Source organism: Lepidochelys kempii, chromosome 2 (assembly GCF_965140265.1).
Source record: "Lepidochelys kempii isolate rLepKem1 chromosome 2, rLepKem1.hap2, whole genome shotgun sequence".
Taxonomy (NCBI): domain Eukaryota; kingdom Metazoa; phylum Chordata; order Testudines; family Cheloniidae; genus Lepidochelys; species Lepidochelys kempii.
Genome location: NC_133257.1, coordinates 5,467,888 through 5,600,922, shown reverse-complemented (window position 1 = coordinate 5,600,922; position 133,035 = coordinate 5,467,888). Strand labels below are relative to the sequence as shown.

General features: G+C 47.9%; 4 protein-coding genes across 4 annotated transcripts; all 4 read right to left on the bottom strand.

Moving 5' to 3' along the window:
• Nucleotides 1-19,447: 19,447 nt before the first annotated feature.
• Nucleotides 19,448-21,111, bottom strand: LOC140907963 (ly6/PLAUR domain-containing protein 2-like). Its single transcript, XM_073335051.1, has 2 exons — nt 21,027-21,111; nt 19,448-19,659 (listed from the first exon to the last, which is right to left on the bottom strand). Exons 1-2 carry the CDS (start codon nt 21,109-21,111, stop codon nt 19,448-19,450), a joined length of 297 nt encoding a protein of 98 aa, XP_073191152.1.
• A 27,812-nt stretch (nt 21,112-48,923) lies between these two features.
• On the bottom strand, nt 48,924-53,307 carry LOC140905832 (lymphocyte antigen 6E-like). The gene is made up of 3 exons (XM_073329330.1): nt 53,256-53,307; nt 50,465-50,569; nt 48,924-49,228 (listed from the first exon to the last, which is right to left on the bottom strand). The coding sequence occupies exons 1-3, from the start codon at nt 53,305-53,307 to the stop codon at nt 49,014-49,016; spliced, it is 372 nt and encodes a 123-aa protein (XP_073185431.1). The 3' UTR covers nt 48,924-49,013.
• A 28,147-nt stretch (nt 53,308-81,454) lies between these two features.
• On the bottom strand, nt 81,455-103,872 carry LOC140906303 (lymphocyte antigen 6E-like). The gene is made up of 3 exons (XM_073329967.1): nt 103,619-103,872; nt 84,431-84,550; nt 81,455-82,367 (listed from the first exon to the last, which is right to left on the bottom strand). The coding sequence occupies exons 1-3, from the start codon at nt 103,668-103,670 to the stop codon at nt 82,162-82,164; spliced, it is 378 nt and encodes a 125-aa protein (XP_073186068.1). The 5' UTR covers nt 103,671-103,872; the 3' UTR covers nt 81,455-82,161.
• Nucleotides 103,873-111,060: 7,188 nt separating this feature from the next.
• LOC140906301 (lymphocyte antigen 6E-like) lies at nt 111,061-127,808 on the bottom strand. The gene is made up of 3 exons (XM_073329966.1): nt 127,555-127,808; nt 114,702-114,821; nt 111,061-111,933 (listed from the first exon to the last, which is right to left on the bottom strand). Exons 1-3 carry the CDS (start codon nt 127,604-127,606, stop codon nt 111,728-111,730), a joined length of 378 nt encoding a protein of 125 aa, XP_073186067.1. The 5' UTR covers nt 127,607-127,808; the 3' UTR covers nt 111,061-111,727.
• Between the last annotated feature and the right edge of the window lie 5,227 nt (nt 127,809-133,035).

Here is a 133,035-nt window from a genome sequence, read left to right as displayed (position 1 = left end):
TAACTTCCAGTGATGGAGATCCCACCCGCTCCCTAGAGTTGGAGGAACTCCACCAGGCAGTGAAACAACCAATCCAGCCAAGACAACTGGTGGCCGCAGCAGACAAAATCTCACCGAGTCTTTCCTGCAGTTGCACCTGATCGTTTCACCTTTTAAATACAAAAAACCAAAACCCTAAGCCAGTCCCTTGCCAGCAGGGAAGTAAGAGAGGGGAGATGCTGCTGTTGTGACTGTGGGGGTGTTACACTGTGGTGGCAGATGCCCATCTTGGAACGTACTCGGGTAGGCGAGAGCTCACCTTTGGGCTTGATCTAGCAAGTTGTTGGGAACTCTGGCCCCGGTTCTTCAAAACACTTAAGCACATGCTTAGCTCGAGGCACGTGAGTGTCCCCATTGAATTGTGTGAGAGGGACAGAGCACAGAATGCCAGCTCCCTACTTCCGATGGGGCCCAATTTGAGAATGTACCTCTGCCTGTCCCCACTCTGCCATGAGCCTGTCCCTGAAACCAAGGACTGCACCAGGGCCTGTTAGCAGCGCAGCTAACAACTTCATAGCTCGCTGACAGCTCTGACAGCCTGAAGTATTCAGCATCATGAGTCAGGCCCCAAAGAGTGATGAGGGTGCATAAAAATAATGAAATTTACAAGAAAATACCTTTTAGGTTCTTTAAAATGACCTTGGGGGTTCTGAATTTTAAGGATGCCCTTGGTTCCCTTTTTCGGGCTTTCCTTTACAATCATACGAGTGAGAAACCTTTTTTTTTTTAATGAAATCTGAGATTCACATGTCCTGAGCTGACCCAGAGAGCTGGGCCTTTCCTCCTGAGACCCGATACTGCAAGGCTTGCGATAAAGTATCAAGACTTGGCAATGCTGCATGTTTAACCAACTGTCCTTTTAATCCACCCAGCCTCACTCTGTGACCCGTTGTCATATACGAAGTTGTCCTACACAGTGGAATTACCACCAATCCCTTATTATTAATCACTCTCTGAAAGTCCCTTGTGTTGCACTGATGTCATTCAGAAAGTCACGTGCCTCCCTGCAGCAACATATACGGGAACGGCCTGTGAATGCCAGTGATAACTGAACCTGATGATACTGGGAACAAAAAGAGCTCTCCATCATGTGTGGCAAAGCATCTTTTCTGCCACATAGAATCATAGAATATCAGGGTTGGAAGGGACCTCAGGAGGTCATCTAGTCCAACCCCCTGCTCAAAAGCAGGACCAATCCCCAATTAAATCATCCCAGCCAGGGCTTTGTCAAGCCTGACCTTAAAAACTTCTAAGGAAGGAGATTCCACCACCTCCCTAGGCAACGCATTCCAGTGTTTCACCACCCTCCTAGTGAAAAAGTTTTTCCTAATATCCAACCTAAACCTCCCCCACTGCAACTTGAGACCATTACTCCTTGTCCTGTCCTCTTCTACCACTGAGAATAGTCTAGAACCATCCTCTCTGGAACCACCTCTCAGGTAGTTGAAAGCAGTTATCAAATCCCCCCTCATTCTTCTCTTCCATAGACTAAACAATCCCAGTTCCCTCAGCCTCTCCTCATAAGTCATGTGTTCCAGACCCCTAATCATTTTTGTTGCCCTTCGCTGGACTCTTTCCAATTTATCCACATCCTTCTTGTAGTGTGGGGCCCAAAACTGGACACAGTACTCCAGATGAGGCCTCACCAATGTCAAATAGAGGGGGACGATCACGTCCCTTGATCTGCTGGCTATGCCCCTACTTATACATCCCAAAATGCCATTGGCCTTCTTGGCAACAAGGGCACACTGCTGACTCATATCCAGCTTCTCGTCCACTGTCACCCCTAGCTCCTTTTCCGCAGAACTGCTGCCTAGCCATTCGGTCCCTAGTCTGTAGCTGTGCATTGGGTTCTTCCGTCCTAAGTGCAGGACCCTGCACTTATCCTTATTGAACCTCATCAGATTTCTTTTGGCCCAATCCTCCAATTTGTCTAGGTCCCTCTGTATCCTATCCCTGCCCTCCAGCGTATCTACCACTCCTCCCAGTTTAGTATCATCTGCAAATTTGCTGAGAGTGCAATCCACACCATCCTCCAGATCATTTATGAAAATATTGAACAAAACCGGCCCCAGGACCGACCCCTGGGGCACTCCACTTGACACTGGCTGCCAACTAGACATGGAGCCATTGATCACTACCCGTTGAGCCCGACAATCTAGCCAACTTTCTACCCACCTTATAGTGCATTCATCCAGCCCATACTTCTTTAACTTGCTGACAAGAATATTGTGGGAGACCGTGTCAAAAGCTTTGCTAAAGTCAAGAAACACATCAGCTTCTGCCTTCCTCCTGCTTTTGGGACCACGGGGGGCAGGAGTAACCCAGGCCTACTCTGGAGGTTTTTAGTTCTTATCTTTGGTTTATTTTCAACATTGACAAGGCAATCCTGAGTTGATCTCTTACTGAAGAAAACCCACAATGCACAATAAATATATTTCCTTGTGCCCACCAGAACGTTGGTGCTGGGTTCTGGTCCCCAGCTGTTCCCCAAACAGAAGTAAATTTGGTGTTTCCCCAAGAGGGAGGGGAACATCCCTCTACCTTGGAGAAACCTTTTCTCACTGCTGCAACTTATGTCTTCTACCTCCTCTTGCTCTCTCAGCAGAAGAGGGGTTTTGAAATGTCACTGGCAACCCCTTAACTGGAGTCAGGTGTCTCTAATTAAGGTGAGGTAACCTCTTTTCAGTTCATAGTAAAAAGGGCCTTCACCATACTAGCACTGATATACCTGTCTTCCTCCACTCTTATCCTGTCAGGTCTGATTTTGTCTCACGTGCTTGTAGCTGTTCTTGCCACTTCACACTGACTCAGCAGACATTCTAAGCTTCAGCATGACACGACAATCCCAGCATCGTATTATGGAAATTATTGTTGCTTAGTTTATGCAAGCAAAAAATAAAGACTTCCCACGTGCTAGACACAATATTCATTTCTCTCCACTATTCACAGAAGCACTAGAATATTATGCATCTCTCAAGTATATGAGGGCTATTCTACACCACCCATTGCATCCACTGCTGCTTTACATGCTGCTAAAATGGCTTAGGCCATTCTTTCCCTCTCCCACACTTGGCCCTAGAGTTGTCAAGTTTTGTGCACCAACATGTGTAATATTTTTCACTAGGGAGAGCGAGTCCCTGATCTTTCAGTCAGGGTGCCCCGAGCAGTGAGCCAGGTTTGGGGGAGGCAGGAACCTATCCCTCACACCCCTAGCAGATGGGGAAGGAGCCAGTTGGGTGGGGTGTACGGTGAGCCCTGGGAGCTAGTAGGAAGCAGAGTATTGGATGAAGTAAGGGCACCTAGGATCGGTGTGCGGTAAGCCCCTCGAGCACAGTCCTTACTAGCAGAGATTCACTCCTCCTTACAAGATATATCTACCCCTTCTCTGTTTGGCTCCTGGCCAGTCCCACTCCCCAGCAGTACGTGATTGAGGTTTTGTTTATGGTAAACCTTCACACAGGGCATATTAAGTACCGTTCTGTTGCCCATTAGTCCCATAATAAGGATAATAACAGTATTATTTTATTTATAGCATTATCATTACTCCTACCTCCTAAACTTAAATGAATTTTAACCAAAATGTTCACCGGGCATAGTGGATGTCAGCCATGCAAATAAAGGCTGGCTCATTGTGTCTTTTCCTGCATTTCACCAGTGGATGGCAACAAAGAGCTCCTTCCCCTATGATCTTCAGACCCAGAAGTTTCCAGCTCCCTGTATTGACACAGCCCCAGATTTGGCTTTTATATCTGGGGAGGGGAAATGACCCACTTCACCTTAAGTGAAAAGAATCCTGGGAAATATAGTTCAGTAACTGGGTGCACACAATTGTTTGTCTATAATTGGCTGAACTGCAGATTGTAATTATGTGGCGGTTTGCTTGTATTAGAACTGCATGACAAGATGCTGGGTTCTGTTTGCATCTCCCCATAACAATGGGGGTAGCTTTGGCGCAGAGACGGACTTGTTTGTTCTAACCTCTTAGGTGAAGGGATATGTGTAAACTCCTCCCTGCTGCCTCTAAAGGGCTGTGTTAGCAGCCAGAGAGAACCTCCTTGATTGCAATTCATGGCCTGTCTCTAATAAGCAACCTGAAAGGTAACATTATACTCAGTTACCACGGTAATGGTAATTGAGTATAACTGAGTAACAGATTATTGAAAAGCCAGCTGGTTGGGTGATTTAGGCCCCTGGGAGATCATCAGCTCCAGACTTTGGCAACGTTGATTGCTAGGTGTTTGTATTTTTCTAATCTTTTCAGGCACGTCTACACGGCTTTTCGGATCTAGCAGGAGCGAGCCTCCAGCTCAGGTCGGCAGACTAGAGGGGCTCTCGCCAATAGCTGCGTAGACAGTGTTTTGAAGGTGCAGCTCAGGCTCTGAAACCCACCCCTTCCCTAGGCTTCAGAGCATGAACTTTCCAGCCCAAGACGGAACTGCAGAGCACCATCTATACAGCTATTCTTAGACCTCTGGTGAGAGCCCTGCTAGCTCACGTCTATGGACCCAGGCTGGCTCCAAAATGCTGTGTACATTTACCCCTCTACTTTCAATGCTAAGTTAGAAACACACTTTTTTTTTTTATTTATTAACCATACATGTGCAATGTTACAGTTACAGGAAGGATGGTCTGGTGCTTCAGCCCCCTTGACTTGGAGTCGGGAGAGCTGGGTTCAATGCCCAGCTATGCTGCAGATTTTATGTATGATCTTGGGCAAGTTATTTAACACTGCTCTGTGCCTCAGTTTCCCCTCTGTAAAATGAGGATTATAGCACTTCCCTGCTTCCCAGGTGGGTGGTGAAGCTAAATTCATGAATGGCAGTGAAGCCATTTCAGCTGCCTGGATGAAAGTCACTGTGGAGGTGCAAATAATTACTTATTATCCTAGATATGATTTGTAAAAACAACACTTTGCATCCCTCTAGCAACTTTCATCTTAAGATTTCAAAGCGCTTTACAGACACCAACTAAGTTAGCCTGATGACCCATGCTGACAAAGTACATCAGTGATGTTTTCCCCATTTTACAGATAGAGAAGCAGAGGCAGAGGGAGGTGACATGACCCCGCCAAGCACTTTAGGGTCTGAACTAAGGATAGAATGCAGTTCTCCTACCTGCATTAATAACCAGGCAGTCCTTCCTGCTGCTGTATTAATATAGCTAACACGTGACTTTTGTGACCAATTGTATAACAGAAATAACAGTGAATTGTCTAAAGAGAGAGACAAGGTGGGTAAGGTGATACCTTTTATTGGACCACATTCTGCTGATGAGCGAGACCAGCTTTCGAGCTTACACAGACCTCTTCTTCTGGGGATTGTTATAGGTTAGATTGTTATGCACAAGGGGTTTGAAAAGGGCAATTAAGGGTAGCAGGCAGTGCTGTACTACCAATTGTTTAATGAGACATAAAACCAGTGTGTGAGTTCATTTGAGAGTGTGGTGATTGTCTGATTTCACCCATATAATTGTTACTGGGGCATTTGATGCACTGGTTGAGGTATACCATGGGACGCTGGTAAAGCAGGTGCCCACTCTTGCCAAGTCTTTAGGCATCAGCTGAGCACCGATACATTCATAGCTGGAAACCAGACCAGCTCACCTGGTGTTCGTATCGTTCAGGATAGGGGGTGGACTTTGTACGGATGTGTTTAGACTAGGAATTGCTTGTAAATTGCTGCATGCTTTAATCTCACTTGTAATGTCAGTATTCTATGCTACATGGTAAAATATATGTTTGTTTTATAGTTATAAAAATGCCTGCTCTGAACTTGTGAACTCAAGACGGGAAGCCTCTGTCCTTCCATCAGGACTATCAAAATTAAGTGGGCCATTGTAGGATAAAAGTTTTGTCAATTGCCCCAGCTACCCATGGAGAAGTAGGTGCAGAAGGCCTTTTCCCATCGGTTTGAATGCTGGACAAAGGAAATAAAGATATTTGACATGAAGATTTTTCATCTCCGCTGTTTAGACTCTTACAAGGGCTGGAGCTAAGAAACAAAAAGCAAAAATCTCTAGGGTTGACCTAGATTACCTTTTGGCTGTGCAAATAAAAACCTGAGCGTCAAGAAGATCAGAGCAAAGATACCTCCCTGGGTGCTGGCAGGACAATAGGATGGGTTTCAGAGTAGCAGCCGTGTTAGTCCGTATTCGCAAAAAGAAAAGGAGGACTTGTGGCACCTGAGAGACTAACCAATTTTACTTCATCGATGCAGTGAGCTGTAGCTCATAAAAGCTTATGCTCAAATAAATTGGTTAGTCTCTCAGGTGCCACAAGTCCTCCTTTTCTTCTTGACAATAGGATGGTACGTCATAATGGCTCCACTTGAGGGAAGCCTTCCCAACATGTAGGTGACCAGATGTCCCTATTTTATGGGGACAGTCCCGATTTTGGGGCCTTTTTCTTATATAGGCACCTATTGCCCCCTAGCCCCTGTCCCAGTTTTTCACACTTGCCCTCTGGTCACCCTACCAACATGCAACTTCTTCCTTAGAAGCTGAGCTGCCCAAGGCATCGCTCAGCCATTTCTACTTAGCCTTCATAGTGTGATTCCCAGCACAGAAATTACCCTGGACACCTGCTTGCTTTCTCTTCAGAGACGGAGGCCTTGTCTGCTCTAGCAAGGTGTACACACTGCCACACCACTGGGACAGAAACTGCACACTTACAGCGCTCTAAGAAAACCACCCCTATAAGAGGCGTCGAGCTTTCTGCCCCGGGGCTACAGCGCTGCGGTGACAGTGTGGACACCCTGGTCGATGACAGCGCTGCAATTGGCCTCTGGAAGGTGTCCCACAATGCCTGTTCTCGCCTCTCTGGTCGTCAGTTTGAACTCTACTGCCCTGCCTTCAGGTGACCAACCGTGAGCCCCGCCCCTTAAATTCCTTGGGAATTTTGAAAGTCCCCTTCCTGTTTGCTCGGTGACGCGTGCAGAGGTCTCAGCGCATCTTTGCAGGTGGCCAATGCCTGCTCCACGCACCAGGCGATCCCCCGCTTGGAGCAATGCCGAGCTGCTGGACCTCATCGGCGTCTGGGGAGAGGAGGCCGTGCAGTCCCAGCTGCGCTCCAGCCGTAGGAATTATGATACCTACGGACGGATTTCGCAGTGCATGACAGAAAGGGGCCGTGACCGGGACACACGGCAGTGCAGGGTCAAAGTGAAGGAGCTGTGGAACGCCCACCACAAGGCGCGGGAGGCAAACCGCCGCTCCGGTGCTGCGCCCACGAGCTGTCGGTTCTACAAAGAGCTGGACGCGATACTCGGCGGCGACCCCACCTCCACTGCGAAGGCCACTGTGGATACTTTGGTGGTTCGCGTGCCAGTCGAGAGCGGACCGAGCCAGGAGGAGGAAGTCTTGGATGAGGCTGTGGAGGGGGAGAGGGACCCAGAGGCAAAGGACAACTCGGAGGTCAGAGATGCATGCAGCCAGGAGCTCTTCTCTACCCAGGAGGAGGCTAGCCAGGCACAGCTGTTGGAGCTTGGCGAAGCACAAACAGGGGAGGAGACCCCTGGTAAGTGGCTTTGATTTTGGGAATCCCTGAAACGAGTTTTGGGGGGCAGAAAGGTTGCAGAAAGCAGGCTTGTGTCTGTATGATGCACATACCACCACATGCCTAGTCTGAGCGACAGAACAGGGTGTTGATTGACTCCCTCACTTCACGAGAATCTGCCTCAGAGATCTCCAGGAAACTCTCTTGGAGATACTGGGCAATCCGCTGCCGCAGGTTCTTTGGAAGAGCTGCTTTGTTTCTTGCCCCATGAAGGGTAACTTTCCCGTGCCACTCTGCCATCACGGGGAGGCGGCGGGACCAATGCTGCACACAGGCGAGCCACAAAAGGGCCAGGGCAGAAGCCGCAGTCTTGGAGAAGACCCTCCCTTGATTCCCTGCTCACCCTCAGCAGTGAGATATCTTCCATAATGAACATAGCCTGTGGAAAATGTGGGGACAGTAATGCTTATCAAGCCCCCCCTACAGTACTGGCTCTCCCCAAGAGCCACATGCCCAGTGTCCAGTATGGTCCTGGAACACTGATTTCCCCTGCCCCTGCGGTTACTCACCATTTTGTGGGTCTTGTGGCTCATGTGTGCTTGCCCGAGGTCAGCCAGTTAGTGACAGGTGTGTGAATAGTGGCTGTGTTTTAAACCACTGAGTCAGTGGTCCGTGTGTTGGAAACAATACTGCTTCTGTAAAATGTTGCATTTTGGCTCCACAGAGCTGACCTTGGGAGCCCAGCCTCCCTCTTTGTTATCGGCAGCTGAACGGCTGCACAGAATAAGAAAGTGGCCACGAAGAACTAAAGGGGACTTTCTGTGTGATGTCACGATGCACTTTGCCGCCAAAAACAAGAATCGGAGGAGTGGCGGGACAGCGAGAAGAGGGACCGAAAGGGGAACGCGGAGCGCCAGAATGCAGCCACGGAGCGGCTCTTAAACGTTACAGAGCGCCAAGCAGACACGCTCCAGGAGCTACTAGCGCTGCAAACCGAGCAGCTCCGCGCCCCCCCTCCCCTGCAGCCGCCCTTGCAAAACTCTTTCCCATGCGCCCCCCTCCACCTTCCCCCCACACACACACACACAGCGCCAACACACTCTAGTCTGTACCTGCAGCCTTCCACTCCTGCCCCGACACAGTCCAGCCCTGCAGACTCCCAGTACCCACTGCACTCAACACCCGTCCCTCTGCAGTTTAGCCCTGCTGAAGTACCGTACCCACTGCATTGTACTCCAGAGGACAAGGCTGCATATTATTCCTGGACATACACAAATCTTTAACGGTCCCGGGACCCCACCTCCTCCTGGGACCCTCCCTTCCCCCATCCCCCGCAGTGCTGATGTGATTTTTTGTTTGTCTGTCTCCTCCTGTTGTTGTTTTTTAATAAAAGAATTGTTTTGGGTTGAAAGAAATCTTTATTCCATTAATTGAAAGCAAACAGAGCCCTGCAAAGCAACAGGCAATTGTCTTAAACCTTCACAGTGCATTGTCTGCACCAATCACAATCACCTCCTAGCATGACAAGCACTGCATTCCTGAGCATAGCAACACATGTTAGTGGCTTTCAGCTTCATATTGTTGCCTCAAAACATCCCTGATCCTTATGGCCCCATGCTGCACCCCTCTAATAGCCCTGGTCTCTGGCTCTTCAAATTCAGCCTCCAGGTGCTGAGCGTCTGTGGTCCAGCCCTGCATGAAGCTTTCACCCTTCCCTTCACAAATATTATGGAGTGTACAGCACACAGCTATAAGCATAGGAATATTGTCATTGGCCAGGTCCAGCCTCCCATATAGGCAGTGCCAGCAGGCCTTTAAACGGACAAAAGCACACTCAACAGTCGTTCTGCACTTGCTCTGCCTGTTGTCAAACCGCTCCTTGCTGCTATCAAGGTGCCCTGTGTATGGCTTCATGAGCCACGGCATTAAGGGGTAGGTGGGGTCTCCCAAGATCACAATGGGCATTTTGACTTCCCCTACGGTGATCTTCTGGTCCGGGAAGAAAGTCCCGGCTTGCAGCTTCCTGAACAGGCCAGTGTCCCGAAAGATGCGTGTGTCATGCACCTTTCCAGACCAGCCTGCCTTGATGTCTGAAACACCCATGGTGATCCACATGTGCCTGGAGAACCATAGAGAAATACTCTTTCAAATTAATGTCCTCGGTGGCTAGGTGGTCTGGTGCCAGAATTGGAATATGCATGCCATCTATCGCCCATCTGCAGTTAGGGAAGCCCATTTGTGCAAAGCCACCCACAATCTCATGCACGTTGCTCAGAGTCATGGTCTTTCGGAGCAGGATGCGATTAATGGCCCTGCACACTTCCATCAACACGAGTCCAGTGGTCGACTTTCCCACTCTTTACTGGTTAGCAACTGATCGGTAGCTCTCTGGAGTAGCCAGCTTCCACGGTGCAATCGCCACGTGCTTCTCCAGCGGCAAGGCAGCTCTCATTCTCGTGTCCTTGTGCCACAGGGCTGGGCCGAGCTCATCACACAGTCCCATGAATGTGGCTTTCCTCATCCAGAGTTCATCCCTCCTCTCATGTGGGCTCCAGCATAACAGAACATAAGAATGGCCGTACTGGGTCAGACCAATGGTCCATCTAGCTCAGTGTCCTGTCTTCTGGTGGTGGCCAGTGCAGTGTGTTAATACCCTCCCTTGTGGATACAAGTTCATCAAAGCTTCAGTTCAGAATAAGCATGCTCATAGTATGTTCAGTTTCCTTTCTATACAAATCAGGAGTCTTTATCTGGAGTCCCCAGAAGCAGGTAATTAGAACACAATAGGCCGCTTTCCCCCAGGCATATCTTCAAAGAGTTGCCTTTGGAGGGGAAGAATTTGCATTCCCCTCATCTCAAGGTATTTCCTAAGGAAATCCACTTCACAGGTATTGTTCCAAAAAGACCTTTGAACTGCCTCATACCTCCAGAGATTGCATGACTCTTGTCATTCTGCTCAAGAAATTCCATGCAATCTCAATACACCAATATTTGCATTTGTAATAGTGAACTCCAAAGGAGTAAACCCTAATTCACTAAGGTCTAACTTAATTCAGTAAAGTTTATTGTAATTCCATAAGGTTTGTTCAGGATATTACAGGATACTGTCGGCCTGTCACAGGCTCTCTGGGCGCTACCATAACACCAATGATAACAAAAAGATATGGACAAACTGGAGGGAGTTCCCGCAAGTAAAACATTTATGATGGAATGATCAGAAAGATAAGAGCTAGTTATGTCTAGCTTGTCAAAGCAGTGACAGTTACATGGCTATTCTATAATTGCCTCTGGTATTTGAGTGTGCAAACACCAAGGAGAGATTGGAATTATTTAGTGAATATAAGAACAAAAGAACGGTCATACCAATGGTTTACCTAGCCCAGCATCCTGTCTCCTGATGCTGTCTAGTGCCAGGTGCTTTAAAGGGAATGAACAGAACAGGGCAATTTCAAGTGATCTATTCCCAGACATCCCGTCCCAGCTTCCGGCAGTTGGAGGTTTAGGGACACTCAGAGCATGGGGTTGCATCCCTGACCACCTTAGCTAGTAGCCATTGATGGACCTGACCTCCCTGAACTTATCTAATGCTTATTTTACTGCAGTAAAGGGTATATCGACAGAAACACTGGAATTAAATCAGTCCAGTGTGGTTCGTGTAAGTTTGCCCATCACCATGGTGTCTGAGAATGTAAAGAACTGTTCTGGAGAAGTCTGTCTCTGATAGTCCTGATCCAATGCCCATTGAAGTCATTGGGAGATTTCTATGAGCTTCAAAGCTTTTTAGATCCAGCCATAAGGGAGAGGGGAAAAGCCCCTTAACTTGAAGCTTTAAAAATGACTGTAGACTGACTAAATCCCCCAAAATGGATTGTAATGAACAGTGCGGCGCTGGCAGAGGGGCTGGGAGAGACAGATCTAACCTAGGTGATGAGTGCTAGATAGGATAAACCCCAGGTAGGCTTTCAGATACCTCAGTGATGGGTGCAGTAGGGAACTCTAGACAGAGCTAATCTCTCTGTCCATCAAACAGCGGATGACAAAACAGATTGGCTAAACCAGAAATCATAGACTAAAACTGCAAGGGACCGCCGTGATGATCTAGTCCAGAGGTTCTCAATCTGAGGGGGGTGCGGAATGTATTCTGGGGGGCATGAGAAGCAGCCACCCAGCGCTCTCTGGCTGCCCAGCTCTGAAGGCAGAGTGGTATTCATATCAATATAGGCACTTGTGTGGTGGTGGGTATAAATTACTACAGATTCAAAAAAGGTGGGGTGCGATCAAGTAAGTTTGAGAACCACTGATCTAGTCTGACCTCCTGTGTAACACAGTCCATAGGACTTCTCTGAATTAATTACTGTTTGAACTAAAGCAGATCTTTTGGAAAAAAATATCCAATCTTGATTTAAAAATGGCCAATGATGGAGAATCCACCACCACTTTGGGGAGGTTGTTCCAATGGTTTATTATCCCCTCTATTTAAATTTGTGCCCTTTAACCTTCTCTGTGTTAACCTAACTAGATTGAGCTCCTTGGGTCTATCACTGTAAGGCAGGTTTTCTCATCTTTTAATCATTCTCGTGGCTCTTCCCTCTAAACCAGTGGCTTTCAACCTTTCCAGACTACTGTCCCCCTTTCAGGAGTCTGACTTGTCATGCGTACCCCCAAGTTTCATCTCACGTAAAAACTACTTGCTTACAAAACCAGACATAAAAATACAGAATTGTCACAGCCCACTAGTACTGAACAATTGCTTCCTTTCTCCTTTTTACCATATAATTATAAATCAGTTGGAATGTAAATATTGTACTTACATTTCAGTGTATAGTACATAGACCAGTATAAACAAGTCATTGTCTGTATGAAATTATAATTTTTACTGACTTTGCCTGTTGTAAAACTAGGCAAATATCTTGATGAGTTGATACACGCCATGGAAGACCTCTGAGTGCCCCCAGGGGTATACGCGCTCCTGGTTGAGAACCACTGCTCTAAACCATCTCCAATTTGTCAACATCCTTCTTGAACTGTGGACACCAGAACTGGACACAGGAGTCCAGCAGTGGTCTCACCAGTGCAAAACACAGAGGTAAAATAAACTCTTACTCCTACTCAATATTTCCCAAGGATTGCAATAGCCCTTTTGGCCACAACGTTGCACTCAGAGCTCATCTTCCATTGATTACCCACCAGGAGCCCCCAAGTCGTTTTCAGAATTGCTGTTCCCCAGGATAGAGACACCCCGTTATATTCTCAGATACTATAGTGATGGTTGTGATATAAGAAACTAGATATAGCCTATCTACCTACCTCTAGCTCCTTTGATTCTGAGATAATTGACTTCCCTGTGGACTTTTTTGATGGCATCATTATAACTTCATCTCCTAGATTTAAAGCTTTGGGTTTTTATCCTGTCTTACAAAACCCAACACCACCATAGCCTCAGGAACTCACCCTATCGATGCCTATGACTGTGGTGATGTTCTTAAATGAACTCAGTGAAATGACCTTATAAAATGATAATCCAGCTCCTGAAGTATTTGCTTTTTAAATTCTATAATTTACAGTCAATTTACAATGTTCCAGGGTGTGTCTGTCTTGTGTAACAACCACTGCAGGGTAAAGACAAATTAACATGATGCCAATCATCCATCCCAGGAAGAGATACCGCTGTGCTTTGAAAAATAGTGAGGGCAGGTGTGGAGAAGCTGTCTTTAAGTAACGTGAATGTGTATTTAGCTAAGGTGTCATAAAAGAAAGTAATGAAATACCCCTGCATGCAAGCACACACACACACCCCCCTTCACCTTGTTCTTGTGAGCCTATAGAATTTGTTGTGGTGTAGCATTTAACCTGGTTGCAAGCATCTACGAAAGACGACAACATGGCTGAAGGCCTGAGGAGACTTGGGTTCTAGACCTGCCTCTGCTACTGACCAGCTGTGTGACCTTAGGCTAGTGCGTGTACCTCAGTTTCTCCAACTGTATCTTGGGGAGATCAGCAATTACTCTGCCTTAGGAAGGCCCTTGAGATCTGTGGCTGAAGAGAGCTAAGTATTACGATGTTGTGAAAAATAAAGCTGGGGGTAGGGTTGCCAACCTTCCAGGATTGTCCTGGAGTCTCCAGGAATTAAAGATTAATCTTCAATTAAAGATTATGTCAGGTGATGAAACCTCGAGGAATAAGTCAGACCAAAATTGGCAACCCTAGGGCGGGGCATTAATGGGGCAGTGATTGTGAGCAGGCCTGATGCCTTTACCTTGACTCAGTGTGAATAATCATTAAGGCTACGATTTGGTCACAGCAGTCATGGATTCCGTGACTTTACTGGACCTCCGTAACTTCTTCGGCTTCAGCTGCCAGTGGCTGAAGCTGGGGCTGGAGATGGGACTGGGCGCCCCCACCCTGCAGCTGGGGCTGGAACCAGGACTGGGCGCCCCTGCCCCGCAGCTTGCAGTGGGGGCTGTAGCTGGGGCCACATGCACCTGTCCCGCGGCCGGGGCTGCAGCGGGGACCGTGTTCCCCCCTCATGGCTTCCCAGGGCCATGCATCCCCATCCCGCTGCAGCCGGGGCTGTGCGCCTGTGGCTGGGGTTGGAGCCGGGACTGTGTGCCCCTGCCCCGCAGCTGTATCCAGCTCCGGAGCGGGGGCTGTGTGCCCCCCACGGTGGGTGGGGGGGCTTGGCCTGTCAGTCCCCACCACACACAGGACTTCAGCTGTCATTCCTCCCCCCTCACTTAGCCCTGCCTCCTGGTTGTTTTTAGTAAAGTCACAGACAGGTCACGGGCTCCTGTGAATTTTTATTTATTGCCCATGATCTGTCCGTGACTTTTACTAAAAATAACCGTGACCAAATCTTAGCCTGAATAATCACAACTGGGAGCCATTGTGTCTTGAGCGAAACACCCCGAGCTCTCAGTGAGTCTTGTTAACTCTGGCTCTTGCGGATAACCTGGGATCTAGAGGCAAACTCACTGACTAACTTTCGACCTTTGCCATCTATTCTCTTCAGGTTCTTCCACTGCATCCACCCCCTTGGTACCTGAGCACCTGCCCTTTGGGTTGTATTGTGTAAGGAAAAGAGCTAAGAACTTTTGCTTTAATGAAAGCCAAGTTTAGCCCTATCTCAGCCAAGTCCCCAGAGCAGTCAGCCCCAAATTTGCTTTGCAGACTGAAAAATCCAAGCTCTATCAATCCCTTCCTGCATTATTTCTGCTCCCCTTTGCCTGAATTCCCCCTTAACTCCTGGATCCCTTGCATTTGTATTACGACCCTGCCTGCACTATTGGTTCCAGTTTTAGCTTTGAAAATTTCCATGAGATCCCTTCTGAGTCTCCAGTTGTGCAACCACAAAGACATTACCCCTTCGCTGTGATCTTCCGGCTTGATACAATCTTTGCTGCCCCTTGCTCCATTCTCTGCCGGGCTGTAATCTCCCTGTGGTCTGGCGATGGGGATTGCCCAGAGAATTCTAGCTTGAGGGAGAAGGGGCACCTGAGGCAGTAACAGTGTCACCTCTGTCATCTGAAGGGCTCGATTTGCACGAGGAGGGGCATGCTGGCATGTAGAATATGCTCAGTGCAGAGTGCAATAGGGACACACCCATGCAGACTCTCAGAGCATCCTCTGCCGTGATGTCCGAGCCACGTCTGGGCCTGTGGGTGATTACTCGTGTCCAACAGCTTTGGGGTTTTAAAAAACGGGGGGGAAATAATAAAATCTAAACCAAGAACCAGACCCCAGAGGCTCCAATAAGTCCATTAGGAATGTCCCCATTGCTACTGATTTTACCCAGAAGGTGCTCATATACTCCAGTGAAAGACAGAAGTCACACAGCTTCAGATACAACAAGCGGTGGGTGTTCTGGAGACATGTCAAAGTACAGAAACAGCAAGCACCAGACAGAATACAGCGCTGCTGTATAAAATTGCTCCTATACCTGTTACGGAGAGGCAGCAGGGTGCAGTGGTTAGAGCCGGGGTGGGGTTCAGCTTCAAGAGGCCTGGGTTCTATTCCTGACTGTTAGTGACCTTGGGCAAGTTGCTGTATGCCTCAGTTTGCCCATCTCTAAAAAGGTGGATGATAACCCCACCTTTATCAACAGCATTGAGATCACAAAATGGACTTAGCCGGGAGATATATTAATGCTGCAAAGTAATAGGATGAGATTTGCATGTAAACGTGTTGCATGAGCTGTGGCGTGCAAGTGGGAAGTTAAGTGTGCAAAAGAGCACATGCAGAGAACTCTCACTTGCACTGGCTGCTGCAGGTGCATTTCTGAACATAATTCTTTTTTTTTCTGTACAGTTTTGCAGACCTGACCCCTTAACTGAGCATTTCACCTGCACACCTCAGAAAAGGAGGTCTATTTGGTATATCTCATTTTAAATTGATATTTCCCGAAGTGTGGGGAAGAAATTGAAGCTCTTGCCAAGGGTGCAGTACGGAGAGACCTCTCTATTGTTTTCCAGAGTCAGTTTTCATTTTAGTAAAAAAATTAGCCTCTAGCTCTTATGACTGTGAAAAAAACCTTCAAAATGTGACACAAGTTTAACTGACGCAGCAACATCTGCCTGAGTTTGCAGAGTGCCTGAAACAAGAGCTCCGAGGTGTGAACTACTCCATTGCTTTCGATGGGTGCGATTAAATGCCAGAGATGCTATTTTAACTCCCAATTTTATTAATTCTTTCACTGCTCATCAAAGTGGGTAAGAAAAGAGAGGAAGAATGAGATTATGAAGATCTACACCAGTATTTCCCAAACTTGGGGATGAAGGAGCAGAGAAGATGTAGAAATGTTAAGAAAAATGAAGAAATGTTGACCTTTTTTCAGGGGGACAAATTTGGTTTTATTTTCCTGAAGGGGGCTCAGCTTTTAATAGTTTCAGAAATGCTGCCTAAAATTATCATGTTTCACAAGCTTGTAAGTAGAAGTGGACAGGAAATGGTTTTCCCATCATGTGAAATTTTTCAAGGTATCAAAAAAACTTCCTGTCCTGCATCAGGAAGGAATGTCAAAAATCTCAAAAAATGTCATGTATCAAAAATCTGAAAAAGTTTTTGTTTTGAGTCAATCAAAATGTTTTGTGTCGATAATTTCAAAACATTTCATTTTGATCGCAACCATTTTTTTCTTTGAGTCTAAATTTATTAAAATAGCTAAACAAAAATTCGCTTTGTCTCAACGAACCCAGAATTTCTAGTTCTATAATGTCAAAAGAGGATGTTTTTACAATTTCAAAACGTTTTTTCCAAAATTGTTGGAAATTTTGTTCCCATTTTGTGAACAGTTTCAATTTCAACAAATCGGCATTTGGGGAGTGAAAAAAGTTTGTCAAAAAATTCCCAACCGGCTCTTCTCACAAGTGATCTTTTGAACAGTAACACCTGACTCAGAGGACAAATCCTGCTGCTGTTTCAAACTCTTGTGAACATAAGAACGGCCACACTGGGTCAGACCAGTGGTCCATCTAGCCCAGTATCCTGTCTTCTGACAGTGGCCAATGCCAGGGGCTTCAGAGGGAATGAACAGAACAGGGAATCATCTAATGATCCATCCCCTGTCGCCCATTCCCAGCTTCTGGCAAACAGAGGCTAGAGACACCCAGAGCATGGGGCTCCTGGCTAATAGCCATTGCTGGACCTATTCTCCATTAATTTATCTAGTTCTTTTTTGAACCCACTTATACTTTTGGCGTTCACAACATCCCCTGGCAACGAGTTCCACAGTTGACTGTGTTGTGTGAAGTACTTCCTTTGCTTTGTTTTAAACCTGCTGACTATTAATTTCATTGGGCGACCCCTGGTTCTTGTGCTAGGTGAAAGAGTAAATAACACGTCCTTAGACTTTCTCCACACCAGTCAAGGTTTTATAGACCTCTATTATGACCCCTTTTCGTCATCTCTTTTCCAAGCTGAAAAGTCCCAGACTTCTGCCTCTCAGGTTACCCTACCAAGGCTGTCTCTTGATACTGCTGTCTCTCCCCTACCCATGTCTTACACATGATCCACACATGGAAGTTCTCCTGCACTAGAAAGCTGAAAGGACAGCAACATTGAAGTTAGACAAACTGGAAGCATGCCCCGGGAGCTCCTTGTACCTTACACTAGGACTCACGAGGGAGACACATGACAACTGAGCAATGAGTGCCCCCCTCTGCGTGGTGTTTCTCAATCTCTGAAGCTTCCTCTCATTTCCTGGCTGGATCTGTCCATTCTCACAGTCAGTCTGGCCTGTTTCCATCCCTTCTGCCCAACTCTCCTATTATTTACTGAAACTTTTCTGGGAGTGCAGCCCCCTCCCCAAGGATGATAATATTAATTTACTATTGTCATTCCTCTAGGGGCTCTCATTATAGATCTGGACCCCACTGTGCTAGGTGCTGTACAATTTATAGGTGCCATCCTTCCCAGGGCAGCATTCACCAGGGGGGAAATTCACCCCATGCAGAGAGGCCCGAACAATGTCTAACCACCACTCGAGTCCCCCATAGACTTCAATAGAACTCAAGTGGCCCCTAGCCCTTGAGCACACTCACTGCACTGGAAAGATGACAACAATTCCCTTAACTGGAGGGAATATCTCTGGAGTGAAAGGGGAGTGCACCGACCAACCCACGAGTGTCTCTTCAGGGCACTGCCACTGTTTCATGAGTTAATGCAATCCATTGCCAGGCAGCTTTATTTTGAAGCCCATCATTCATGCCTGCTCTTTCCACGCCAGGTACTAAGGAATTAAATAACTGTTCCCACTAAATGAGGGAGGGAGGAGAGGCCAGGGAAAGGGACCTTGACATTAACACGGAGAGTGGAGGAGGTGGAGAGATGGTAGGAAGCTATTGGAGAAGGCATCAGCTGCAGGGGAGAAGGCTCTCATCCCACCAGCGCTGTTGAGATGACGTGAAAGGACGGAAGAGGTCAGAGCTAAGGAACTGGGAGAGAGCAGAGAGGGAGATAAAGAAAGACAGACAACAATGGCAGGGATTCCCAAACCAGATTCTGAAATAAAGCCCTGATTCAGCAAAGCATGTAACCACATTGCTTACGTCCCCCAAAGTCTTAACGCATGCCCTGCAGAGTCCGCAGCTTAGAACTGAGCCTAAACTCACTTCACTTTTTGCTCAAATAGCATTTCAAGCCAGAACTGAAGTTCAAAAAAAGAATCCTCGAGTAGATTTCAGCAGAGAAAAGTTGAACTATAAATAACTTTAATTATTACGATTGATTAAGCAATTAATTCCTGCTCATTATTATTCCTCTTAAACTGGGTCACAAAAGAATAGAAGAATTTTATATACTTCGATCGGATCATTGGCACATCAAGTCCAGACTCCTGCCTTGTGCTTCAGAGCTAGGTCAAAGATCCCTTACTCATCATGCACTGAGAATGGAATTTACTCTGTGTAAAGGTCCAGCACCAAAGTTATGGTGTCTAGGGGTTGCGCTGTCTCACTGAATTTCACCCCAAACTGGTCATTTAGCAATGATGTCTGTAGAACAGGGTCTAGTGAAATAGCCATTTGCTAGGGGTGTTGGTCACAACCGTCATGCACTTAATTTATGCACTTAATTCAAATCGTTAGGTCTTGAGTAACTGGGTGTGCCATGGAATTTTCCACAACTAATTGACACAACAAAGACATTCCAGTACAGATTAGCATTTAATTTAATTTAGCAAGGAGCCGGTAGAGAGATTGTCCAACTGGGCATTCCTGAGCCAGGTCCCTTTATTGGCAGGGACAGGAATGCAGAGATAACATCTTTCCAAGAGGCCACTGTGTCTAAGAAAGCAAAGAAGCATCTTCCTAAAAGTGTCCAAGACCACCCATTGGGAATGCAGATGGCAAGTGCAGCCAAGAGGGGCTTGATTCTTGTTGGGTGGTTCTTTGAGAGTAAAGGCTTCACCTGCCTGGCTCCTCACAGCCCAGTCCTGAGGAGGATGCAGAGGAAACTGGCTGAAATCCCCATCGCCACGTAGCTGATTTGTATGCTGACCGCCCCATCCTGGTTGCACAAATCAGAGTTACAGCAGAAGGTGGGGCGAGAACTCCCGATCTCATCCACGTCGGATGGGATGCATTTCTGAGCGCACGACTTGACGACAGTTGAGTCGCCCACGAAGGGGTAAACTACAACATTTCAAAGCAAGAGAGAAGAAAAGGGTATTAAAAGGAGGATTTGGGCGTGGGGTGTCTCCAGCCCTGCTGGGAGCACTGAACATCTGTCCCACTGGATTCCAGCTCCAATTCCAAAAAGCTTCAGGGATTGAACCAGCTGGGAACTAAACCACCAAACCTTTTGCTGATCTCCTATGTAGAGAATCCCATACATACATTCCTTGGGGTCTATCTCTGTCTCTTTGGGTGCTGACCCATCTCTGTGTCCTTCCTGCGTGTCTCCCTCTGGCTTGGTGAACATACAGGCAGTTCTGCTTGGAAGCTAAGCAGGGCAGGCACATGCCCCCGGCTTTACCTAAACCTGGGTGCATTGTGTGTCATCTGTCTCCCTGCAGACACGACATCCCATCTTTAATCGCTGCTCATCCTAGGTTCAGCTGGTACCCCTATCCAGAGGATTCACGTGAAGAGACAGTGCCCCATCTCCTCTCTCTGGAAAAGCGTCTCTTTACTTGGCAAAGCTCAGCTATTGGCCAATGCAGGCCTCGTCCTGAGAGGTGCAGAGAACGCTCTGAAGTCAAGGGATCCAGTTTAGGCTCCTAGGAGCCCAGTGATTCAGGCACCCACCAGGGAGGTGGGAGACGTAGACCCCAGTCCGCTAGCTCCCATCACTCTTTTGTTATTTATCCACAACAGGAGAGACTGACGCTGCCCCCATCGGGATGCCCCAGAGCTCAGGGGTTAGAGCATTGTCTGAGAGGTGGGAGACCTTTCTTCCCTGGTGGCAGGGAGGGGAATTGAACCTTCTAACCTCCTGCTGCTTTGTGTGACACACAGCAGGCACCTAACCCATTCCTGCAAGAAACACTTTACATGCCTAAGCTGCGGTTGGTTCCCGTTTGCAAATCACTAGCAGAGAGAGGTGTCTCCCTGCACCTATTGCCAAGAGGGGCGGGACTTAGCAACCCCCCCTTTCATCTGCCTCTCCCATTGGCTAGAGGTGTGTCCCTGCCTAGCGTGCCGGCTTTTGTGAATTGCAGTCTAAGGCCCCCGTCTCTCCCCCTTCATTGTACAGGAGCCTAGGTCCCTAACTCAGGCTTTGTGGATCCCAGGGCTGTTCCTGTGCTTTGCCAGGGCCCTAAAAGTTACTCGCCGTGACGCTGAGCATAGTGACACCTAAGTTCCTTTTTGGATCTGGACCTAAGTGACTCGCCCAACGTGAGTCCCAAGTACCCGTGTTGCAGCCTGGGTCCATCGCTAGGAATCACAGGGGAACTCTGATCCCCTGCAGTTCTAACCCTGGGGTTGGGGCTGGATGGACGTTCCTCCCTTCCTTAAATTTGAACGCAGGCTTCTCCCTCCGGGAGTCTCTTCCTTACCTTCCTCTCTGGAGTACATTACTGTCTTGCACATGATGTCATCCGTGGAGCAGTTGCTGATGGTCATGCACAGGGGGGAGCTCATCGGCTCCTGGCATGTGTAACATTGCAAGGTGTGGGCTGCAAAGAGGAACAAACCAGGGTTGCCTTCATGGGGATCAAGAGGTGCTGTCTGCCCTTCCGTATCACCCCTGTTAGGCAAACCGCCACGGCACCACTCCCCTAAGGTAGTTATCAGAATGCGCTACTGGAGCACAGGGCAGTTCCCTATACATCTTGTCTGATGCATGGAGGGACATGCTGCTAAATCCACATGCCATGCCTTTGGTGTAATGCCAGGCTAGTGTTAAATTGCCTCCAGGCATGTGGGTATCAGAGGTGAATCCGCTCCTTGGACAGCAGCACTTTGAAGAGGATCATCTTTCAGCTTTGTAACAATTAGCTAATAAGACCCGTCTCACAGTTATCTGAGTGGCAGAAACTTCAGCCAGCTAACCAGATCCAGCATAATAGACGGGCTGAGCTGATTGACACAGAGATCATTCCCTTGGTGGGCCGGTCACTCCTGAGGCCTGATTCTGATTTACACTAGAGTCCCTGTGCTCATCCCCTTTACATCCCCAGAGCACAGTTGCCAACTCTCAAGCGGTAAATAAGCACCCCGACTTTCACAATAAGCCAAAAATCAAGCTAATCCCATGTCAAAACAAGCCAGCCCCTAAGAATCCCAACACTCTGTGTGACTAGATACCCCTGGAGTGCAGTCTGGGACTGTGGTGGGCCCGCTGTGCACCCCTGACTCTCTCACCGCCTTGCCGGGAGCCAATCAAGAAAAAGAAGCAACAAGTCACAAACTAGCCAACAATCAACTCAGAAGCCAATTAAGCCAAAAACAAGCCCAATTTCTGCATTTTTTTCACGGGTTTGGCATGTCTGCACCAGAATGGTGTAAAGACACCTTATAAATAGCATAAATAAGCCTTCTTGTAAGTAAGAATCAGACCCTCAGCCTATAAGCTCTTTGGGCCAGGGGCTGTTTTTATTTAGCACTTTCTCCAGTGCTAAGCACATGGTCAGCACTTACCACAGAAGAGTCCTTGGGGCAACTGGGTAGAGAGATAGAATAAGGCCCATGGGATTTGTGTGGGCATGAGGGAAGTGAGGCAGGCCCCAGGCTAGGACTGTTCTGTGCTGAGATGTTTGTTCCACATCAAAAAGTGGGTTTCACATTATTTAAAAAAATCACACATTTAAATGGGGGACAAATATTATACCATAAGCAAGTCCTTCTACCAGGAGGAAACAGCCCAAACAAGCTGCAGGTGAGCTAATTCCACCCCATAGTAGACCCCAAAAAGATCCCTTAGAAAACTGGACCCAGCTGCTCCCTCAGGCTTTCTAATCATAGAATCATAGAATCATAGAATATCAGGGTTGGAAGGGACCCCAGAAGGTCATCTAGTCCAACCCCCTGCTCAAAGCAGGACCAATTCCCAGTTAAATCATCCCAGCCAGGGCTTGGTCAAGCCTGACCTTAAAAACCTCTAAGGAAGGAGATTCTACCACCTCCCTAGGTAACGCATTCCAGTGTTTCACCACCCTCTTAGTGAAAAAGTTTTTCCTAATATCCAACCTAAACCTCCCCCACTGCAACTTGAGACCATTACTCCTCATTCTGTCATCTGCTACCATTGAGAACAGTCTAGAGCCATCCTCTTTGGAACCCCCTTTCAGGTAGTTGGAAGCAGCTATCAAATCCCCCCTCATTCTTCTCTTCTGCAGGCTAAACAATCCCAGCTCCCTCAGCCTCTCCTCATAACTCATGTGTTCCAGTCCCCTAATCATTTTTGTTGCCCTTCGCTGGACTCTCTCCAATTTATCCACATCCTTCTTGAAGTGTGGGGCCCAAAACTGGACACAGTACTCCAGATGAGGCCTCACCAATGTCGAATAGAGGGGAACGATCACGTCCCTCGATCTGCTCGCTATGCCCCTACTTATACAATGTAATGTAGAGTTGGACACTCTGCGGTGCTTACCGCGGTCTGGCTGGTCTCTTTGAAAGTTAAATTATACAGCTCCCGTATTTAACAAAGCTCTAAACTTAGCCTTACAGTGGTAGCTCTGTCAGTGGCCTTGATTTCTACCCTATTAACTACCGGCAGAGTAAAAGTGACAGGATTTTAGTTTCTCTGAGTCAGTAATGGGGAAGTATAAAGGGATCTTCACTGCAATAAGTTTTAGACCTTGAGAGTGTGCACCGTATGTTTATATTAATGTCCTTTGGGTTCGCAAGATGTCATCAAATATTGGTGGATAAGCTAACTACTAGTTTATTATTGTTGTTTTACTGGTAAAGCGGCCCTGCCTGGCCAGAAACTCAGGGTGCTGTGCAGGTTAGAGCATGGTTGGAAATGTAATGAAATAATCTTATGAAAATAGATACAGACAAATAATGTGATTGAACAGGAGAGATACTTAACCCTAACTGCATCATGAATTAGAAAACACAAAACTGTCAGGGGTAAAGGCAACAAAATTCATTATTGAACACACGGCATCAAACTGGCATGAACTCTGACAGGCTTTGCCCACCTTAACTTAGACAGTGATGGATCATCCATCACTTGTCTCTGTCTTGGGTGCTTGGGCAGCAAGATGGTTGGCATCTTAGAAAACACTTGCAACATGTATATTTTACTCACGTCAAGTAGACAAGGGCCTATACACCTAGTTATTGTGGTGTTTTCCACATTAACACAAGGCGCACTTGTGTTAAACAAATAAAAGCCTTTCTTCTTAACATATTATTCACCTAACAAAGCAAAGTCTGCTCCTAGCTACTGCATGCTGCTCTCTGCTCTGCTCTGCATTTAGATCTCAGGCAGCTCTCTGCCGGATTAGCATTCAGATCCGGCTGTGTTGTTATATGAAGGGTGGCCATCTGAACGCTCCAACACACCCAATACCCTTAGGGTAACAATAGCAGCTGGTCCCCACAGTTGTACCCCATTATCATGTCATTTCTGTAAATGATTGGCCAAAACACTGTCATCACATAAAGAAAAGGAGGACTTGTGGTACCTTAGAGACTAACCAATTTATTTGAGCATAAGCTTTCGTGAGCTACTCTGAAACCTGTCATCACATGTAAGCCCAGAGCTCACACTGACTTCAATGGAAGACATCTGCTCACATCCACAGGCAGGAATTGACATTGTTGCTGTTTTTTTAAAAGAAGTAATGGTTTGATGGATGATAGGTTGAGGATGATTTCTATAATAACTAGAACTGGGCAAATACTGCCAAAAATATTCATGAACATTCATTGGAATAAAACCCACGAATTCAGAATTCGCAACCCTTTTTCTGTTCAAATATTGTATTCTGTTTTGCTGAAGTGCTTGTTTCTGGAAAGCAAAATTATTATTGAAGTGGATCAATAATAACTGCATAGGAAAGGATGTGGCCTGAAGAAGACAAACTTGAAATCTCATTGCGTCCCTTCCTTCTGTTGATAGAAGTTCGGGGAGCTGAGACCACACCGGAAACCCAGTGTCAATAGTGGTGAAGAGTCCATGAGCGATCAAACATGCTGCCATATGTTACGGGGCTGAAAGTAAAATTGAGCTCTTACCGGTGTGGGGCCGGCTCTCCCGCCACCCAGAAGGGGCGGGGCCTCAGACGGAAGGGGCAGGGTTGGGGGTCAGCAACCCCCCAGCCAGCCCATCTGCGCTGCCTGGCCCGGGCCCTTTTAAATCGTGGCCCTGGGACAGCTACATCCCCCCCTGCCCCCAGCCGCCGAGGGGGGCAAAAGGGGCAACGATGTTAAAGCCCTGTCACGGCAGCGCTTAAAGCAGGGTCCTTTACCACGGCAGCACTTTAAAGCCGTTGCCCTTTTGCGCCTCCCCATCGGCGGCCCTGCCGGTAGGGACCTGGCAGGGCCGCCGATGTGGGGCGCAAGAAGGGCAACAATGGTAAAGCAGGGTCACAGCAACGCTTTAAAGTCTGTGTTACGGGCCGGTACTGGCAGCGAACTTACTTGCACCCCTGGGAGTAAGTTCTGTAGGGCATTGCCTTTATGTTTATACAGCACCTAGCACAATGGGGCCTTGGTTCTGATTGGGTGCCACTGTAATGTAAATCATATTACTTTTGATGAAAACAATTAAATTGAATCCTGGTAATGTGCAAATAAATTTTTCACATTGAATAATTGGCTCAGTGCGATTAATAAATGTATCATGGCCTAAAATACCTAATGGCCAGTGGTCAAAGCTCATTTTGCTGGAAGCACTCTGAGTTACTGATGTGACTCTGAAATGCCTAGGGCATAAGAATGACTGGAACATGATCAAGTTTACAGTATCTATGTAACTAAAGAGAAAGGCAGAAGCTGAGGCAGATGTTAGTGTTATTTGTTATTTGTATTGTGGTAGCACCAAGAGGCTCCCATTACAGACCAGGACTCCATTGTCTAGGTGCTCTACAAAGGCAGAAGACAAAGATGGTCCCTGCCCCAAGGACCTTACAATCTAAGTAAAAGACAAGAGGCAACGAGTGGATTCAGAAAGCGGAAGCACCAGGAAACAGTGAGACAGTATTGGTCAGCATGACAGGTCAGCACACTAGCTGCCCAACTGTTGTCAAATTTTCTGTAGGCATCATGGCAAATCTAGTGTGTGGGCATATCAGTGCGGAGTTCTTAGGACAGTAGGAGATAAGAATATAGCCATTTGTATCCTATCCTGGTATTATACTTATGTTGTTGCCTACTGTCCGTCTTCTACACTGTAAATTCTCCAAGGCAGATGCCTGAGGCTTGTCTTATAAAGCACTGAGCAAAGAGCTGTCACTGATTTCGGTCGGAGTTCGGGACCTAAATACCTGTGAGGATCTGGGCCTAAAAAGCTAATAGGGTATCTTTCCTGACAAGCCAATTCCTCCAGCCTCATAATCATTGGAGGTGCTTTTCTTTGACATACCTTCACTTTATTGACCTGTGGTTTTGAGGTGCCCAGAGCTATAAGCAGTATGAATGGGACGCAGTAGGGAGAGCCCATTTCATCTCCTTGCCCCATGACGTATTATGATTTATTCAGTGGCGAGATAGTGGCGCTCACAGAGAGTTACGGATGCTTGTTGGTACATCGTCCCCTTGCAGAATGTTGAGCTGAGCCAAATTCAAACGGCTGAAAACTGGGAAATGCCCAGTTGATGTTGCCCATGCAGCGCTGACTCGGCCGTCTTTCAGCAATGCCCCCGTATGTCTCATTAACACACACATCTTTACCCTGCCAGCCTCCCAACGGGCAAAATGTACGATCTCTTCCCCTCCTGTGGCAGCCCAGTCACGCTCACCCACAGGAGTCCATCTAAGAACAAAAAAGGAAAACATGGGCATTTCCTGGTTTTCAGAAGTTTGAGTTTTGCTGAGCTCAGCATTCTGCAAGGGGCCAACGTACCACTAAGCAACCTTAACGTCGGTTTTTGCTTCTCAATTTCCTATATATATATTTTTTAATCAGGAAACTATAGGTTGCTGGTAGTAGTTAGCAGTCATTTTGACAGTTGTACATATCCTGTCCTGCAATTTGCATACAGAGTCAGGCAGCCCTGTCCCTCATCAGCTGGACCCCACCAGTCCTGCTCCGGCACAGATCCCCAGCCATGCCCCAGACCCATTCACTGCACAATCCACTCCATCCTGGTCCCTTTCCCACTGCTGGGCCCGGAGCAAAGGATAACTATGATACAGAGGAATGCTGTTCCTGGTCGTGTTTCACAATGGTTGGAGGGTAGGGTTTGAGGCAGAGCTAGTGCGAGAAAGCCCAGCCAGGGTTTCTGTTCCAAAATTTTGACAGTTTTACATTTGAGAGAGAGCTCCTGTGACCTCTCTCTAGTAGATGCACCCCATCTCCGAGAAACAGTGAGATGTCAGAGCTTGTCATGTTTCTATGCCAGACAATTCACTTTCTTCTGGGCAGCCACGAACCCTCCAATTTCCTGATTCACATTCTTCCAACTCTTATTAATAACTTTCCTATTGTCACTGTAGCAACTATTCAGACACAGCCGAATCAGGGAAAACCATCACAGGTCCTGGACACCGATCTCGGATGCAGTCCGTATCACCTCTCATCCACCGTGTGAGGTGTACACTAGAAATAAGGCCCAGATCATTTCTGCCTGTGTGAATCACCACCACGTCCAGTAGATCATAACCTCTTAAATCACCAGGAAGAGGCTGCAGATTGGGCAAAACTTGATGCCAACGCAAGCCACCCCTCTCCACCCAAATCAGCGCGCAGCCAGCAACCCCCATGGCATGGTTTGCTCTCCGGCAAGCTTCTGCAACCTCGTGATACAGGCGTCGCTCAGAATCCACAGCTTGCGAACCCTGGCGCAGCAAATATTTATTTTCCCTCAACTAGCAAACCACAGATTTTCTCATTCAACCCATCCAAGGCTTGTCTATTGCCTGTCCTCATTTCATGCCCCTCCTCCGCACAGCCATAACCCCCTCCCTGTCCTTCCGTCCTCCTCCCACCTACGGACACATGCAAAGTCTTCTGTCATCAATCCCTCCCTACCTGACACAAGACCAGCTGCTGACTATTCTGCTGCATTCACCATAAACCTCGCCAAAGAATAAAAACACATTACATTTATCCAAGGCACCTTGTAGCAAGGGTTATTAATAAATCCTTACTACAAAGGATACAGTACAAAGGTTTAGACTTGAAATGTCAGTGCCCCGTGTTCACCAGGGCCCTGGTATCACCTCATTCCCGCAAACTACCCAGGCAAGTATAACACCAACAGACCCTCGTCATCAGCAGGTGGGATTGAACCTGGGACTCCGGGAGCTCAGTGCATGAGTCTCTCCAGCACAAGCTAAACGCCAACCGGCTGTTAGCTGGGGCTGTAGAGCAGACTCATTTTATATCTCTCTCAAGTGGTCTCAGTGCCACGAGATGGGACAGAACCCCGCACCCAGAAGGTGTGTGGGTTACATACTCCCCCTCGCTGAGGAAGCTCGCCCCAAGCTTCAGAGACTTCCCAAATCCCGGACGAGCCCCCACTGGTAATGCCGACAGACCCTGGTCATCAGTGGACGGGATTGAACCTGGGACTTCTAGAGCTTAGTGCATGAGCCTCTACCACAGGGGTCGGCAAAATACGGCCTGCCCCCCTAACAGTTCTGTCTGGCCTGCCATGACTAACATTTCTGTCCAGCCTCCTCTGCGCCCTCGTGACCTCTAAGTCCCGGCCACTAAAAGTCCCGCGGCACAGCGGGGTGCTCAGGTAGGCTTCCTGCCTGCGGTGGCCCCACGCCACCTCCGGAAGTGGCTAGCTCCTGCTGGCACATCGCTGCGTGCCCTGGCGGGGGGAGGCGGCCCCACGCGCTGTCCCTGCCCCCAGCACGGTCCTCACAGCTCCCGTGGGCTGGAAACTGGTGAACGGGAGCTGCGGGGGTGATGCTTGCGGGAGCGGGCAGTGCACGGAGACCTGCTGCCCTGTCCCCGCAAGGGGCGCACAGAGACATGCCAGCAGCAGCCTGCCTCAGCCCTATTGCACCACTGGCCAGGAGCCACCTGTGGTAAGTGCCTCCCGGCCAGAGCCTACACCTCACCCCCCCCCGCACCCCAACTCCCTGCCCCAGATCAGAACCCCCTCCCGCACCCAAACTCTCTCTCAGACCCCACGCCCCCTCCTGCACCAAACTCCCTCCCAGACCCCCCCCCCCATTAATATAGTAGAAATGTGCGGTCCGTGACGACTTACCAAAATTCGTGGCATGGCCCTCCTGGGAAAATTATTGCCCACCCATGCTCGACTGCATGAGCTAAAAGCCAACAGGCTGTAGAGCAGACTCAGTTTACCTCTCTGTCTAGTGGTCTCGGTGCCACTAGATGGGACAGAACCCCGCACCCAGGCAGGTGTGGGTTACACAAGCTTAAAGCGTCTGCATGGAAACCTCCCGCGTTCGTCTGATATATTGGCACAGGCACCCGATAATCCTTCCAGACGGCACAGCTACGCAAGCGACGACGTGAACGTGCTCTTAATTACCGCTCACACTGCGGCTGCCCCAAAGACACAGTGGGTGCCGTGCACTTGTGGGCAAAAAACGATCGAGATGTTTGACCTGCATCTCAGCAATAGTTCGATCTCTAGCTCCGTGCAAAAAAAAAAAAAAAAAAGCCCCAGACAGAACCCCCAAAACAACACACGCACCCCCCCCCAGGAACTTTTTGAAAAAGGGCTACGGAGGGAGTTTATGTCTGCAGAACCCCTTGCTCAACTGACCTCAAATCTGGGTCACTAGCCCTATTTTTCACTTCCAGGAGGCACCGCAAATTTCAAGAAAATCTTGCAGATTTTAGAGCACTGAGAAGCACTGGCCTTTAAATGGGAAGACTAGCCCATGGGCTCCTCTACACCTCCGCCTGCAGCCCAGGCCGCTGGGAAAGGTGTGAAGTGGGACGGTCTCTGCTGAGATGATACAACCTGCAACACTTGCTCTGGGGCATGCGAACGGCTCCGTTCCCCTCAGTGGGTGTTCCCCTCCCCGTCCTGTGCTTTAGAGCCAGGTGATATGCATGAAGGATGCCTGTTCTCAGCTCCCCACCCGAAGGGGCAGGGCTTCCCCGGATCCTGGGTCGCTTAGGGGGCCTTCCAAAAGGGCAAGCCCGCCACAAGCCAGGTCACATGAGAGAGGCAGGGACAACTCCTGTAGATGGGCACATGTCCCCCCACTCCCCCATCCTGGCACACAGACAGGGGGCAGTGAGCGGGGCTCAGAGACCCCCAGCAGGGCAAGGCTCCCATATCCCGGCTCATATGAGCAGGGCAGGGAGAGGGGTTCAGATGCCCCTAGAGAGGCAGGAGCCCCCAGCTCTGGGCACACACATGGGGGAGGAGAATATGAGGCTGACAGATGCCCCCCCAACCCCTAGTCTCCCCCAATTCCCTGTCACTCACCCCTTGTCCCCCTTCCCAGTGTCCCACCCTGCCACACTCTCCCTAACCCCCATGCCACCCTCACCTGAGACCTCAAACTCTCTCACCCATCCCCATTTAGCCAACTTCTCATTATTCCCCTCCCCAAAGCCCCAAACCCTTCTTCCCCCTGTTCCCCACCCCTAATACTCCTCCCTGCCCAGGAAGCATTCACAGATCTAATTTTTTCCCCACCAAATACTTTGCTTGCATCTCCTCCAAAACAACAAGATGGAGGGGGAACACAAACAAAGAGAGTCAAAATGAGGGGCTACCCAGGAAAGAGGGATGGGGGGAGACAAATGAGAGGGGTCGCAAAGATAGAGGATGAGGAACATAAATGGGAGGGGAAACACACAAAGGGGGGGCCATCACTGGGGGGAGGGGGCGCACAGAAAACTGGGACCACAAACGGGAGACACTTTCGCCATAGTGGGGATGGGGGTGCCAAGTGGAGGGGGTGACCCAGAAAGGAGGAGGGAGAAACAGGATGTCAATAGCAGGAGAAACAGGGGACCTTGTAGGGTGGGAGAGAGAAATGGGGGGGGCTCAACCCCATCCTGAGAAAGGATTGAGAGGGTCCATGTCCCCTGGGGGACAGAGAGAGAAGAGGAAAGCTCAATGGCTTCTCTGGGAGACGCAGGAGGGGAGGGAACTGGACTCCTCTCCTTCCCCTGAGCCCACTGGGAGAGGAGGAAGGGGGTGAAGATGAAGGCTCCTGGGACACAGTATGGTGGCTCCTATTAATCTGGATAAGAACGGATGGCAATATCCGGCCATCAGCAGGGTGGCCCCAGCCGCCACACAGATGCAACATGACTTTCCCTGACAGGAAAGGGTTCCCGCTCGAGACATTCCCGCTCACTGAAGTCCTGAGGGTTTCATGTCTCCCAGGCTGGGATCTGGGCCATAATGGCCCCAAACATTACGCCGATCAGGGCTTGCCCAGCCATCACCACAAAAAAGTGGCCATTTGTCCTTGTCACAATAAAGCAGAGAAAACCCGACAGGGACTGTGCTCTCATAACCCACCCCTGGTGACACAGGTGACCCCGAGAGTGGGGTGGCAAGAAGAACAGGCTGCCGGAGCACAAGTGCGGCCAGTGACGTGCGATGGATTGATGTGACTCAAAGAGAAATGCCAGCGGGCCAGCTTGAAAACCACCATAAGGCATGGGTGTAGTTAGGGGGACAAGGAGGAGTTGCCCCCCAAAACTGAAAGCCTCAGGCCGGTGCGGAATTCCCCCTCTCTCCCCTCTCCCTGCTGTGCATGCCCCATTGGCCTGGCTGAAGCTGCCCCCTCCCCAAATATAAAAGTCAAACTACACCTATGCTGAGGTCTGGGGAACAGCCTCCAGACGGCGGTTGTGCAAATGAGTCCTGCAGGGGGATCTTGACTGGGTGACGGAGCCCACCCTTTCCATCTCTAAGTTCCCAGGTATCTATGAATCACATGCGGTGCATGAAACAAGCCGCTGGAGAAGACAGCTAAAGCAGAGTCTGTGGAGGAGTGTCAGGAGAGAAGAACACCAGCACGTGGGAATAAGATAAAGCCACAAACCCTCTAAAGCATCAGGCTGCATGGCAAAGGCACAGCCAAGAGAGGATGAAAGAAATCACACATAAAGCCAAGTAATATCTATCAGTGGAGAGACATCCATTAATAGCTGCTAAAAGAATAAATCCTGGGTTAGGGGTTCTACGGGTATGTTAGCAACAAGAAGGTCAGGGAAAGTGTGGGACCCTGACTGAATAGGGGAGGCAACCTAGTGACAGAGGATGTGGAAAAAGCTGAAGTACTCACTGCTTTCTTTGCAGCTCCCAGACTGCTGCACTGGGCAGCACAGTAAGGGGAGGAGGTGACCAGCCCTCAGTGGTGAAAGAACAGGATCAGAACTATTTAGAAAAGCTGGACATGCACAACTCTATGCGTCCAGATCTAATGCATCCAAGGGTGCTGGGGGAGTTGGCGGATGCGATTGCAGAGCCATTGGCCATTATCTTTGAAAACTCGCAGTGATCGGGGGAGGTTCCAGACGATTGGAAAAAGGCAAATATAGTGCCCTTCTTTAACAAAGGGAAGAAGGAGAATCTAGGGAACTACAGACTGGTCAGACTCACTTCAGTCCCTGGAAAAATCATGGAGCAGGTCCTCAAGGAATCCATTTTGAAGCACTTGGAGGAGAGTAAGGTGATCAGGAACAGTCAACATGGATTCACCAAGGGCAAGTCATGCCTGACCAACCTGATTGCCTTCTATGATGAGATAACTGGCTCTGTGGATATGGGGAAAGCGGTGGACGTTATATATCTTGACTTTAGCAAAGCTTTTGATATGGTCTCCCACAGTATTCTTGCCAGCAAATTAAAAAAGTATGGATTGGATGAATGAACTATAAGGTGGATAGAAAGCTGGCTAGATTGTCGGGCTCAACGGGTAGTGATCAACGGCTCCATGTCTAGTTGGCAGCCGGTATCAAGCGGAGTGCCCCAGGGGTCAGTCCTGAGGCCGGTTTTGTTCAACATCTTCATTAATGATCTAGATGATGGGATGAATTGCACCCTCAGCAAGTTTGCAGATGACACTAAGCTGTGGGGAGAGTAGATAGGCTGGAGGGTAGGGATCGGGTCCATAGTGACCCAGACAAATTGGAGGATTGGTCCAAAAGAAATCTGATGAGGTTCAAGAGTCCTGCACTTAGGAAGGAAGAATCCCATGCACCGTTACAGGCAGTGTGCCCTTGGTGCCAAGAAGGCCAACTTCATACTAGACTGTATGAGTAGGAGCAGGGCCAGCAGATTGAGGGAAGTGATCATTCCCCTCTATTCGGCACTGGTGAAGCCACACCTGGAATATTGCATCCAGTTTTGGTCCCCCCACTACAGAAGGGATGTAGGTAAATTGGAGAGAGTCCAGCAGAGGGCAATGAAAATGATTAGGGGCCTGGCGTACATGACTTACGAGGAGAGGCTGAGGGAACTGGGGTTATTTAGTCTGCAGTGAGAAGAGTGAGGGGGGATTTGAGAGCAGCCTTCAACTACCTGAAGGGGGGTTCCAAAGTGGATGGAGCTCGGCTGTTCTCAGTGGTGGCAGATGACAAAACAAGGAGCAATGGTCTCAAGTTGCAGTGGGGGAGGTCTAGGTTGGATGTTAGGAAACACTATTTCACTAGGAGGGTGGTGAAGCACTGGAATGGGTTCCCTAGGGAGGTGGTGGAATCTCCATCCTTAGAGGTTTTTGAGGCCCGCCCTGACAAAGCCCTGGCTGGGATGATTTAGTTGGGGTTAGTCCTGCTTTGAGCAGAGGGTTGGACTAGATGACCTCCTGAGGTCTCTTCCAACCCTGATATTCTATGATTCTAAGATCCCAGCCTGAAACTTATTATTTTTGTAAACGATGCTCTGAAACATCTGGGCAGGCTGCAAAGAGCACCTCTGTCACATCAGGCCACCACCAATGACTTCACTGCTAGGTTCCCACAGGGACAGATCTTGCGGCAGTTGAAGTCAATGGCATTTTGTCACAGATGTCCCTTCATTCACTCTTCTTACCCCGCCACACAGTCAGGGCTTGGTTAATAAAGCAGAATCTTACCTAGCTCCACGCACACAATGGCAGCCAGCAGAACAGACAGAAGCCCCTTCATCTTGAGCAGCTCCTCACAGCCTGGAGCTCCTTGCAGATAGCTTTATCAATGGGCCCTCTGGGTGGGCTTTTCCTTTTACTGATTCTGACCATTCCCCCCCTCCCCTTCTCCCCACCCCAGGATCCAGCTGTACTGGAAAAGCAAGTCTGAGTCATAAGGGGATTAAATCTCTAATTACAGAGCCCCTCCTCCTGCTTTCCTGTACATTTTTTTTTAGATTTTTCATGCTGCTTGGGAAAGACGGTCAGGGTTTGAATGGCAGACAATAGCTAAGCTAATTACATCCCTCTTCTTTGCAACAAGGTGTGATCCCCATTCATCCCCTGGTTCTTCACACAAAGTGAGCGTTATCGAATCCCAGCCATCTCCAACTTCCTATGGGCCTTGTTGACATTTCGTCTTTTCTTTAGCAATTAGTGGCACCTGGGCAGTTTCTGTAAAGACAAATGGGACTTTTAAGAGGCAGTGGCAGCAGCTGTGGGCCGCAAGTGGTTTTGCCCTTGAGAAGTGGCAGACCATGTGAGACCAGCAAGGGGCATGTGTACTAGCTGGTTAAATTCAAACCCTGTTCCACGTTGAGCCTCCAAAATACACACAAAGGGCCTCTGTGCAGATGCTAATTTGTGCTCACAAAAATCTGTACCTAGATTTCTGCAGTTAATTGCTGTGGCAGATCTCAGCTCTTGGGCATCTGGCTGGTGTGTGAAGGCAAAAACTGGAGACTGGAGTGATTTGTTTAAAAATGAGGACCCAAAATCTCCTTTGGCATGGAGGGGTGGGGGGAGAGAATGGGCGTCCATTCAACATAAAGGTTGTAACTTGATTTGCCGCTGCACGTATAGCTGCCCAGAACCACAGACTGCTAATGATTCCCAAAACGGGACTTGAAAATCCAGTTGAAAAGGGGACCTGGCAGTTACTGACAGGACTGGACACCAAAAATCCAGTTACCATGGGAGGGGAGTCGGGGGCGCCAGGTCAGCCGGGGCTGCCTCCTACCTGCAGGAAGGCTCCTTGTTGGGCTGCAGCATTTCTCTTTCCAGCCCCAGGAGCAGAGGGAGCCCAGGTGGGGAGGGGAGGGACGTGGAGACAATACAGCGAGCGATGAGGGTGGGGGATAGGAGTGAGTGATGGGGTGGGTCCTTGGGGAAGAGGCAGAGCAGGGGCAAGGCCTGGGGGAAGAGGTGGAGAAGGGCAGAGCCTTGAGGAAAGATGTGGAGCTGGGGTGGCCCTTGGGGGAAAGATTTGGTGCACGAGGCAGGGCCTCGGGGGTCTGGTTACCAGCAATTAGAAAGGTGGCAACCCTACTGCAAGCAGACCAAATAGTCCTGTGCTGGTCACTACTAACTAAGTCTGAGTAAAGCCAAAACTTACATGTCAGTGATTTCACACAGTGCTTATCATGAGGTGCACACTGGGTGGGCATCTCCCATTTGTCACCACCTCCTATGCAGCACTGCAGGGCCTGAGCTGGGAAAGGAGAACATAACAAAATACCTGAGTCATCAACTAAACCTGGGGAAAGGAGGAATGAATAACCCAGGCAGAGTGATGATACTCAAAGGCTGGTAAGGATCAGGATTAGAGCTGAACGAATAATTGATCTTTTTGATTTGGGGACCGAACGAAAAAAGTCAGGAAAACAAATCGATTTGTTTCAAATGGAACCTGAATGTTTTTGTTTTTTCTCACTGAGTGGAAACCTGAAAAGAAATCATTCGCGTCGAAACAAAACAGTTCAAGTTTCAGAGCGGCAGCCGTGTTAGCCTGTATTTGCAAAAAGAACAGGAGTACTTGTGGCACCTTAGAGACTAACAAATTTATTTGAGCATAAGCTTTCGTGAGCTGAACTGTAGCTCACGAAAGCTTATGCTCAAATAAATCTGTTAGTCTCTAAGGAGCCACAAGTCCTCCTGTTCTTTTTGCAAAAACAGTTCGTGTCAATTCGAAGCGACAGTTTGAAATTAAATGTCTAACTAAATGGACATTTTCAGGATGGTTAGTTTGGAGTTTTCCAAAATGAACCTTTTCTCCATTTCCAGTGTTTGTTGTCAGGGGTTTTTTGGCCTGAAACTATCCACCAATTTGACCCAAACTCACAAATCGTTTTGGTGCCCCCAAAATTGTATTTTTCATCTAGTTTATTATTTGCCAAAAAGTTGCCCCCAGCTCTGATCAGGATGCCACAGTTCGGAGGGCAGGTATAGGCAGGTGCTACTTCCCCAGCCTATTCCAAACAATTCTTACCCTTCCTGGGGTCTGCCTTAATGGCAACCAAAGCACCAAGGCCTCAAACTTACCTACCCCTCATGACTAGGGGCCTATCAAATTCACGGCTGTGAAAAATGCATCACAGACTATGAAATCAGATCTCCCCTGTGAAATCTATTATTGTAGGGGAGGGGGAAGGACAGGGATGGGGCATCCCAGCTGGGAGCTCCTGCCATGCTCCGGGCTCCAGCTGCTAGTGCTAGAAGGGCTAGAGAGGGAAGGAACTTCCTCTTACCCTGCACAGCCGCTCTTGCGGCGAGATCAGACCCACCTATGATAAAGATGTGGCGGAGACCACGGAATGGGAAAGTCTCGCACACAGAACTATTCACCGATTTCCAGTTGGAACTTGATCCACTCCTGGTGCGTTAATTGTCTAGCAATGAGCCCACTGTCACCGTGGGAGGAGCAAGGTGCTGTCCACGGCATCCCAGCAGCCAGCAATGTCGTTACGTGCCGTGGTCAGGTGTGTATCACCAAGTAATGGCAGAGTGTGGGCGGCGCTGGGCTGTCCCATCGCAGCCCTGGAAAGCCTGTTCTCCTGCAGTACGCTCCCCACTCAACTGTGCACGTAAGCCCAGGCTGGAGCTTCCACGGCCATGGCCAAGCAGGCTCCTGCAGAGGCCAGAATCTCATTACCGGGGATGAATTGGGAAGAGATGGCAATCCTGGGGGTGATTGCCCCCCGCCCCCCGCCCGCAGTCACCGCTCCTGCCCCATGCTGGGCAAGGCGCAGCCCCACCCCCCACCGCCAGTGAGGCTACAGTGAGGGGCAGCAGCAGGGGAGGAGGCGGACATGTGATGGCAGCCACCCCCCCATCTCCCGGGACCCAGCACAGGGGAGGCGAGGGGGTTTCCTGGACCTGAGAGGGGCCCTAGGAGCACGTGCAGTGACGGTGGTGCAAGGTGAGTGTGCTGCTGGGGGGCAGAAGGGACCCCTCCCCCGGAGCTCGCTGCTGCTGGTGGGGAGAGGGCTGGGGTAAGTCCTCCTCTCTGGCCCCAGCCCCGGGGCAGCCTGAACCCCGAACTCCTCATCCCTGGCCCACCCCAGAGCCTGCAGCCCCAGCCAGAGCCTTCACCCCCCCACACACACACCCCAACCCTCTGTCTCAGCCCTGAGCCCCCTCCTGCACCATGAACTTCTCATCCGCAGCCCCACCCCGCAGCCCTCACCCCTGCTCCCCAACCCTCTTCCTGAGCCCCTCCCACACCCCAAACCCCTTCAATCACACCTCCCCCCAAAGGGTATGGCCGTTCTGATGTTCTTGTCCATTTTAACCATTTGCTATTCCCAGTGGTCACAACGCTTACAGCTACAGGCATAATAAACCCTGTGTGCACTTCTGATCCCGCTGGGTATCCCCGCGCTACATAAGCCCCATGTAATAGCTGAGGCTGCAGTATAAGTTAAAGGGAGAGCAGCTTCGGACTGTGCTGTCTTTGTCAACATAAAAGAGGAACCGAAGCCACACGATCAAGTACATAGAGGCAGAAGTGAGGGAGGTCCATCATGGTCCCTGAGAAGCTTGTGGCTAAGGAGGTGGGAATGAGAAAAAAATGCAAGAAGAGGGCTTGTGACAGTGGGAGGATCCCAGAACAATGCCTAGCCTCGCTGTACTTTCACAGGACAGAGATTTGGGGTGGAGGGGGAAGGGGGGGTCTTTCTTTTGCAACAGGCGCAGCGATCAAATATCCTCTCTCTGCTGCTCTCCAGGCTTCCCACCTCCTTTTACAGGCCGTTTTGGGGGGAGTCACTTGCAGGATTTGCAGTTAAAGGCCAATGCCGTTTTGAGCAGTAGCCACAGGAACAGCATCACAGTGCTGGGACAGGAGATGATCATCCCTCTGTATGGAGCTTGTGCAGCTGTAGCTGGAATGCTGCATTCATTTCTGAGTCTGCATTACCCAAAAGATACCGACAATGAGGATTTAAACTTGATCTGAGGTACAGCTGGTCTTGAGCTAGCTGAGGCTGCAAGAGGCTGCAAGCTGAAGGCTGCAAGCTGAGGCTGTAAGGTCCCTGGGACTAAAGTTCGGCATGTGCTTAAGAACCTTGCTAAACTGGGGTTCACTTTAGATCTGGTTAAGAATCCCGATTTCCCCAAAGTCAAGGGACAGTGGGATTTGGATCCAGTGTTCTGGCTTTTAGCCCCGGCATTTATTTCAGCCACTCTGTTACAAGAAAAATGCCATATTTAAATAATAAGCCTTTTCCCCCCCTTTCTCCGAGACAAGGTGAAGTCAGTAAAACAACAAAAAACCGTGGGCTGGACCTCTCATGATGCCTGGAGCTATGTGGATCCCGAACTCCAAAAGTCTGGGGCCAGATCCTGGCCACATGAAATGCCCTTTGCACCACTCCAGTGACACAAAAGAATAAACATGGGGAAATAGTTTTATTTTGACAGGTTTCAGAGTAACAGCCATGTTAGTCTGTATTCGCAAAAAGAAAAGGAGAACTTGTGGCACCTTAGAGACTAACCCATTTATTTGAGCATGAGCTTTCGTGAGCTACAGTTCACTTCATCGGATGCATGCAAAGACAGGAGGCATATTGGCCTGGACATTATGCTCTCCAGCAATTCCTAGGTAGTATAAGATCCTCTGGGTCAGGGGTTCTCAAACTTTTGTACTGGTGACCCCCTTTCACATAGCAAACCTCTGAGTGTGACCTCCCCCCCTTATAAACGAGAAACACTTTTTAATATATTTAACACCATTATAAATGCTGGAGGCAAAGCGGGGTTTGGGGTGGAAGCTGACAGCTCGCAACCCCCCCATGTAATAACTTCATGACCCCCTGAGGGGTCCCAACCCCCAGTTTGAGAACCCCTGGACTAGGGGGCTGTTTTAGGTATGGTAATGTCCACACTGCACAGTTAACCCAGGTGATTGGCACACAGGGTTGAGCTGGTGCCTGGATTAGCCTAGCCCGGGTATAAGCATCCCCACTAAAGAGCCCTACCTGAGTTACTGTGTCTACATGGGCCCAGGTGTGTCTGGGGGCATAATGCCTGATTCTCTGTGCTGAGATGTTCTAGGGTTTTTTCCCACTCAGTTGTGTCAATTGGGGGAGAATTTGTCTGTCCCTCAGGGGGAATTATGGGAAGGCCTTGGAGGACTATCAGCTGTCCAGTGATTTTTGCTTGCATCCTCACTGCAAAGTGGGTGGGTTCCAGCTCCAGTGAGAGCAGACCCCAGCCTCTGACTTATATCCCAGCTGGGTCAGCTAGCCCATCCTTAAAGCACCTCCAAACCCAAGTCAGAGGGTTTTTCTCTGGGGGGATGAAGGCTAACCCCCAGGTAAGAGCCTGGTTTCTGTGCAGTGTAGACGTACCCTTGGGGTAGTTAAAAGCCATTCTAAGGCTGCTCTAAACTACAATGGGGACTGGAGCAATGGAAGGCAATGGCCCCAGGAGCTGGAAGCTGAAAAGGGCTCCCTGGTGGTTCCTTCTAACCCACACAGCTGTGCCAAGCACTTCCCGAGTGCAGCTGGGGACTCATCCCCATCCCCAAACCCTGCGCCCTCCCCTTTCCAGGGAGCGCTCAGCTTGGCCAAAGGACTCCACCCATCCCATGGGGAGAAGCCGAAGCCAGCCCTGGAACGATCAGGAGGGTGGAAGGTTCAAGTTACAAGGAAAGATGAGAAGTGCTAAATGCGTGTAGCCCGGTTAAGTGACAGCTAATAAATGTAGGTGGGGATGGGAGTGCGACATAACCCTCCACAAGTGTTTGAAGGCTACAGCTAGGGCTAATGGGGGTGGAAAATGGATAAAGGGACAGGTAGGTTGAGCATAGGGAGAAGTCTCCTGATGGTGAGAAGTACACAACTGTGGGATATTCTCCCCATGGGAAGCAGCGGAAGCCACATCGCTAAAGATAAAAGAGGAAGGGACAAAAAAGGAGAGAATACACTACAGGGAACAACCTTGTGGTGGCTCCAGAAAAGATGGGCTGGGTGACTCAATGGGTCTTTTCCACCTTTAAGGTCTGCGACTCGACCAGCCACACAATCTTCCATGGCGTCAGCTGCAGAGCGAATTGCATACTGCATTGCAGCAGTGTTGTATATCTCCATCTGCTGGAAGTAACAGGCTCATGCAAGACTGCGATAGCAATACTGGTTCCTATCCAGCAGAAAGATAGCGCAGGCTTCTGTGGGATCCCCATCCCAGACAGCTTGATATGGTGTTTTGTCCACCACCGCAAACCTATTCTGGGAAAACCCAGTCTGGTGCAAAGGTAAAAAAGAACCAACCATCCTCCAAGTGTGGACCCTGCAGTTGTGGGAGGATCTTCTACTACCAGTCAATGAGGTGGCTGGAGGCTGAGCAGAAGCTTCCTGTACTGAGAGTGAAACCATTGTGGGGGGCACACCTGTTTGGGTAGGATTTGTCTTCCTCCTCCGTCAGCGTCTTGCTTCTCATCACTTTTCTACGGGTGATTCCTTTGGGCTGCGTGGCCCCTGTAAAAATTCCTCTTGGACAATCAGCTGGGGAGGACCCTTCCAGCGGAGTCAGAACCTTAGGGGTGCACTTATTTATTTCAGCCACATGCCCAGGGGACCTTGCCCTTTAGCTTTGGTCTAAGGGGCCACACAGTACATAGGCCCTTGGTAATAGCGTTCGTAGCGTGCCCACTCCTGTTCCGTACATCCATTGTGTTTACTTGTGCCCTGCACCTGCTCCCATTGTGTACGTTTACCTGCTTTAACCTGGTAAATAACTCAGATGGGAATTGGGACACTGGCAACAAGAGCAGGGTCAGACCCCTTGCTGGCGGTGCTGAGTGTCACACATTCTTGTGCCCTACTGTTCACCGTGCGTGATGACAATAGATCCTAAACTAGGAGGGTTTAGCCTCAGAATGAACATAAGTCCCGTGCTATGTCAGGTATGGAAGGATATCTTTGTATATGAGGCAATTTATATAGACAAAGAAGGGGGTTGATGGCCTCTGACATAGTTAAATTACCCTCCAGAAAACACCCCGTCACTGAATGCAGTCAGTTTCAGTGTGAAGGACTTGCACCTTTATTCCACAGAGGAAAGTGGGGTAGAGGAGGGGTTCTGGACTACCACAAGGGAGAATGAAAATGAAGGCGGGGTCTGGTCATTTGGACCGGCTGTACAAGACTTCAGTGCTGCTGTGGTTGTTCTTGTCGTAATAATGACATATTAAAATGAGGAGCCCAAAGCAAGAGCCTGTTTGATTCTTCTTTGTGATACCCAGTTTGTTCAGTGAATTACTAGGAGGAACAAATGGAAGCACATTCACAGTCTCCTGGTACGTCCCTATCATCCTCCTTCTCCTTTCTGTGGCTGGAGGAAGGGCTCCCCAAAAGCTTTCTGTTGTCCCTGCTCCTCTTCACTTTTGTGATGCTTCCTCTTTCTCATTCCCTGTCATGAGTTCTCCATTTTCAGTTGGGTGCATTTCGGGTTGCCAATTTTGGTTGGCTGTATCTATCTGCTACCCAAGACCCATAAACCTGGAAATCCTGGATGCCCCATTATCTCAGGCATTGGCACCCTAACAGCAGGATTGTCTGGCTATGTAGACTCCCTCCTCAGGCCCTACACTACCAGCACTCCCAGCTACCTTCGAGACACCACTGACTTCCTGAGGAAACTACAATCCATCGGTGATCTTCCTGATAACACCATCCTGGCCACTATGGATGTAGAAGCCCTCTACACCAACATTCCACACAAAGATGGACTACAAGCCGTCAAGAACACTATCCCCGATAATGTCACGGCTAACCTGGTGGCTGAACTTTGTGACTTTGTCCTTACCCATAACTATTTTACATTTGGGGACAATATATACCTTCAGATCAGCGGCACTGCTATGGGTACCCGCATGGCCCCACAGTATGCCAACATTTTTATGGCTGACTTAGAACAACGCTTCCTCAGCTCTCGTCCCCTAATACCCCTACTCTACTTGCGCTATATTGATGACATCTTCATCATCTGGACCCATGGAAAAGAAGCCCTTGAGGAATTCCACCATGATTTCAACAATTTCCATCCCACCATCATCCTCAGCCTGGACCAGTCTACACAAGAGATCCACTTCCTGGACACTACAGTGCTAATAAACAATGGTCACATAAACACCACCCTACCCTATACCGGAAACTTACTGACCACTATGCCTACCTACATGCCTCCAGCTTTCACCCTGACTACACCACACGATCGATTGTCTACAGCCAAGCTCTATGATACAGCTGCATTTGCTCAAAGACAAAGACAAAGACCTACAAGATCTCTATCAAGCATTCTTACAACTACAATACCCACCCCCTGAAGTGAAGAAACAGATTGACAGAGCCAGAAGAATACCCAGAAGTTACCTACTACAGGACAGGCCCAACAAAGAAAATAACAGCACGCCACTAGCTGTCACCTTCAGCCCCCAACTAAAACCTCTCCAATGCATCATCAAGGATCTACAACCTATCCTGAAGGACGACCCATCACTCTCACGGATCTTGGGAGACAGGCCAGTCCTTGCTTACAGACAGCCCCCCAACCTGAAGCAAATACTCACCAGCAACCACACACCACACAACAGAACCACTAACCCAGGAACCTATCCTTGCAACAAAGCCCGTTGGCAACTGTGTCCACATATCTATTCAGGGGACACCATCATAGGGCCTAATCACATCAGCCACACTATCAGAGGCTCGTTCACCTGCACATCTACCAATGTGATATATGCCATCATGTGCCAGCAATGCCCCTCTGCCATGTACATTGGCCAAACTGGACAGTCTCTACGTAAAAGAATAAATGGACATAAATCATACGTCAAGAATTATAATATTCAAAAATGAGTCGGAGAACACGTTAATCTCTTTGGTCACTCGATCACAGACCTAAAAGTGGCAATTCTTCAACAAAAAAACTTCAAAAACAGACTCCAACGAGAGACTGCTGAATTGGAATTAATTTGCAAACTGGATATAATTAACTTAGGCTTGAATAAAGACTGGAAGTGGAAAAGTGAAACTATTTCCTCATGTTTATTCCCACCCCACACACACACACTGTTCCTCAGATATTCTTGTCAGCTGCTGGAAATGGCCCACCTTGATTATCGCTACAAAAGTTCCCCCCCCACCCCACCCCCACTCTGCTGCTGGTAGTAACTCACCTTACCTGATCACTCTCGTTACAGTGTGTATGGTAACTCCCATTGTTTCATGTTCTCTATGTATATAAAATCTCCCCACTGTATTTTCCACTGCATGCATCTGCTGAAGTGAGCTGTAGCTCACGAAAGCTTATACTCAACTAAATTTGTTAGTCTCTAAGGTGCCACAAGTCCTCCTTTTCTTTTTGCAGATACAGACTAACATGGCTGCTATTCTGAAACCTGTCATCACGTGATATAATCTTTAATTGACAATTAGTTTTTAATAATTGGAGACTCCCGGACAATCCTGGAGAGTTGGCATCCTCCATTCCTCCTTCCCCAGTTGTCCTTCACCCATTGCCATTCCATTTGCTTTTACTCTTCTTGAGAAGATTGGCCACAGTCCTCTATATAATTATAGATGTAAGCAGTGTCAGGATGAGCTCCACCCTGACATCTGGTGGTGAGGTGTGGCAAGTTGTGGAAAAGAACTTCAGGGGCCGATCTCATTTGCATAGGCACACCCACCACGCCTAGAATGAGACCATAGCTGCCCAAATGGTCACTTTGGCTGCTGTGGGATCCCCAGTGTCTCTGTTATTGGGGCAGGAAGAATAAATTGTTATTACCCTGATTATGGGAACTGTGCTTGGAACTGTACGTGGCCTTTTGTTATGATGGAGGGATTCACCATCAACTAAGTAGCACTCGCTAGGCAAGGGTCATGGGTTCCAAAACTGTGTGAATGGAGAGAGGCTGGGGACAAGTAGTAGTACTTGGTGGCATGGGCCCTTTGGTGAGGGCCTTACATGCTGATTGCACTTCCTCCTCTCTCCACTGTGGAATATCAGAGCTAATTTTGATTTCATTAGAAGTCTAGTTATAGGCTGCTGAGCTCACTTTGGGCTGACAGTGCACCAGCACTGGGGCTCCCCTACTATAAGCTGAATTCACCTAAGAGCTGAAATCACTGAGTGTTGTGTTAAGTAGTGGGGGAGCCTGAAGATATATTGTGGAGCAGTTTGCGGGACGGCTGGTGAAGCAGTTCGACGCGGAGCAGTGTGTGGATGACAGGAGCTGCTTGTGGGCCGTGGAGCTGAGTGAAGGAGTTCGTGGGGCGGCTGGCGGAGCGCCGCTATGGAGCTATGGGGCGGTCAGCTTCAGATCACGTAAGGTGCCTCTTACCCCCGTCCCATTTCCACCCAGGTTGGGAGGTAAAGCTCCGCCGATAAACTTTCGAACTCTGGGGCTGCCCTGACCAGGGACAGAGACTTTTGGGGCATTGGACTTTTGGGACTTTGGGTGATTTGGGGTTGCTGGACTCAAGAACCAAAGGGAAAAGGGCATGCCCCAATTTGCCTGGGGTGGGGTTGTTTTTGCTCATGGGTTGTGTTATGAATCCGGTTGGTGGTGTTTCCCCAACATAATGCCACATTGTTTCTCTCTGTTATTAAAAGACTTTTGCTACACTCAGACTCTGTGCTTGCGAGAGGGGATGTTTTGCCTCTTGGAGGCACCCAGCGGGGGTGGTATATATTTGTCCCAGGTCACTGGGTGGGGGCTCGAGCCGGTTTGCATTGTGTTATTGGAATGGAACCCCTAGATATTGAACCCGGCCCTTGTTGCTGCCAACTCTGACGGGCAGAAGGGTTACATATATTCCAATCTTGCACATGGCAAAGTGTAAAATCTTTGGAGGGGGTGCTCCTGGAGTACTATGGTGTTAATGGTGGCAGAGGTTCACCCTTTCCCAGGGTGCTAAGAGTCCCAGGTGGAGAGGGACTTTCTGAAAACCGATCCACAGCTTTTTACAGCTCAGTGGCTTCTTTGCTGACCATGCCTCCAAAATTCTGCTGACCCAGTCAGTCCCTGGACAACTTGCAGAGCTTTCAGTGCACAACTGGACACACTGGAAACTACTGCAAAAAGCAAGTATAAGCCAGAATTCAGAGGCAAAGGGTTTGTTTTGTTTTTGGCTGTTGCTGGAATGGAACAGAGAAACATCCCATTCCTACCCACAGGGAGACATTGAACTCTGGTGGTCATTACCGGGTTGTTTGAAAAGTGCCAACCCAGCAGAGACCAGCAACCCAGGAAGCTGAGGAGCGATTTCAGGTCAGGCTGCGGAGAGCCAGCGTAACTTTCCATTGGACTGCGGACCAGGGAGACATCCTACCCATTTAGGGGGGAAGATATTGCAAGAAATCCCGTGCCCGTTTTGAGTTTTAAGCCAGCCAGCGATGACAGCGCTGTGTCACACCTCCAAGAACTGACTTTCAGCTCCCTATCTGCCTAGGCAGGAGCTGGGAGGGAGTGGGGGTGATTTGGGCCCATTGTAAATGTTGGGGTGGGGAGAGGATTAAGCTATTGTTGCTATGTTATTATCCTAATTACTCCATTTCTTTCCTTATCCCATATCCTTTGTTGCCTAGAATTAATAAAGTACCCCCTGTTGTAGTGTTATTTTGGGGATTGTTGTCCTCGTATATTGGATTACACACATTAATTGGATTATTATTTGCTAATAAAAATGTTCCCAAGGGACAGAACCCCTTGTGTTCCAGGCACTAGGAGGGGTCCCCCTTGGGTGGAGGCACCAGGCCCTAGGAGAAAGAACCCAGGACCCCTGCTCTTGAGGGGAGAGGGGAGAAGCTGTCTCAAGCAGTAGGCAACAGGGAGAAGGCTTAACCATGCCTCAGGGCTGGGTTACAAATGTATGTACTGAAACCACAGGCCCTTTGCATATGCAGTGTAAGATGTAAGAATGGCCACACTGGGTCAGACCAAAGGGCCATCTAGCCCAGTATCCTGTCTTCCGACAGCAGCCAATGCCAGGTGTCCCAGAAGGAATGAACAGAACAGGTAATCATCAAGCGATCCATCCCCTGTCTCACATTCCCAGCTTCTGGCAAACAGAGGCTGGGGACACCATCGCTGCCCATCCTGGCTAACAGCCATTGGTGGACCTATCCTCCATGAATTTATCCAGTTCTTTTTTGAACCCTCTTATAGTCTTGGCCTTCACAATATCCTGTGGCTGAACAATCCTGCATTCTCAGCTGAACACTTCTGGGTTTGTTTTTTTTTTGTTTGTTTTTTTGCCTGCAGCTTCAACTGGAAGCAGGAGCAAAGGAGGCTTCTTTGAGATTTCCACACTCAAACAGTTTGGATAAGAGTCTAGCCTTTGGATTCTTCTCTAAACTGACCCCCTGAGCATTGTATGCAGTCCCAGGATATTAGAGAGACAAGATGGGTGAGGTCATATTTTTTTATTGGACCAACTTCCGTTGGTGAGAGAGACAAGCTTTCTAGCCACACAGAGCTAATTAATAAATCTAAAATTACTATTAATTTTTTTAAAGCACTCATGATTTTTAAGTCAATCTCAAGATTTTGTTGGCCTGACTCATGGTTTTGGAACACTTAGGGTCGGCAGCGAGTACTTTACAGGGTTTTCAAAGAGTAGTTAACTAAGGGGACGTCAGAGTGTATGAAAATAAGAAACTGACGTGGCGGGGTACAACCAGGGTATGGTGTGAGCAGGGGATAATGACACATAGAATCATAGAAATACAGGCCAGGAAGGGCTTGAGAGGCCATCTAGTTCACCTCCCTGCGCTGAGGCAGGATTAAGTGAACCTAGACCATCTCTGACAGGTGTTTGTCTCAGCTGTTCTCAAAGTGATGGGGATTCCACAACCTCCCTGTGTAACATGTTCCAGTGCTTAACTATAAGGCAAGATGTTAGAGATTCTCATCTTCAGGAGAAAGCTTGAGGGTGGCATCATCACCTGGAATCTTTAGGTCATGGTTTCGTGTTATAAATGACATGGAGTTAGTTGAGTGAAAGCCTATTTCTGTGGCATGTAGCAGCCCAGTTTAGAGAAAGATGTAGATGAAACTGGCTGAAATTCCCACCCATATCCCTATCGTTACCCAGCTGTCCCTCATGCCCACTGCCCCATTGGTTATTCCATGGCAAAAGTCAGTCTGACAGAGGGGACTGGGCGTCTGTTCCCAACCCCACTTTTCTTTGGCTCACGCTCCAGAACGCAGCATTTGGTGGTGAGGATTGCCTTGAAAAAGGGATAAACTAGCATTTCAGAAAGAAAGGGAGTTGTGGGGATTAGCACTGAGGGCAGATTTGGTAGCTAATAAAACTTTCAGTTCTACAAGACTTTTTGGACAAGGATAGCCAGTGTAATTATCCCTATTGTGTAGATGGGGAAACTGAGGCACAGAGCTGTTATGTGACTCACTCAGGGTCACGCTGCGAATTGGCAGTGGAACTGGAACTAGAACCGTGGACTACTGTTGCCTAGTCCTGGGTGGTAGCTCCTCGGCCACCTGCTTTACCTTTACCCAAAGTGCTCCATTATTTACCATCAGAGCTGAGGTTCTGATAGTTTCCTGTCTGGGTGTAAATTTCCAGTCTCAGTTTTGTTCCCCTTGACCATTTCCTGATACTCCTCAGATAAGCCTATTCACCCACCTGCAAAGACAAACACAGTTTGCTAGCAACACCTGTTGGCAAAAGAAGAACACTGAAATGTTTTTTCACTCCAGCCAAAAGGCCAAGGAAAACAAGAGCAAATTGTTGTTATTCTGACCATTTGCTTTTATTTGTTCATTTCAGATATTTCCAAATAAGGGATTTTGTGCCTGTACGGATTGCTCCCGCTGTATTTTGGAAGAATATGTTAGCTTCAGAAAGAGTCACCATCATATGGAAAACACTGGGGAACTATGGGTGTTCTGGGGATCCATGAATGGCTCAAGAGTTAAACTGAGGGGGTCAATGGCTGATGTCCCTGGGCCCAAAAGTCCTGATGGAAATTGCAAAATAGCTTATGGCATGGGAGCTTGTAGCTCTCAGACTTGCTTGTTTATTTAGTGTCCATATTTGTTTGAAGTATTTTTATTATTATTCCTATAATAGTCAGACACTGAATCTGATCACCACACTGGTGTAAATCAGGAGTAACTCCACTAGAATCAGTGGAGCTACCAGGATGTAAATAAGATCAGAATTGGGCTTCATTTGCAGCTTTTCTACTGCTTTACAATGGAGAATAAATACTCCCATCACCATACTACAAATGAGGGAACCGAGACAGAGAGCACTCTGTTTTCAGAGGTAATGAACCCCTGGAGTTCCCGTTCACAGTTTGGTTTGGTCAGTGGCTTTGAAAATTTGGGCCTAAGGAACTTGCCCAAAGTCACAGAGGGAGCCTGTGCCAGAATGGGGCGGGGGGGATGTTAGGGGGCAGGGTCCCATCACTAAACACTAAACGTTGGAGGAGGAATGTGGGAAGGCGGGTGGCTGGAGATGAGTCATTCTGGTTTAGGCCCAATCTCTAGTATATTGTGGCTTGTTTTCTATCATGCGTGCCTGTTGATCATCCGCACACCACTCCCTGCTGGGATATTTATGAGTCATTTCTCTGTAGCAGAATGAAACTCGTCACCAGGAATGGACATTTTTTTAATCAGACATTTTCAGGGACATAAACATCAGAGAGTCCTGAGCGTTATTTCTTCAGCACATTCACTGGGACAGATGGGGTTAAATAAAGGAACCTTTCCTATATAGCATAGGTCAACGTGCCCCAGCCACCAATAGTGGATTCAAACTGTGACTGCAGCAGCACGGTCCAGCTGAGTTCCTAAGTCTCTGGCCCCAAGGACATGAGAGAAAACCCTCTGGTTCTGCAGAGCGACATGGAGTTCCACCCAGTGACCAAGGCATGAAAGGTGGTAGAGAAGCGACCTAGAAAGGTGATGACATAGATCCAAGATGATACTTGATAGAAAGGGCCCAGTGTTAACCCTGGTGGGATGCATTGCAAAGAGGAGATGTAGCCTCTCCCTGGGCGGGTTCTGCAGCGAGGAAACCCCCTCTCTGCCCAGCACTTCACACTCCGGTCCTGACAAAGGTGACAACAAAGCCGGCAAAGATGCTCATTGCCAATGCCAGGTAGCCGATTCTCATGTCACCCACGCCATTGCACAAATCTTCCTGGCAGCAGAGAAAAGAAGATTGGGGCATGACAAGAGTTTTCATCATTGTAGAGAGTGGGCACGATGGGGAACATCCCTTCTCCAGGAGATAGTCAGGAGCGGAGCTGTCTAAACAAGAAAAGGAAAGGGGAAATCAGCATTTAAAAGTTCCCAAGTGATTCCTCAAAGACTGTATCTGTCAGTGTTGACTTTATCCTAAATCCCATTGGGATCATAACGCTATGGAATCATCCATTTATCCCAGGGGATTTATCCATTTGTTTCTAGTTAAATAGCACCCCAAGACATCTCAGATTTGACAACTCCTGGGAAGGAGGAGGAGAAACTGCCCACAACTATCTGTTGAGATCTCTCAGAGGGAAAAAAATAAAGCCGCTGAGGAGGAACCCTTTCCATCCTGTCAGGGTCCGCCGGTGAGCCCAACACTTTGTGATAAATGGTACCAGCTGATACCTGATCTTCATCCATCACCAGAAGAACATCATTGACCAATGCAGTTAGACTTCTGTGCCATAACTAGGTCTAAACCCAGAATGAGAAGGGCCCAGGACATCTAAGGCATCTGGACACTGAGAGGTGTCTTACCACAACCTTCTCCACAGACTTACCCAAGAAGGGAGGATGTTTTCTATATGTTGAGTGATGGCTCCTTGAGCAAAGGCTGCACTAATGCATCCTTCAAAGCACCAGGAAGCCTGTCCTCACTGAGTGAGGCATTGACAGTGTCTACAATCAAGGACCCAGTACTTCTCCGCTGGCCTTCACCAGCCAGGAAAGACATGGATCCAGAGCACAGATTGTGGGACGAAGTTCTCTCACGCCTCCAGTACCTCAGGGAATATCATCAGATGGACCTCTAACAGAGACAGTGAGGTCCTTGTCCCCCTATGATCTTGTTCTGCCACCAGTTCTGCCACCTATTCTGATCACTTTTACCCACAAAATAACAAGAAATTTCCTCAAAATGGCATGCCTGGCCCCTAGGGGAAAGGAGAGCAGCCTCGTGGCTGGTCTAACTTACACTCTATTTTCCATTGGTTCTGGAAAGCAGAAAATAGCCATAGTGCAGGGCACTCTGGGCAAGACCCCCCACTCATGTCCTACCCTGGGGAATAGGAGCAGGACAGCATAGGACCCTTATACCAGTTGTACACCAGCTGGGGCACCCAGCACATGGGGTATTCTCAATGGGACCATTTCTGCCCACTTACTTGTCTCCCTCCCCTTAATCAACTACTCACTAAGCAAGGCTCTGATCTTGCAATTAGACCATGGGCGTAGGGATCTGCCTGTACTGATCCACTCCAGAATACGGCCCTAAGCACTGGTAATGCTGGGACTTACTTCTAATAAATGTCGTGCAGTAATGATCAGCTGTTGAGCAATTGACAGGATTCGTGCAGGTGTTCGCCGTTGTGCTGTTACACACGTGGCAATGCAGCGAGTAAGCTGTGAAGGGAAGATAACACGGCATATCCAACAGCTATCAAAACAGTTTCTTTTATTCGATTGGCTGGGAAATCAGCCTTATTCTCCCAGTGAAATGTCATGAATACTTGCTCGGTGTCAGCCAGAATTGTGCAACACGCAGCAGGCATGTCACAGCTGAGGATCAGACCCACTACTATCCAGACACAACATGTTGGTGAGCCAGATCCTCAGCAGATGTAAATTGGTGTATCTCCATCACGGGAGCCAAACCGATTTAAGCCCAAGAACTTAAGTGAGCCATGGGTGGTGCTGGCCCTCTGCACAGGGGTGACTTTCACCCAGGGGAAACGAAGGGAAGCTGGTAATGTTACTGAGATGTGCAGAAAAGAAGAAAAGCAAAACTAATTAGAGAAGCAAATAGGAATAATAACTGGCAAAGGGCAGAAAACTGGGGAGAGTTCTAAAAAGAGCTACAAGAATTGGGGGACTGAAAACCCTGCCTTTATACATAAACACCACCCTACACCAGAAACCTACTGACCGCTATACTTACCTACATGCCTCCAGCTTTCATCCAGACCACACCACACGACCCATTGTCTACAGCCAAGCTCTACGATACAGCCGCATTTGCTCCAACCCCTCAGACAGAGACAAACACCTACAAGATCTCTATCAAGCCTTCTTACAACTACAGTACCCACCTGCTGAAGTGAAGAAACAGATTGACAGAGCCAGAAGAGTTCCCAGAAGTCACCTACTACAGGACAGGCCCAACAAAGAAAATAACAGAACACCACTAGCCGTCACCTTCAGCCCCCAACTAAAACCTCTCCAACGCATCAGCAAGGATCTACAACCTATCCTGAAGGACGACCCATCACTCTCACAGATCTTGGGAGACAGGCCAGTCCTTGCTTACAGACAGCCCCCCAACCTGAAGCAAATACTCACCAGCAACCACACACCACACAACAGAACCACTAACCCAGGAACCTATCCTTGCAACAAAGCCCGTTGGCAACTGTGTCCACATATCTATTCAGGGGACACCATCATAGGGCCTAATTACATCAGACACATTATCAGAGGCTCGTTCACCTGCACATCCTCCAATGTGATATATGCCATCATGTGCCAGCAATGCCCCTCTTCCATATACATTGGCCAAACTGGACAGTCTCTACGTAAAAGAATAAATGGACACAAATCGGACATCAAGAATTATAATATTCAAAAACCAGTCAGAGAACACTTCAATCTCTCTGGTCACTCAATTACGGACCTAAAAGTGGCAATTCTTCAACAAAAAAACTTCAAAAACAGACTCCAACAAGAGACTGCTGAATTGGAATTAATTTGCAAACTGGACACCATTAAATTAGGCTTGAATAAAGACTGGGAGTGGATGGGTCATTACACAAAGTAAAACTATTTTCCCATGTTTATTTCCCCCTCCCCCCGCCCCCCCACTGTTCCTCACACGTTTTTGTCAACTGCTGGAAATGGTCCATCTTGATTATCACTACAAAAGGTTTTTTTCTCTCCTGCTGGTAATAGCTCACCTTACCTGATCACTCTCCTTACCGTGTGTATGCTAACACCCATTGTTTCATGTTCTCTGTGTATATAAAATCGTCCTACTGTATTTTCCACTGCATGTATCCGATGAAGTGAGCTGTAGCTCACGAAAGCTTATGCTCAAATAAATTTGTTAGTCTCTAAGGTGCCACAAGTACTCCTTGTTCTTTTTGCCTTTATAGTGAGACACTTAAGACGACAGAGGATCGATTTAGTTTATGCAAGAGAATGCTAACAGGGGCTTGATCAGAGGCTCTGATCCTAAATGGGAAAGAGATTTCTGAGAGGAGACAGTTCTTTAAACTGACAGAAAAAGGATAAAGAGATCCAATGGATGGAAACTGAATCTAGACTAGAAATTGACTAGGAATAAGGTGCTATTTTTTAGCAGGGAGGGTAATCAACCATTGGAACAGATTTCCTACGAACGTGGTGGATTCTCCATCACTTGCAGTCTTTAAATCAAGGCTAGACATCTTTCTAAAGATCTGCTTTAGCTCAAAGAGAAGTTATGAGTGTGCTGCAGAAATTACTGGGGATAATGATTCTGATCACCTTTGTAAAGCACTTTGTGCACTACTGATGAACTGTGCTATATAAGAGGTAGGCGGTGGTATAATTATTATTTCTGGGTCCAAGTTTTTCATCCTGTATTATACAAAAAGTCAGATCAGACTATCATAACGGTCCTTTTTGGACTAAAATCCACGAAAATCTTTCATTCCCATTGATTTTTCGGATACTTAAATGGGCAAGGTAGAAAAGAAACCAGTGGGGTTTTTACAAAGAAGATCAGCATTTATATTTGGAGATAAAGAATGAGCTTGTACAAGGTGGAGTGAACACAGACTGCACAAAGAACAGCAAGAGCCGCAGAAATCATTTATCTCAGAACAGAAGAGGAGCTGGCAGAATCTGCAAATAATGAGAAACTATCCTTTAGGGTTTGACGTTCCTTTCTCTCCCCATCCTAGCTTCTGTAAACTCTTCCTTTGGGGAAGGAAGTCCACTGAAGCCAATTGGGAGTCTTTCCACTGACTTCAATGGGCTTTGGATCAGGCGCATAATTGTAAGTGTATGGGAGATTAGCGATGGAAAGCATTATTATCTATGGAAGTCTCACCTCTCTCTGCCCACAGGACTGCGGCCAGCAAAATGATTAGAAAAGCCTTCATCTTCTTGGGATCCTCTCAGCTTGCAGAGAAAAGGGCAGCTTCTCTGGTAGGGACGATGGATTGCCTTGGCAAACAAGGACAGCAGTTTTAAAGGCTTGGTCTCAGGTAGGCGAGACAATAGGTGGCTAAATAGGGTGTGGAGCATACCTCATAAAGCGAGTCTTTTATTTATCTTTCCATTTATAATATTTACAATATTTTCTTGCATTATTCTCCTTTGTCATAAGCAGAGAAAGCAGGAGAGGGGATTTTACATCCTTTTTCATTGCATTTCCTTTTAGCAAGGGCTCCATCATAACTCTGAGATGTCTGCCATTCAGTATATTGATCTGTAAACCCCTTTCAGCTGCGGATCAACCCACGAACACCCCACCCCACCCAATTCAAACTTCTCTTCCCTCCCCAACCCAACTGCTGCGAACCCTTCCTTATCTAATGCTATCATCCTCAATCCAGTATCTGGATCGGTTTGTCTTCTTGTTCCCCCCTACTCTCTGTATGACATAAAAGAGAATCCTATCTTCTCCCCTCCTATTAGCATTGGTCTGTGAGATGTGTGAGCTAATTGTCTTGTGTGATAGGTGGTTATTGGCAGGCCCCTGAATATTTTCAGATGCACTTTGACAGTTCCAGGCTTTGTTAGGTTCACATCAGGGTCACCACTTCTCATGCAGGCCAAGCCAGTAGTGGTGAGGGGCCTTCACCATCTGAATTCTGATTTCTGTCCTTCAGGAAATGAGTTCGGCGGGGCTCAGTTCTGTTCCTAGAGCACAGGTGTCCACAACACATAAACAACCGCCAACCTTGACGCTTGCTGGCCTCCTTGTTAAGAGTCAGCAGGAGGTCAAAGACTGACTGAGGATTGTCTGTGGAGACCATCTCCATGCCACTGCTGCTCCCTCCAGGTCAGGGTTGGGGCAGTGTGGATTGTTGTTCTCATTAACCTCTGAGGAATAATTTTTCTCCCTCCTCCTTGTAACAACCTTTTCTGTACTTAAAAACTGTTCATGTCCCCTCTCACTCTCCGCTTCTCCAGACTAAACAATCCCAATTTTTTCAATCTTCACTCATAGGTCATGTTTTCTAGACCTTTCATCATTTTTGTTGCTCTTCTCTGGATTTTCTCCAGTTTGTTCATATCTTTCCCGAAATGTGGCACCCAGAACTGGACACAATAATCCAGCTGAAGCTGTATCAGCGCGGAGCACAGGAGAACTACTTCTCGTGTCTTGCTTACAACACTCCTGCTAATACATCCCAGAATGATGTTCTCTTTTTTTGCTACAGCATTACACTGTTGACTCATTTAGCTTGTGGTCCACTATGACCCCCAGATCCCTTTCCGCAGTACTCCTTCCTAGGCAGTCACTTCCCATTTTGTATGTGTGCAACTGATTGTTCCTTTCTAAGTGGAGTACTTTGCATTTGTCCTTATTGAATTTCAGCCGATTTACTGAAGTTAAGCTGACTCAATCCTGAGTTTCTGCATCAGAACCCTGATTCTAAGAGTTATGCCAATCCAATCAGAAAACAGAATTATACCCTGTGACCCCATGTGTTCAGTCACAGCTGCTTGAATGCTGACTATCAGATTCTCACAATGAACTACTTGTGATCGAGTTACAGATGCAGTGTTTTTTGCAGAAATCTTTTGGGGATGGAATTCACCCCTCTGGTGAGGGACCAGCATATGGACAAGGCAAGATGTACATCCCACTAAAGCCCTCATTTTAGACAAAACTTTTCGTATTGGTGATGAAGTGTAGAAGGAAGGAAATCAGTTTGACTCCTCTGTGTATCTAGCCAGATATTTACGTGGCCCTCATCTCCATAGTATCTGAATGCCTTTGATTCCAGGCTGTGTTTGCAGGCCCCACAGTTAAAAAAAAACATGGAATCCTTGTGAACTAGGTAAACTTGATCTGGGGTCATGGAGAGCCTAAGTGGGACTTGGCAGGCCTAAGTGGGACATTAGTGGCACCTATGCCTTTTGCCACTCGGGCGAATGTCACCCTGTCAGTACATGGGAATGACCAATACATTCGAGGAAATCACTATTTTCTTTCAATGCACAATTTGTGAGCAGGGAAGAAGGCAAAATTCTTCAAGGAAATGTTCTTATTGTAAATTACTCATCCAATCAGTTGACAATAAAACTTGTTTGAAACCAGAAACAATTTGTTTCCTCTTTGGATAGTCTCCCATCAAAGATGGTTAATCGAAACTCTTAGAGATTAGAATCTCTTAGAGAAATTCCTGCAGTTTCTGGGCAGTAGAACAGCACATAGTTGGAAAGGTGTCAGGATATTTCAGTTTATTGCAGGATGTTGCCCAACCCCCTCTTTAACAGCCTTTTAAAGATCAGTGAGTATAAGAGACAGGGACTAGCAATGAGTTATGATCCTTTTTTAACCTACACCACATATGCTCAAAATACGGCTGGTGGGTTAGATCCAACCTGCATGATACATTTATGGCCCTAAGCACTGGGAATACTGGAACTAAGCACATTATGGCTGTAAAGTTGCACCCCATAATGCTTTATAGAAATATGCTTATGGGTGTAAATATTACATAACTGGAATATGATTTATGCTAGATATGCACTGTAACATATCTCTGCAAAGGTTATGATCTACTGTACATATTCATCCTATTTACATGCATGAATCATCTTTGTATTTGAAGTTATGAATATTGGCTGTGTACTTGTTTGATTTTAAGTAGCCTCAGTGAAGCAGTTGGTCAACTTCTTGAGAAAAGTTTCAGAGGAACAGCCGTGTTAGTCTGTATTCGCAAAAAGAAAAGGAGTACTTGTGGCACCTTAGAGACTAACCAATTTATTTGAGCATGAGCTTTCGTGAGCTACAGCTCACTTCATCAGATGTTTACCGTGGAAACTGCAGCAGACTTTATATACACACAGAAATCATGAAACAATACCTCCTCCCACCCCACTGTCCTGCTGGTAATAGCTTATCTAAAGTGATCAACAGGTGGGCCATTTCCAGCACAAATCCAGGTTTTCTCACCCTCCACCCCCCCACACAAATTCACTCTCCTGCTGGTGCTAGCCCATCCAAAGTGACAACTCTTTACATAATCAAGTCGGGCTATTTCCTGCATAGATCAAGGTTTTCTCACATCCCCCCCACCCCCATACACACACAAACTCACTCTCCTGCTGGTAATAGCTCATCTAAACTGACCATTCTCCAGGTTTAAATCCAAGTTAAACCAGAACATCTGGGGGGGGGGGGTAGGAAAAAACAAGAGGAAACAGGCTACCTTGCATAATGACTTAGCCACTCCCAGTCTCTATTTAAGCCTAAATTAATAGTATCCAATTTGCAAATGAATTCCAATTCAGCAGTTTCTCGCTGGAGTCTGGATTTGAAGTTTTTTTGTTTTAAGATAGCGACCTTCATGTCTGTGATTGCGTGACCAGAGAGATTGAAGTGTTCTCCGACTGGTTTATGAATGTTATAATTCTTGACATCTGATTTGTGTCCATTTATTCTTTTACGTAGAGACTGTCCAGTTTGACCAATGTACATGGCAGAGGGGCATTGCTGGCACATGATGGCATAGATCACATTGGTGGATGTGCAGGTGAACGAGCCTCTGATAGTGTGGCTGATGTTATTAGGCCCTGTGATGGTGTCCCCTGAATAGATATGTGGGCACAATTGGCAACGGGCTTTGTTGCAAGGATAAGTTCCTGGGTTAGTGGTTCTGTTGTGTGGTATGTGGTTGTTGGTGAGTATTTGCTTCAGGTTGCGGGGCTGTCTGTAGGCAAGGACTGGCCTGTCTCCCAAGACTTGTGAGAGTGTTGGGTCATCCTTTAGGATAGGTTGTAGATCCTTAATAATGCGTTGGAGGGGTTTTAGTTGGGGGCTGAAGGTGACGGCTAGTGGCGTTCTGTTATTTTCTTTGTTAGGCCTGTCCTGTAGTAGGTAACTTCTGGGAACTCTTCTGGCTCTATCAATCTGTTTCTTTACTTCTGCAGGTGGGTATTGTAGTTGTAAGAAAGCTTGACAGAGATCTTGTAGGTGTTTGTCTCTGTCTGAGGGGTTGGAGCAAATGCGGTTGTATCGCAGAGCTTGGCTGTAGACGATGGATCGTGTGGTGTGGTCAGGGTGAAAGCTGGAGGCATGCAGGTAGGAATAGCGGTCAGTAGGTTTACGGTATAGGGTGGTGTTTATGTGGCCATTGTTTATTAGCACTGTAGTGTCCAGGAAGTGGATCTCTTGTGTGGACTGGACCAGGCTGAGGTTGGTGGTGGGATGGAAATTGTTGAAATCATGGTGGAATTCCTCAAGGGCTTCTTTTCCATGGGTCCAGATGATGAAGATGTCATCAATATAGCGCAAGTAGAGTAGGGGCTTTAGGGGACGAGAGCTGAGGAAGCGTTGTTCTAAATCAGCCATAAAAATGTTGGCATACTGTGGGGCCATGCGGGTACCCATAGCAGTGCCGCTGATCTGAAGGTATACATTGTCCCCAAATGTGAAATAGTTATGGGTAAGGACAAAGTCACAAAGTTCAGCCACCAGGTTAGCCGTGACATTATCGGGGATAGTGTTCTTGACGGCTTGTAGTCCATCTTTGTGTGGAATGTTGGTGTAGAGGGCTTCTACATCCATAGTAGCCAGGATGGTGTTATCAGGAAGATCACCGATGGATTGTAGTTTCCTCAGGAAGTCAGTGGTGTCTCGAAGGTAGCTGGGAGTGCTGGTAGCGTAGGGCCTGAGGAGGGAGTCTACATAGCCAGACAATCCTGCTGTCAGGGTGCCAATGCCTGAGATGATGGGGCGCCCAGGATTTCCAGGTTTATGGATCTTGGGTAGTAGATAGAATATCCCAGGTCGGGGTTCCAGGGGTGTGTCTGTGCGGATTTGATCTTGTGCTTTTTCAGGAAGTTTCTTGAGCAAATGCTGTAGTTGCTTTTGGTAACTCTCAGTGGGATCATAGGGTAATGGCTTGTAGAAACTCGTGTTGGAGAGCTGCCGAGCAGCCTCTTGTTCATATTCCGACCTATTCATGATGACAACAGCACCTCCTTTGTCAGCCTTTTTGATTATGATGTCAGAGTTGTTTCTGAGGCTGTGGATGGCATTGCGTTCCGCATGGCTGAGGTTATGGGGCAAGTGATGCTGCTTTTCCACAATTTCAGCCCGTGCACGTCGGCGGAAGCACTCTATGTAGAAGTCCAGTCTGCTGTTTCGACCTTCAGGAGGAGTCCATCTAGAATCCCTCTTTCTGTAGTGTTGGCAGGGAGACCTCTGTGGATTAGTATGTTGTTCAGAGGTATTTTGGAAATATTCCTTGAGACGGAGACGTCGAAAATAGGATTCTAGGTCACCACAGAACTGTATCATGTTCGTGGTACATTGGACCCCTCCAACGCATTATTAAGGATCTACAACCTATCCTAAAGGATGACCCAACACTCTCACAAGTCTTGGGAGACAGGCCAGTCCTTGCCTACAGACAGCCCCGCAACCTGAAGCAAATACTCACCAACAACCACATACCACACAACAGAACCACTAACCCAGGAACTTATCCTTGCAACAAAGCCCGTTGCCAATTGTGCCCACATATCTATTCAGGGGACACCATCACAGGGCCTAATAACATCAGCCACACTATCAGAGGCTCGTTCACCTGCACATCCACCAATGTGATCTATGCCATCATGTGCCAGCAATGCCCCTCTGCCATGTACATTGGTCAAACTGGACAGTCTCTACGTAAAAGAATAAATGGACACAAATCAGATGTCAAGAATTATAACATTCATAAACCAGTCGGAGAACACTTCAATCTCTCTGGTCACGCAATCACAGACATGAAGGTCGCTATCTTAAAACAAAAAAACTTCAAATCCAGACTCCAGCGAGAAACTGCTGAATTGGAATTCATTTGCAAATTGGATACTATTAATTTAGGCTTAAATAGAGACTGGAAGTGGCTAAGTCATTATGCAAGGTAGCCTGTTTCCTCTTGTTTTTTCCTACCCCCCCCCCCAGATGTTCTGGTTTAACTTGGATTTAAACCTGGAGAATGGTCAGTTTAGATGAGCTATTACCAGCAGGAGAGTGAGTTTGTGTGTGTATGGGGGTGGGGGGGATGTGAGAAAACCTTGATCTATGCAGGAAATAGCCCGACTTGATTATGTAAAGAGTTGTCACTTTGGATGGGCTAGCACCAGCAGGAGAGTGAATTTGTGTGGGGGGGTGGAGGGTGAGAAAACCTGGATTTGTGCTGGAAATGGCCCACCTGTTGATCACTTTAGATAAGCTATTACCAGCAGGACAGTGGGGTGGGAGGAGGTATTGTTTCATGATTTCTGTGTGTATATAAAGTCTGCTGCAGTTTCCACGGTAAACATCTGATGAAGTGAGCTGTAGCTCACGAAAGCTCATGCTCAAATAAATTGGTTAGTCTCTAAGGTGCCACAAGTACTCCTTTTCTTTTTTCTTGAGAAAAGACTATTCTCAGTAAGTGCCCAATCAAGAAACACTTAAGCTAACAATGAACTTTGAGAGGCACCAGTCCACATCTGAGGTTTCCTGGGAATGTGGCCTGTAAGGAACTGAGCCATGCATGGACATGTGACTTGCTCATGTGACTCCAAATCTCCATCTTGGAGCTGGATTCTGCATAGGAGAGGAGAAGGGGTTTCCACCCACAAGAGAGAACCTCTAAAAGCCCCTGGGAAAACCCCTCCATTTTGTCTTCAGCTGGCTCAAGAGATAGCCTCTCCACCCCAAAGGATACCTGAAAGAAACTGGAACAAATGACAGTAACTACAGGAGTGTCAGTGATTGCTGGACCCAGACTAGGAGGAAGTCTAGTCTGTAAAAGAGGCTTATTGGAACATCTCTGAGGATGAGATTTACCTGCATTTAGTTTTACTGTATTAGGCTTAGACTTGTGTGTTTTATTTTATTTTGTTTGGTAATTTACTTTGTTCTGTCTGTTATTACTTGGAACCACTTAATTCCTACTTTTTGTATTTAATAAAATCACTTTTTACTTATTAATTAACCCAGCGTATGTATTAATGCCTGGAAGGGAGGGGGGGCGGCAAACAGCTGTGCATATCTCTCTGTCAGTGTTATAGAGGGTGAACCATTTATGAGGGTAAAACAGATTTATTTGGGGTTTGGACCCCATTGGGAGCTGGGTAACAGAGTGCTGGAGACAGGAGCACTTCTTAAGCTGTTTTCAGTTAAGCCTGCAGCTTGTGGGGGACGTGGTTCAGACTTGGATCTGTGTTTGCAGCAGACAAGCGTGTCTGGCTCAAACAAGGCAAGGTACTGGAGTCCCAAACTGGCAGGGAAAATGGGCTCAGAGGTAGTCCCAACACATCAGGTGGCAATCCCAAGGGGGTTTCTGTGACCCAACCCGTCACAATGGCCTAGTCACATTCTCCAGAATCTCAGCTTACTTATTTCTTAAAAATGAAAGTTTCTTGCCCCCTTGGTTGTGAAGAAAACCTTCCAAATGTGAACCAAGTGTAACCAACAGTGCCTGAGTTTGCAGACAGCCTAATACCATTTCTCTGAAGGGCGTGACCTGCCCTGCTCCCCACTGGAATGTCATCCCTCAAGGCCAACAATGACACTTCAGTGTCAACGTTAACGATCCTCTGTTTGTCCTTCTACAGGATGGAGCAGAAAAGGGGATGGGAATGAAGTCTTGGGGGAGAGGGAAACTGAGAGTTGCTTCAGGGAAGTAAAAACATAGGAAAGAACAGAGGAGGCTTGCAAAGAAGGAAGGAGAAGGAGAGAAAGAGATAAAGGTGGGTAGGGAAGGAAGAGAGAGAAGGCAGCAGTGGCAGTGACTTTACAAGGAGTAGATTTTCTTGCTGAATGTGACAATAAGAGACTGACTATATTAAAGTATAAGTTTAAGTAGGAGCATTGCCAGCAGATTGAGGGACGTGATCATTCCCCTCTATTCGGCATTGGTGAGGCCTCATCTGGAGTACTGTGTCCAGTTTTGAGCCCCACACTATAAGAAGGATGATTTAATTGGGGATCGGTCCTGCTTTGAGCAGGGGGTTGGACTAGATGACTTCCTGAGGTCCCTTCCGACCCTGATATTCTATGATTCTAAGGATGTGGAAAAATTGGAAAGAGTCCAGCAGAGGGCAACAAAAATTGCAGTGGGGGAGGTTTAGGCTGGATATCAGAAAAAACTTTTTCACTAGGAGGGTGGTGAAGCACTGGAATGTGTTACCTAGGGAGGTGGTGGAATCTCCTTCCTTAGAGGTTTTTAAGGTCAGGCTTGACAAAGCCCTGGCTGGGATGATTTAGTTGGGGATTGGTCCTGCTTTGAGCAGGGGGTTGGACTAGATGACCTCCTAAGGTCCCTTCCAACCCTGATATTCTATGATTCTATGAAAGTTTAATCACGGCATGAAGGCTGTATTGTCCCCTGGAGCTCTGTGCAGTTCTCTACTGATATCAGGGGAGTGCGAAGGGGTGTGACCAGCCCTGCTCCCTATTGGAGTGGGGATGCTGTGGACTGAGGGGAGCATGAAGTCCTGAATGTATAGCCTGGGCCTTAGTCTAAGTTCAAACATGGGCACCAGCCAAATGAACGTGATGCCCTAGACTTACACAGTAAGTTACTAGTTCAAATCCTGGGCTTATCTGTAGCAATGCTAGGTGAGAATGAGTTTTTATTATTATTTAAGCTGATTATTATAGTGCCACAAGGCCGCAAATTTTTATCAGGGCCTCATTGTGCTAATTGCTACATAAATGTATACAGATGCACTCCCTGATCCAAAGAGCTGAGGATTGTCAGGCAAAAATGGAACGAGCTGGAGTTAAGGTTGTTAATGTACATTGACATCCAGGGTGCAAATACCCTGAAATGCAGTTCTGCTCTAAAAAGTGTCCCTGTAAAAACAGCATCATGGGTTTGTCTCCCAGTGATGCCTAGTCAAACTTAGTATACAAACCAAAAACAGATGCTTATTTCTAATTGCAAACTCGGCCTGAGATCTGAGAGTCAAGCTGGGCTCTTGTCCTTTTTATGCATCATCATCAGTAACAATGGTATCTGGGCCAAATCCTAGCCTCAGTGACACCCGTGCAGCCCCTTCCTCTTCAGATTCTGCTCTGTTACTCCCGTGCCTTAGTAATGTTGTTATAATTATTCTATTATAGTGGCATCCTGAGGCCTCCATTGAGATCAGGGCCCCACTGTGCTTGGCGCTCCACAGGCACTAGGGACAGTGCCTGCCCCAAATAATCTAAGTAGAAAAGGGATAGGAAGGGGACTGGAGGTACAGCAAGGTAAAGCTACTTGCCAAGGCCACGGGCAGAGCCAGGAATAGAACCTACATCTCCTGAGTCCCAGTCTGGTGCTTTATCCACTAAATAACACTGCTTCTCAATAACCTGGCCATCATTGCCTTGAAAGCTTGGCTCCGGCTCATCCTCAGGTTGCCACTTCTGACTTACCAACCTCCCCCGAAAAAACTAACCCAGCCCCGCTTCCAAGCCTTACCACCTTGCTCAAGCCACATGCTTGACTACGGCTGGTGCCCAGAGCTAGGGTCCTCCTGGTTTTGTGGAAGGCAGCAGCACTAGGACAGAAGGAGAGGTGTTCGCGCTCTCTCGTCTGTGATGTGTTCTGCTCCTCCAATCTGCACCTGGCCAGAAAACTCTGTATCATGAAGCCGGTGCAAGCTCATTCGATGCGTAGCACTTTGGAAGTTGAATTTGGAACTTGTCTAACCCTACTAGCTTAGCCAACACTGGAGTCTCAACCTCTACAGATCTCAAATCACGAGCCTCTACCATTTGAACTAACAGAGTAACTCCGCTAGCTGGAAGCAGTAAGAGACTCATAAACCTCTCAAATAGACTAGCTGCTAGCAAGGATCAAAGACCACTCTCCCCTGATGTGTGTGACACTTGCACTGCCATGGCTCATGCTGTCACTGTTCTAAGGACGTGAGGGCCTGATTCTGATCTAACAATGGTGGCATGACTCCACTGGGCTGAAACTGATGTCAGAAAGAACAGAAGCAGGCCCTCGTTCTCCAGCAGCATTAAATGAATTGCTCCTCAAAAACTCATCAAAGACAAGATCGGGGACTTATTCCACATTGCAGATCTGTCCTAGGAGTCTGACACTGGCAATGAAAAGGAGGCTCGAGCATAGAGGTGGCCTATATAGCATGATTATCACCATGTAGTAATGATTCCTGCAGAGACCTGTCTACACTAGGGGCTCTCATTGAAGCAGCTGAATTGCAAGTAGCATCCTGGTGGGAGTTTTTTCCCCCCAATTCCCTAGTGCAGATGCAACCCTGATTTCCTCTCCTATGTTTCAGAATAGCAGCCGTGTTAGTCTGTATTCGCAGAAAGAAAAGGAGGACTTGTGGCACCTTAGAGACTAACCAATTTATTTGCGCATACGCTTTCATGAGCTACAGCTCACTTCATCTGATGCATAAAAGTGGAAAATGCAGTGAGGATGTTTTTATACACACAGACCATGAAAAAATGGGTGTTTATCACTTCAAAAGGTTTTCTCCCCCACCCCACTCTCCTGCTGCTAATAGCTTATCTAAAGTGATCACTCTCCTTACAATGTGTATGATAATCAAGGTGGGCCATTTCTAGCACAAATCCAGGGTTTAACAAGAACATCTGAGGAAGGGGGGGGGGGTGTAAGAAAAAACAAGGGGAAATAGGTTACCTATGTTTCAAGCCTTCCACAGTTTCCTCCTTGCAGACTTGCAGTGATAAGGGAAGAGCTCTGGTGGAAACCTGCCCAGAGTTTAATGTGACTTCATTATTTGCTATGTGAAAAAGCAGGTTAATATTTACATTGGTAGGGATGCTCCCTTTGAGAGGGCACTTATATGAGCTTTTGATTGAGGAAGTGACAGAGGCTCCCTGAGACTTATAAATAGCAACTGGCAAGCATTTTTGCAGATCCAATGTTTTTTTTAGTTGTACCAATGGGAATTAATCTGTTTGTCTCTGGGAACTTTTCGTTAGAGCTCATAAACCCCAGTGATGGGTATAGTAGATGAACTAAGATTGATCGATCTGATAGATGAATGGAGGATAGAAAGACAACACGGGAGAGATACCCATCATTTGTTCCCCATCTTGTCCTCCAAAGCCCTGGTGAGCCGCACCCTTCAGAGACTTTGGAACACAGCTCGATACCAACCTGGGAACGACTGAGCCTTTTCCCAAGGGGTTGACGATGGTGCTGCCCCGTGACGCCAGTCTGGGGGCATCCTACAAATGGCAGTGAGTCACCGTGCCCTGCCAGCCTAGCCCAATACCGTCTATTCTGCACGTAATTAGACAACATCAAATGTGTGTGTATTTGAAAAGAACAGCAAGAAGCCACTTCAAATGTCTTGCATCATCAGCTTAGCTCCCATCCCGGCCCGTCCTCTCCACTCCTGGCATCTAGAGAGTCCCACTCAGGTTTGCTGCAAAGGTAACCACTAAAATCACAGACAAGGTCCTCTGCAGGGAAAAGCGCCTCATGGATGCAGGAGGCTGGGCTTTTTTAGTGCTTCAGACTGAGCTATACACAACGCCAATTCGGCAAGCCCTACAGAGGCTGTCTTCTGGGACTCACTGAGCTGCACTGCTGTGAATGTGCACTTGTGCCTCCCCCCCACACCTTTGGGTACACACATGCCATGGGTGCATACAGTTGCAGCTGCAGGGAGGCAAGCAAGCCTGCTCCCTGAAAATCAGGCTTACAACGTATATGGCAGAGCAGTGGAGTCAAACAACTTCCCTGTACTACCTCTGCTGTAGCCAACCCCTGGTAGCCCTGAAGGACTTCAAGATAGGCGCCATGATGGTTGCAGCAGCCACTCAGAACTTCAGGGCAACAACAGAGAGAGAGTTAGATCGTCTTCCTCCAGAAACTCAGGCTCCTGCCACTTGAGACAAAGGAGAGTTCCCATGAGCAGCATAGGGCCAGTGACACAAAGCTGAGCCATTCTAATTCCAGCCAGTAGAGGACAGTGGTTTTAATACTTTCTAAGGCCAGACGGGACAATTGTGATAATCTAGTCTGACCTCCTTAATAGCACAAGCCATAGAGTTGCCCCCAAAATAATTCCCAGCACAGATCTTTTAGAAAAACATCCAGTCTTGATTTAAAGATTGCCAGCAATGGACAATCCACCACAACCTTTGGTAAATTGGTCCAATGGTTACTTACCCTGATTGTTAAAATGGTACACCTTATTTCCAGTCTGAATTTGTCTTGCTTCAACATCCAGCCATTGGATTGAGTTGTATCTTTTTCTGCTAGATTGAAGAGCCCATTATTAAATATTTGTTCCCCATGTAAGTATGTATGGACTATAATCAAGTCACTCCTTAACCTTGTCTTTGTTAGACTCAAGGAGCTCAATCTATTTAGCTCATTTCTATAAAGCATGTTTTCTAATAATTCCCACGGCTCGTCTCCAATTTATCAACAACCCTCTTGAACTGTGGACACCAGAATTAGGCACAGGATTCCAGCAGCCGTTACACCAGTGCCAAATACAGGGGGTAAAACAACCTCTCTACTCCTACTTGAGATTCCCTTGTTGATGCATCCCAAGATTGCATTAGCTCTTTTGGTCACAGTGGCACCCTGGGAGCTCATGTTCAGCTGATTATCCACTACAACTCCCAAATCTTTTTCAGAGTCCCTGCTTTCCAGGATAGAGTCCCCTATCCAGTAAGTATGGCCGACATTCTTTGTTCTCAGATGTACACCGTTACATTTAGATGTATTAAATCACATATAGTTTGCTTGTGCCCAGTTTAGATTTAGATTGCTCTGAATCAGCGACCTGTCCTCTTCATTATTTACCATTCATCCAATTTTTGTGTCATCTGCAAACTTTATCAGTGATGATTTTATGTTTCCTCCCAGGTCATTGATAAAGATGTTAAATAGCTTAGGGCTAAGCATCAATCCCTGTAGGACCCCACTGGAAACAGACAGACTCAATGAGGATTCCCTGTTTAGAGTTAGTTCATTTTTAGTCCGTTTATTGTGTGCCATGTTAATTTTATATCATTCTATTTTTTTAAATCAAAATGTCAAGCGGTATCAAGTCAAGCACCTCATAGAACTGTGGTTCTCAAACTTTTCTTTTTTTTGTGGACCACTTGAAAAATTGCTGAGGGTCTCGGCAGACCACTTAATGATCTTTCCAAACATTGTTTGTACCGTTAGCTAACTATTATAAAGCACTTTGGATAAAAGTGCTATTATAAAAATAATAATAACAATAATAATAATAATAGCTGGGAGCCGGTATCAAGCGGAGTGCCCCAGGTGTTGGTCCTGGGGCCGGTTTTGTTCAACATCTTCATTAGTGATCAGGATGATGGGATGGATTGCACCCTCAGCAAATTCACAGATGACACTAAGCTGAGGGGAAAGGTAGATAAGCTGGAGAGTAGGGTTAGGGTACAGAGTGACCTAGACAAATTGGAGGACTGGGCCAAAAGAAATCGGATGAGGTTTAACAAGGATAAGTGCAGAGTCCTGCACTTAGGAAGGAAGAATCCCATGCACCGCTACAGGCTGGGCACCCACTGGCTAAGCAGCAGTTCTGCAGAAAAGGACCTGGGGATTACAGTGGACGAGAAGCTGGATATGAGTCAACAGTGTGCCCTTGGTGCCAAGAAGGCTAACAGCATATTGGACTGCATTAATAGGAGCATTGCCAGCTGTCATAAATATAAAGGGAAGGGGAAACCCCTTTAAAATCCCTCCTGACCAGAGGAAAAACCCTTTCACCTGTAAAGGGTTAAGAAGCTAAAGGTAACCTCGCTGGCACCTGACCAAAATAACCAATGAGGAGACAAGATACTTTCAAAGCTGGGGGCGGGGAGGAAACAAAGGTTCTCTCTGTCTGTGTGATGCTTTTGCCGGGAATAGGAAAGGAATGGAGTCTTAGAACTTAGTAAGTAATCTAGCTAGATATGCGTTAGATTCTGTTTTTTTAAATGGCTGATAAAATAAGTTGTGTTGAATGGAATGAATATTCCTGTTTTTGTATCTTTTTGTAACTTAAGGTTTTGCCTAGAGGGATTCTCTCTGTTTTGAATCTAATTACCCTGTAAGGTATTTACCATCCTGATTTTACAGAGGCGATTCTTTTATTTTTTCATAGAATCATAGAATCATAGAATATCAGGGTTGGAAGGGACCCCAGAAGGTCATCTAGTCCAACCCCCTGCTCGAAGCAGGACCAATTCCCAGTTAAATCATCCCAGCCAGGGCTTTGTCAAGCCTGACCTTAAAAACCTCTAAGGAAGGAGATTCTACCACCTCCCTAGGTAACGCATTCCAGTGTTTCACCACCCTCTTAGTGAAAAAGTTTTTCCTAATATCCAATCTAAACCTCCCCCACTGCAACTTGAGACCATTACTCCTCGTTCTGTCATCTGCTACCATTGAGAACAGTCTAGAGCCATCCTCTTTGGAACCCCCTTTCAGGTAGTTGAAAGCAGCTATCAAATCCCCCCTCCTTCTTCTCTTCTGCAGGCTAAACAATCCCAGCTCCCTCAGCCTCTCCTCATAACTCATGTGTTCCAGACCCCTAATCATTTTTGTTGCCCTTCGCTGGACTCTCTCCAATTTATCCACATCCTTCTTGAAGTGTGGGGCCCAAAACTGGACACAGTACTCCAGATGAGGCCTCACCAATGTCGAATAGTGAGGAACGATCACGTCCCTCGATCTGCTCGCTATGCCCCTACTTATACATCCCAAAATGCCATTGGCCTTCTTGGCAACAAGGGCACACTGCTGACTCATATCCAGCTTCTCATCCACTGTCACCCCTAGGTCCTTTTCCGCAGAACTGCTGCCTAGCCATTCAGTCCCTAGTCTGTAGCTGTGCATTGGGTTCTTCCGTCCTAAGTGCAGGACCCTGCACTTATCCTTATTGAACCTCATCAGATTTCTTTTGGCCCAATCCTCCAATTTGTCTAGGTCCTTCTGTATCCTATCCCTCCCCTCCAGCGTATCTACCACTCCTCCCAGTTTAGTATCATCCGCAAATTTGCTGAGAGTGCAATCCACACCATCCTCCAGATCATTTATGAAGATATTGAACAAAACCGGCCCCAGGACCGACCCTTGGGGCACTCCACTTGATACCGGCCATTGATCACTACCCGTTGAGCCCGACAATCTAGCCAGCTTTCTACCCACCTTATAGTGCATTCATCCAGCCCATACTTCCTTAACTTGCTGACAAGAATACTGTGGGAGACCGTGTCAAAAGATTTGCTAAAGTCAAGAAACAATACATCCACTGCTTTCCCTTCATCCACAGAACCAGTAATCTCATCATAAAAGGCGATTAGATTAGTCAGGCATGACCTTCCCTTGGTGAATCCATGCTGGCTGTTCCTGATCACTTTCCTCTCATGCAAGTGCTTCAGGATTGATTCTTTGAGGACCTGCTCCATGATTTTTCCAGGGACTGAGGTGAGGCTGACTGGCCTGTAGTTCCCAGGATTCTCCTTCTTCCCTTTTTTAAAGATTTTCTTCAATTAAAATTCTTCTTTTAAGAACCTGATTGCTTTTTCATTGTTCTCAAGGTCCAAGGGTTTGGGTCTGTGTTCACCTATGCAAATTGGTGAGGATTTTTATCAAGCCTTCCCCAGGAAAGTGGGGTGTAGGGCTTGGGGGGATTTTGGGAGGAAAGACGTTTCCAAGCGGGCTCTTTCCCTGTTATATATTTGTTAGAGATGGTGGCAGCAATAAAGTCCAACGGCAAAAGGTAAAATAGTTTGTACCTTGGGGAAGTTTTAACCTAAGCTGGTAAAAATAAGCTTAGGGGGTTTTCATGCAGGTCCCCACGTCTGTACCCTAGAGTTCAGAGTGGGGAAGGAACCTTGACACCAGCAGATAGAGGGAAGTGATTATTCCCCTCTATTCAGCACTGGTGAGGCCACATCTGGAGTATTACATCCAGTTTTGGGTTCCCCCACTACAGAAGGGATGTGGACAAATTGGAGAGAGTCCAGAGGAGGGCAACGAAAATAATTAGGGGGCTGGGGCACATGACTTATGAGGAGAAGCTGAGGGAACTGGGCTTATTCAGTCTGCAGAAGAGAAGAGTGATGGGGGATTTGACTTCAACTACCTGAAGGCGGGTTCCAAAGAGGATGGAGCTCGGCTGTTCTCAGTGGCGGCAGATGACAGATCAAGGAGCAATGGTCTCAAGTTGCAGTGGGGGAGGTCTAGGTTGGATATTAGGAAACACTATTTCACTAGGAGGGTGGTGAAGCACTGGAATGGGCTCCCTAGGGAGATGGTGGAAGCTCCATCCTTAGAGGTTTGTAAGACCCAGTTGACAAAGCCCTGGCTGGGATGATTTACTTGGTGTTGGTCCTGCTTTGAGCTGCGGGTTATACTAGATGACCTCCTGGAGTCTCTTCCTACCCTAATCTTCTATGATTCTATAATCTGTTCCTCTCTGTTAGCACAAGATAAAATATAGATTTCCCCCATGTTGGCTGCAACACTTTTTGAGTTAGGAAATTGTCATCTATAATATTTAAAAATTACTGGCACCATGAGACCTCCAGCATTTGTCACTCAGATTGAAGTCCCCCATATTCCCACACAGCTTCCCCCCCCCGCATTATAGATAGGCATGTGAAGAGGCAGTCATCCTGCTCCGAAGTGTGATTTGAGGGTCGGTATCAGACACCAACTAATACCCCATCTTGTGATTTATCTGTTAGGACATTGATCCATGGGCATTCCAGATCATTGTCTTCTGAGTTATCAGTGACTTGGAAACAGATAATGCCATTTTTTACAGTGTGTCGCTCCTTATGCCTTGTGCCCACTTGATCTTTCCTAAATAGGTTATAACTATTCACGGTAGCACTCCAGAATCATCCCACCGGGTTTCAGTAATGCCATCTAGATCAAATGTATGCTCATAAATGATCAATTCCAATCCTTCTTGTTTATTACCCAGGCTCTTAGCATTAGTGTATGGGCAATTCAAGACTTTCTTGAGTTCTGAGCTCCACTAATGCCCTATTCATCATGGAACACAATGCAAATTCCTGAATTCAAAGCAGTTAATGGATTGGGATCTAGTTACCACCAAACCTCATCCTTGTTGGCCATCCTAGACTACTACACTCAATAGAGTTAATGACAAGGTCCTGTGCAAGATGATGTGGATCTGGTCCGATTTGGAGGGTGGGGCCGGTCTTTTGGGGGCACAGCTGGTCCTGCTCCTAGTCTCTGCCTCTCTGCCTGCAGGGAAGGCCAAGCAAGACGAGTATGAATAATGATGCAGTAAATAAAATGTAATAATGCTTTTCATATTTTTTTTAATTTTTAAAATGCTTTAAATCCTCCCCAATTTCATACAAAAATGTAATTCAGGCCCTGGTGTCATAAATATAAAGGGAAGGGTAAACCCCTTTGAAATCCCTCCTGGCCAAGGGAAAGCTCCTCTCACCTGTAAAGGGTTAAGAAGCTAAAGGTAACCTCGCTGGCACCTGACCAAAATGACCAATGAGGAGACAAGATACTTTCAAAAGCTGGGAGGAGGGAGAGAAACAAAGGGTCTGTGTGTCTGTCTATATGCTGTCTTTGCCGGGGATAGACCAGGAATGGGGTCTTAGAACTTTTAGTAAGTAATCTAGCTAGGTATGTGTTAGATTATGATTTCTTTAAATGGCTGAGAAAAGAACTGTGCTGAATAGAATAACTATTTCTGTCTGTGTATCTTTTTTGTAACTTAAGGTTTTGCCTAGAAGGGTTCTCTATGTTTTGAATCTAATTACCCTGTAAGGTATCTACCATCCTGATTTTACAGGGGGGATTTCTTTATTTCTATTTACTTCTATTTTTATTAAAAGTCTTCTTGTAAGAAAACTGAATGCTTTTTCATTGTTCTCAGATCCAAGGGTTTGGGTCTGTGGTCACCTATGCAAATTGGTGAGGCTTTTTATCCAACATTTCCCAGGAAAGGGGGGTGCAAGTGTTGGGAGGATTGTTCATTGTTCTTCAGATCCAAGGGTCTGGGTCTGTAGTCACCTAGGCAAATTGGTGAGGCTTTTTACCAAACCTTGTCCAGGAAGTGGGGTGCAAGGTTTTGGGAAGTATTTTGGGGGGAAAGATGCGTCCAAACAGCTCTTCCCCAGTAACCAGTATTAGTTTGGTGGTGGTAGCGGCCAATCCAAGGAGAAAGGGTGGAATATTTTGTACCTTGGGGAAGTTTTGACCTAAGCTGGTCAAGATAAGCTTAGGAGGTTTTTCATGCAGGTCCCCACATCTGTACCCTAGAGTTCAGAGTGGGGGAGGAAACTTGACACCTGGTAGTTCCTATAAGAAATGTGAAGGGTGAGAGAGTGTGATGGCTCCCTTTTGGTGGGAGCAGCACATGTCTGGTGTTTTGGTCAGCGTTGGCTTGTGTGATCTGGTTTTACCCACTGTGTTTTATTTTGTATTTTTCCTTCGTGTATTTGATGTACACGGGCGTGTGTTCTTTTTGCCCTAGAGCTTCCAGTGCAGGTGCTCCAGTCACAGCCGCCTCCCTCTGCAACTTAACCTTGTAAAGTCTGTAAATATAACCTGCGCAGCTGTGTGCTGTGTCAAAGACAACTTCCGTGTCAGTCGCCTGTCTTTCACAATCGTTTCCCATAGAGGCCCACAAATACGTTTGGTGCCAGGCTCACAAAAGGTTAATCCGGCCCTACTATGCAAACGGAGTTATCTTTAAAAAGATACAACAGCTCCCAGAGCCTCACAAATGAGTCACACCCAAGCTGTATTGCTCCTTTGCCATCAGGGCATTTTTTCCATGCCTGACGCCTGCCTCTAGTTTACCCTTAGCAAACCGTCCCATGAGTTTTGTTGCCAACCACATGAAGGATGGATTGTGACACTTCATTATTTTTCTTGCTGTCAGGTGTGAAGCGGGGGACACGGTGCTGTCCTCAGGTTTATTACCAAATCGCTGAAATAGAGGGGTTGTGTTTTTATTATGTCCACAAGTACTAGGCAGCTAATTCAGGAGAGGCTGTCAGGCGTAACTGTTGTGCATTTGTTGATTAAAAACAACGTCGAGGCATGCTGAGATAAAACTTGTACCATAGTGACTTTGCTTCCCTCTCCCCCATCCTGTCTGTTTATTGTTGTCACAGACTCTAGTCCTGCAATGAGCTCAGGGATCTGCCAATATGGGATGTCCTTGCAGGATCAAGGCTCTAGATTGTACAAGAGGCAGGAAGCATGTTTCTACAGCACCCAGCGCAATGAGGCATCAGTCCTGATGGGGACATCTGAGTGTAACCGTCATGCAAATATTATATAATGACCCAGATCACCCCATCCCAAGTGAAACCCATAGGATGGGAGGGGGAGCTATTGCAAAGATTCCCTCATGGAGATCCCTGCAGATTGCCCCATTGAGGAGTGATGTTTACCCGTCCCAGATACACATTCAAAAAGGGATACAGGGCCCAGCTAAACCCCAAAGCTGGTGGATGACCAGGGATCTGTGGAAGGCCAAGGTTATCGATGCTGAAGCTCCATCCTGTGGCACATCTCTGGCCCCCAGCAAGGACCTTTGCTCTCTGGCTGTGGCTGCCCCTGGGGCCCAGGTAGGGAAGAATTTCCAACCCAACTGTGGCCCTTGGGGGTGGCAAAGGATTGAAAACAACCCTTTCCCTGCCCCAGTTTGTGTGAGGGTCACCCCTCTCTGTGGTACAAAAATACCGGATATCTGGGATGATCCTGAGCCTGTACAAAGGTATACTGAGCATCCTGACAGACACCCCAGGGCAGCTACCTCAGAAAATGGATGCTCCTGGGAAAACCTGGACAGATGGCAATCCTAATTCAAGCCCTGCTGACCCCATGTCAATTTGCAGACATGATATAAACCCTCAGGAGCAGCCTACCCAACCTGCTCTATCTGGAGCCTAGGGTTCTAATCGCCGAGTCCTTCCCCAAACTGAACTGACTTTCGCTTCCCTTTCCAGACTCCTCACAGTTATTTACCCATCTCCTGATGTCAAAACACTGTCCAGACACAAACAAACTTGGCCTCAGTCACAGGCTTCCCCATGAAGCAGTTAAGGACCATTATCCTCATTTAACTGAGGAGATTAAATGGCTTTTCCAAGGTTACCTAGGGAATCGGGTGCAGAAAACTGAACGCTGGTCTCTTGAACTTCAGACCTGTGATTTAAATGGCAGACTTCCTGCTGTCCATACAGATAGGCCCCCTTCATAACCGTACCTGGCCCTTACCAGGATTGCACTCTGCCTTTTCCTTTGCAGCTCGGGATAACCTTTGGAAGTCCAATACATATGCCAGGCACAATGTGTAAAATTCTGCACCCAGTGACGTCAAGGTGTGGTTTGCCATTGACTTCAATGAAGTCAGAATTTCACCCAGTGAGTCTTAGAAATCTATACATGGAGGAAGTGGAGAGGCTGGCCAGGTAGGATGCAAAGTCAACTGCTTACAAAAAACCCCAAAACTATATGGGGTTATAAATTCATTTTCCTTTTCAATTACTCCCCTCTCTTCAGTTTCATTTGTGGCCGAAACTTGAAATAATTGCTGTACTGCCCTTGACCGCAAGTACCTGAAGCAATGTTGTTTATGGTTCTCTTCCGGCTACAACTGAGCTTTACTTTGGAGCTGGTTGGGACCTGGAGTTGCTGTTCCACTGGAAATTCCAGCATTTCAGAAAAAAAGATCGCTCTGAAGCAGAACAGAAAGCTGAAATTTAGCAATTTCCTGCATAATGAAAATTCTGGAAAAAAATAATCCAGGGCCATCAAAACATTTCATTTTGACTTAATCATTTTGATTCATTTCATTTAGATGTGTACAGTGAACCAAAACATTAAATACTATATCTATTATAATAAATAAAGTATATAAGTATGACATTAAAAGTAATATAATATTTTACTGTAAGATAAAAGCTGAAATGAAATTAAGCATTTCATAGATTCATAGATATTAAGGTCAGAAGGGACCATTATGATCATCTAGTCTGACCTCCTGTACAACGCAGGCCACAGAATCTCACCCACCGACTCCCGCAATAAACCTCTCACCTATGTCTGAGCTATTGAAGTCCTCGAATCGTGGTTTAAAGAGTTCAAGGAGCAGAGAATCCTCCAGCAAGTGACCCATGCCCCATGCTGCAGAGGAAGGCGAAAAACCTCCAGGGCCTCTTCCAATCTGCCCTGGAGGAAAATTCCTTCCTGACCCCAAATATGGTGATCAGCTGAAACCTGAGCATGTGAGCAAGATTCACCAGTCAGATACTACAGAAAATTCTTTCAATATTGTCTAATGAAACATTTAAACCTTTTCTTTCCTTTCAAAAAGTTCATCAAGGCTGACATATACCTGCAAATCATTTCAATGAAACTGCATCTTTTGATGGAAACTGATCCCTTGAAACATTTGCAATCAAGTGTAGCTATTGTGTGTGCTTGTATTTTATTCCTCTTGTCACCAGCAAAGGGACAAGCTTGGATGAATTAATACATCTTTTCCACCTCTAATTTCTATGATTCTTTAGCCTGCACATAATTATTTGGTTAAAAGTTGTGCTCCTTGGCATGGCTGACACATAGAGGCGTGGAAACCTTGCAATTACAGTCGTTTGACAAATTTCTCATTCTACAATGTTAGAACTTGAAAAAGATCATCCTGTTTCTGCTATAAAGCCATGCTCTGTGTCACTCCAAAGCTTGTCTCGCTCACCACCAGAAGTTGGTTCAATGGAAGATATTACCTCACCCACCTCGTCTCTTTCATGACCACTAGATGGCAGGAAATTCTAGGGCCTGATTCATGGGTTGCCCTTTGCACCTTATGAAGTCATTTGCTAAAGTGCAAAGTGAGTGTAAAATGCCACCACTGTTCTTTGGTACCCTTTGACACCCACTTTGCAATGATTGCACCCTGTGCAGGGCAATGGAGAACAAAGCCTCTTGTAAAAAGAAAAGGCGTACCTGTGGCACCTTAGGCCTTGGCTACACTTACAGATGTACAGCGCTGTGAGTTAAACCCGCCTGCGTCCCGCTGAGTAGGGACAGCGCTGCAGTCTGTCCACACTGCCAGCTGACAGCGCGCTGTCGTGGCCGCATTTGCAGCATTTGCAGCTGCATTGGGAGCGGTGCATTATGGGCAGCTAGCTCAGCATTCAAGGGGCTGCAACCTGCTTTTCAAATGGGGGTGGGGTGGAGTGTGACAGGGGGCGGTGGGGGAGGGGGAGAGAGAGGGTTTTTGGGGGGCTGAGAGTGCATCAGCGTGCTGTCTTGTAAGTACAGACCCCCCCGCCCCCCGCCTCTGTCTCACTCACTGAAAGCAAAGGGCAGCTCTTTCTTTTTTTCTCATAGACGAGATAAGCAGCTGCTCGCCGAAACGGACCCCAACCCTCCCCCCCCCCCACACCCCCTCTCTCTTCCAGCAAACACAAGCTGTCGGCACTCCAAACGGCCGGCCGTCCTCTCACTCATTCCAAGCCAACAGGAGCCGGGGTTGTTTTCTAGATAAGCAGCCCCCGAAACGGAGCTTTGGAACGGCACAGCCAAACGAGAGAGGACGCCTCAGTTAAAAGGCTTATGGGGAGTTTCCGGAGGTCAGTCACCGCGTGATCACAGTACTCCCCGTTTACCCTGGAGCTGCAGCGTCTCAGCCAACGCGCAGCAGCTGTTAATCCTCTCGGGGAGGTGGAGTACCAGCAGCGCTGTAGTCGTGGAGACACAGCGCTGGACGTGCCTTGCCAGTGTGGATGGGGAGTGAGGTGCGGCGCTCTGGGTGGCTTTACTGCGCTGTAACTCGCAAGTGTAGCCAAGGCCTCAGAGACGAACACATTTATTGGAGCAGAAGCTTTCGTGAGCTACAGCTCACTTCAGCGGATACATGCAGTGGAAAATACAGGGGGGAGATTTTATATACACAGAGAACATGAAACAATGGGTGTTACCATCCACACTGTAACCAGAGTGATCAGGTAAGGTGAGCTATTACCAGCAAGAAAGAAAAAAAACTTTTTGTAGTGATAATCAAGGTGGGCCATTTCCAACAGTTGACAAGAAGGTGTGAGGAACAGTGGGGGGAGGGGAGGGGGAAATAAACATGGGGAAATAGTTTTACTTTGTGTAATGACACATCCACTCCCAGTTTCTATTCAATTAGGCTTAATTCAATTAGGTTAATTGTATCCAGTTTTTGCAAATTAATTCCAATTCAGCAGTGTCTCGGTGGAGTCTGTTTCTGAAGTTATTTTGCTGAAGAATTGCCACTTTTAGGTCTGTAATCGAGTGATCAAAGAGATTGAAGTGTTCTCCGACTGGTTTTTGAATGTTATAATTCTTGACACCTGATTTGTGTCCATTTATTCTTTTACGTAGAGACTGTCCGGTTTGGCCAATGTACAAGGCAGAGGGGCATTGCCAGCACATTATGGCATATATCACACTGGGAGATGTGCATGTGAATGAGCCTCTGATAGTGTGGCTGATGTGATTAGGCCCTATGATGGTGTCTCCTGAATAGATATGTGGACACAGTTGCCAACGGGCTTTGTTGCAAGGATAGGTTCCTGGGTTAGTGGTTCTGTTGTGTGGTATGTGGTTGTTGGTGAGTATTTGCTTCAGGTTGGGGGGGCTGTCTGTAAGCAAGGACTGGCCTGTCTCCCAAGATCTGTGAGAGTGATGGGTCGTCCTTCAGGATAAGTTGTAGATCCTTGATGATGCGCTGGAGAGGTTTTAGTTGGGGGCTGAAGGTGACGGCTAGTGGCGTTCTGTTATTTTCTTTGTTGGGTCTGTCCTGTAGTAGGTGACTTCTGGGTACTCTTCTGGCTCTGTCTGGCCTCTCTCAGGGCGGGTATGTCTACACTTGCAGAGTATTTGCCCTGTCAGTTTAATCAGTGATAGGGAACCAGTGAAAGTAAAACGCTGGTTTGGGTACTCACTTCATTCCTCAGGCATCCGAGAATGTTTACATTTGCAGCACTTCCATCACCAATGAGAGCAGCGCTCTTGGGCAGCTATCCCAGAGTGCAGCTCTCTCCAGTTTGACAATTGGTCTTGTGGGAAGGGGGTCCCTGCACAGCCCCCTCTCCCCAAACACTGATCAGCTCCAGTAGCTCACCATTGCTCCAGGCAGGGGATCGTTTGCTCCATGGAGCAGCCATTGTCACTTGCGAGATGATAAATCAGCACTTGCCAAGAAAACAGGAAGGGGAGTTTCAAAGTTACACTTCAGCTAGGCAAATACAGTCTTTGGTGTGAGCTGGTCTGGAACTTGGGAGACCATCGTTTGATATTTCCTGGATGACTCTTGGCAAGTCACTTACAGCCAGTTTTTTAAGATGCTTCCACGAGGCACCATTGGAATGTCCACCTCAAGCAACCACCGCTGACTGCGATTGTAACAACCGTCATTCACATCTATTCAACCTTTCATTAAAGCCAGAAAAGACAGGGAATAAACAGTTAAAGCATTTGAGATATAAAGTGTTACCTGTAAAGGCTTTCACTGTACTAGAGATAAGGTGCAAATATTTAAGAGTGAAGAGAATTAACCACTGGGACAATGTACCAAGGGCCATATTGGATTCTCCATCACTGGCCATTTTTAAATCAAGGTTGGATGTTTTTCTAAAGGATAATCCTTAGGAATTTTTTCAAGGAACTTCTCTGGCCTGTGTTAGATGAGATGACCACAATGGTCCCTTTCCGGACTTGGACTCTATGAAACTCAGCGTTGCCAACTCTCATGAGTCTCATGATGATTATTGTTTTCCTTAAAGTCCCAGCTCCTGGACTCAGGTGGAGATGGGATGATTTACATCCTTAAAGAAAAAGCAAGTTTCTAGCCCTCGTGGCTGTGGAGAAAGTTTCAAAACGTGACCCCAGGGCACCCGAAAGGCTCCAAAGGTGGAAGGCAAACAAAGAGAACTCCAAATCTGGTAGCTTTACATCATGTCATGATTTTAAAGCCAGTCTCATGATTTTTGGTGAGCCTGACTTATGATTTTTGAGCATTTGGGGTTGGGAACACTGGGAACAACCCACACCCCTTATTCCCTTTTCCTTGAGCTGTATGGAGCCTTTTATACAGAGAGAGGCCTCTGCTTCGCTGTCTTTTAGAGGGGGTGGTCGCTGTTCTTCCTGGGGAAAAGAGTGACGGTTAGTGTAGATGGTTTGGAGCTACTGATGCTATCAGAGTCTGATTTAGATTTGGGGGGCGGGGTTGCATTGCTCTCAGCTTGTCTTAATGGTCACAGGCTCGCAGTGGTGTTGCAAAAGGTGGCGTAGATTTGGCCAGCTCAGCCAGCAGGCGAAAAGCACGGAATAAAAAAGAGACGAGAGAAGGAGGGTCCAAACTAACCTTGGAGGGGGAAGGTGACAGCAGGAGCTTGAGTCTCACGTCCCTGGTGTTGTTCAGGAATTAGCTGAAGCTGGTGGAGATGGTGATGGCTCTCTGGCTCAGTCTGATCAGGAGGCCGTTCAGGATCAGGATGACGAAGGTCCAACGGTGTCTTGGTGGGTCCTGGAGCACCACGAGACGGTGGGGGTGGCTGCCTTGCAGGTGACGTTCACTTTTTCCAGTCCACCCCACTCCTCTTATGTAGTGACTCTGCCCCGCAACCTATAACTCAAAACAATCCAATTTGTACCAGTCTTTCCTAAATAATTTTACATAACCGGTTGAGCTGGACTTGTGTTACTTTGAACGACTTAGAGAACAGGCCTCTGCTCAACCAGTATCATCATCTGTATGGGGAAACTGAGGCACAGAGAGGTGAAATGACTTGCCCAAGGTCACACAAGGAGCCTGGGGCAGAGCCAGGAGCTGAACCCAAATCTTCTGAGTCCCATGCCAGTGATTTAACCACAAAATTATCCTTACTCCTCCCATCGGAGCCTCTGCCCTGGAAGACCCTCTGCCTTATACCATTGTTTCTGAGCAGTCAGGAAAGCCAGGGGTGAGTCAGAATTTCAAGGCAACTATCTTCATTAAGCTGGAGTTAAGGTTGAAAGTGCATCTCAGTATCTTAAGGGTTAAAAACTATTGCTACAATTTTGTAGTTATAATAAAACCCCCAAATATTAGAATCTCCGTAAATTCATTTATATTAAATTTAAGAGAAACCTAAGCAAGCCATTCAGCCAGTTTGAAGCTGGGCAGTCTTGTTTCTGTAAGGTTTGTCCCCCTCAAGTACTGATATAAACCCAAATGGGCTTTTGTCCTATCATCGTGGACGCACAGAAGAGGCTCTTCACAGAGTGTGCTGTTCTGTCCCCACCAGCATGACCTCAGAGACACCACATTTGCGAGGTCACACCGTTATCACTCTGCAAAATGGCATCTTCCACGTGACATGACCATGGATGCACCGTGCGTGCGAAGTCACGCCAATGGAGGCAGGGTGGCACGTCCTGCAGAATGGCGCCCTCCATGCAGCATGACCTTGCATGCCCTGTGCACATGAGGTCACAGCAGCAGGGACGGGGTCACACCAGCAGGGGTAGTCCCATCCAACCAAGGGGATGTTCTGTATTCTGGGGGTGCCTCAGTGGCCAACTTCTAGAAACCCCAAAGTCTGCAAGGACAGCAGTGCACAAACTGCCTGACACCAGCCTCCATTTATCCCTTCTTTGTTCCTTTCCTAGCCAGGGCCCGATCCTGAAGACCCTGACTCATTCAAGGAAGGATCAGGCCCGCTATATTGTAAGATGCAAGGGGAATTGCCTCAAGGGGTGTCACGGATTTAGCTGCTCTTTACGGGGAACCAGGGCCCAGTCTGCCCCAACTGCCTGATGAAGGCCCCACCAGGGGATAATCAGCTGCCCCGAGTGGCTGATTAATAAGGGTTACCCATGCTCAGTTAGAGAGCAGTCCCAAAGGGAGTTGGGAGACTCCTGTGAAGCAGAGGGCAGCTCGCAGGAGAAACTTGAGCCAGAGGGCTGAGCAGGGCCCTCTGGGGAACCCATCAGGACAGCGAGCCTCTCAGAGGAGCTCATGGAGACGGGCACCTCCTAGATAGAGGGCGGCAGTCTGCAGGCACCCAAAAGGACCTGGTCTCAGCCAGTGGTCGCCCAGACACAGGCTGGAAGCCCGGCCTCTCATGGATCACCTGCTTTCCCTGGAGAAGGGTCCCAGTGGACGGACTTCCAAGACGCACTGGCTCCAGAGAAGGACATTTCTCCAGCAGGGGCAAGAGGCACAACCCCAGGGCAGAGACTGGAACCAAGGGAACCCCGGGGGAAGAGCCTGGGCAGAGGAGAACATGGCACTCAGGTGGGGGACATGGACTAAAATGACTGAGTCACTCGCCGGGATGTTGGGGTGAAAGTTTTGTTGATGTTCTGCCTGGGCTTTTCTGTTAATAAATGACACCCTCCCCTAGGGGGTGCTGTTTAACATTTAACAGGCTGTTTGGACTTGCCACTACCCTGGGTGAGGGGGAAACAAAGTAAGGGCTCGCCTGCAACACCACACCTGCCCGCATGGGGGCGCTCTGGAATGACGATAAGGAGTTAAAGGAGCTTGCTCTGATGGCTGTTTTTAAACAGAGCCGCAGGGTTTTCTGTCACCACTCACTGACGATGGAAGGCAGGAATCGGAGAGACGCTAATAACTAACCTACAGACTGACCCCGCAGCGGTTTTGCTCCCATAGCGTTTGCTCCAGTCCCATATGATACGTCTGTGGGTGACTAGACTCAGGCTTCATCCTGTCCAGCCTCAGTCATACGGACTGAATCCGAAACGGCTTTGAGGGAGTAAAACAATACAAGGCAGCATCTGGTTGGTGGGACAAATTACAGCTACCACAGCTGGGAAGAACAGGTGAATAATCAACTCAAGTGTTCGTTCATGAGGGCCCATACTGGAGGGGGTATGGGGGCAGGCATGGGAGGTAAAGGTCTGTGGTAGGATGAAAAGTGTCAAGAGAGAGGGTGCTGATGAGAACCACAGAGCCGCTGTCCCAGGGAGCAGTTGTGCTGCACCCATGAGTGGATCTTTCGGCTAAGGGCATCTCACATACCCCGTTTTTCCAGCAAACAGACACACAATACATCTGGGCTCAGGCAAGAACGGGAACGTGTTTATTCAGGTGTGATGCTCACGGTGCGAGCACTGCATTCCTTTTACATAAGAAAAGTCGTCCAAGGAGCAGAATAAAGAAAACAATGTAAAAAACCAGAATCCAACCAGGGGTGAATGTGTCTGAGGTCTGTTTTTGGATCATGCCTTGCCGGCAGTCAGTCTGGTGCTGAGCCTTAGCGTGACGTGGATGGGAAATGTCTCTGCAGTAGCAAGAGGCAGGGGTCTTTAAGTATTCTGCTTTGGAGGTGGTTTGGGATAAACATTTTCTGGTGAGCTCTGACCTTTTTTTTTTTTAATCAGCCCTATCAACTGGGACTACAGGTATAAAAGCAGAAACCCAGCCAACATTATCCACCATTTCCTGATGGGTCAGGAGTGCAAGCGGGCATCTCCCCAGTGGGGCAGCACTGTTTAGTTGAGCTTCCCAGGCTTCCTGCACCCAAACCCATGGGAGCAGCCATCCAGATCTGCTGAGAGGCACAGAGGGGCACCCAGTGACAGCAGCAGGATTTCCTTGTGAACGGCAAGAGGGCAGGTATTGTCTAATGGGATCTGACAGAGAGTTTGGAAGAAAGGGCACCATCGGTAACCCTAGTATAGCTTTGCACAGAGAGGGGTTTGGTGTCTTGTTGGAGAAGCCGGAGCAGGTTCTTCAGGGCATCAAGTTCTTTTTTCCTGACCTGATCACAGTCCGGCCCTGATATAGACGAAGCTGGCCAAGATCGCCATGGCCAGCACCGAGTAGCTGACTTTCACGCTGCTGGCCCCGCTGATGTTGCACAAGAATGAACTGCAGCAGGAAACAGAGGCAGCTAGTATCCCTATGTTTATCCCAAAGCTGGGGCAAACTGAAGCACACCCCTTGGAGATGCTCTGCCCAGAATGTCTGCCTGTACCGGAAAAAGAAACAAGAGAAAGAGACTCAAGATTAAAATGTTTCCCAGAGTTCGGACAGGAGCTCCTTAGCTCTCCAAAGGAGATAATTGTACCGATGTAGCTAATCAATCCTGAGATGAGGAGGCCATTTCTCAGCAGTTAATGGCCTCACAGCCTGATCTCTGCCAGTGAATGCCCAGCCGTTAGAGGTCACTACTGCTATTATATACCATGAAAACAGCACTAGTCTCTTCCTAGCAGTTACAGACCCGTACGTAATAATCTGGGAACATCCCCTTCAGATTCCTGGCCAGGACGAGGGAACAGCCAATGAACCCTGAGAATCCATTCCAGATTGTCACACTCTGCCCACTGCATGCTGGGACAGGGCTTTGGGAGTTCAGTGGGGGCTGTGGGAACGCAGCACAGAGGTGACTGAGTCCTGTCTCCTGCTCTAGAGCGTCAGTGCTTTAAAGAGCTGGTAGTAGCTAGGTCACAGCAGAGCTCGTTAAGCAGCAGACACCAATATACCCAAAAAGGCTTCAACCTGGCCTCCTTTTGTCCATGCACAACCAGCCAGGCACTGGGATTGGAGCGTGCAAATTCTCTCACTTGCACATGCCAATAGCGGAAACTTGCACCAGCACGTGAGATGTTTGGTGCTTAAACCATCGCATGGCTTCCCCGGGCGTGGAAGGAGGCCAGACTGGGAAAGCAAGGCCCATAATGTCAGTTATGCAGGGCAGTTACAGCGGCCTGCCATCCAGCTGCTCTTGTTGTGATGTCTATGTTGTAACACGCGATAGGCCATATGGGCCCAGTATAAATGCTGTGTGTTTGACATGAGGGCATGAGTTGAGTGCTGGCAGCTGAAGCAAGGAGTCACGGTTATGAGCGGTCAAGAATTGTCTGCGCAAAAACAACTTATGTCCGTGGGGAATAGAAAGAATTAGCAGGAAGGGAATAACACCAGCTCTGCAGTTATGCAAGAATTGGGGGAAATGGAACGTCTTGGATTATGGCGGCCTGCCCACGCCTTGTGATCGGACTGAATTTCGACTGGCCGTCGGGATGTCCTTCGGATCTTCTGATTCTGGTGTAGCATGAAAGGAGTGTGAATGTGGAGCGAGTGGGGTTTATACTGTAATCAATACAAATATTTAGAGTATTATATACCAACACTGTGTCCGGTATCTGCCTGCTCCCCCATCCTGTAGGGAGGCCTCTACCAGAGCCTAACATTCTCATCCCCAGGCGAGTTCCCTGCACAACTCAATAGCCTGCCACTACTTTTGTTAACTGAACCACATGGCAAGTAGTATCAGTGAGCCTCCCCAGGAACTGGCTACTCACAGTCCGCTCAAAATGCAGAGGTTGGAAATGACATTTACACTTGTGTATAATTGTCACTGGGTGCAATCGGGCGCAGGAGGGGCACAGCTGGGAGACGTCCTTTCCCCTGCGGTCCAGGGACAAAGGCAGCCATCTTTTCCCCCCAACAAACCGGAGGGAAAGGGGGGTGGGCTCGATGCCACAAGAATGCAGCAGAGCAGAGGAGGCTGCTTCCCTGAGAACCACTGCTGAGAAGCAGAGGATCCACTGAGCCCTTTCTAACTGCTCCCTCGCACCGTTCAAGGCTGGCAGCCACTCAGGCAGGCAGCCTCCTTCCCTTTGACACCCATGGCAGCCCCTGCAGGGCCGCTGAGGAGCAGGTGGGAACTCAGTCCCAGCCCTCACCCACCTCAGCAGTAGCAGAACCCACTGCTGGGGAGCATCTGCAGGACTGGGCTATAAAGAGCCTCATTTCAGGACTTCAGCCAAGGCTGGAGGAGTAGATATGGAGTCCCCCCCATTGGCGTACAGGAAGCCTGACATTGCCTGCGCTGCCCTCCTCTGAGTCACTCCCTCGGCTGCGCCTACCATTCGGTTTCAAGGAGTGATTCCTCAGTTCCACATCAGCAATGTCCCATCCTTCCAGCAGAAGGAGGAAAGAAAACTTACTGATCTGGAATGGGAGCAGCACGTCATCTGGGAAAACACTATGGAAAGACAATAGACAGAGCATGCCCAAGCTTACCAATTCCTGCACCAAGATACGTGGTTACACAGTAGTTTGCATCACTGGGACATATAGCTGGTGCCAGACAAGCCCAGTTGGAGGACTTTTCCTTACAGGTGAAGCACACCAGCGAGTGAGCTGCAAAAGGAAAACACAGCCCATGTTAGAGGCATGCAGGAATATGTTATTGGTTCCTGGTCTACAGTCCCCATCCCTGTCACCTGCTGCTAATGAGCATCAAAATAGATCATATCCTGATGTTCTCAGCCACTATTTCAGGCCGAACTCTCATTGAACCCCGCGATAGTTTTTCCTGTGCATCGATTACGGATTCAGGATTAGACCCACACGCGGGGGGCGGGAATTTTCAAAGGCAGAAATGACAGCTGGGCACCCAACTGCTATTTATGCCTCTGAAAAGTTCCCCCAACGCCCTCCGTGACACCCATTTGTAAATACTTTCTCAGCACGTTCCTTTCCAAAGCCAGAATGTTACAGACAGGAGCATAAGGAAAAACCAGCATGGACTTCTCAAGAACAAATCATGCCAAACCCACCTAATCTCCTTCTTTGACAAGGTTACCAGCTGAGTGGATAAGGGGGAAGCAGTAGGTGTAAAATTTCATTGATTTTGAGATAGTCCTACATGACATTCTCACTTGGGACAGTACCAACGTAATAGTTGCTTATTTATAATTAAGTTAGGAACCTTTTTCAATTTTAAGGATCGTAATGCATCAGTGATTGCATTTACGACGTATTTTCCATATGCAGAGGATATAATTTCCTTTCCTAAATGTTGATTCCTGTGCTGATTATTATTTAAAGCAATAAGCTGATTAATTTTACGTTGGGTTTTATTAAATAGTAGGGTTATGTCACGCATATTATAAACAGTAAACATTGCTGGTTTTGTGGATAAGTCCTGGGTTGAGTCTAATGGTCCATTTTTTTGTGTTGGTGTGTTCTGTTCTTCGTGCTCAGACAACTATGCTATCTGGCTTTATGGGATTGTAACAGTTGTGATACAGCATGGCCAGAGGGCAGCAGGAGAGTGTTTTTTGTTTTTGTTTTGTTTTTTTGAAGCAGAAAAGAATTTTATTTGTGTAACACTTACAAAGAATCACCAAAAAGGATAAAGCAAAACTATGCAACAAAACAAAAGCAAACACAAGGTATAACACAGCAGACTTCAGGAGGGAGAAGTGTTCAGGCTAGCCTGGGCCCAGAGCGGAGGGGCTTCCTCGACACATGTGGTCTTCCACCCTCCTGAGTTACCTGGTGGCCTAGAGCGGGGGGCTTCCTCGACACTCATGGTCTTCCACCCCCTCGAGTTACCTAGTGCCACGCCCAGTGTCACCGATTATTCCTCTCCTGAGAGTGCCCGACAAGATGGGCATGGCTGCGGGGTGGGCGGTTTGGGGGTGGGGGGGACGTACACCCACGTGTGATAGGACCCCTCCTAGGTGACAGTGATGATGGTATCCACAGCGGCAACGGCTGGGGCTGGGGTCTCTCGCTCTTTCCCTCAATCAAAGGGTCAGACGGAGGGAACCAGACGGGGTCACCGAGCAGAGAACCTCGGACAGCGCCCACCGCTCTTCAAAGCAGGAGAGTGTCAGAAGGGAGCCTTATTCCCTGTAGAGGGAAGAAAGTTTGCTATAAATTAATTAAAGCACCTGACGCCAATAAAAGCACCTGAAACCAGTCACATGATAAAACCCCCCTGCTTCAATCAGACAAGGAAAGGAGTTGAAGCAGAGCAGACTGGTGTTGGAGCAGAGACGGTTTGGAGGAGTTGAAGCAGAGTGGATCGGCGTTGGAGCAGAGAGCGGTTTGGAGGAGTTGAAGCAGAGGGGATCGGTGTTGGAGCAGAGATGGTTTGGAGGAGTTGAAGCAGAGTGGATCGGTGTTGGAGCAGAGAGCGGTTTGGAGGAGTTGAAGCAGAGGGGATCGGTGTTGGAGCAGAGAGCGGTTTGGAGGAGTTGAAGCAGAGTGGATTGGTGTTGGAGAAGAAAGCAGTTTGGAGGGAAGCAGAGGAGAGTTTGGAGAAGTGCTGCGGCGGGCTAAGAAGACCAAGACCCTAGGTAAAGGGACACCTGGTTTGTGCAGAGGGAGAGCAGGAAGCCCCACAAGCTGAAGGGCAGGAGAGGGAAATAGCCCAGGGGAAGGAACCACTAGTTCTAGTGGTTTACCGCTATCCCTAGGGCCCCTGAGCCAGGACCCGGAGTAGAAGGCGGGCCCGGGTCCCTCCCTCTCCACTCCCCTCCTCTAGGACACTAGTGAAAAGAAACGGTGAAAAGAAAAGAAACGGTGCCCTGTAGTCCCACCCAAGAAGAGAAAACGCGAGACCCATCATAGTAGTGCCAGCAATTTGCCACAGTTTAGTCCCAAATTTGTGATTTTTGGCTTAGTCTTACCCTTAGAGCAACGATAAGGGTGTAGTAAATTTGAAATTTCAATGTTCATTTTATGGTTGCAATTTGCTGGGCTTCAGCTGGACTTCCTGGAAACTAAATGCAAAACAGTACCGTGAAATGCGTGCCAATAATAATGTCCAAAAGCTGTTACTGATGTCAAGGACAGTAAGCCACACAGCCTCTGGATCAAAGGACTTGATTAGATTTGGCATCTTGGCTACTGTCGGGGCACAAGTGGGTGTGACCTGATTCAGGCGTCTGTAATTAATTGTGAGACACCAAGAGCCATCTGGTTTCTTCACAGGCCAAATAGTCGTACTACCTGTGTCAATAAAGACTCGATAGTCTTTTCTCTGTATGGGTTTGCTTGTTTTGGGCTAATATATCTCCTCCTTTTACAATAGTGACTGCCATACATCCACAATCATGTTTGTGTTTAGCAAAGGCATCTGCATGCTTGCGAAGTAACGCCTGTACCTTAGGTTGGTCTGCACGATTAGCCACTATTTTGTTTCAATCATACCCCTCAGGTTCAGAGTCCTCCCCTGGAGATACCCTGCCACACTCAGGTATGATCTGAGTCATCCTTTGCCTGTTCTACAGTAAGACACAACAATTGGTTACCCAAATTAAGAACACATCCCTGTTTGTATCGGAAATCAATTCCCAATAGGCAATTTCCTTCCTTTCTTAGGTGACCTATCTGTACTTCAATGGGTGTAGAAAGTGTGGTAACAACCTGATTACTTGCAAAAGTTGCAAGTGTTTTTGTACACCCTGATGACAGAAAAGAGGATCTAAGATCCTTAACATGGATAATGCTAATTGCTGCCCTAGTATCGATAATACTGAGATACTGTGGGTCTCCTGCTTGCATCCCTGCCTACAGGAGCTAAGACTATGCTCGGGTCAATTGGCGTCATGCTTAGTAATTCATACAGTACGCAGACAAATAATCTACGGGTTTTCCTTCTGTCTTTCTGGAGGCTGTCCACCGGAGAAGAGGAAATGGGTCAACCAAGGCCACCGGACAGTTTGAGTGTGCCAGGCCTTGGCCTTCCATCATCAGTTCATTCATGCGGGCTTGGAGTTTCTGGATATCCCATCGTTGAGCTTCAAGCATCTGCTGCACTGTCTTAAACATCATTACAACTGAGTCCTCATCTTTGTGGGGACGCAGTGACTTGGGTCTCTACAGGCGTGAATTGTTCTGTGTGGTATCTGAAAAGAAAGGAAAACGGTCCCAGGCCCCTATATGGGATCCAAATGCATAATCCTGTTGAGGGGCATGCCCAGGCTTACTACATGGGTTAGGGTCATTTTGCCAACGCTGGGACCTAGGGAATTTAGGAACACCTCAGCCTAACCCTGGGGGGGGGGGGTTCCTCAAACCTCACAGTGAGATTAGCTCGTGGTTCCTGAAGTATTGCAACAGGGGCTTCATGCCGACCTATTTTAGGGCCTCCCTGAGAATATGCCTTGGCCAGTAAGGCTAATGCCTCCTTTAAAGGATCTGAAGATGTGAGGATCTTCTCTCCGGATAGGGAACTGGACTTCTATCCAAGCTTGAATTTATAATTTCTATGTTTTGACTTCTTTTACCCAAATTTATATTTTCCTCATCTGAGCTATCAAAACTTTCCACTGGAAATAATCCTGGATGAGCAGGATAACTTTTCATAACCTCTACGTCCTACACTCAAGGCATTTTTACACTGACGCAGGACATCATTTAGTCTGTTAAGATCTAGTGTAGTAGGGTGTTCTACCGGTACACCGGGTGATACCAACATACACCAAAGGGGTGTAGAGGGTCCACGAAATTCTAGGGACCTAGGCAATGTTGATGATCGCCCAAAAGCCAATAATTGTCCACCCAAAGGGGCTGGATCTCCTGATCTATACGGTGCCAATGTAACATTGGGTGGAGGAGCAGGAATTGCATCCCTTGATTGTTGTATTTCTCTTTGTTTTAACTTAGATTATTACATTACAGGCGCTAGCTACTTGTGTCACTTGTGACATCTCATCTTCCAGTCCCTGAAAAATCACAGTCTCTAAAAGCACTCCCTTTTCACTATCGGGGCAGACACTAACAGAGGAGAGGATATCTCCTCCCCCTTTGCTCTGCTCATCTCATCTTTTCATAGAATCATAAAATATCAGGGTTGGAAGGGACTTCAGGAGGTCATCTAGTCAACCCCCTGCTCAAAGCAGAGTAAAATCCCCAGCTAAATCATCCCCGCCAGGGCTTTGTCAAGCCTGACTTTAATAACTTCTAAGGAAGGAGATTCCACCACCTCCCTAGGTAACACATTCCAGTGTTTCACCACCCTCCTAGTGAAAAAGTTTTTCCTAATATCCAACCTAAACCTCCCCCACTGCAACTTGAGATCATTACTCCTCGTTCTGTCATCTGCTAACTGAGAACAGTCTAGATCCATTCTCCTTGGAACCCCTTTTCAGGTAGTTGAAAGCAGCTATCAAATTCCCCTCATTCTTCTCTTCTGCAGACTCAACAATCCCAGTTCCCTCAGCCTCTCCTCATAAGTCATGTGTTCCAGTCCACTAATCATTTTTGTTGCCCTCCGCTGGACGTTTTCCAATTTTTCCACATCCTTCTTGTAGTGTAGGGCCCAAAACTGGACACAGTACTCCAGATGAGGCCTCACCAGTGTTGAATAGAAGGGAACGATCACATCCCTCCATCTGCTGGTAATGACCCTACTTATACAGCCCAAAATGCCATTGGCCTTCTTGGCAACGAGGGCACACTGCTGACTCATATGTAGCTTCTTGTCCACTGTAACCCCGAGGTCCTTTTCTGCATAACTGCTGCCTAGCCATTCGGTCCCTAGTCTGTAGCGGTGCATGGGATTCTTCTGCCCTAAGTGCAGGACTCTGCACTTGTCCTTGTTGAACCTCATCAGATTTCTTTTGGCCCAATTCTCTAATTTGTCTAGGGCCCTCTGTATCCTATTCCTACCCTCCAGCGTATCTACCTCTCCTCCCAGTTTAGTGTCATCTGCAAACTTGCTGAGGGTGCAATCCACACCATCCTCCAGATCATTATGAAGATATTGAACAAAACCAGCCCAAGGACCGATCCTTGGGGCACTCCACTTGATACCGGCTGCCAACCAGACATGGAGCCATTGATCACTACCCATTGAGCCCGACAATCTAGCCAGCTTTCTATCCACCTTATAGTGCATTCATCCAGCCCATACTTCTTTAACTTGCTGGCAAGAATACTGTGGGAGACCGTGTCAAAAGCTTTGCTAAAGTCAAGGAACAACACGTCCACTGCTTCAACTTCATCCACAGTTATCTCATCATAGAAGGCAATTAGATTAGTCAGGCATGACTTGCCCTTGGTGAATCCTTGCTGACTGTTCCTGATCACTTTCCTCTCCTCCTGCTTCCGAACTGATTGCTTGAGGACCTGCTCCATGATTTTTCCAGGGACTGAGGTGAGGCTGACTGGCCTGTAGTTCCCAGGATCCTCCTTCTTCCCTTTTTTAAAGATGGGCACTACATTAGCCTTTTTCCAGTCGTCTGGGACTTCCCCGGATCACCACGAGTTTTCAAAGATAATGGCCAATGGCTCTGCAATCACATCCGCCAACTCCTTTAGCACTCTCGGATGCAACACATCCGGCCCCATGGACTTGTGCTCGTCCAGCTTTTCTAAATAGTCCCGAACCACTTCTTTCTCCACAGAGGGCTGGACACCTCCTCCCCATGCTGTGCTGCCCAGTGCAGCAGTCTGGGAGCTGACCTTGTTCGTGAAGACAGAGGCAAAAAAAAGCATTGAGTACATTAGCTTTTTCCACATCCTCTGTCACGAGGTTGCCTCCCTCATTCAGTAAGGGGCCCACACTTCCCTTGGCTTTCTTCTTGTTGCCAACATTCCTGAAGAAACCCTTCTTGTTACTCTTAACATCTCTTGCTAGCTGCAACTCCAGGTGTGATTTGGCCTTCCTGATTTCACTCCTGCATGCCTGAGCAATATTTTTATACTCCTCCCTGGTCATTTGTCCAATCTTCCATTTCTTGTAAGCTTCTTTTTTGTATTTAAGTTCAGCAAGGATTTCACTGTGAAGCCAAGCTGGTCGCCTGCCATATGAACTATTCTTTCTACATATCAGGATGGTTTGTCCCTGTAACCTCAATAAGGATTCTTTAAAATACCGCCAGCTCTCCTGGACTCCTTTCCCCCTCATGTTATTCTCCCAGGGGATCTTGCTCATCAGTTCCCTGAGGGAGTCAAAGTCTGCTTTTCTGAAGTTCAGGGTCCGTATTCTGCTGTTTTCCTTTCTTCCTTGTGTCAGGATCCTGAACTCGACCATCTCATGATCACTGCCTCCCAGGTTCCCATTCACTTTTGCTTCCCCCACTAATTCTTCCCAGTTTGTGAGCAGCAGGTCAAAAAGAGCTCTGCCTCTAGTTGGTTCGTCCAGCACTTGCACCAGGAAATTGTCCCCTACATTTTCCAAAAACTTCCTGGATTGTCTGTGCACCGCTGTATTGCTCTCTCAGCAGATATCAGGGTGATTGAAGTCTCCCATGAGAACCAGGGCATGCGATCTAGTAGCTTCTGCGAGCTGCCGGAAGAAAGCCTCGTCCACCTCATCCCCTGGTCCAGTGGTCTATAGTAGACTCCCACCACGACATCACCCTTGTTGCTCACACTTCTAAACTTAATCCAGAGACTATCAGGTTTTTCTGCAGTTTCATACCGGAGGTCTGAGCAGTCATACTGCTCTCTTGCATACAATGCAACTCCCCCACCTTTTCTGCCCTGCCTGTCCTTCCTGAACAGCTTATATCCATCCATGACAGTACTCCAGCCATGTGAGTTATCCCACCAAGTCTCTGTTATTCCAATCACATCATAATTCCTTGACTTTGCCAGGACTTCCAGTTCTCCCTGCTTGTTTCCCAGGCTTCGTGCATTTGTGTATAGGCACTTGAGATAACCCACTAATTGCCCCTCATTCTCAGTATGAGGCAGGAGCCCTGCCCTCTCGCGCACTCCTGTTTCCTCCCGGTATCCCACTTCCCCACTTACCTCAGGGCTTTGGTCTCCTTCCCCCGGTGAACCTAGTTTAAAGCCCTCCTCACTAGGTTAGCCAGCCTGCTTGCGAAGATGCTCTTCCCTCTCTTCGTTAGGTGGAGCCCATCTCTGCCTAGCACTCCTCCTTCTTGGAACACCATCCCATGGTCAAAGAATCCAAAGCCTTCTCTCTGATACCACCTGCATGGCCATTCGTTGACTTCCACCATTCAACGGTCTCTACCCAGGCCTTTTCCTTCCACGGGGAGGATGGACGAGAACACCACTTGCACCTCAAACTCCTTTATCCTTCTTCCCAGAGCCACGTAGTCCACAGTGATCTGCTCAAGGTCATTCTTGGCAGTATCATTGGTGCCCACGTGGAGAAGCAGGAAGGGGTAGCGATCTGAGGGCTTGATGAGTCTTGGCAGTCTCTCCATCACATCGCGAATCTTAGCTCCTGGCAAGCAGCTGACTTCTCGGTTTTCCCGGTTGGAGCGGCAGATAGATGACTCAGTCCCCCTGAGGAGAGAGTCCCCGACCACCACCACCCGCCTCCTTCTCTTGGGAGTGGTGGTCGTGGAACCCCCATCCCTAGGACAATGCATCTCATGCCTTCCAATTGGCAGAGTCCACATCCGCCAACTCCTTTAGCACTCTTGGATGCAGCGCCATTTTACATTACTAATCGCCTCCTCTATGATGACACTGAACTCTGCCTCCTCTGGTGCCACCCTGGGACTTCCTTTCCCTGTCTGCAGACTGCTGGTAGCTTCTGCGCTTCTAACTTCCTCTTTTGACTCTCCCTGTGGCTCCTGAGACTTAATCTCCAATTCCACTTCTAAAGGTACTATATTAGCCTGAGCTAATTCTCTCACCTTACTTCTAGTAATTGGCCCTGCAGATTTTTTTGTCTCCATCAGTTCCACCATGCCAATAGGGGTGGGAACCGATTCTTTATCCTCCTCTAACACATCTTCTATTTTTTTCAACTCTTTGATTCTTTTTAACAGTTGACCAAGGTCTGATGTATAGCTGTCCAGTGATTTTAAGCTGGCATCCAAAGTTTGCTGGGCTTTCCTGAGTAACTCTAATTTTTTTATTTAATTTCTTTCCCAGCGAACTATAAGCTACGAGCAGACATTTAACAGCTATTTCCTTTACCAGTTTAGCCTTTCTTTTTTTTTTTCTGCTTTGTTTCTACATCAAATACCTCACTCACAAAACCCCAGGGTTACAATGCTCAGATATCATCTTGCTATTCCTCAGCTGTTCTAAACCATCTCCATGTTCCTGACTGTATTTTCTGGCAAAGTTTTCTAAAGCCAGACTGTGGGCAACTTCAACAGACTCTACTCTTGCCCTTGCTCCACTTACCTTAACACGTAACATAGAACTCATTTGAATTCTAAAATTTCACTAGCTTATATAATAAATTATAATGAACACTCTGCTGTTTTTACTCTGTAACTGAAGGTGTCCCTTCACTATACCCCAAACCGGTTTTTACAACTAGTTTAATAAGTCCCAAGTAAATGATAGAGGCGTCGGGGCACATTCCCCTCTCTTCCCTCGATGGCTCGTTGTTGATTGAGAGGTCTTTCCCTCTGTCGGGACCTGCCAAACAGCTGGGAAACACTGAGGCAGACAGATCAGAGGTGCAGCCTGGGAGAGTTATGGGGACTGAGGAACTGTACAAGTTCTGAGTTAGTGCGGCCTCTTGGCAGTAATTAATACATATATTTATCAACTCCCCCGCCACCATTAATGTGGGTCATCAGGCCCGATACTACTGCTAATATCTTATTGGTACCATTCGTTATAACTTCAACCTTTAACAAAGCCCCTTAAAAGGCACGTATCACTTTTAAAATAATAACACTATTACTTTATCTTGCAAGATTAAATTCAAAACCTCCAAAATAAAACTCTAAGTCAAACCACAGCACAGACAGGAAACACTGGATTGCTGCTGAGCCGCAGCCACAGGAAATCAGGTTCCTGTGTTCTTAAGAGTGAGTTAGCAAGCCATAAAATCTTGCACTCTAACTCTCTGTAACTTTAACTCTTTACTTATGCCTCAGGTGAGATTCTCAGGGGTCTAAGGATGTCTCGAATCCCTGAAAATTCCTGTCACACACTCCTCAAGTCTCCTGGCTGGCTTGCCAGTCTGTAGCCTGATTTAGGGTGTACTAATAATATTAATTTAATTTATCAATTTAATTCTTATTTAATTTAGTTAATTAATATTAACAATAATTAATTATTAATATTAATAGTATTGGTTTTAGGCTCACCAATCTGTTTGATCAGAAGATAAAAGTTCTTGTCCCGAATCAGGCTTCACAGACTTTACAAACGACCCTCGGGGGTAGGACAGGAAGCTTACACTGAGACAGATATAGCCTTAAAGACTTTTTATTAAAATCAATAATAGTAAGTAAATGGTAAAATACTCAGAGTTACAACGTTACAATTGCATTACTGCTATTCAAAAGATACATATGATAATATAGTATTATATGCGACAAAGCTTTGGTTAATATACAGTAACTTCTCACTTAATGTTGTAGTTATGTTCCTGAAAAATGCAACTTTAAGTGAAACGATGTTAAACGAATCCAATTTTTCCCATAAGATTTCATGTAAATGTGGGGGGTTAGGTTCCAAGGAAATGTTGGGGGGGCAGACAAAAGGCATTATCTAGTGTACAGTACTGTACTGGACTGTGGTTGGGAAGTGCCCCTGGCTTACCCCACACAGGCACAGCCCGCTGCAGGCAAGGATGCTAGGAAGCACCTTCACAGCAGCAGCTTCCCCAGAGAAGAATCATAGAGAATCATAGAATCATAGAATATCAGGGTTGGAAGGGACCCCAGAAGGTCATCTAGTCCAACCCCCTGCTCAAAGCAGGACCAATTCCCAGTTAAATCATCCCAGCCAGGGCTTTGTCAAGCCTGACCTTAAAAACCTCTAAGGAAGGAGATTCTACCACCTCCCTAGGTAACACATTCCAGTGTTTCACCACCCTCTTAGTGAAAAAGTTTTTCCTAATATCCAATCTAAACCTCCCCCACTGCAACTTGAGACCATTACTCCTCGTTCTGTCATCTGCTACCATTGAGAACAGTCTAGAGCCATCCTCTTTGGAACCCCCTTTCAGGTAGTTGAAAGCAGCTATCAAATCCCCCCTCCTTCTTCTCTTCTGCAGGCTAAACAATCCCAGCTACCTCAGCCTCTCCTCATAACTCATGTGTTCCAGTCCCCTAATCATTTTTGTTGCCCTTCGCTGGACTCTCTCCAATTTATCCACATCCTTCTTGAAGTGTGGGGCCCAAAACTGGACACAGTACTCCAGATGAGGCCTCACCAATGTCGAATAGAGGGGAACGATCACGTCCCTCGATCTGCTCGCTATGCCCCTACTTATACATCCCAAAATGCCATTGGCCTTCTTGGCAACAAGGGCACACTGCTGACTCATATCCAGCTTCTCGTCCACTGTCACCCCTAGGTCCTTTTCCGCAGAACTGCTGCCTAGCCATTCGGTCCCTAGTCTGTAGCTGTGCATTGGGTTCTTCCGTCCTAAGTGCAGGACCCTGCACTTATCCTTATTGAACCTCATCAGATTCCTTTTGGCCCAATCTTCCAATTGGTCTAGGTCCTTCTGTATCCTATCCCTCCCCTCCAGCGTATCTACCACTCCTCCCAGTTTAGTATCATCCGCAAATTTGCTGAGAGTGCAATCCACACCATCCTCCAGATCATTTATGAAGATATTGAATAAAACCGGCCCCAGGACCGACCCTTGGGGCACTCCACTTGATACCGGCTGCCAACTAGACATGGAGCCATTGATCACTACCCGTTGAGCCCGACAATTTAGCCAGCTTTCTACCCACCTTATAGTGCATTCATCCAGCCCATACTTCCTTAACTTGCTGACAAGAATACTATGGGAGACCGTGTCAAAAGCTTTGCTAAAGTCAAGAAACAATACATCCACTGCTTTCCCTTCATCCACAGAACCAGTAATCTCATCATAAAAGGCGATTAGATTAGTCAGGCATGACCTTCCCTTGGTGAATCCATGCTGGCTGTTCCTGATCACTTTCCTCTCATGCAAGTGCTTCAGGATTGATTCTTTGAGGACCTGCTCCATGATTTTTCCAGGGACTGAGGTGAGGCTGACTGGCCTGTAGTTCCCAGGATCCTCCTTCTTCCCTTTTTTAAAGATTGGCACTACATTAGCCTTTTTCCAGTCATCCGGGACTTCCCCGGTACGCCACGAGTTTTCAAAGATAATGGCCAGTGGCTCTGCAATCACAGCCGCCAATTCCTTCAGCACTCTCGGATGCAACTCGTCCGGCCCCATGGACTTGTGCACGTCCAGCTTTTCTAAATAGTCCCTAACCGCCTCTATCTCCACAGAGGGCTGGCCATCTCTTCCGCATTTTGTGATGCCCAGCGCAGCAGTCTGGGAGCTGACCTTGTTAGTGAAAACAGAGGCAAAAAAAGCATTGAGTACATTAGCTTTTTCCACATCCTCTGTCACTAGGTTGCCTCCCTCATTCAGTAAGGGGCCCACACATTCCTTGGCTTTCTTCTTGTTGCCAACATACCTGAAGAAACCCTTCTTGTTACTCTTGACATCTCTGGCTAGCTGCAGCTCCAGGTGCGATTTGGCCCTCCTGATAACATTCCTACATGCCCGAGCAATATTTTTATACTCTTCCCTGGTCATATGTCCAACCTTCCACTTCTTGTAAGCTTCTTTTTTATGTTTAAGATCCGCTAGGATTTCACCATTAAGCCAAGCTGGTCGCCTGCCATATTTACTATTCTTTCGACTCATTGGGATGGTTTTATTCAATATCTTCATAAATGATCTGGAGGATGGTGTGGATTGCACTCTCAGCAAATTTGCGGATGATACTAAACTGGGAGGAGTGGTAGATACGCTGGAGGGGAGGGATAGGATACAGAAGGACCTAGACCAATTGGAAGATTGGGCCAAAAGGAAGCTGATGAGGTTCAATAAGGATAAGTGCAGGGTCCTGCACTTAGGACGGAAGAACCCAATGCACAGCTACAGACTAGGGACCGAATGGCTAGGCAGCAGTTCTGCGGAAAAGGACCTAGGGGTGACAGTGGACGAGAAGCTGGATATGAGTCAGCAGTGTGCCCTTGTTGCCAAGAAGGCCAATGGCATTTTGGGATGTATAAGTAGGGGCATAGCGAGCAGATCGAGGGACGTGATCATTCCCCTCTATTCGACATTGGTGAGGCCTCATCTGGAGTACTGTGTCCAGTTTTGGGCCCCACACTTCAAGAAGGATGTGGATAAATTGGAGAGAGTCCAGCGAAGGGCAACAAAAATGATTAGGGGACTGGAACACATGAGTTATGAGGAGAGGCTGAGGGAACTGGGATTGTTTAGCCTGCAGAAGAGAAGAAGGAGGGGGGATTTGATAGCTGCTTTCAACTACCTGAAAGGGGGTTCCAAAGAGGATGGCTCTAGACTGTTCTCAATGGTAGCAGATGACAGAACGAGGAGTAATGGTCTCAAGTTGCAGTGGGGGAGGTTTAGATTGGATATTAGGAAAAACTTTTTCACTAAGAGGGTGGTGAAACACTGGAATGCGTTACCTAGGGAGGTGGTAGAATCTCCTTCCTTAGAGGTTTTTAAGGTCAGGCTTGACAAAGCCCTGGCTGGGATGATTTAACTGGGAATTGGTCCTGCTTTGAGCAGGGGGTTGGACTAGATGACCTTCTGGGGTCCCTTCCAACCCTGATATTCTATGATTCTATGATTCTATGACTCATCGGGATGGTTTGTCCCTGTAACCTCAACAGGGATTCCTTGAAATACAGCCAGCTCTCCTGGACTCCTTTCCCCTTCAAGTTAGTCCCCCAGGGGATCCTGGCCATCCGTTCCCTGAGGGAGTCGAAGTCTGCTTTCCTGAAGTCCAGGGTCCGTATCCTGCTGCTTACCTTTGTTCCCTGCGTCAGAATAGGTGCCGACATTGCTGGGGGATGCTCCAGGCCCGCCTCTTCCCGTCCCTGCTCCACTCCAGGCCCACCTCTTCCCACCCCGCACTCCACCTCCTCTCCTGAGCACGCTGCATCCCTGCTCCTTCCCCCCCGCCCAAAGTCCTAAGCGCCACCAAACAGCTGTTTGGCAGCACTTAGGACTTTCTGGGAGGGAGGGGAGGAGTGGAGACACAGCGCTTCCCCGCTCCTGCCCCTCCCTCCCAGAGAGTCCTAAGCACTGTTTGGTGGTGGGGGAAGCCCTGGGAGAGAAAGGGAGGAGGCGGAGAAGAGGAAGTTGTGCAATGCTCCCTTGTAAAGTCGCTGCTCTTCCACAGCATCTTACAAGCACTGGAAAGAACAGGCAGCCAAATGACATTATAAGGGAGCATTGCACAACTTTAAACGAGCATGTTCCCTAATTGAACAGTGACATAACCTTGAAACAACGTTAAGTGGGAGGACATTAAGTGAGGAGTTACTGTAATCACACCCTTCCTTGATAACCTGGTGGTAAGAGACACAGGACCAGCCCTGCGATTCAGGTTTTTTAATTACTGAGTGAGAGATGCAGTGCTCAGAAGAAACTAATACCAAGTGCTATTAAAACTAACTTAGGGTTTACTTGACTAACTTAAACTTAAAACCTAATAAACAAACTAAGAATAAAACGAAGGAAAACCTAGCTTAGCCTAGTTCCCTTGAAACTTAAAGTTTAAGAAGAACAAGTATAGCCTACTAATAGTAGTAGTCATAGTAGACAGAATAGAATAGAAGAGGAAGAGGAACAGAGATAGAGTAGAAAAAGAATTCTCTAGTGAGGTGGGTCACCTCTTTTATAAGGCACAAGTGCCAGAAATCCTTCCTCCTATCCCCAAATTTCATTTCTCACCCACAAAATGTTAGGGGATGCTTACTCCATAGGCTAGTATGTATGTGCGTACTGATGACATGTACATACGCACATAAGTTTCCTTGTGGTGTACCTGTTACGTCTGTGGCTACAACATTGAAAAAAACCCTATGCCATTCTTCCATTGTCTATTGGTCTAGATAAAAGGTCTTCGCTGTTTAGGTAAGAAGATATAAGTCAACTTTGCTTTCTGGGTAAAAGGTCTTAATACAGATATGCTAACTTTGCCTTAGCTTAACATACAGGATATGGCCTGTAGGTCTTTTGCATTACAGCCAAACTTATTTTTAATATAAATGTATAAACCTATTACAATACATCAAATACTTAAACTATAAGAAATTATATATATATATATATATATATATGCAAGCAAGCAGGTTAATCCTATAGGCTACAAGAGGAAAGCCTCCCATTGACACAGCCTCAGATGGCACAATCCTCCGAGGAGCCCATGAATTAATGAATTAATTTCATGGTTCAATTCTGAGTCAGTACAAATGGCATCACAGAGATTCCACATTGATTGTCCCTCGGTGATTCTAAGGCAGATGATCTTAGTTCAGTTTGCATTCCATCAGTGCCACAAATTTAGCCTGGATCATTCCTGTTTACTCATCACCACTAATCTAGCTCAGGTTCTTATACAGCCCCCCCAATACCATAGCAGCTGAGTATCTCAGAATTTTTAATATATTTATCCTCACAACACCCCTGTTTTTACATATGTTTTACCTATGTTTTTACATATGAAGAAACTGAGACACAGCGAGGCTAAGTAACTTGCCCATGGACATGCAGGAAGTTTGTAGCAGAACAGGAATTTAAACCTAGGTCTCTCAATACTACTCTAGTGCCTGATCAACCAGACCATCCTTCCTCTCACTAATAACCATTTTATGATCACACAACAATTCTGAGGATGTGTGAGCCAGAATAGAACCCAGCTCCACCCCCTCTCCCAGAGCTACGCTGGCAAACACGGTTAAAGAGGAGTGAAAATGATTTTTTTCGTAATTCCAAATACTCATGTTGAGTAGCTAGGTGCAATTTACAACACTGTGGGATATTACCCCTTTTGGCCACAGGGTCACACTGGGAGCTCATGTTCAGCAGATTATCCACCACGGCCCCACAAAGCTTTTTCAGAGTCACTACTTCCCAGGGAGAGTCCCCCCTCCTGTAAATATGGCCGACATTTTTGTCCCTAGATGTATACCTTTACATTTAGCCATATTAAAACACAGATTGTTTGCTTGCGCCCAGCTTACCAAGCAATCCAGATTGCTCTCGATCAGTGACCTGAGCTCTTCATTATTTACCACTCCCCTAGTTTTTCTGTCACCTGTAAATTTATCAGTGATGACGTTGTTTTCTTCCAGGTCACTGATAGAAATGTTAAATAGCATAGGGCCAAGAACTGATCCCTGCAGGATCCCACTGGAGACACACCCACTCATTGACGATTCCCCATTGACAGTTACATTGCGACACCTATCAGTGAGCCAGCTTTTAGGCCAGGTCTACACTACCACTTACGTTGCCAAAATTTACGCCACTCACAGGTGTGAAAAAACAGCCCCCCATCCCTCCTGGAGAGACATCAGTTACACCGACCTAACTGCTAGTGTGGACAGTGCTATGTCACTCACCCGCCAACATAACCTCAACCACGTATTGCGGGTGGTTTAATTCTGTCAGCGGGAGAGCTCTGTCCGGTCGGCATACAGCAGCCACATGAGAGATCGTACCGAGGCACAGCTGCATCGGTACAGCCATGCCACTGTAAGCGCGCCAGGGTAGACGTGGCCGTAGTCAGTGTGTGCCACGCTAATGTTCTGTCAGCCTAGTTTTTTCATCAAAATCTCACACGGCACCAAGTCAAATGCCAGTACGAGTAAGTACATTACAGAGAAAAAACAGAAACAACGGGCTCCTGAAAAATAGCTAATAATAGAAAACGTAATGAAGAGAGAGGAATTATTTAAGGAGGCTGAGACTGAAACTACAGAACAAAGAACCTAAGCAATGCAAGCACAAAAACCAGTTGCCACCAATCAGATGATGGAACAATTTGCCAGGGGAAGAAGCTTTTGGTGCTCAGCTACTAGAGATGCTGACGAACTCATGAGATACAACACAACCCTCAGGTTTCAAAGTAACAGCCGTGTTAGTCTGTACCCGCAAAAAGAAAGGGAGGACTTGTGGCACCTTAGAGACTAACCAATTTATTTGAGCATAAGCTTTCGTGAGCTACAGCTCACTTCACCGGATGCATTCAGTGGAAAATACAGTGGGGAGATTTATATACACGGAGGACATGGAACAATGGGTGTTCCCATACACACTGTAATGAGAGTGATCAGGTAAGGTGAGCTATAACCAGCAGGAGAGGGGGGAAAAAAAACCCTTTTGTAGTGATAATCAAGGTGGGCCATTTCCAGCAGTTGACAAGATATCACTACAGAAGTTTTTTTGTTTTTTGGGTTTTTTTCGCCTCTCCTGCTGGTAATAGCTCACCTTACCGGATCACTCTCGTTACAGTCTGTATGGGAACACCCATTGTTTCATGTTCTCTGTGTATATAAAACCTCCCCACTGTATTTTCCACTGCATGCATCCAATGAAGTGAGCTGTAGCTCATGGAAGCTTATGCTCAAATAAATTTGTTAATCTCCAAGGTGCCACAAGTACTCCTTTTCTTTTTACAGCCCTTAGGAAATGCCTTTGAGAACCACTGATCTAAGCTCTTCCCCTGCTTGTTCAGGGAAAGCCCCTGGCAGGCCGGACCGGTTTGTTTACCTGCCACGTCCGCAGGTTCGGCCGATCGTGGCTCCCACTGGCCGTGGTTCGCCGCTCCAGGCCAATGGGGCTGCGAGAAGCGGTGTGGGCCAAAGTACGTGCTGGCCGTCCTTCCCGCAGTCCCCATTGGCCTGGAGCGGTGAACCACGGCCAGTGGGAGTCGCGATCGGCCGAACCTGCGGACACGACAGGTAAACAAACCGGTCCGGCCTGCCAGGGGCTTTCCCTGAACAGCGGCCGCACCGGCTTTGAGAACCACTGCCTTAGATAAAACCTGTGCAATCTGACCTTGCAAAGAGCAGAGCTCAGCCAAGGCTTTCAAACCCCGACCCAAAACCCAGTGCAGTCAGTGGAAAGACTCCCGCTGACATCACGGGGCTTTGGATCAAGCCGTTACTGCCCACACCAGCTCTGTCCGTGTTCTCCAGGCAGTCACTGCTCTTCTTCAACAGCCCAGTACTTGGCACTCAAATACCACTTGATGTCTTCAAGGCAGGTTAATGTGTAGCCAGCTAAAGCAAAGGGAGTTTCTTGGGAGAGGCTCCTTATATGGCAAAAGGAATATTGAGAACAAAGCTCTGGGGACAAAGCTATCTGCAATAATCCCATTTGCCTGGCAAAGGGTGTCTATTGTCCAGGCACAGAGGCCAGCAGATTTCTCTCATGCTCTGGGCTTAATTTGATCACATACAAACTGGGACTCGGAAAATAACACACATCATGATGGGCTTAAATACTGCGGCGTAGAATCCAGAGTGAGTATCTAGAGGGGGCAGCTAAGATCATCTTAAGAACAGTGAGAAACCAACTAGTTCTTTCTCAGTGTGGACCCCACAGAACCAGAAACCCAGGTGGCTGGAGCTGGTCAGTTCTCTTGGGCTCAGGCTGTAGTTTACCCTGGCACCCGGTGCAGGTCTTGGGGTGACTTATTTATGTACATTAATGTGAGTAAACAGTAAGAGAGGGGGATAATACATTTGTATAGACAATCAAAAGACAACAACATCTGGGAGCATATAAATGGGGAAATCTTCGAACAAGTGAACATTCACTGGTTAATAACCGAGCCTGTTCTTCCTAGGATTTAGTGGCAAATAAATAAATAAATAAAAGCCTGTTCCACAAACACCTTTTATCCCTGGAGGTCTCCCAACCAAGTATCAAACCTCCCCAGACCTCCTTATTTTTAAAACCAGATGAGCTCAGGAAGAGTTGGAGGAGTAAAATTTATCCTCCATTAAGAATCAACCAGTAGCTCCTCCAACCAGAACCTACTGCTGTGACCCCCCTCCCATATTACTGGATTCCACCACAGCATTGTAAGATCGTAGGGCCTGAGTCTGATCTCACTTGTGCCGATGTTCCACTGCGCCAGCTTAATTGAATTCAGTGCAGTTACTCCTGATTTACTCCACTGTATCTGGGATCAATCAGACCCTTATGTTTTTAGCTGACCACAGTAGAAGAACTTGCAAAAGTTGTGGTTGCAAGAAAGCAATGCTGAGAAGCACTGATCGCCCTGAGTAAAAGAGCCTAGCTCAGAGGATAACCGTATAAAAGATTTCTTTAAGAGACAACTAGACCTGTCTCTAGGGCTAGTCAGCCCCCGCTCATCTCCCCCTAGGCCTTTCAAGACATGCTGCTGTTGGAAGGAGCTCAGATCCACAGAACTGTGCTCTCTCTTGCATCCAGAGCACTGCATCCCCCTAAGCATCGTGAAATGGAGAAAATTTGCTATGCCTGCACTGAGCTATTTTTATTACATCCACACAAGCTAGTGCTCAAAAGGCAGCCAACGCACCAGCCGTTGCTTCGCAGGACCAAGCGGCTGGCTGCAAAGGGAGGTTTGCAGACGTGCCAGCTCCCACTTAAAGGTAGAGTCTTTGCCCACGGTGCTGCAAAAATCCCCCTCTGCCCCTGCCATTTCTAGCCACTTCCCTGGCTCTTTGTCTGGCACAGAGGAATCATGAGCAGCATCTCACCTTGCTCCACACACAGAATCGCCACCAGCAGGGCGAGAAGAAAAGCCTTCATCTTCGGCCTGCCGTCACAGTGTGGGCAGAAGGGAAGCTGCTTCTTGGGGGGGCTGGTTATAAAGGAGGATCTTGGTGTTTACCTTTGAAGGCAGTGCATGCAAAGACTGTGAATTAGCGGGGAGGAGACAGAAGATTGATGGCTGGGTGTGGGATGTGCAGGGGAGTTTGCTCACGTGGTTTTTTTTCTTAGTTCAAGAGCAGCCAGAGGAATCAAGGCTCAGAGTCTTAACAGTATGCAGTGCCCCAGGAAATGTAACTGTGTTTGGTTTCATTTCCCCGCTGCAGTCTGGAGGGAGGAGGAAATGCATGAGCACTAAAGCATTACTGTGCCAAAAGCTTTTGCACAAGGAGATGGTTAATACACTGCATAAGCCAGACACCAGCGATGGAAAATCCCTACTCTATTGTCTAATCCAGTGATTCTTAACCTTTTCTATACCGGGTTCCAACAGCAAATAGGGTGGGGACCCTCTCCCTGCCTTCTAGGCACAGAGAGAGGGATGAGGATCACCAGTGCAGCTGGCCAGTACTGAGAAGCTCCATCCTCTGAAAAAGTTCCAGTTGGTGATAAATCTTTCTGTCCCAAATCTCCCAGCACCCTAGGCCACCTACCTCCTGGCCTGGCAGGCTGCTGGACTGCCCTGGCTCCATGATGCCTCCAGCTGCCCGACTCCCCATCGGCCCAGCTGGCTGTGCAGCCCAAGGCACCAAGGGGCGGGGCAGCCCCACAGAGCGGGAGGCAGGCAGCACTGGGAATTGGGGAGCTCAAGGAGTGGGGCAGCCTGCCAGGCAGGCGGATGGGAAGGCAGGCAGCAAGGAGTTGCAAGGAGCAGGGCAGGTGGGAATTGTTGGGCAGACCAGGAAGCTGGCTGTCTGGGGAGTCAGCGGTGAGGAGAGTCAGGCAGCCTGGTGGTCCCCAGGCAGCACCCGGGGAGCCAGCGAGCATGGGGCTCCAGGGAGCGGAGCAGCCCACCAGGTAGGGAGTCAGGAGAACCACGGAGGCAGACAGCTACATCAGGGATGGGGAAGGAGACAGCCTGGGGAGATGGATGCTCGGGGATTTGGGGAACCCGAGTTCCCATACTTCCCTCCAGGCGGGCTGCTGGGGAGATGGGTGGTGAGCTGGCAGGAAGTCAGGCCGGTTTCTCTCAGAAGTTTCGGCCAAATCGACGTGTTCCCACAGAACATTGTCAAACCCCAGCTTGGGCGAGAACCCCTAATTTAAACCCATTTCCTTCCCAAGAGACTGCATCCTTCTCTTGGCTTTCTCCAGTCTGGTTTAAAATGCCCCAGAATATGAGGTTTCCACAGTTCTCTCATCATATATTATTATTTAGTGCTGAATTCCCGGGGGCGGTGGGACTGGCCTCTGTATTTCTGTTGCCTGAGGCTTGTCCATTAAAATGGGTTCCTGTGACCTTTCCTTTATTTACTTTGCAAAGTCAAGCACGCGAAAGTTAGGTGTGATGAACCTGCTCCGCCAGGGGACTACAACTCCCATCAGTCCCTTCCCCACAGCGCTTCCCTGTCTCCAGGCCAGCTAGGAGGAAGGACCCTGAGCTGAAAATGATGGGGCTCTTTTGGGAGGCAGCAGCCGCATGGCTAACCAGGAGCTGCAGAGAAGCAGGATGCCAAGAACTGTCTGCAGACCTAGGTGTGGAACAGGCTGCGTGCTGGGCATTGCAGACGGGTGCTGGTCTGTGTGGGGCTTACGGGGGACCAGCAGCAGCTGGGCACGGAGCCAGTGCAGAGGGGCCCCAATGAGAGACACTAACGGAGCCTGGCCTGGAAACTTCAGAGCTCCTATTTGCTTGAATAGGGACTGGCCTGGAGAGGGCACCCCATGCACTCGGTCTGAAGAGACCTGACTTGAGTGGACTGTCCCAGGGACTCAAACAAGAGCTGCTCTTGCTCACTGGGAACTGTAACTGCACAAAGGGTATTTGCAACCTTCCCTTTCCTGCCAGGCCTAGTAAAATACCCTTTCCCGTAGCCATGCCTCAGAGCGGTTACTGGGACCCGCCAGGGCTGGCATCTACACTGCTTGCCTCCAAGTCGCAGCACACCTGGCATGCTACTGGCACCCCAGGGTTTTTCCCCACAGGACAAGTGCCTCATTCAGTGCATCCAGGGATGGTCACACAGGGGGCAGAATTAAGTTGCTAGGGCAAGTAAAAACCTACCTGGCATTTGCTAGTTTTCGAGTGCTTGACTTTGCAACTTTAATGTAGTTTCTTGGGTGAGCTATTTAAGATTTAAATTACGGTAGCACCAGGGACCCCAATCAGGGCACAGGGATGATGCTGAGGGAGCTGCTAAGGGGGGCAAGAGCAGCGACAGCAAGAAAAGAGCCCTCGGGTAGGGTCTGCCTCATCCCACTTAATTGAGTTGGGGTGGTGGGCAGCAGCATTGACTGCATTGGGGCCAGGGGAGGCATTAGTAGAATTTGGGGCAGATGAAGCGGGGACTCTCCTCTTTCTCTACATCTCCCTCCACCTGATACCCCTGGCAGGGACCCTCTCCCAAAATCCCCAAGCCCCTCAGCTAGGACCTTCCTTTTTTCTGTAACCGACCGACTCAGGGCCTGCAGCAGGGCCAGTCTCTGGGCAACTTAATGAGCACATGAGCTGGCCTGCAGTAGGCTGCCTGATTGGCTATCTCCGCCCCACTGGTGGGAAGAGTCAGCAGACTGGCTATTAAGCCAAGCAGCTTCTCCTTCCTTCCTTGACTCACTCCAAGTAACCAGTCTTTGACCCTTGGCTCCAACTTCTGGCTACTGACTCCTGCTTTCACCACTGAGCATGACTCCTGCTGATCTATTTGTTTGACAGAGTGAGTAAACATCCCTAACAATAGGCTTCATAGTTAATAACCATCCTAATCAATTACAGCACAATGTGGAACAAAAACCAGATGTCCCGCAATTCGGCCGCTGGTCACAAGTGATGTTGGCTTGAGGTCACGCATGGGCAGGCTTGGGGGTCGAGAGCTGTTCTCTCTTCCGGAACTGCCAGCCACCGCTCAGCCAAGCCATTGCAAACTGGTTGGGAATTGTAGGTGCTGTGGCAGCAATGGGCCTGGAAGGTGGAGAGGCTGCAGCCTTACAAATCAGTTCAGGGAAGAGTCTGCCATGCATAAGGACCTGTGACAAGAGAAGGGATTCTAGGGTGATCAGATAGCAAGTGTGAAAAATCGGGATGGAGGTGGGGGTTAATAGGCACCTTTAAAAGAAAAAACTCCAACTCTAAAACTCTAAAAAACTTTTATAGGGACTGTCCCTATAAAATTGGGACATCGGATCACCAAAAGGAATTCTCATATGCTGCAGTTAATGCTCCAAACAACAAGACCAGTATAAACATTTCATACATACATGGGAAGGACCTTCTTTAGTTCCTGGCCAGCACCTAAACCTTCATCACATTCTTTGCAATATCTGTTATTTATCCATGGTTTAAATCCAGCCATTGCAACTTTCACTTTCTCAATATCTAACCCAGGGGTTGTCCACCTTTTTCTTTCTAAGGCCACCTCAACAGGCTACAAAAACTCCACAGCTCACCTGTGCCCGAACACCTGTTTTTCTGCATATAAAAGCCAGGACCAGTGTTACGGGGTAGCAAACAGGGCTATCCCTTTGGATTGTGCATTATTTGTAGATGCTACCTCCTCAGCCCTTCCTCTTCAGGTAGGCAAATCAAGTCTTTGGTGTGAGCCAGTGGCTAGAATGCTGGTCTGGAACTTGTGAGACCATCGTTGATTGTCTTCTCCACCACAGATTTCCTGGGTGACTCTTGGCAAGTTACTTACAGCCAGTTTTTTAAGGTGCCTCCACAAGGCTCCTTTGGAATGTCCACATCAAGCGACCACCGCTGACTGCGATTGTAACAACCGTCATTCACATCTATTCAACCTTTTATTAAAGACAGAAAAGACAGGGGAAAAACAGTTAAAGCATTTGAGATCTAAAGTGTTACCTGTAAAGGCTTTTACTGTACTGGAGATAAGGTGTAAATATTTAAGAGTGAAGAGAATTAACCACTGGACAACGTACCAAGGGCCATATTGGATTCTCCATCACTGGCCATTTTTAAATCAAGGTTGGATGTTTTTCTAAAGGATAATCCTTAGAAATTTTTTCAAGGAACTTCTCTGGCCTGTGTTAGATGAGATGACCACAATGGTCCCTTTCCAGCCTTGGACGCTATGAAACTTAGCGTTGCCAACTCTCATGAGTCTCATGATGATTATTGTTTTCCTTAAAGTCCCAGCTCCTGGACTCAGGTGGAGATGGGATGATTTACATCCTTAAAGAAAAAGCAAGTTTCAAGCCCTCGTGGCTGTAGAGAAAGTTTCAAAACGTGACCCCAGGGCACCCGAAAGGCTCCAAAGGTGGAAGGCAAATAAAGAGAACCCCAAATCTGGTAGCTTTACATCATGTCATGATTTTAAAGCCAGTCTCATGATTTTTGGTGAGCCTGACTTATGATTTTTGAGCATTTGGGGTTGGCAACACTGGGAACAACCCACACCCCTTATTCCCTTTTCCTTGAGCTGTATGGAGCCTTTTATACAGAGAGAGGCCTCTGCTTCGCTGTCTTTTAGAGGGGGTGGTCGCTGTTCTTCCTGGGGAAAAGAGTGACGGTTAGTGTAGATGGTTTGGAGCTACTGATGCTATCAGAGTCTGATTTAGATTTGGGGGGCGGGGTTGCATTGCTCTCAGCTTGTCTTAATGGTCACAGGCTCGCAGTGGTGTTGCAAAAGGTGGCGTAGATTTGGCCAGCTCAGCCAGCAGGCGAAAAGCACGGAATAAAAAAGAGAAGAGAGAAGGAAGGTCAGGAAACTAACCCTGGAGGGGGAAGGTGACAGCAGGAGCTTGAGTCTCACGTCCCTGGTGTTGTTCGGGAATTAGCTGAAGCTGGTGGAGATGGTGATGGCTCTCTGGCTCAGTCTGATCAGGAGGCCGTTCAGGATCAGGATGACGAAGGTCCAACGGTGTCTTGGTGGGTCCTGGAGCACCACGAGACGGTGGGGGTGGCTGCCTTGCAGGTGACGTTCACTTTTTCCAGTCCACCCCACTCCTCTTATGTAGTGACTCTGCCCCGCAACCTATAACTCAAAACAATCCAATTTGTACCAGTCTTTCCTAAATAATTTTACATAACCGGTTGAGCTGGACTTGTGTTACTTTGAACAACTTAGAGAACAGGCCTCTGCTCAACCAGTATCATCACCTGTATGGGGAAACTGAGGCACAGAGAGGTGAAATGACTTGCCCAAGGTCACACAAGGAGCCTGGGGCAGAGCCAGGAGCTGAACCCAAATCTTCTGAGTCCCATGCCAGTGATTTAACCACAAAATTATCCTTACTCCTCCCATCGGAGCCTCTGCCCTGGAAGACCCTCTGCCTTATACCATTGTTTCTGAGCAGTCAGGAAAGCCAGGGATGAGTCCGAATTTCAAGGCAACTATCTTCATTAAACTGGAGTTAAGGTTGAAAGTGCATCTCCGTACCTTAAGGGTTAAAAACTATTGCTACAATTTTGTAGTTATAATAAAACCCCCAAATATTAGAATCTCCGTAAATTCATTTATATTAAATTTAAGAGAAACCTAAGCAAGCCATTCAGCCAGTTTGAAGCTGGGCAGTCTTGTTTCTGTAAGGTTTGTCCCTCTCGAATACTGATATAAACCCAAATGTGCTTTTGTCCTATCATCGTGGACGCACAGAAGAGGCTCTTCACAGAGTGTGCTGTTCTGTCCCCACCAGAATGACCTCAGAGACACCACATTTGCAAGGTCACACCGTTATCACTCTGCAAAATGGCATCTTCCACGTGACATGACCATGGATGCACTGTGCGTGCGAAGTCACGCCAATGGAGGCAGGGTGGCACGTCCTGCAAAATGGCGCCCTCCATGCAGCTTGACCTTGCATGCCCAGCAGGAGCAAGAGGCACAACCTCAGGGCAGAGACTGGCACAAAGGGAACCTCTGGGCAGAGGAGAACATGGCACTCAGGTGGGGGACATGGACTAAAATGACCTAGTCACCCGCCGGGATGTTGGGGTGAAAGTTTTGTTGATGTTCTGCCTGGGCTTTGCTGTTAATAAGACACCCTCCACTAAGGGGTGCTGTTTAGCATTTAACGGCCTGTTTGGACTTGCCACTGCCCTGGGTTAGGGGGAAACAAAGTAATGGCTCACCTACAACACCACACCTGCCGGCATGGGGGCACTCTGGAATGACGACAAGGGCTTAAAGAAGTTTGCTCATAATGGCTGTTTTTAAATAGAGCCGCAGGGTTTTCTGTCACCACTCACTGACGATGGAAGGCAGGAATCGGAGAGACGCTAATAACTAACCTACAGACTGACCCTGCAGCGGTTTTGCTCCCCTAGCGTTTGCTCCAGTCCCATATGACACGTCTATGGGTGACTAGACTCACGCTTCATCCTGTCCAGCCTCAGTCATACGGACTGAATCCGAAAGGGCTTTTAGGAAGTGAAATGATACAAGTGTTAGGTGAGAAAAGCTAAACAGGAGGCAGTTATGCCAACCGAACCAAAGTCAGGCTTAGAGAGGCTGCTGGGAAAGTCTCTGAAAGTAGAATGAAGGAACGTTTGTTTAAGTTACAGAGAGTGAGAAAAAAGGGGAGGCCTGCATTCCTGCATTTTTGGACCAGATGTGCTGGGAACAGTCCTTGAGATACAGAGGCGGTTGTTTTCCACTCCCTGCTCTTGTGTTATGTCTGTTTTAACTCCTCGTCTCCTGGTTGACACCCATACCGATAAGAAAGTTAGTGAAGCACTACAATTTGCTAAAAGTTATCTACAATAAGGGGAGGTAGATGTGCATGCATATAGAGAAAGAGGATTTTAACTAATATGGGGGGGCTGCTTTATGAATAAATCTGACGCGACGCGACTGTCTATAAAAACCTATGAGTTTTACTTAGAAGCTGGCTGGTTCTCTTTGGAGATGGGCTGCTCTCTATTGTTGTGTGCACTCTTCAATAAAGAGCTTTGTGTTCGGACCATGCTGGTGTTGCCTGTTTCTCTCTGGTCAGACAACGAACCGCGCCGTCTGGGGTTCGAATCCTCGACACAAGGCAGCATCTGGTCTGGGGGACAAGTTACAGCTACCACAGCTGGGAAGAACAAGTGTTCGTTCATCTGGGCCCATACTGAAGGGGGGATGGGAGCAGACAGGGGAGGTAAAGGTCTGTGTTAGGATGAAAAGTGTCAAGAGAGAGGGCGCTGATGAGAACCATAGAGCCGCTGTCCCAGGGAGCAGTTGTGCTGCACCCATGAGTGGATCTTTCGGCTAAGGGCACCTCACACACCCCATTTTTCCAGCAAGCAAACAGACACACAATACATCTGGGCTCAGGCAAGAACGGGAACGTGTTTATTCAGGTGTGATGCTCACAGTGCGAGCACTGCATTCATTTTACATAAGAAAAGTCATCCAAGGAGCAGAATAAAGAAAACAATGTAAAAAACCAGAATCCAATCATGCCTTCCCGGCACTCAGTCTGGCGCTGATCCCTCGCGTGACGTGGATGGGAAATGTCCCTGCAGTAGCAAGAGGCAGGGGTCTTTAAGTATTCCGCTTTGGAGGTGGTTTGGGCTAAACATTTCCTGGTGAGCCCTGACCTTTTTTTAAATCAGCTCCATCAACTGGGACTACGGGTATAAAAGCAGAAACCCTGCCAACATTATCCACCATTTCCTGATGGGTCAGGAGAGCAAGCGGACATCTCCCCAGTGAGGCAGCACTGTTCATTTGAGCTTCCCAGGCCTCCTGTGCCCAAAAACATGGGAGCAGCCATCCAGATCTGCTGAGACGCACAGAGGGGCACCCAGTGACAGCAGCAGGATTTCCTTGTGAACGGCAAGAGGGCAGGTATTGTCTAATGGGATCTGAGAGAGAGTTTGGAAGAAAGGGCACCATTGGTAACCCCAGTATAGCTTTGCACAGAGGTGGTTTGGTGTCTCGTTGGAGAAGCCTGAGCAGGTTCTTCAGGGCATCAAGTTCTTTTTCCTAACCCGATCACAGTCCGGCCCTGATATAGACGAAGCTGGCCAAGATCACCATGGCCAGCACCGAGTAGCTGACTTTCACGCTGCTGGCCCCGCTGATGTTGCACAAGAATGAACTGCAGCAGGAAACAGAGGCAGCTAGTATCCCTATGTTTATCCCACCGCTGGGGCAAATTGAAGCACACCCCTTGGAGATGCTCTGACTGGAATATCCACCTGAACCGGAAAAAGAAACAAGAGAAAGAGACTCAAGATTAAAATGTTTCCCAGAGTTCGGACAGGAGCTCCTTAGCTCTGCAAAGGAGATAATTGTACCGATGTAGCTAATCAATCCTGAGATGAGGAGGCCATTTCTCAGCAGTTAATGGCCTCACAGCCTTATCTCTGCCAGTGAATGCCCTGCCTTTAGAGGTCACTAGTGCTATTATATACCATGAAAGCAGCACTAGTCTCTTCCTAGCAGTTACAGACCTGTACGTAACAATCTGGGAACATCCCCTTCAGATTCCTGGCCAGGAGGAGGGAACACCCAAAGAAACCTGAGAATCCATTCCAGATTGTCACACTCTGCCCACTGCATGCTGGGACAGGGCTTTGGGAGTTCAGTGGGGGCTGTGGGAATGCAGCACAGAGGTGACTGAGTCCTGTCTCCTGCTCTTGAGTGTCAAAGCTTTAAAGAGCTGGTAGTAGTTGTTACCCGAAATTGGGCCAGCTAGTCAGCTTAGGGAGGACTAATGACCCTCTAGAGTTTGGCAGAAAGCAGCATGTTTGTTATATTGATAGCTAAGCTCAAAAGAAGGGGCGGGCGGGAGGGGTGTCACACTCACACTCGCATACTCACGCTCCCAGGACAGGCACAGCAGTGGAGATGTCTTGATTCTTCAAGGTAAGTGTATGAAGGTCAGTCTTCCCGAGGCACGATGGAATGCAATGCGGCGACCCACTGGCCAGGCGGTCCGGGCGAAGGGCCTTCTCGGGAGGTACAGGCTGGTGAGTGCATTCCTGTGCACATGGCCTCTTCCACTTTTAAGGACCTGCTCCTCATGGCCTGCGACTAGAGAGGACTTGGCCGCATCTGGTTGCTCACACTCCACCTCAGACAGTGTCCAAGCAGGGTCCATGCATTGGGTGTGTGATCGCTGCCTAATTAGAGTCCCAGACACCTTGTCTACCTGGGAACTCTTCTGATCTTCCAGCTGTTCAACCAGCCCATTCATCCCACAAGCATTCCGGGAGGGAGGGGGAGGGAGAAAGCCACTTCACAGTAATTCAAAGAGGGAGAGGAGACAAAAGGGGGAAGGGGGGGGGGGAAGCGTAACAGACCTTTTGAGCATAGAGGTTATACAGAGCCTAGTAACACAGAGCACACAGATCACTGCTGTTCCTACAACAGTAGCTAGGTCACAGCAGAGCTCATTAAGCAGCAGACACCAATATACCCAAAAAGGCTTCAACCTGGCCTCCTTTTGTCCATGCACAACCAGCCAGGCACTGGGATTGGAGCGTGCAAATTCTCTCACTTGCACATGCCAATAGCGGAAACTTGCACCAGCACGTGAGATGTTTGGTGCTTAAACCATCGCATGGCTTCCCCGGGCGTGGAAGGAGGCCAGACTGGGAAAGCAAGGCCCATAATGTCAGTTATGCAGGGCAGTTACAGCGGCCTGCCATCCAGCTGCTCTTGTTGTGATGTCTATGTTGTAACACGCGATAGGCCATATGGGCCCAGTATAAATGCTGTGTGTTTGACATGAGGGCATGAGTTGAGTGCTGGCAGCTGAAGCAAGGAGTCACGGTTATGAGCGGTCAAGAATTGTCTGCGCAAAAACAACTTATGTCCGTGGGGAATAGAAAGAATTAGCAGGAAGGGAATAACACCAGCTCTGCAGTTATGCAAGAATTGGGGGAAATGGAACGTCTTGGATTATGGCGGCCTGCCCACGCCTTGTGATCGGACTGAATTTCGACTGGCCGTCGGGATGTCCTTCGGATCTTCTGATTCTGGTGTAGCATGAAAGGAGTGTGAATGTGGAGCGAGTGGGGTTTATACTGTAATCAATACAAATATTTAGAGTATTATATACCAACACTGTGTCCGGTATCTGCCTGCTCCCCCATCCTGTAGGGAGGCCTCTACCAGAGCCTAACATTCTCATCCCCGGGCGAGTTCCCTGCACAACTCAATAGCCTGCCACTACTTTTGTTAACTGAACCACATGCAAGTAGTATCAGTGAGCCTCCCCAGGAACTGGCTACTCACAGTCCGCTCAAAATGCAGAGGTTGGAAATGACATTTACACTTGTGTATAATTGTCACTGGGTGCAATCGGGCGCAGGAGGGGCACAGCTGGGAGACGTCCTTTCCCCTGCGGTCCAGGGACAAAGGCAGCCATCTTTTCCCCCCAACAAACCGGAGGGAAAGGGGGGTGGGCTCGATGCCACAAGAATGCAGCAGAGCAGAGGAGGCTGCTTCCCTGAGAACCACTGCTGAGAAGCAGAGGATCCACTGAGCTCTTTCTAACTGCTCCCTCGCACCGTTCAAGGCTGGCAGCCACTCAGGCAGGCAGCCTCCTTCCCTTTGACACCCATGGCAGCCCCTGCAGGGCCGCTGAGGAGCAGGTGGGAACTCAGTCCCAGCCCTCACCCACCTCAGCAGTAGCAGAACCCACTGCTGGGGAGCATCTGCAGGACTGGGCTATAAAGAGCCTCATTTCAGGACTTCAGCCAAGGCTGGAGGAGTAGATATGGAGTCCCCCCCATTGGCGTACAGGAAGCCTGACATTGCCTGCGCTGCCCTCCTCTGAGTCACTCCCTCGGCTGCGCCTACCATTCGGTTTCAAGGAGTGATTCCTCAGTTCCACATCAGCAATGTCCCATCCTTCCAGCAGAAGGAGGAAAGAAAACTTACTGATCTGGAATGGGAGCAGCACGTCATCTGGGAAAACACTATGGAAAGACAATAGACAGAGCATGCCCAAGCTTACCAATTCCTGCACCAAGATACGTGGTTACACAGTAGTTTGCATCACTGGGACATATAGCTGGTGCCAGACAAGCCCAGTTGGAGGACTTTTCCTTACAGGTGAAGCACACCAGCGAGTGAGCTGCAAAAGGAAAACACAGCCCATGTTAGAGGCATGCAGGAATATGTTATTGGTTCCTGGTCTACAGTCCCCATCCCTGTCACCTGCTGCTAATGAGCATCAAAATAGATCATATCCTGATGTTCTCAGCCACTATTTCAGGCCGAACTCTCATTGAACCCCGCGATAGTTTTTCCTGTGCATCGATTACGGATTCAGGATTAGACCCACACGCGGGGGGCGGGAATTTTCAAAGGCAGAAATGACAGCTGGGCACCCAACTGCTATTTATGCCTCTGAAAAGTTCCCCCAACGCCCTCCGTGACACCCATTTGTAAATACTTTCTCAGCACGTTCTTTTCCAAAGCCAGAATGTTACAGACAGGAGCATAAGGAAAAACCAGCATGGACTTCTCAAGAACAAATCATGCCAAACCCACCTAATTTCCTTCTTTGACAAGGTTACCAGCCGAGTGAATAAGGGGGAAGCAGTAGGCATGATATATCCTGATTTTGACCCAGTCCTATATGACATTCTCATAAGCAAAGCAGAGAAAGGTGTTCTAAATTAAATTCCTATAAGGCAGGTGCACAACTGATTGAAAGACTGTTATCAATGGTTCCGTGTCAAACTGGGAAGGCGAATCCTGTAGGGTCCCGCAGTGGCCAGTACTGAGGATGCTTATTACATTTGCAGATGACGCCAAGCTGGGAGGGGTTGCAAGCACTTTCGAGAGCAGAATTAGAATTCAAAACGACCTTGACAAATTCGAGAATTGGTCTGAAATCCACAAAGTGAAATTCAAGGAAGTTAAGTGCGACGTACTACAGTTTGGAAGGAAAAATCAAATGCACAGCTACACAATGGGGAACAACTGGCTAGGTGGAAGCACTTCTGAAAAGGAGCTGGGGGTGTGATACAGTTCCAAAAAAGGCTGATATCATTGTGGGGTGGATTAGCAGGAGTGTTCTCTATAAGACAGAGGAGGTAACTGTCCTGTTGTATATGGCACTGGTGAAGCCTCCGATGCTGTACTGTGTTCAATTCTGGGCACCAAGCGATGTGGACAAATCAGAGAAAGTCCAGAGGAGAGCATCAAAAATGATAAAAGGTTTAGAAAACTTGAACATTTTACAAACTTTTTTTGTAAACTTTTTAGGGCATGGCTATACTGGAAACTTCAAGGCCTTGTCGTGGGAGCGCTCCCACGGCACCGCTTTGAAACGCGAGTGTGGTCGGTGCGAGCACTGGGAGAGAGCTCTCCCAGCGCTCCTAGTACTCCACCTCCACGAGGGGATTAGCTCCCTGCCCTCGGAGCCTGTTTACACTAGCGCTTTAAAATGCTCTGACTTGCTGCGCTCAGGGGGGTGATTTTTCACACCCCTGAGCCAGCAAGTTAGAGCACTGTAAAATGTAAGTGTAGCCAAGCCCTTATGAACTTTTTTGTAAACTTTTTAGAAAACCTGAACTTTTTACAAACTTTTACAAAACTGGGCATGTTTAGGCTTGAAAAAAGAAGACTGTGGGGGGAGTGATCAGAGTCTTCAAACATGTTAAGATCTGCTATAAAGAGGACAGTGATCAATTGTTCGCCATATCCGCTGACAGTAGGACAGGAAGTAGTGGGTTTAATCTGCAGTAAGGGAGATTTAGGTGACATAGTAGAGGCTAATATGCATGGGGGAAACAACTCCTTCCTGGCTAGAGACTATATTTCATAAGGACTAATTTCCAAAGAGACAGATACCAATGGATGGTGGGCAGCAATCGAAATATGACCTCACACTGGCTCTGACAAATGAAGTGTGAATGACATGATGTGTTATTTATTGATGGGTATCACATGGAAGACCAGAGAATTCATTCTGACTTGCCGAACGAGCTTGGTTATTATTACAATGCCAGAAGCATGCTAGGTGCTTTATAGAAACAAACAGAGAAGCACAGTGCATTTCCTAAAGAGTTAATAGAGCAAATTGGACAGGAAGTGCTGTGTGAGGGTGACAAATAAGGAGGGGATGGGTTAAGGAAGAACAAGATCTGAAGCATTAAGTTCATCCCAGGGCTTGATTTTGCCACTTTGATGTAACAATCCCTCCACCTCCATGGGTCACCAGCAGAGCTTGAACCCAGGCCTTTCAGCAGCACAACACAGACCTTGACCACTGGCAGGGAACTGATAACTCCAACTAGAAGCAGTAGTGGGCTGTTATCCTCTGCGGCCCAGACACTAGAAGAGGATGCAACGCGCATTTTACAAGCAGGTGCTCCGCCTACACTGGGGAGTGCCTTACTCACATGACTCCAGTGGGGCCAGGTGGGGAGTAAAGTGCTCTTTACAACTGCTCATCGTTTTTTAAAGTTGACAGGTAGCTGAGCAAAGGTGGGGAGCAGAGAACCTCTTCTCCAGCTCTCCCAGCACACCCACCTAGCAGTGGGCAGGGCACACTCCGATCTTGGTTTTGGCTACAACACCCACGGACACCCCACAGTTCCAGTGAGAGCGGTGTTAGGATATAATGACAGGTTTCAGAGTAGCAGCCGTGTTAGTCTGTATTCGCAAAAAGAACAGGAGGACTTGTGGCACCTTAGAGACTAACCCATTTATTTGAGCATGAGCTTTCGTGAGCTACAGCTCGCTTCATCGGATGTTGATCAGGTGGTTCCGCAGTTTCTGTGAGAGCGTGTGGCACGAGCTGTCAGCATAGTCTGTGTGGTGTGTAGATTGTAACATGATTCTTTCCTTTTTAAGAAAAGGAGGACTTGTCGCACCTTAGAGACTAACCAATTTTGAGAATACAGACTAACATGGCTGCTTCTCTGAAAGCAGTCATTATGCAAGGCACTGCATTTAGCCGTATGGAGTGGAAATCAACTTCATGAAAAAACTCGCACAGATGCAGACAGACATCATCTTCCTTTCCAAATGCAAGCAGACGGACATCGTGCCAAACGGACTGAAGGTAAAAAATCCATTACAATCTACACACCACACAGACTATGCTGACAGCTTGTGCCACACGCTCTCACAGAAACTGCGGAACCACCTGATCAACATCCGATGAAGCGAGCTGTAGCTCACGAAAGCTCATGCTCAAATAAATGGGTTAGTCTCTAAGGTGCCCCAAGTCCTCCTTTTCTTGTTAGGATACAGATATTCAGGCCTGTCTGTAAAGGCCCATACTCTTAAGAATTTAAGTGTATTCTTATCACTTAGCTAGTTATAGAGGTATAAAAGAGAGAATCAAAATCACTGTCTGCCAGTGTAAGGGCCTTCTCTTACTGTGACAGTCTGAGGCCCTGTTCTCAGGCTAAGGCCTTTGGCTAAGCAGCAGAGGCAGCCATAAGCTGGGAAGTGACCGGTCACCTCCTCACATTCCAACCTAGTCACATTGAAAGAAGGTGCTCTTGGGCTGTTAGAAATACAATCCTGTCCTGATAATGCCGATCGCCACCAGAGAAAGGGAAGAGCCTAGAGGATGTTTAGCTTGATAGTTTTCTGTTCTGTAAGAACTCACTTATCAATAGATATAGCTGGGAAACCCTTATGTCTTCATAGGTGTAGCGGTGATATCCTCACTTCTGTATTGTTTTGTCATTATAGTTCCCACTTTGCTATTGTTTGTCTGAATAATCTCTGTCTGGTTCTGTGATTGTTTCTGTCTGCTGTTGTCAAGGTTCCTTCCCCACTCTGAACTCTAGGGTACAGATGTAGGGACCTGCATGAAAACCTCCTAAGCTTACTTTTACCAGCTTAGGTTAAAACTTCTCCAAGGTACAAATTAATTTTACCCTTTGCTCTTGGATTTCCACTGCCACCACCAAACATTACCTGGGTCTACTAGGAAACATAGTTTGGACACGTCTTTCCCCCCAAAATCCTCCCAACCCTTGCACCCCACTTCCTGGGGAAGGTTTGGTAAAAATCCTCACCAATTTGCATAGGTGACCACAGACCCAAACCCTTGGATCTTAGGACAATGAAAAAGCATTCAGTTTTCTTACAAGAAGACTTTTAATGGAAGTAAAGGAATCACCTCTGTAAAATCAGGATGGTAAATACCTTACAGGGTAATTAAATTCAAAACATAGAGAATCCCTCTAGGCAAAACCTTAAGTTACAAAAAAGACACACAGACAGGGATAGTCATTCTATTCAGCACAGTTCTTTTCTCAGCCATTTAAAGAAATCTTAATCTAACACATACCTAGCTAGATTACTTACTAAAAGTTCTAAGACTCCATTCCTGTTCTGTCCCTGGCAAAAGCAGCATCCAGACAGACACAGACCCTTTGTTTCTCTCCCTCCTCCCAGCTTTTGAAAGTATCTTGTCTCCTCATTGGTCATTTTGGTCAGGTGCCAGTGAGGTTACTTTTAGCTTCTTAACCCTTTACAGGTGAGAGGATTTTTCCTCTGGCCAGGAGGGATTTTAAAGGGGTTTACCCTTCCCTTTATATTTATGACAGCTGTATAATTAATTTTGCTGGGTGTAAACCAATTAAGGTGGTGGGATATAATTGGTTACATAATCATGTTACAATATGTTAGGATTGGTTAGTTAAATTTCAGTAAAATGATTGGTTAAGGTATAGCTAAGCAGAACTCAAGTTTTACTATACAGTTTGCAGTCAATCAGGAAGTAAGGGGGGAATGGGAACAGGGAATGGGGGTGGGGAAATTGGAATCATGTTTTGCTAAGGGGGGGAATGGGAACAGGGACACAGGTAAGGCTCTGTGGTGTCAGAGCTGGGAAGGGGGACACTAAGGAAGGAAACTGGAATCATGCTTGCTGGAAGTTCACCCCAATAAACATTAAATTGTTTGCACCTTTGGACTTCGGGTATTGTTGCTCTCTGTTCATGCGAGAAGGACCAGGGAAGTGAGTGGGTGAAGGAATAAGCCCCCTAACAAGCGGGGGCATGATTAGGCCACAAGCCCTCCAGCATACATGCCATAGGTGATGAACACTGGGCTCTTCCCCACCAGTCACCTTGATCTAGCCCAGTGGTTCCCAAACTTTAACAACCTGTTAACCTCTTTCATGAAAATGTTAAGTCTCACGAACCCCCTCCTAAAAATGAATATTTCCAGGGATTTTCTCTTTTACCTGAGTATAAATTATAAAAGCAGTGATCTTGGAAATATAAAATTTGTTTTTATGACATGCTTATTACATACTATTTATTAATTATTTATCATTACAGTATTTTTATTACATTATGAAAACAGCCTCCAATATCTCACTTTCGTAACTTGTATCACTTTGAATAAGCCTGTTATAAGACAAGGCTCCTACGTTTCATCAAGGAGTATCAGATGTGAAACAGCATGAAGGTATTTAAGAAGCCAACTCAAAGAATTCCTCCTACACAAGCATTCAGGTCTTGAGCACTCCGGGCAAACAACGCACGTTACAACAAAGCTTAAACTTGTTCTTCATAATAATTTTAAAAACAAAACTAGCTGCCTATTTAATTTTAAAAACAGCAAAAAATATCCACCTCCCTTTCCATTTCTTATAAGGAGTCTTGAAGTTTAAATCTCACGCATGACAGATATATTTGCTTTGATCTGCTTAGCTCTTGGAAGTCCAGGGGCTCCAGGCTACTGGCCCCGTGCTGCTCGGGGTTCCTAGGGACAGCTCTGTCCACCATGAGGGAATTTTTTTCCCAAGAACCCCCTATAACATTTTGCGAACCCCAGTTTGGGAACCACTGATCTAGCCCTACCCCCAAGTGGCTCCAGGACCCTCCATGAAGCCAGCACCTTCTCTTCTGCTTCTTCTTCATTTGATGAAAAGACGGGCAATATTTTGAAATGCTCCTCAGTAAAGTGAGCGAAGGCAGAAGACCGGGGCTCTGATCAGCGGCTGAACACAGGTGCGGTGCTTTTTGACGGTTCCGTCATTTTTTTAATACAGACATTGGGATTATTGGCTTATTGGCCCAGCTGCACTTGAATGGCTACGTGCACTTCGGGGGTCACTGTTTATTATTACTGAGCACCCAGACTGTAAGATCTTTGTGCTGTGTTTATACAGCACCTAGCGTAATGTAGTCCTGGTTCATGACTAGGGCTCCTAGGAGTCCAGGATCGAAGCAGAAAAAAACAACAGATGCTTTATCAAGAGACACTAATTGAACTACATGAGTGGGAGGTCTGGAGAATGCAGCTAGAACAAGCCGAGACCGGTTTTCAAACAGCTCCATCCCCATCACTTCATAGCAAGAATATGTAGTTACACGCATGGCATCATCAGCTCAAAACATCACTGCCTGATCCTGAAGGGAGGGGCTGTTTTCCTAGCAAGTCTGCAGAACAGTTTAAACTGCAGCTACCTGGCAGGATTACAGAGCCACAGGTCGGATTCAAATCCCATGGAAGCCAGAGGAAAGCCTCCCATTGACACAGCCTCAGATGGCACGGTCCTCCGAGGAGCCCATGAATCAGTGAATTAATTTGATGGTTCAATTCTGAGTCAGTACAAATGGCATCACAGAGATTCCACACTGATTGTCCCTCGGTGACTCTTGGCTACACTTGCAGATGTAGAGCGCTTTGGGTTAAACCAGCCTTCGTACAGCGCAGTAGGGAAAGCGCTGCAGTCTGTCCACACTGACAGCAGAAAGCGTACTGGTGTGGCCACATTTGCAGCACTTGCAGCTGCATTGGGAGCAGTTCATTATGGGCAGCTATCCCAGCGTTCAAGGGGCTGCAACCTGCTTTTCAAATGGGGAGGGGAGGGCGGGGGGTGTTGTGTGTATGTGGGGGGAGAGAGAGTGGGTTGTTGGGATGCTGAGTGTGTCAGCTTGCTGTCTTGTAAGTACAGACCCCCCTCACTCCCCAATCCAAGGCTTCTCATGCCTGACTAATCTAATTGCCTTCTATTAGACGAGATAACTGGTTCTGTGGATGAAGGGAAAGCAGTGGACGTGTTGTTCCTTGACTTTAGCAAAGCTTTTGACACTGTCTCCCACAGTATTCTTGCCAGCAAGTTAAAGAAGTATGGGCTGGATGAATGGACTATAAGGTGGATAGAAAGCTGGCTAGATTGTCGGGCTCAACGGGTAGTGATCAATGGCTCCATGTCTAGTTGGCAGCCGGTATGAAGTGGAGTGCCCCAAGGGTCAGTCCTGGGGCCGGTTTTGTTCAATATCTTCATAAATGATCTGGAGGATGGTGTGGATTGCACCCTCAGCAAATTTGTAGATGACACTACACTGGGAGGAGAGGTAGATACGCTGGAGGGTAGGGATAGGATACAGAAGGACCTAGACAAATTGGAGGATTGGGCCAAAAGAAATCTGATGAGGTTCAACAAGGACAAGTGCAGAGTCCTGCACTTAGGATGGAAGAATCCCATGCACCGCTACAGACTAGGGACCGAATGGCTAGGCAGCAGTTCTACAGAAAAGGACCTAGGGGTTACAGTGGACGGGAAGCTGGATATGAGTCAACAGTGTGCCCTTGTTGCCAAGAAGGCCAATGGCATTTTGGGATGTATAAGTAGGGGCATTGCCAGCAGATCGAGGGACGTGATCATTCCCCTCTATTCGACATTGGTGAGGCCTCATCTGGAGTACTGTGTCCAGTTTTGGGCCCCACACTACAAGAAGGATGTGGAAAAATTGGAAAGAGTCCAGCAGAGGGCAACAAAAATGATTAGGGGACTGGAACACATGACTTATGAGGAGAGGCTGAGGGAACTCGGGATGTTTAGTCTTCAGAAGAGAAGAATGAGGGGGGATTTGATAGCTGCTTTCAACTACCTGAAGGGGGGTTCCAAAGAGGATGGCTCTAGACTGTTCTCAATGGTAGCAGATGACAGAGCAAGGAGTAATGGTCTCAAGTTACAGTGGGGGAGGTTTAGGTTGGATATTAGGAGAAACTTTTTCACTAGGAGGGTGGTTAAACACTGGAATGCGTTACCTAGGGAGGTGGTGGAATCTCCTTCCTTAGAAGTTTTTAAGGTCAGGCTTGAGAAAGCCCTGGCTGGGATGATTTGGTTGGGGATTGGTCCTGCTTTGAGCCGGGGGTTGGACTAGATGACCTCCTGAGGTCCCTTCCAACCCTGATATTCTATGATTCTATGATTCTTCTCCTGTAATACCTACAATAAAAAATGTCTGTACTAGATTCCCAGATTTATAAGATCATTGTGAACATCTAGGCTGACCTCTTATAAAACACAGGCCAGAGAACTGCCCCCAGAATAATTCCTAGAGCATAGGTTTTAGAAAAACACCCAATTTTGATTTAAAATTTGCCAGTGATGGACAATCCATCATGACCCTTGGTAAATTGTTCCAATGGTGAATGACCCTCACTGTTACAAATTTATGCCTTATTTCCAGTCTGAATGTGTCCAGCTTCAACTTCCAGACATTGGATATTGTTATCACTTTCTCTGCTAGATTGAAGAGCCCATTATTAAGTATTTGTTCTCTGTGTAGGCACTTCCAGACTGTGATCAAATCACCCCTTAACCTTCTCTTTGTTACGCTAAATAGATTGAGCTCCTTGAGTCTACAGCTATAAGGCAGGTTTTCTAACACTAAACATTTTCGTGGCTCTTCTCTGAACCCTTTCCAATTTACCAACATCCTTCTTGACTTGTCGATCTTCAGAACTGGACACAGAATTCCAGCAGCGGTCACACCAGTGGCAAATATAGAGGTAAAATAACCTCTGTACTCCTACTCAAAATTCCTGTTATACATCCAAGAATCACATTAGCCCTTTTGGCCACAGGGTCACACTGGCAGCTCATGTTCAGCAGATTATCCACCATGGCTCCACAAAGCTTTTTCAGAGTCACTGCTTTCCAGGGAGAGTCCCCCCTCCTGTAAATACGGCCGACATTCTTTGTCCCTAGATGTATACCTTTACATTTAGCCATATTAAAATGCAGATTGTTTGCTTGCGCCCAGCTTACCAAGCAATCCAGATTGCTCTCGATCAGTGACCTGAGCTCTTCATTATTTACCACTCCCCTAGTTTTTCTGTCACCTGTAAATTTATCAGTGATGACGTTGTTTTCTTCCAGATCACTGATAAAAATGTTAAATAGCGTAGCGCCAAGAACTGATCCCTGCAGGACCCCACTGGAGACACACCCACTCATTGACAATTCCCCATTGACAATTACATTGCGACACCTATCAGCGAGCCAGCTTTTAGGCCAGGTCTACACTACCACTTACGTCGGCAAAATTTACGCGGCTCACGGGGTTGAACCCACCCACCACCACCCCCCCACACACACCCGGAGAGACATCAGTTACACCGACCTATCTGCTAGTGTGGACACTGCTATGTCGCTCACCCACCAACACAGCTACAACCACTCACTGGGGGTGGTTTAATTCTGTCAGCGGGAGAGCTCTGTCCGGTCGGCACACAGCAGCCACACGAGAGATCGTACCGAGGCACAGCTGCATCGGTACAGCCATGCCACTGTAAGCGCGCCAGGGTAGACGTGGCCGTAGTCAGTGTGTGCCACGCTAATGTTCTGTCAGTCTAGTTTTTTCATCAAAATCTCACACGGCACCAAGTCAAATGCCAGTACGAGTAAGTACATTACAGAGAAAAAACAGAAACAACGGGCTCCTGAAAAATGTCTAATAATAGAAAACGTAATGAAGAGGGAGGAATTATTTAAGGAGGCTGAGACTGAAACTACAGAAAAAAGAACCTAAGCAATGCAAGCGCAAAAACCAATTGCCACCAATCAGATGATGGAACAATTTGCCAGGGGAAGAAGCTTTTGGTGCTCAGCTACTAGAGATGCTGACGAACTCATGAGATACAACACAACCCTCAGGAAATGCCTTAGATAAGACCTGTGCAATCTGACCTTGCAAAGAGCAGAGCTCGGCCAAGGCTTTCAAGCCCCGACCCAAAGCCCAGTGCAGTCAGTGGAAAGGCTCCCGCTGACATCACTGGGCTTTGGGTCAGGCCGTTACTGCCCACGCCAGCTCTGTCTGTGTTCTCCAGGCAACCACTGCTCTCCTTCAACAGCCCAGTACTTGGCATTTAAACACCATGTGATGTCTTCAAGGCAGGTTAGTGCGTAGCCGGCTAAAGCAAAGGGAGTTCCTTGGGAGAGGCTCCTTGCATGGCAAAAGGAATATTCCTGTTGCTGAAGGACAGGGGTGGGCAAACTTTTTGGCCTGAGGACCACAACGGGGTTTCCAAACAGTATGGAGGGATGGGTAGGGAAGGTTGTGCCTCCCCAAACAGCCTGGCCCCCGCCCCCTATCCGCCCCCTTCCACTTCCCACCCCCTGACTGCCCCGCTCAGAATCCCCGACCCATCCAACCCCCCCCACTCCCTGTCCCCTGACAGGCCCCCTGGGACTTCCACGCCTATCCAATCCCCCCTGTTCCCCATCCCCTGACACTCCCCCAGAACCTCCACCCCATCCAACCTCCCCCACTTCCCCTGTCCCCCTAACCGCCCTCTGGAACCCCATCCCCTATCGAATCCCCCCTGCTTCCTGTCCCCTCACTGCCCCAACACCTATCCACATCCCCACTCCCTGACAGTCCCCCGGGATTCCTACACCTATCCAATCGCCCCTGTTCCCTCTCCCCGACTGCCCCTCCCGCCAGGACCTCTGCCCCATCCAACCTCTGCGCCGCCTTACCATGCTGCTCAGAGCAGAAGGAGCTCGCAGCCCCGCCACCCGGCTGGAGCCAGCCACTCCGCCCGTGCTGTCCGGCAGGCCAGCGTGCGGGCGGCATGGCACGCTGAGGCTGCTGGGGAGGGGAGAAAGCAGGGGAGGGGAGGGGGGATAGCCTCCCTGGCCGGGAGCTCAGGGGCCGGGCAGGACGGTCCCGAGGGCCACATCAGTTTGCCCACCTCTGCGGTAGGGGCAAAGCTACTTGCAATAACCCCATTTGCTTGGCAAAGGGTGTCTGCTGTCCAGGCACGGGGACCAGCAGATTTCTCTCACGCTCTGGGCTTAATTAGACCACATAGAGACTGGGACTGGGAAAATAACACACTCTCTGGGTCCACTTGGTTGAAATCACGATGTGTTTAGACACTCCGGTGTGGGATCCGGAGTGAGTATCTAGAGGGGGCAGCTAAGATCATCTTAAGAGCAGTGAGAAATCAACTTGTTGTTTCTCACTGTGGACCCCATGGAATTGGAAGTGTTCTTGATTTCTGAGCCAGGAACCCAGGTGGCTGGAGCTGGTCAGTTCCCTTGGGCTCAGGCTGTAGTTTATCCTGGCACCCGGTGCAGGTCTTGGGGTGACTTATTTATGTACATTAATGTGAGTAAACAGTAAGAGAGGGGGATAATACATTTGTATAGACAATCAAAAGACAACAACATCTGGGAGCATATAAATGGGGAAATCTTCAAACAAGTGAACATGCGTTGGTTAATAACCGACCCTGTTCTTCCTAGCTTTAGTGGCAAATAAATAAATAAATAAAAGCCTGTTCCACAAACACCTTTTACCCCTGGAGGTCTCCCAACCAAGTATCAAACCGCCCCAGACCTCCTTATTTTTAAAACCAGATGAGCTCAGGAAGAGTTGGAGGAGTAAAATGATCCTGCATTAAGAATCAACCAGTGGCTCCTCCAACCGGAGCCTGCTGCTGTGACCCCCCTCCCATATTACGGGATTCCACCACAGCAGGGGTGGGCAAACCGCAGCCGCAGGCCAGGTCGGGGTTGCGCAACTGTATGGAGGGCCGGGTAGGGAAGGCTGTGCCTCCCCAAACAGCCTGGCCCCTGCCCCTTATCCACCCCCTCCCACCTCGCGCCCCGCTCAGAATCCCCGACCCATCCAACTGCCCCCTGCTCCCTGTCCCCTGACCGGCCCTTGGGTCCCCCTGCCCCTTATTCAACACCCTCCCCCGCTCTCCACCCCCTTACCATGCCGGAGCCAGCGCCATGCTGCCCGACAGGAGCGGTGGTCCTGACTGCTGCCCGCGCTGCGGCATGCCTGCGAGGGAGGAGGGACAGCGGGGGAAGGGCCAGGGGTAGTCTCCCTGGCCGAGAGCTCAAAGGCTGGATAGGACGGTCCCGCGGGCCGTAGTTTGCCCACCTCTGCACTACAGCATTGTAAGAACGCAGGGCCTGAGTCTGATCTCACTTGTGGCGATGTTCCATTCCTCCAAATTAATTGAATTCAGTGCAGTTACTCCTGATTTACTCCACTGTATCTGGGATCATAATCAGACCCTGATGTTTTTAGCTGATTACAGTAGAAGAACTTGCAAAAATTATGGTTGCAAGAAAGCAATGCTGAGAAGCACTGATCGCCCTGAGTAAAAGAGCCTAGCTCAGAGGATAACAGTATAAAAGATTTCTTTAAGAGATGACGAGATAGGTCTCTAGGGGTAGTCAGCCCCCGCTCATCCCCCTCTAGGCCTCTCAAGACATGCTGCTGTTGGAACAAGCACAAATCCAGATCCACAGAACCGTGCTCTCTCTTGCATCCAGAGCACTGCATCCCCCTAAGCACCATGAAACTGAGATAATTTGCTATGCCTGCACTGAGCTATTTTTATTACATCCACACAAGCTAGTGCTCAAAAGACAGCCAACGCACCACCGTTGCTTCGCAGGACCAAGCGGCTGGATGCAAAGGGGGGTTTGCAGAAGTGCCAGCTCCCACTTAAAGGTAGAATCTTTGCCCACAATGCTGCAAAAATCCCCCTCTGCCCCTGCCATTTCTAGCCGCTTCCCTGGCTCTTTGTCTGGCACAGAGGGATCATGAGCAGCATCTCACCTTGCTCCACACACAGAACCGCCACCAGCAGGGAGAGAAGAAAAGCCTTCATCTTCGGCCTACCGTCACAGCGTGGGCAGAAGGGAAGCTGCTTCTTGGGGGGCTGGTTATAAAGGAGGATCTTGGTGTTTTCCTGTGAAGGCAGTGCATGGAAAGACTGCGAGTTAGCGGGGAGGAGACAGGAGATTGATGGCTGGGTGTGGGATGTGCAGGGAGTTTGCTCACGTGGGTTTGTATCAAGAGAAGCCACAGGAAACAAGGCTCAAAGTCTTAACAGAATGCAGTTCTCCAGGAAATGTAATTGTGTTTGGTTTTGTTTCCCTGCTGCAGTCTGGAGGGAGGAGGAAATGCAGGAGGACTAAAGCATTACTGTGCCAAAAGCTTTTGCACAAGTTGATGGTTAATACACTGCATAAACCAGACACCAGCGATGGAAAATCCCTACTCTATTGTCTAATCCGGTGATTCTTAACCTTTTCCATATCGGGTTCCAACAGCAAAAAGGGTGGGGAGCCTGCTTCCTGCCTTCCAGGTGCGGAGAGACGGACGGGGGTCACCAGTGCAGCTGGCCAGAACAGAGGAGCTCCCTGCTCTTAAAAAGTTCCAGTTGGTAGTAAATCTTTCTGTCCCAAATCCGGATGAAAAGTTAAAAGCTCAAGGGGGTGCAGAGGGAGGGGACTGAAAAGTCTAAGTGTTTCAGACTTTTAAAAATGGTTTTTAAAAAGCAAAACACGTTCCCAGAATGCCTGGCTAGCTCGCTCTTCAGCACCCTGATCTCCCAGAACCCTAGGGCACCTGCCACCCAGCCTGGCAGGGTGCTGTGCTGAACTGGTTTCTTGATGCCTCCAGCTGCCCGACTCCCCATCGGCCCAGCTGGCTGTGCAGCCCAAGGCACCAAAGAGTGAGGCAGCCCCGCAGAGCGGGAGGCAGGCAGCACTGGGAATTGGGGAGCTCAAGGAGTGCGGCAGCCTGCCAGGCAGGCGGATGGGAAGACAGGCAGCAAGGAGTTGCAAGGAGCAGGGCAGGGGGAATTGTTGGGCAGACCAGGAAGCTGGCTGTCTGGGGAGTCAGCAGTGAGGAAACTCAGGCAGCATGGCAGTCCCCAGGCAGCACCTGGGGAGCCAGCGAGCATGGAGCTCCCGGGAGTGGGGCAGCCCACCAGGTAGGGAGTCAGGAGAACCACGGAGACAGCCAGCTGTCCAGTGGTAAGGGAGCCAGCTCCCTCAGGGACGGGGTAGCAGACAGCCTGGGGAGATGGCTGCCTGGGGATTTGGGAAACCCCAGTTCCAATACTTCAGTACAAGTGAGCTGCTGAGGAGCTGGGTGGTGAGCTGGCAGGAAGTCAGACCGGTTTCTCTCAGAAGTTTCGGCCAAATCAACACGTTCCCACAGAACATTCTGATATTGTCAAACCCCAGCCCGAGCGAGAACTCCTAATTTAAACCCATTTCCTTTCCAAGAGACTGCATCCTTCTCTTGGCTTTCTCCAGTCTGGTTTAAAATGCCCCAGAATGTGATTTAGTTGGGGTCCTGCTTTGAGCAGGGGGCTGGACCTGTGTTGAGTGGGGGGCTGGACTAGATGACCTCCTGAGGTCCCTTCTAACCCTGATATTCTATGATTCTAAGTTTCCACAGTTCTCTCATCATGTATTATTATTTAGTGCTGAATTCCCGGGGGCGGTGGGACTGGCCTCTGTATTTCTGTTGCCTGAGGCTTGTCCATTAAAATAGGTTCCTGTGACCTTTCCTTTATTTACTTTGCAAAGTCAAGCACGCGAAAGTTAGGTGTGATGAACCTGCTACGCCAGGGGACTACAACTCCCATCAGTCCCTTCCCCACAGCGCTCCCTGTCTCCAGGCCAGCTAGGAGGAAGGACCCTGAGCTGAAAATGATGGGGCTCTTTTGGGAGGCAGCAGTCGCATGGCTAACCAGGAGCTGCAGAGAAGCGGGATGCCAAGAACTGTCTGCAGACCTAGGTGTGGAACAGGCTGCGTGCTGGGCATTGCAGACGGGTGCTGGTCTGTGTGGGGCTTACGGGGGACCAGCAGCAGCTGGGCACGGAGCCAGTGCAGAGGGGCCCCAATGAGAGACACTAACGGAGCCTGGCCTGGAAACTTCAGAGCTCCTATTTGCTTGAATAGGGACTGGCCTGGAGAGGGCACCCCATGCACTCGGTCTGAAGAGACCTGACTTGAGTGGACTGTCCCAGGGACTCAAACAAGAGCTGCTCTTGCTCACTGGGAACTGTAACTGCACAAAGGGTATTTGCAACCTTCCCTTTCCTGCCAGGCCTAGTAAAATACCCTTTCCCGTAGCCATGCCTCAGAGCGGTTACCGGGACCCGCCAGGGCTGGCATCTACACTGCTTGCCTCCAAGTCGCAGCACACCTGGCATGCTACCGGCACCCCAGGGTTTTTCCCCACAGGACAAGTGCCTCATTCAGTGCATCCAGGGATGGTCACAAAGGGGGCAGAATTAAGTTGCTAGGGCAAGTAAAAACCTGCCTGGCATTTGCTAGTTTTCGAGTGCTTGACTTTGTAACTTTAATGTAGTTTCTTGGGTGAGCTATTTAAGATTTAAATTACGGTAGCACCAGGGACCCCGATCAGGGCACAGGGATGATGCTGGAGGAGGTACTAAGGGGGGCAAGGGCAGCCACAGCAAGAAAAGAGCCCTCGGGTAGGGTCTGCCTCATCCCACTTAATTGACTTGGGGTGGGGGGCAGCAGCATTGATTGCATTGGGGCCAGGGGAAGCATTAGTAGAATTTGGGGCAGATGAAGCGGGGATCACTCCTGCTTCTCTACACCTCCCTCCATCTGATACCCCTGGCAGGGACCCTCTCCCGAAATCCCCAAGCCCCTCAGCTAGGACCTTCCTTTTTTCTGTAACCAACTGACTCAGGGCCTGCAGCAGGGCCAGTCTCTGGGCAACTTAATGAGCACATGAGCTGGCCTGCAGTAGGCTGCCCGATTGGCTACCCCGCCCCACTGGTGGGAAGAGTCAGCAGACTGGCTATTAAGCCCAGCAGCTTCTCCTTCCTTCCTTGTCTCACTCCAAGTAACCGGTCTTTGACCCTTGGCTCCAACTTCTGGCTACTGACTCCTGCTTTCACCACTGGGCATGACTCCTGCTGATCTATTTGTTTGACAGGGTGAGTAAACATCCCTAACAATAGGCTTCATAGTCAATAATCATCCTAATCAATTACAGCACAACGTGCAACAAAAACCAGATGTCCCACAATTCGGCCGCTGGTCACAAGTGATGTTGGCTTGAGGTCACACATGGGCAGGCTTGGGGGTCGAGAGCTGTTCTCTCTGCCGGAGCTGCCAGCCACCGCTCAGCCAAGCCATTGCAAACTGGCTAGCGAATTGTAGGTGCTGTGGCAGCAATGGGCCTGGAAGGTGGAGAGGCTGCAGCCTTACAAATCAGTTCAGGGAAGAGTCTGCCATGCATAGGGACCTGTGACAAGAGAAGGGATTCTCACATGCTGCAGTTAATGCTCCAAACAACAAGACCACTATAAACATTTAAAACATACATGGAAAAGCCTCTTTTAATTCCTTGCCAGCATCTAGACCTTCATCACATTCTTTGCAATGTCTCTTATTTATCAGTGGCTTAAATCCAGCCATTTCAACTTTTGCTTTCTCAATATCTAATCCATGCAAATCAATCAAAGCACACAGTGATTTCAATTTCAAGACATCTGGAGAGCTGATGGAACAAGATTGCTGACAAGCTTTTGTAAAACTTGTAGTTCCTCTCAGAGAATCTCCTTTGCAATTCACCCCTGGTTTCATCAATCAGGTCATGATGAATCTGAGACCACTGATTGGTACCCGCATTCCAAAGTGTCATTGAGCAAGTGCTCCGTGACTATCAAACCTTGACATTTTGGGGGGCAGTATTTTGGCTATTTTGCTGGCACAAGCGAATGTTGATGCTTCATCACATGCGTCTTTCAAAACAGAGGGCTTGAATGAAATCTCTGAGGACAAAACCTTCAAATGTCTCTTTATTTTATTGAAGTTCTTCAAAGGTAACTAATCAGTTCAACTCCTTTCGTAAGAAGAAAAGGAGGACTTGTGGCACCTTAGAGACTAACCAATTTATTTGAGCATGAGCTTTCGTGAGCTACAGCTCACTTCACCGGATGCATACTGTGGAAAGTGTAGAAGATCTTATTATATACACACAAAGCATGAAAAAATACCTCCTGCCACCCCACTCTCCTGCTGGTAATAGCTTATCTAAAGTGATCACTCTCCTTACAATGTGTATGATAATCAAGGTGGACCATTTCCAACACAAATCCAGGTTTTCTCACCCCCCCACACACACAAACTCACTCTCCTGCTGGTAATAGCTTATCTAAAGTGATCACTCTCCTTACAATGTGTATGATAATCAAGGTGGGCCATTTCCAGCACAAATCCAGGGTTTAACAAGAACGTCTCACAGGGCGTAATAACATCAGCCACACTATCAGAGGCTCGTTCACCTGCACATCCACCAATGTGATGTATGCCATCATGTGCCAGCAATGCCCCTCTGCCATGTACATTGGTCAAACTGGAGTCTCTACGTAAGTCTCTACGTAAAAGAATAAATGGACACAAATCAGATGTCAAGAATTATAACATTCATAGACCAGTCGGAGAACACTTCAATCTCTCTGATCACGCGATTACAGACATGAAAGTCGCTATTTTACAACAAAAAAACTTCAAATCCAGACTCCTGCGAGAAACTGCTGAATTGGAATTCATTTGCAAATTGGATACAATTAACTTAGGCTTGAATAGAGACTGGGAGTGGCTTAGTCATTATGCAAGGTAGCCTATTTCCCCTTGTTTTTCCTACACCCCTCCGCCCAGACGTTCTTGTTAAACCCTGGATTTGTGCTGGAAATGGCCCACCTTGATTATCATACACATTGTAAGGAGAGTGGTCACTTTGGATAAGCTATTACCAGCAGGAGAGTGAGTTTGTGTGTGGGGAGGGGGGGGTGAGAAAACCTGGATTTGTGCTGGAAATGGCCCAACTTGATTATCATACATATTGTAAGGAGAGTGATCACTTTAGATAAGCTATTACCAGCAGGAGAGTGGGGTGGCAGGAGGTATTTTTTCATGCTTTGTGTGTATATAATAAGATCTTCTACACTTTCCACAGTATGCATCCGATGAAGTGAGCTGTAGCTCACGAAAGCTTATACTCAAATAAATTGGTTAGTCTCTAAGGTGCCACAAGTACTCCTTTTCTTTTTGCGAATACAGACTAACACGGCTGTTACTCTGAAACCTGTCCTTTAATAAGCTATGTTAGTTCCTTCGGAAGGTAACTGTTCATAGGAGCAAAAATTTTCAAAATCATTCTGTGGCAAGATCCCCCCGGGGTGCCACTTGGAACTGGGGTATTACTGAACCCCTGACCCACCAGCCTGGGCTCCCTCTCACCCTGTACTGCTGTGA

What these genes read in the sequence shown, in the direction of transcription:
- LOC140907963 (XM_073335051.1), bottom strand. Translation starts at nt 21,111, where the DNA reads ATGAGCTCCCCCCTGTGCATGACCATCAGCAACTGCTCCACGGATGAC. An exon ending in AATGTACTCCAGAGAGGAAG is followed by an intron (nt 19,660 to 21,026) that starts GTAAGGAAGAGA and finishes GAAATGTTGTAG; the next exon opens with TTTACCCCTTCGTGGGCGAC.
- LOC140905832 (XM_073329330.1), bottom strand. Translation starts at nt 53,307, where the DNA reads ATGAAGGCTTTTCTAATCATTTTGCTGGCCGCAGTCCTGTGGGCAGAG. An exon ending in AGTCCTGTGGGCAGAGAGAG is followed by an intron (nt 50,570 to 53,255) that starts GTGAGACTTCCA and finishes TTCCCTTCACAG; the next exon opens with CTTACTCGCTGCATTGCCAC. An exon ending in CTGCACGACATTTATTAGAA is followed by an intron (nt 49,229 to 50,464) that starts GTAAGTCCCAGC and finishes TTTCTTGTTTAG; the next exon opens with ACAGCTCCGCTCCTGACTAT.
- LOC140906303 (XM_073329967.1), bottom strand. Translation starts at nt 103,670, where the DNA reads ATGAAGGCTTTTCTTCTCGCCCTGCTGGTGGCGATTCTGTGTGTGGAG. An exon ending in GATTCTGTGTGTGGAGCAAG is followed by an intron (nt 84,551 to 103,618) that starts GTGAGATGCTGC and finishes TTCCTTTTGCAG; the next exon opens with CTCACTCGCTGGTGTGCTTC. An exon ending in GTATCTTGGTGCAGGAATTG is followed by an intron (nt 82,368 to 84,430) that starts GTAAGCTTGGGC and finishes TTTCCGGTACAG; the next exon opens with GCAGACATTCTGGGCAGAGC.
- LOC140906301 (XM_073329966.1), bottom strand. Translation starts at nt 127,606, where the DNA reads ATGAAGGCTTTTCTTCTCTCCCTGCTGGTGGCGGTTCTGTGTGTGGAG. An exon ending in GGTTCTGTGTGTGGAGCAAG is followed by an intron (nt 114,822 to 127,554) that starts GTGAGATGCTGC and finishes TTCCTTTTGCAG; the next exon opens with CTCACTCGCTGGTGTGCTTC. An exon ending in GTATCTTGGTGCAGGAATTG is followed by an intron (nt 111,934 to 114,701) that starts GTAAGCTTGGGC and finishes TTTCCGGTTCAG; the next exon opens with GTGGATATTCCAGTCAGAGC.